The sequence below is a fragment of the Adiantum capillus-veneris genome, chromosome 14 (genome assembly GCF_014529385.1).
Source record: "Adiantum capillus-veneris isolate H3 chromosome 14, ASM1452938v2, whole genome shotgun sequence".
Lineage (NCBI taxonomy): Eukaryota > Viridiplantae > Streptophyta > Polypodiopsida > Polypodiales > Pteridaceae > Adiantum > Adiantum capillus-veneris.
In genome coordinates this window covers 26,749,328-26,893,506 of record NC_140944.1, presented here as the reverse complement: position 1 = coordinate 26,893,506, position 144,179 = coordinate 26,749,328, and the positions used below count along the sequence as shown (strand labels likewise).

Sequence of the window (144,179 nt, the reverse complement as noted above, 5' to 3'; positions counted from 1 at the left end):
TACATGTTCACTTAGTTTCCAGGTTGCGGATTAATCTTTTGATTTTTGCCAAAGTCGAATATGAAAATCTCAATTGCTGACTAAATTAGCTCGATTTGAAGTGATACACATAGACCAAACACAAAACTAGCAAAAACTATACCGTCTTTGTGAAAGAATAGCTGGCTTTATCAAAATTGATACAGGATTTAGGTTGCAGACAAGGAATCGACAGTTTGATTGAAGTTGTAATCAAGTCAAGTGGAAATTGACAACAAGTCAATCCAAAGGTAAGTACTCTATCCAGAGCTTCACAAGTCTATATGAACCTTAGATCTGGTCATGTACTAGGAAACCAAGGCATATTTGGAGAAACCTTCAATAGAGTATCCACCGAAGAAAGCGTGAATCAAGGCAATCCCTTGCACACTATCCTTGAAGAAGTCTCAGACACTTTCTCAGATTCAATATTTGAAATGTCTTCCTATTCGACTCACTCAAAAACCGGAACGACAATGTGTTATAAGCATATACTCTCATTTTATAAGACTAATTGCCATGGAGCTCAGGCTTACCTTGATCCTAACGACCAGTATGCTAGATTGGTATAATTCACATCCACCACCAATGGAAGAACCTGTGACGTATGCTCCACCAGATCTTGCACCAATGTACTATGTGGCTAATCAAGGTGTTAGACCTCCTATGGTAAGACCCATGATTAAACCAAGAACGGGAAACTCGTGGTGCAAATGATTGTTGGAAAAATGAATGCCCAGAGGCTGACAAGAACCTCAAGCCAGTTGAAGCTTATTGCATACAATGTTGCAAAAAGGGAGGACACTTCCCAGAAGATTGTCCTAAAAATCCTTTAAACAAGGGTAAAACAGTAGTAAACGCAGTCCATGTGATACCTAGTACCTCATCAGAGAGTGAACCGATTGTTCCAATCAAGGTAATCACAAGAGCCCAGGCTAAGAAAAAGAAACATAACTCCTCTGATGAATCGGAGAATACAAAATTATAGGCTTAAAAAGTATCATTTGCCACTAACCTAGGACATGCTTCAAAAAATCCATGAGGAGAAGAAAAGAACTCAAGAAAAACATTGAATAATCAAAATGTGCCGATGTTGCACTCACAGGAGACTGCCTATAGTTCTACTATGGAGGAAGGTGGGGATGACGTCAAGTCCGCATGGCAAGAAGCTCAAGCGAAAGCAAAGGAACAAATGGAAAAGAGAAAAATTCTACGACAATGAGAACTACATGGACCACCACTACGGATCAATGCAATCAAAGTAATAGAATTTAATGACGAAGCCACGGTGGATCCAACAATCAAAATCAAGGTTGGAAGTAATCAAGTGGAAGAAAGTGTGTTTCTTGATTCATGAGCTCAAGGAAATCTTATTTCCTACAGCTTCTACAAGCATATTTCACTTGAGGACAAGCTTCAACCCACACAAAAGGACATTCAAAGGTATTCATAGCATTTAATCAAGGCAATGGGATGGACAATGATACTTGTGTAGATCAACCGATATGTATATCCGCATATGTTTTATGTGGTAAAAGATAAGCCAGCATAGCATTTGTTATTTCTCGATCAGCCATGGCAGATAAAATACAATGTACAGATTGATTAAAGCTATGATAAAGTCAACATTCAACATTCTAAGGAAAGCCAAGTAGTTCCATTTACTACACAAAAAGCTGACAAACCATCAGTAGTGGAGTCAAGCGATAAGGGCAAACAACCCTTCATTACAACAGTTTGGCGGATACCAAAGAGCAATTCAAAAGAGAACACTTCTGCATATATTCTACAGATTCAACATAATTTCTTGCAAGCATGTGAGCGAATGGATTTCTTTTCACCTCTGCTGCGTTTGTTTATGTCATCCAGGGTGCTCGGAGGAGCAGCACATTTCTCGTCCCCAGGTTCTTCCAGAATCTGTTCCAGGCCACCTTTTCTCTTTAATTTCACTTTGTTTACAAAATACTGTAGGGGGCAGTCATCACCGGTGTCTTGCGCAGTCAGCCCACTGTCAGTCTTGAAACCTTCCTCTTGAGCACTCCTACCTTCCTCTTGCACACTCCTAACTGTTTCCTCTGAGACACTTGTTTGATCATTTGTAGGGGGCTTGGGTTTGGGATAAGTAATCATGATAAAATCTTCATCATCATCATCTGTTCCTTTACCATCTGCAGCAGCCTCGTGCGATGTCGCATGCTGCGGCATTACATCTGCCCTTTCATGCTGTCTTGTTAGAAATCTATTGAGCCTACTAAATGTGGTGATGCATATGTTGCTTGCTCACAGAAGCAGCAAGGTTGCACTTACAATCCTACCAAGTCTAGGCATTGCAAGAATTCCCACAACAAATCTCGTGGTTCCATGCGCAATGTAGAATGTTATTATTAGCATGAGAAAGGGCATGTGAAGAAGGATTGTAGTGGCAGAGAAACAAGAATAAGTCTTGAAATGAAAAGAAGTCTCACAATGACACAAAGGGAAAAGCGAGGCTTGAGGAGATCATTGTGGTAGAGTCTCCTAAGACCAATGTTTTTTATATTTTTATATTCCCAATAGATCTTAGCTTGGATGCTCTTGTTGCATAGGATGGCACATTTGCACAAAATTGGATCATTGATTCTAGTGCAGGCTTCCACATTACACCACATAGAGATTGGTTATCTACTTATGCAAATACTCAAGGCATAATGAATCTTGGTGACTCTTATGTGCTTGATATAGTTTGTGTTGGAGGAATCAAGTTGGTGAGGAATAATGGAACAAAGTTTATTCTACGCAATGCCAAGACATGTACTCAAGCTCGCAAAGAGCTTGATATCCGCTAGATAGCTAGATGATTTGGGGTACACTATAGTATGATTTTATCTCTATAATCAAGTTGTCATCTATTGAGTTGTCACATAGTCAGCTAAACCATATGAGCCAAAAGGGAATGAATATTGTAGCACTTTTTGGTTACTAACCTGTTTTGATTTTCACTATTTTTTCTATATGTGAGCATCAGATTTATGGCAAACAAACTAGATTTGTACACTTGCCATTGGGTAGAAAGCATCTTGAGCCACTAGAACTTGTACATAGAAATGTATGCAGTCCTATGATGACCAAGTATTTAGAGGAGGCTATGTTGTGATATTCAAATGGATGAGGTGGTAAAAAATAGTATGGAATTCAATAGATGATTTTCAAACGTCTTTATCTAGCATACTTGGCACCAAAGGAAGCAAAACGTGCCTACCACTACCACCATAGCCATATTCTTTTAAGGCATAAAGTGATTTTTCAAAGGACTAAATGGCGGAGTCATATACCCAGGGAGGCTATGAAGGCTATGGTTTGTAAGCATGAACAAAACGGAATAGAAACCACAAAGGTGGTGGATAAGGACTTTTAAGGAGATCCCAAAAATCCATCATTAATCTTGCATGTTCCCAAACCACCTCAGGTTGGATATAGCCTTCACCTTGTAGTGAGTAAAGAACCTAGGAAATCTTCTTTGATAGGATGCAACCAAGGCATCTTAGTTGATTCAATCATACATATTTACGATGCCAAGTAGCAAACTAGTGATACCTTTTGAGATCTAAAAAGAAATGATTGAAGGGACTATGAATAGAAATGTAGTTTGCAATGGATAGTAGATTGGGATGAAATCCTCATTCCTCCAAAGTGCATTGCACCATGATTGTGTCAAAAATCATACACCCAAAAAGGAAGCGGCCATTACAAGGTTTGAAAAAGCTATCAAAATCTCAAGGTTCTTTGGAATCGCACTCTGACTATCGTAATGTAGCAGTGGAGTCTGGTGTATACCAAGGTCTCCCACTAGACGCGATAACCACATAGCTTCCTTACTTGGAAGTGGAAACTATAACATACTCTGTCTCAGTGGTGGAAGACGAAGTGCAATCTTGGAGACATGATCTCCAAGAGATTGCCGCTCCAGCGAACAAGTAAACATAGCCAGATGTGGATCATCGAGTGTCCACACAACCCACATAATCCAAATCAGTGTATCCAACTATAGATGCATCACTGTTCCTAAAGCATAAGCACTTGCTGGTTGAGCCCTTGATGTATCTCAAGATGTGCTTCACTGCTTCCCGATGCTTTCTGTCTGGAATTTTTTAATACCTGATGACCACTCCCACTGCATATGCAATGTCTGGTCATGTGCTAACCATAGTGAACATGAGACTACCGACTGCCGAAGAAAATGGCACCTTTGCCATCTTTGCCTTTTCATCATCCAATTTGGGACAATCATGCTTGCTAAGTTTTTTGTATGCATCCATTGGGGTACTCAATGCTTTCCCCCCTTGCATATTAAAATGTTGCAAGAACTTGTGAATATACTCTTCCTATGAGAGTTCAAGTATACCACGTTTGCGATCTCTCTTGATACGCATAGCAAGAAAGTGATGTGCATCGCCTAAATATTTCTAGCAAACTGCTTGCTTAAGGCATCCTTGAGAAGTGCAATCTCATCTTTTGACCTCCCAGTGATAAGCATGTCATCCACGTACAAGATTAGAATGATGAGGGAACCATTGTTCAACCTCCTTGTGTACAAGCAGTGATCCTCTTAGCTCCATATAACCTTGGGACTGAACGTACTTATTGAACTTGATGTGCCATTGCCATGAGCCTTGCTTTAATCCATACAAAGCCTTCTTGAGTCTACACACCAGTTTTGCATGTGTTGGCTTCTCATGCATTATCGCAAAACCTTATGGTTGTTTCATGTAGACATCCTCTTCAAGATCCCCGTGAAGAAAAGCTGTCTACACATCCATTTGGACCAATTTCAAATCCTCGATGGCTACTAGACTGTTAACCCTCACGGCTCACGGACACCCCATCACCTACGACAGACGTGTATTATGTATTTGGTAGAGTCAGGTACCGGGCTTGTCAAACCAATAGGAAAAGGGTAAGAGTGATCGCCGATGAGAGGCGCACTCTAACTGGGACATTCAAGGGATTAGTTGGCTAAGCATGGGCGCCCAAGTGTGAATGGGGGGAGCTCATATAAAAGCCAACTAAACCTAAAATTCACTCATTCTCTCATTTGTGCAATAGAAGAGTGCTCTTGCTCCATCTCCATCTCCATCTTCTTCTTCTTCACCTCCTCGTGTGTGTGTGTGTATGTGAGAGAGAGAGAGAGAGAGGGAGAGTGTGTGTGCGATCGAGCATTACGAAGGCACGACGACGGCGAAGCGGTTGAGCACGGCACGACTGCAGCTTCTTCTTCATCGCGGCGAGGAATCCACCACGAAGGAGAGCGTAGAGTGGTGAGTGACACACCCTTTGCTCTCTTGAGCTTGCTAGATTAGTCTTGTTGTGTGCTTGGAGCCATTTGTGGCTCGCACACGGTGTATCGGCAAGTCCTTTGCTTCGACAGTGCGGCAAGGAGCACACATTTTTGGCGCCGTTGCCGGGGAATCGCCCTGCACTAAGCCCAAGAGGCACTTTGTGCTTCTCCCATGAGTTGTTTGTAGTAGGAAAGAAGAGGAAGAGAAATGAGTTGTTTTTCTGTAAGTTGTTAATTTCTGTGTTGTCTGCAAGTTCTGTGATTTCTGCATAATGTTGTGTTTTCTGTTTGCACACAGTCTTTGCACAACTAGTAGTCGTTAGCTTGTTTGCAGTGAATGAATAAGTAGGAAGGCAGTTAGCAATTTCTATTGCACACAGTCTGTACACAGTTTTTTGTCAAGGTTTGCCTGCATACAGTCTTTGCATAGTAAGGTAGTGAGAGAGGAAGTAGGTGGACAGTTAGCTCACTGTCAGTAAGCAGTTAACAGATTAGTTAGTAGATTAGTTAGTGGTTAGCAAGACTGTTAGTAAGTAGATAAGGTAGTGAGCTGTTGACTGGGAGGTTAGGTAGGTGACAGTGTGTGTGGCCAAGAAAGGGTCACCAAAACCGCGCGGGGTCGTCGCCCAAAAAAAAAAAAATCGGGAAATATTTAAGCGTGAGTGACTGGGGGGCTACACTAAAATTTTGATCGGGATCGGGATCATTTCCCCAAGCCCAAGCCCAAGCCCAAGCCCCAGTCCTCAATCTTATGATATATACTAGACTCACTCTTATATATATACCCTACCCCCTCAAGAGGGAATGAGAGCATGTGGGGCAAGTCCTCCACTCTCCTCCCTTCTCTTCCCACTTGCACCCTTAGACTTTCTAATTTGGGCCTAGTTCCCTACTAGAAATTGACGGTTTTAGGGATTCCGAGGGCATAAAATGACCAAACGGAGGGCTGTAAAGCATGGCATGTCCCTCTGACCGAGACGCTCGTTTTGAGCTATCATACGTTCTATTCTATAGCTGGGTCAGAAAAAAAGGACCAAAAAATCAATAAATAAATAAATAAGAAAAGACTTGGGTTGCAAAACACCCAAAATTACTAGGTGAGCAGCCTTCATGAGCCCTCACTGACACTTCTAGGGGATCCAAGTCATATGAACCTACGCTCTGGACGAGTGTTAGAGCACGAGCATATTGGTAGTGCCTCCATTTACGCGGGCACCCATTATTCCTCCACCCTAGGTTCTGGACCTTCGGCCGGGACTCAAGGTAGCGCGACCCAAGATCCTCATATCGCGTCTAGTGATTCTTCCTCTGACTACGAAGTCATGGAGGGGTATCCTACACCAAACCCTGATAGTTCAAGTCAAGACATGCATGCCATGGGCCCACGGCCCGGGTCCAGCGTGTTTAGCCGCTTAAAAGAGACCCTTAGTAGAGCTACTCGCTCCGAACATGCGGTTAATGAAATAAATGAAGGGTGGGGAAGTAAATTCGTCATTCATGCCTAAAATGGACCCTATGCTTCTTGAGAGTGTGCATGTGAATGTTCCATCCACTGCACCTCCTGATCCTTTAGGACTATCTCCCTCTGAGGTTTTACTACCCGATGGTAGGAGTCTTGCCGAAGTGCAAGAGATCGAACGCTATATGCAAGCAACAAGGGAGAGGGAAATTGAGAACCTACGAGGGCTAGAACAAAGTCGAGCCCTGAAAGCAAAGGCTCCTATGACAACAATCATGCCAGCCGAGCAATCGAGTGCTCCCAAGGTAGCAGTCATGGAGGGGCAAGCGATGGGAGCAATAATGCTTCCACCTCAAGGGAAACCTCCAGCACGCCAGGCCTAGATGGGATATTCCTAAACAAAAATTGGGAGTATGACCTACAAGCAGAAACTTTAACTGATCGGTACACAGGACACACCTATCATGTGGGTTGGTTAGATGTTCTACAATCCACATCGGGTGCTACTAGCATAGATGAGCAACAACAGAAAGTCTGTGATGTCCTCCATAGGATTGTCGAGTTAGAAAGACAGAACATAGGGATCAACATGCCTTCAACAGGCCTAATGAGATTCTTGGATACGGGAAAGGCCAACCCACCAACCCTATCACAAATGGAGACTCCCTTAGTGAGCCCCATTGATCCTCCATATGTTGTTTCGCCAGGAGCCTCAGTACAATCTGAGCCCACAAGTGGCAGCTTTACCTTCCCAGATCTAGCTCATCTTTCTCTTAATGACACTACGGCTACCATGCATATCCCAATGGTGAGCATGACAAGAAGTACACCATGGAGTTCATTTGTTAACATTGCGCCGATGCCTAGTAGCACAGTGCCCCCAACTATACCTACATGTATGTATCAATCATGTGCACCTGTCGTACCTCAGCCTCATGTAGCTCCTACACCTCCGATTATTCCAAGAGCTTACAATCCACAATGGAATTATACAAGCTCTTATACAAGTGGAGCCATACCATTTAATAATAACATGCCATATCAGGCACCCCCTATGCCTAGGGCCATGCCTGTAAACTTTGGACCACCGTCTGGTACACCACCATACGAAATTTGGGACCCAAGAGCCGCGCGTATGCCAAGGCCAAGGCCAACTCCCATCTCACATGTGGTTCCAGGAGCACATACACCCATTATACCTGCTCAAATAGGAGATTTGGCAGCATTTGCTCAAACTATCGGTCGCTCTATTGCGGAAAACATGCGTAGTGCACCTGATAGAGAGCCTAGGAGCAAGGCAGTTCAAGTAGCTAAGCTCACACAGAAATTCAGTGGAGACGGAGATGCTAGAAAGCATATGGAAGTCTTTGAACATGTGTGTGATTCCTTGGAAGAGCACAATGAGCTACATAAGTGTAAGGCTTTGAGTTTGACCCTAAGCGGAAAGGCTGGAGATTGGTATAGAACCTTAAGAGTAGAAGAGAAAACGATCTACTCTACTCTTAGGAGACTGTTCTTAAAAGAATACATACGAGAGGGAGTACTTTGGGGTGTAGCCTCTCAGCTCCAGAAAGCCCAACGAGAAGAAGGTGAATCCGTGAGAGACTTCATTAGTCGCCTAAAGAATTTGAATTCTCGATGCAATCCAAACGAGCGATTCAACAACAACCAATTGCTCGATAGATTCATTAGGGGACTACGACATGAAAGTATTTATAATGGCCTAGTCATTAGAGGTATCACTACTTGGGAAGCAGTCACCATGAATGCAATCCAATTGGAGGATAATTTAATGATTGCAGGAGAAAGAGTGTCTGCCGAGCCGAAGTCTAGTAGCTCGTAAGCATCAGGGCATGAGCCAATGAAGATAAAGCCAATCGTGAAAGAGCAAACGATATCTGAGATGACTTTGGCAGATCTCACAAAGGCCCTCCAAGAAAGCCTTAGGGGTAATCGTGCTCCACAAAACACTCATATGTATCCAAGAAGGGAGCAACAATGGTGCTCAATTTGCTTGGGCCCGCATACTACGAGTGAATGCCCTACTTTCAGAGTAAAGTTTAACGGGACTTGTAACACGTGTGGTAGGTATGGCCATCAAGCAAAGGATTGCCTAATGCTTAAACGCATCATGGAAAATAGACCGCCTATAACTTGGGCAGACTCACCTCGAGTTCCTGCATTGATGCCTACCCCACCCATGGAGCAACAGTTGTCATTATAGCACATGGTCCCTAGAACCCAAAATGTGGTCCAAACCACACCGTTGCCACCTCCAGTGCTAGGACCGCAACCCCCTCATCCAAGAGTTACGCCTATGAACCAAATAGGTTGCGAGTCATCTAGTACTTATGTAGATTGCGAAGAGGACATAGACTCTAGTATCACCTATGGAGTCGACATGCTTGAGGAGTGTCCCATGTACTATATGGAAGACCATTGGGGACAAATCAAACCGGTATATCAAGCTACTGCGCTAGCAGCAAGAGGCCAAAACATTAATAGTTTTGCCAGGAGACCACCTCTTCAGTGCTACGAATGTGGTGGACCACATCGAGTAGCTGAGTGCCCCATTAGAATACAAAAGAATGCCGCACTAATGCAAACAAGTCAAGGGAGTGCATTGGCAATGCCAATACTCATTTGTAATCGTTGTGGCATAGATCATTTGATCGCACAGTGTCCTAACAATCCAAACACACCGAAAATCACACCATTGAACATACTAGAGATCGTTGATGGGACACCACCAACTATAAACATAGCATCAGTGAATGCACTCACACGGTCGATGCTCCATTAGAAAAATTACATCCTCAAAGAGAGAGATGCTGCATCCATTGGCCGAGCGAGAAAGAAGAAAACACGAAGAAAGAAATCCCTTAATGCTTCTAGCTCAAAACCTAGTTCAAAGACTAACATAGGGACAGGAGAGGATCCCGTGTATATGAATGACCCTGAGGATGACTCAGATTCGATAGAGACCACGGAGACCAAGACTATTACTACAAAGGAAAAAGCCAGCGAGGAGGATCACGAGAGGGAATTACGACGAACACCAAAAGAGTATTCAAAGTTAAACCACCCAGTTGCGAACCCCCAAAATAAGCCACGAGAGACGAAAAATGAGGATTGCAAGAGAAAGATTGGAACCTATCCAAACCCAACAGTGGAAATTGAACGAGTCCAACAACTGAGGGGTTTGGTGGAAGAAACTCAACGAACATTAGAACCTGAACCCAAACACATCCAGATGTCGGACACAGTGTTTCCCACACAAGTTCAACCTCACAAGAACTACAGGCCGTTAGCTATACCCAGTATCATTCGGGAAGAGAGTGAGGGTAGGACATCTGAAAGTGGACACACACCTTTCCTACTAGAGAGAATGTCTAGTGAGGGAATACCCGACCCCCTAGAGGAAGTGGAGATTCCATCTTCACCATTCTCTTGTCAAGGTCCTACGTCCCACAAGATACCATTAAATGTTGCCAAATTGATGGATTTCATGTCTTCAGAAGTTAGAACCACCATCATGTCCAAACTATATAAAGACCCCGAGCTAGTCTCAGCTCTTCGAGCCTTCCTCAATGGAGAATTACAGGCCGGATTACCACAGTTTTCACATATGAACAAACCTGACTCGATAATGAATGATGAGGAACATTTAGCACCACCATCTGACCTAGCGGGACATGAATCTGTAATTGAAGTACCCGTTAACAAGTTGGGGCAATACTTTGAAGGTGATGAATCTAATGCTACTCTACCAATCACTACTAAAGGATTAACTGTAAAGGGAGTCCTTGACGGTGGTGCGGGAGTCAGCATGGTGACAAAGAGTTGTTAGGAGTCTATGGGGCGACCTCACCTTGAAGCCACAAGCGTAGTGGTAAAAATGGCTAATGGATCTATTGTTACGCCTATTGGAATGCTTGAGGATCTCAGGATCAAGGTCTTGGGACACAAGGTAAGGCAGACTTTCATTGTTATGGAATTTTCCAAGCATCCTATGTCATTTGAGATGATCTTAGGGCGTCCATTCATGAGGGAAGCAAAAATGGTGCATGACTGGTCCAAATACCACGTCTACTTACAGTTCCAAGACTCTGTCATTCGAGTTGATCTTTTAAGTGGTCGAACGCATCCTCTAGGAAATAAATTCATCATGGATAATCGATCAGACACAACAATTCACTCAGCTCCATTACAGTATTGTTACACGTGTAACGAAGACACGGATATTGGGGAGAACTCTCCTTATATGGATATCCTACCCAGAATGGCTGAGTCAGACAATGTCGATTGGGTACACCTAGCAGCAACTATAGATACATGGGGAGCTAGAGGAACAACCTGGGTAACACCAGATGGGGAAGAGATACCACACATTGCACCAGTAAACATGTTAGGTGTAGCACATGTAACATCCGATGATAAGAAAGAGGCACACCTACCTGAGAGTGAAACTGATGATTCCTCAAAGGCTTCAGGCCAATACACATCGGAAACGGAATCTCAGGAAGAAATGGATTCAGAACCTGAGGAAACATCGAGTGAGCCAAGTATAGAAACTGAACACTCAAGGTCTAGTACGATCATCTATGGTAATTTATATGAGAGTGAAGAAGATACAAGCGAAGACCTATCAGGCGAGTCGAGTTCAAACATTTACCAAAATCAAAACCTTAACAAGAAACAAAGGTCATATAAGAGACGATGATATCAAGCAAATGTGAGAGCTAGGATAAACAAGGAAAGATCTACTGCAGAATGGCTTAGCTATCTAGGGGCATGTGATGCTCATCGAAAGCTAGTAGACAATTGGGGTGAACATCTCCAGAGTGTCATGTGGTGCAGCCCGCAACCCATTGATCTCGCTCAATTGGAGGTTACAGAGCCGAAATTGAGTCGAACTATAAGAAGACGTCAAAACCGAGAGTTAGCACAACAACAAAAGGAGGCAGAACTAAAAGAAAGGTCTCCGTCAGGACAAGAGCCTGTTGACTTACATACGGCTCCTGAACATTTTAAATCTTATACCACGGGGGAGCGAAAGGTTGTGTATGCCAAAGCCCAACGAATACCTACCAGTGGAAGCAGTGGAGTCTATGATGGTCCAGCGATAGTTAAAGAGATAGAATTAGAAGAACCAGGTGAGGAGTCTAAACCAGTCTTTATTGCTCAAGACCTTACCGAAACTGAAGAGGCTGTACTTAAGGAGCTCCTCAAGGAATACAAGGATATCTTTGCTTGGACATATCATGACATGAAGGGCGTTCCACCTTCTGTGGTGCAACATACAATTCCTATGATCAACACTGCTAAACCCGTCCAGCAACGACCCTATCCAATGAATCCTAAGTATGCCAAAATTGTACAAGAGGAGATTGAAAAACTTATCCAATGTGGATTCATATACCCTATTGAGCACTCATACTGGGTTTCTCCAATAGTCATTGTGCCAAAAAAGAATGGGAAACTAAGAGTGTGCGTGGACCTCAAGAAAGTTAATGCAGCCATTAGGAGAGATCATTATCCCTTGCCATATTCAGAACATGTGCTTGAAAGAGTTGCGGGCAAGGAAGCTTATAGCTTTTTAGATGGGTACTCTGGTTACAATCAAATCACAATTGCATTAGAGGACCAAGCTAAAACTGCTTTTATCACAGAGTTTGGAGTGTTTGCATTTCGTGTTATGGCTTTTGGCTTAACGAATGCCCCTGCTACATTCCAACGATTAATAAACACTGCGTTTAAAGAATTTCTAAGGGAGTTTTGTGAAGATTTCCTAGACGACCTTTGTGTTTATTCTTCTTGGGAGAAGCATTTGTTATATCTACGAAAAATATTTGAAAGGTGCAGATTTTATCGCATCTCATTGAACCCTTTCAAATGCCAATTTTGGGTTAAGCATGGAGTCATTCTAGGGCATATAGTGTCCAAGAACGGGATATCCACAGATGAGAGTAAGATTAAAGCCATTGCTGATTTGCCACCACCTACTAACTATAAAGGAGTTCAAAGATTTATGGACCATGTTGGTTATTATCGAAGATTTATTTTAAACTTTGCAGAGATAGTGCGTCCATTGTACAAGCTTCTTATCGAGTTTCACTGGACTGAAGAATGTCATCAATCTTATGAGTTATTAAAGAAGGCCCTAACAAGTGCTCCAATCTTGCGAACACCTGATTGGAATGTACCTTTTCATGTGCATATTGATGCATCAAATTTTGTTATTGGGTGTGTTCTAACTCAACCAGGAGAACATAAATTGGACTACCCTATTAGCTTTGCAAGTCGCCAATTAAATGATGCCGAGATGAACTACACTACTACAGAGCGCGAAGGTCTAGCTATGATTTACGCAGTAAAGAAATTTCGCTATTACCTTCTTGCTACCAAGTTTGTGTTTTATGTTGATCATCAAGCACTGCTATATTTGGTAAACAAGGCGTGTTCCACAGGTCGAATTACACGATGGTTGTTAATTCTTCTTGAGTTTGACTTCACCGTTGTTGTGAGGCCTGGGAGGAAACATGTCATGGCGGATCATTTATCTCATATCCCTAATGGCGAAGCTCCTACTGGGGTTGATGATGAATTGCCTGATACTCCTTTGTTCATTGTTGAGACAATGCCTGAATGGAGTGAAAAGATTGTTAACTTCTTAGTTAATGGTTTTCCACCCAAAGAACTGCGAAAAGATATAGCTCGAAAATTAATCAAGGAATGCGAACCCTATTGCTTACTGGCTGGAACTCTCTATAAGAGAGGAAAAGATGATGTTCTTAGACGCTGTGTCCGCGAGGATGAGTATTTATATATTCTACAAGAGGCACACATGGGCGTAGCTGGTGTTCACTTTTCAGGAAAGTTGACTGCCCGAAAGATCTTACAGTCAGGCTATTGGTGGCCCACTCTGTTTAAGGATGCATCACTTTTTGCAAAGGGATTTGATGAATGCCAACGCTTCAACAAGCCACAAAGAAGGGATAGGATGCCTCTACATCCCATCAAGGTAACCCAACCATTTGAAAAGTGGGGCTTAGACTTTGTAGGACCGATTAGTCCGGCTGCACGTAACACACAATCACGATATATCATTGTCGCTACCGACTATGTAACCAAATGGGCTGAAGCAAAAGCAACGCGGAATGCGGATGCAAAAACAACAACTAAGTTCCTCTTTGAGAACATTATCACACGTTTTGGATGCCCCTTTGAACTTATGAGTGACAATGGAACTCATTTTATAAATGAAGTAATAAAAGAACTCACATCAAACTTCATGATATCTCACCACAAGTCTACACCCTATTATCCCCAAGAAAATGGCCAAGCTGAGAGTACCAACAAAACTCTCATCTCCATTTTGACAAAGACAGTCGAGTCTCATCGCACTGATTGGGACCTAAAGCTTACATCAGCTTTATGGGCTTATCGTACTGCATATAAAGTTGCTATTAATTGCACACCGTTTAAGATGGTGTATGGCCAAGAAGCAGTTATGCCATGGGAGTTTGTCATTCCTAGTCTTCGAGTAGCTTCTCAAGAAGGTTGGGATGGTAACCCCTTAGTGGAGCAATTATAAATCCTGGAAAGGCTAGATGAAGAAAGGCAATTAGCTGTGTGAAATGCTCTAGTGGAGAAGGATAGGAGAAAGAAGTGGTTTGATAGCCATTTAAAGGATAAAGACATCAAGGTTGGTGATAAAGTTCTTATGTACGGGGTACGTAATGAAAAGAAGAAATTGAAATACGCTGGTAAGGGACCATATCGAGTGTGTGAAATTACCCTGCAAGGTACCATTCGTGTGGAGACTCTAGATGGAGTTGAAACCATTGGATTCCTTAATGGGAGTAAATTCAAAAGATATTATGATCCTCTAAGCCAGGAAGAGTTGCAAGCCATCCATCAAAAGAAGGCTGCCAAGGAACAAGCAGAGCTTAAAAAAATCCAAGCAAGAGTTAAGGCTCGAGAACGACAACAACGTCTTAGACGCCAACGAGAGGCTAATCTAGGAATCACGCAAGCATTTTTCGAGGACACAGATGACGACTCATTAGAATCTGAGCCACCCCTACGATACCCAATTGAGCTAAATAGCCCCTATGGGAAAGTACTATACAATGCCTTATTAGATACGGGAGCTAAACACAATTTGTTATCCTATGGAGTTTGGTGTCAATTAGGGAAACCGACCCTATCCCCGAGTACGATGCAAGTCAAGGGCATTAATAAAAAGAAAACTGCTATTCTTGGAGACCTCCAGACCCCTATTGTCTATGACAATGGAATCATAGTGCAGAGGTTTCTAGTCATGCCCGCAGGAGCTATGGAAGGCAACGTAAACCTGGGACGCACGTGGATGTTGGCAACCAAATGCACTATTGATTGGGATACTAGTAGTGTCACGACGCGACCACCGACTCTTACCCCTATCATTCAAGCAAAGTCACCTACGTTGCAAACTCTAGCAAAGTTGAAGGATAGCCAACATTCACAAGCCAAGGTGGTTAACTCGTCTTTGCCGGCTACCCATGAATCTAGCACTTCAACACTTGTAGTTGCAGCAAGCAGTAATATTGCAAGTACTCAACTTGCACGACCTAAGAGTACATATCAATGGGTCCCCAAGGCCTTACTTCCAACTACCTCAACCCTCCCATCCATTCCAAGAAAAAATTTCTCGGGAAAACCAAGAGCGCGCCCTAGGAGAGTCAAGACCAAATCACGATGGATTCCAAAACAACTATTAGAAGCCCAAGGCTACTATGATGGAAATGAGCAAATTTGGGTACCTAAACGTAAAATGTGTCCTTCCCTATCGACAACAAACCCATATGAGTCAAACAGTGTAACGCTAAAGCCAATGGCAGACCGTGGGAAGGGAAAGATCACAGAATGCTACACACCTAGTCCAGAGCTAGTTTGGGATCCAAGGCAAAACCAATTTAGTCCACCTAGCTCAGGAAGGGGGGAGTTCCATGAAGCTTCTAGCTCCTCATGTAATACATCCATAGAGGTAAAAGCTTCTACACAGCCTCCATCTATAGTAGTGGACCTCCATGAAGCTACAAAAGAATCCACACCTCCCAGTGTTCAAGAATCACCTGATGAACCACTTCAAGTTCGATCCTGGGAGAGTACCTTACCACCCTTGCAACTTGACGAGGCACCTAGGGTAATAGAAAACTACTGGCAAAAATCCTCACCTATTACCAACTGGAACAATTGGTTTCAAAGGGTGACGACATCATTTCAAACGGTATGATCTACCCAAGGAAGGGGGGAGTGTTTGTGGACATCCATCATTCACTTGCTTCCCTCTCAACCTTTCTCCCTGACCTCTTAATCTCCGATCTTAGGGAATGTATATATAAAGCCTTATACTCACAAAAACAAGATAAAAAAGTAAAAGAGCAAGAGCCATAACACAAATCATAAAAACAAATTATGCACAAGAAGACGACCCTTGTAATATTTGCACTCTAACCATCATCTATTTGCGTGTACAGATATGGCTAGTGCGCTAGAGTCATCCACTCCTGCCTTGGGTGAGAGGTACCCTCATTACTTTTCACAAATATTTCACATGGTCTTTCCAGTGCTTGCATGTGAATGGGATTTGATAGGTATGCTAGCATGTGAGAGGAATTTTGAGGAGTTAGAATGGCTGATACGTCTCTTGACCACGTCTGATCCATACTTAGTAGAGAGCGTTTCTCCCATTGCACAAGCCTACCCTTTTGACCAAGATGACTATAGGTGTCTAGTGACCTTCTTAGTAAACATGGGCACCTATGATGAAGAAGAAAATTTACACGACTACACGGATGGCACATATGGTCTCATGGATGATGACTTTGTTTATCTTGACGACGAGGATAGGGGTTTAGCCTTAGGGTTTCCCCCCAACCTCTACAATATCCTATTCCCTTGACTCTCTAGGGGGAGTGCAAATAATTAGGTTAGGATTCCTTATGTTTTTTTTTGTGTTCAATAAGTTTTGGTACCTTTTTCCACTAATGTGCCTCCTGGAGGTATTCCTTTTGTTTCCTAGTGTGTACAGGAGCGTGTTGCTATTGGTAGGATTTGGACCTTCATGGAATCTTTATCTCAACTCACTCTTCAAATCAAGCGCGACCATCGACACAAACAGGTGTTTCTTGTCCATTAGCATTGCCCCTTATCTTTTTTGCATCTATGATTGTCAGCTTTAATTGTGATTGGTAGCCTAATATTCACCGCATTTGCTTAGTATCAAACATTTAATTCAATGTAATTTTTTGTCATAATCACTTGTCTAGGTTTAAAAATCAAGCAGTCCGACAAAGTAGTTTGACCAAGTTAGGTGTTAGAAATCTTCTCTTAATACCATGGGGAATGCCTTCCTAATAATTAATGGTTACTTAGGTTCTTAATCTGATTTAGGCAGCATTGTGTGAAATGTACTAGGGCTTTCTAGTGGGCTTGACCCTATTGACCTTTAGCTTAAGTATTATAAAGGGAGTTTACTAGTGTGATGAGCCTGGGGAGGTGTATCAGTGTTATATGACCCCCCAAAGTTACAAAATTAAAATGTTGAAGATGAACAAACAAAAAATCAAAGTGCCACACTGTAAAATCTTAAGCTGGAAGAGAAATCTCAGCTTGATTTGGTACTTCACTCACATGTATTGCCTATGGTACTAGAGCCCTAGAGGTTCCCAGTATGGGCGCTTTTACTTGAAAAGCAAAAAACCCAAGGCATACAAAATAAGCACACACATCAAAATTGAATCACTGTGAAAAGACTTTGGGGGGTCAAAGAAAAAGTAATCAGTCAGGCGATGATTTCATGAGAAATTCCTTTCATGGTAGCTTAACTACAAGGTCTTCTAGATATAGCCTCTAGTCAGCCCTCGAACATGAATACTTGACTCTCGCGATTAAACAACTTAATTGACCACAGAAAATTAAGAAGCTTACCCATGGTATTAATATTCGATCTCTAGTGCCTTTCGATCGTCAAATTAGCGACCCCAGACTTGTTTAATTTTTTACCTTTACATCTGTTTATGCATTTGATTACATTGCAATTTAATGTTCATTGCTGACAAATTGTTTGAAATTCTTTTACCAATCAATTTGTCTACCTAAAACTGCATATGCTTTTTAATCACTTATGAGAATGCAATTACTGTGCCAATGTTGTTTGATTTTGCAGTGACTGAAGAAGGCTAAGGACATTCATCTCAAATGCTCTTCCACCTCGACGAACGAGCTTCAACTCAATAGCTTCCGAGGACGGAATCTACATCAGGAAGGGGGGCATGTTAACCCTCACGGCTCACGGACACCCCATCACCTACGACGGACGTGTATTATGTATTTGGTAGAGTTAGGTACCGGGCTTGTCAGACCAATAGGAAAAGGGTAAGAGTGATCGCCGATGAGAGGCGCACTCTAACTGGGACATTCAAGGGATTAGTTGGCTAAGCATGGGCGCCCAAGTGTGAATGGGATGAGCTCATATAAAAGCCAACTAAACCTAAAATTCACTCATTCTCTCATTTGTGCAATAGAAGAGTGCTCTTGCTCCATCTCCATCTCCATCTTCTTCTTCTTCACCTCCTCGTGTGTGTGTGTGTATGTGTGTGTGAGAGAGAGAGGGAGAGTGTGTGTGCGATCGAGCATTACGAAGGCACGACGACGGCGAAGCGGTTGAGCGCGGCACGACTGCAGCTTCTTCTTCATCGCGGCGAGGAATCCACCACGAAGGAGAGCGTAGAGCGGTGAGTGACACACCCTTTGCTCTCTTGAGCTTGCTAGATTAGTCTTGTTGTGTGCTTGGGGCCATTTGTGCCTCGCACACGGTGTATCTGCAAGTCCCTTGCTTCGACAGTGCGGCAAGGAGCGCACATAGACCAAGCACGAGACGCAGTGTAATCATCTTGACCACGGGAGAAAAGATTTCATCAAAATCTACGCCTTTTGTTCGCTTGAACCCTTTAGCAACCAATCTATCCTTATACTCAGGCTCGGGATCACCTGTGGTATACTTCTTCTTGCACACCCGTTTGCATGGCAATGCCTGCTTACCCATAGGTAACTCTTTCAATTCCCAAGTTTCATTGCTAAGATTGAGTTATCGCCCACACCATATCCAATGAAAATGTACTTGTGTGATTTGGGGTCCAACTTTTGTCTAAGCTCTTTTGGCACATGTGAGAATGCCTCACACCCAAATACATGTAATCTGTCATAATTGGGTTGTTTGCCCGTCCACATCTCCTATGGAACCTTGTACTTCAATGGTGTACTAGGTGATCGATTGATCAAATAAGCATCTGTCATAATAGCTTTGTCCCAAAACTCTTGAGGTAAGTGGGTCGTAGACAACATAGAAGTGACCCGTTCCTAAATGGTACTATTCATCCTCTCAGCCACACCATTCTAGGTGGGTGTGTGAGGCGTGGTAAACTGCCTTCTAATACCTTGTTTACTGCAAAAGTCCTTGAACTCGGAGGAGATGTACTCGCTTCCGTTGTCACTTTGCAAAGATTTAATCTTTCTATACGATTGATTTTCTACCAAGGCTAAGATCTTGTGAAAGATACTAAAGACATCGATCTTTTGCTTCAAGAGATAAACCCACACCTTTCTAGTAGATTCATCTATGAATGTCAAGAAGGATAATTCTTCCCCTAGAGACTTGACTGGCATAGGTCCACACAATTCGCTATGAGCAAGATTTAGAGGACTTCCTAACTCTTTATCTAAAGGCATCAATGTCAACCTAGTTTGTTTGCCATAGATGCAATGCTCACATGAAGAGAAGTTAGAGTAATCTAGCACGGGGATATAACCAGAACATTGCAAGACTTTCATTCCCTTCTGACTTATATGACCTAGCCGGCTGTGCCACAACTCTGTAGACGGCAGCTCAGCTACACAAACAGAATTCTCTTTCACGGAAGAGACATAAAGTGAGTACAATGAGCCAGACTTCTGGCCTTTAAGCATGACAAGATTCCCCTTCTTGATAATCCAAGAACCATGAGCAAATATGGTAGTGCAACCCAAATAACACATTTTTCCAACATACTCTTTGTCAATTTGGGTACATGTCTAGAATTGTGCATCATAAACTCAGTGCCATTACGCATAGAAAACTTGATGCTCTCTACACCACATATATCAAGCTCATAAGAGTTGCCTAGCTTCATTGTGCCATGCGTGGTAGTGTATGTAGAAAACCACTCCTTGTGATGAGTCGCATGAAAGCTAACAGATGAGATCCAATTCTGCATAACACTCATCAAGAGCTAACAATGCATCACGACTCAAATCCAATGTGAAAGTCAACACATCATTTGGCACGTCAAAAATTGTCCCAATGGCTCGAGACTCAACCACACAATCTCTTCAATTTTCACGTTGCTTTTAGGTTTATCAAACTTTGCTTTCTCCTTGCCCTCGTCACGCTCCAATGTGTGACAATCTTTCTTCAAGTGTCCCTTTTTATGCAGTAATAACACTCAAAATTTATCATGCCTTTGCCACGACTCTTGCTATTACCTTTTCTGCTATCTTGAGAACGACCATGGCTACGACCACATTGCCTTTGCTTCTCCCAATTGCCACTAGCCATATATGCATCACCATGCCCACTTGCATCAAGAGATTGACGTTGAATCTCCTCACTAAGCAACACACTAGCATTGTTACCATATACATGTGGTAGTGATGTGTGTGAACACACTAGAACCGCTGGGGCATTTTTGTTGGAATTAGGGTTGCAGAGAAACACACACAACTTGGAGAAGACGAAGGAAGGTCAAGGCACACAATAGAGAGTGTATTACTTAGTGTGCAATGGAAAGATAGATAGCCCTAGAGTGATGGGCGTATATACAATGCACGAGGGAAAAAACCTCCTAAAGAGGGAAAAAATGCCCCGGCGGTCCTAGTGTGTTCACACACACAGCTTGGAGAAGACGAAGGAAGCTCAAGGCACACAATAGAGAGTGTATTACTTAGTGTGCAATGGAAAGATGGATAGCCCTAGAGTGATGGGCGTATATACAATGCTCGGGGGAAAAACCTCCTAAAGAGAGAAAAAATGCCCCTGCAATCCTAGTGTGTTCACACACATCACTACCACATGTATATGGTAACAAATCCCCCCTGGAGTGATGCGGTGAACGAGAGCTGGCACATGAGTAAAGGGAAGTGCCATGCCCTGAGGACAGGATCAGTCCACAAAGGGGAGTAACCCCAAAGCTTTGCGGAAAGCTTCAAGCTTCTCACGAGACAATGCCTTTGTGAAAAGATCTGCAAAGTTGTCCTGTGTTGGCACATGAGCCAAGCTGATCTCTCCTGTTGAGAGCCTCTCCCTGACATAGTGGTAATGCACCTCAATGTGCTTTGTGCGAGCATGAAAAAGGTTCCTCACAACTGCCAATGCGCTTTGACTGTCAATGTAGATAGTGTTGGCAGTGTCCTGTCCAACACCCAAATTAGCCATAAGGCGTCTGAGCCATACACACTCAACCGTAGCTGTGAAGATTGCCCTGTACTCAGACTCACAACTCGAAGTGGACACGGTAGGTTGCTTCTTGTTCAAACATGATATACATGAACTGCCAAGCATGAAACAAAAACCACTTGTGGACACTCGCATGTCAAAACAACCAGCCCAATCTGAGTCCGAAAAAGCATGTAAGTCTGGCAGCAATGATCTGCCCTTGGGATAAAACAAGCCAAGATGTAAAGTGCCACTAAGGTAGCGGAAAATCCTCTTGACAGCCTGCCAATTCTTAGACCCTAGGCTATGCATAAATCTGCTGACCTGTGAGACTGCAAACTGAATATCTAGCCTCGTGTTGCATACATAAATGAGGCGGCCAATAGCAATTTGGTAAAGAGTGACATCAGCAGGATCGCCAGCATCATGTAGACTCAACTTCAAACCCGTTTCCATGTGAGTGGCAATAGGTTTGCAATCCTCAAGTCCAAACTTACATAGCAATGTCTCTATGTAACTTTTTTGACACAAGGCAGTACCACCGTCACACTGCTTAAATTGTATACCCAAGTAATGATGCAACAACCCCAAATCTTTCATCTTGAAAGTAGCATTCAAATCAGCCTTAAATTCAGCAATATGTCTCTCATTTGGTTCAGTGATCAGCAAATCATCAACATAAAGAACCATCCGGCTTGCGTTTCAACTTGTAAACCCACTTCGTACCAATGGCCTTTTTGCTAGGAGGCAAATCACATAAAGTCCATGTGTCATTTTCTATAAGTGCATCATATTCTGATTGCATGGCAGCCATCCAATTTTCTGAATTTTGTGCTTCATCAAAAGTCAGAGGCTCCTCAACATCATGTAAGCTAGACATAGCCAAAGCATAACAATCTGATGCATAAGATGCATGGCGAGAGCCTGAACGAGTACGACTAGACAAAGGTGCATCCAATTTACTGTCACGCAAAGTGTGCACCAGCCGTTTTGGCATACCTCTAGCCTGCTCATTTTCAGCCCTTTCCTCATCAAGTACATCATGTACATCTGCATCAGTAATAGGCTGATCTACGACATTTTCAGAAACCCCCATAGGCTGTACATTTGCCTCATTGGAACTTACATTCGTATTTCCACCACTGAAAAGAGGCAACAAAGTGTCATAAATGTCCTGTGAGCTTACATTACTGTCTCTAGTACATGACAGCAAGGGCTGAACAGAATCTTCCACAAACACTACATCCCGTGAAACCAGAATACGTTTTGTTTGCGGATGATACAACCTGTAACCTTCGCTTTCAACACTATAACCAAAAAAAAAACATTTGTTAGCCTTATCATCCAATTTTTTGCGTTGTGTTTGTGGCATCGAAGCATATGCCAAACAGCCAAAAACACGCATGTGCTCAATAGAAGGCTTTCTACCATGCCATGCTTCATATGGAGTAATAGACTGCAAAGCTTTCGTAGGACACCTGTTAAGTACATAAGTGGTACACATGATGGCCTCAAGCCAAAAAGAATGCGGTAAAGCTTGACTTTTGACCATACATCGTGCCATTTCCGTCAGTGACCTGTTTTTCCTCTTAGCAACACCATTTTGCTGAGGCGTATAAGGCACTGTACATTGGTGTTTTATCCCACGACTAGCCGAAATGCATTAAATTGATGAGACATATACTCCCCCCCTCGATCGGAACGGAGGGTGCCCATAGTACATTTCGAGACATTTTCAGCCATAGCCAAAAATTGTTTGAAGCACATAAAAACTTCAAACTTCGCTTTAAGTGGAAATACCCATGCATGCCTGGAGTAATCATCAATGAAAGTCACGAAGTACAGGTAATTGCCCAAGGACGGAGTTTGCATGGGCCCACAAACATCACTATGCACAAGCTGCAACCTGCATGTGGCCCGAACTGAACCATCCTTTGGAAACTTAGAACGCTGCATCATACCCAAAATACAGCCTTCATAAACATGTTTGACAAGTGCTTCAAGAGGCGGCAAAGAAGCAACCATATCAGATTTCTGCAAACGCAACAAATTGGCAAAATTCAGATGACCAAAACGTGCATGCCAAAGTTTTGCATCTGAAATAGCCCTCGAATCTGCAACAGCATTTGCAAAATGTTGTCCACACTTGTCATACAAAGTAAGCATATAGAGCCCACGGCACAAAAGGCCAGATGCAACAATTTCATCACCAAAACTGAGATCATGAACTGTATCATCCACAAATTTGACTACAAGTCCAAGTCTAGCAAGTGCGGATAGAGAAAAGAGATTCTTCTTGATCCCAGGTACATAAAGTGCATCAACAAGTGTGAAAGAGCTGCCATTAGAAGTAGTAAGCACAATCTTTCCAAGTCCCTGAACTGGATAAGAGGCATTGTTGGCACAAGTGACTGAATTCCCATGAGGGACAGACTCGAGAGAGGTAAACAATTCACGATGTGAGGTAATGTGCTTTGTAGCACCACTGTCGAAATACCACACATGTGAATCTGCAGCAACTGACAAGCATGCATCATGGACAGCAGGATTGTAAGTGCACTCTGCGCTAAAAGCCCATTCTGCATCAACATCAGCAACACAGTCTCCTTTCACAAAAGACTCAACAATGGCTGCATTTGTAGTGGAACCAGCATTTGCAGTGGAACCACCCTCTTTCTTCTTAGCCTCTTTGGCCTTCAACTTAGGACACGACTTGATCAAGTGATCATTGGCTTTACAATAATGGCAACGCATCTTCTTTTTGCCCTTATCACCAGAATTTCCAGACGAATTGCTTCCAGCAGAAGCATTAGGAACATAATTTTTGCCACTCGCGGCAAAACTATAAGAAGTGGCTGCATTACTATTACCACCCTTTCTTTGAGAAGCAATAAAGGCCTGTTCAACTGCACGCTGCCTAGTCCTATTTTTTCTAGAAAGTGACTCTTGCAACAGCGATGTGCATAATGCATCAAACTTGACAACTTCAGGATTTCCTTGGGTCATCAGTCTCCAAGTACTAGTAAATGTCTGGTAGGAATCTCGTAAGGCATCAAGAACCCTCTGCACAAGGGAACTGTCTGAAATGACTTCACCTGCAGAAATAAGCTGCTCATTGATATCCTTGACACTAGCAAGGAAAGTGTCCATATCATCTTCCTCATGCATAATCTTCGACTCCAGCTCTTTACGCAGCAAAGCAATTTTAGCCTCATTGCGGCTTGCATAAAGACCTGCTAAAATATCCCAAGCCTGTTTTGCAGATTTTGCTGAACGGATGTGAGGAACAATGGTGCGCTTCACAGACAACGCAATCAATGCATGAGCCTGCGCATCCTTAACATCCCAACGAGCTTGTTCTGCCGTAGGCAAAACAACTCTAATAGCTGCAATCCTTGCAGCAAGACCTGCAACATCCTCAACATCGCCTACATCCTCAGAACCAGGACGTACATCAATGCCCTGCACAATGTTCCAGACACCCTTTGACACAAGAACATGTTGCATCATATAAGCCCACATAGGGTAGTTATCCCCATCCAACATGTCCTCAGCAGCAAACATCTTGAACACATATGTGTTGTTGTTGTCAGCCATGGTAAATGCTGCACCTGATGTGAAAACTGCCCGAAAATAGGAGAAACGGAGCGGGAACAACCTATGCTATATAGCACAAACCATAGAAGACTGTAAGGCACCTGTTATGCAAAAAACGGCACTGACAGAAATTCTGCACAAAATGACGAAATAGCATGTGCAGTAGCCTGTAGTGGAAACGGATGCCGAAATGAGCCCAAATCAAAATTTTGAGTAGACCAAGCTCTACGAGTAATCCCAAAATATTTGTCGACCTGCGAACGCTCGCCAAAGCTCACTGAAATCGGAGAAAGTGAGCAGGCGTGTATTGGAGCAGCTGGCGACTAAGCCCAGGAGGACGCAACCTGCTATGATACCAATTGTTGGAATTAGGGTTGCAGAGAAACGCACACAACTTGGAGAAGACGAAGGAAGCTCAAGGCACACAATAGAGAGTGTATTACTTAGTGTGCAATGGAAAGATAGATAGCCCTAGAGTGATGGGTGTATATACAATGCACGGGGGAAAAAACCTCCTAAAGAGGGAAAAAATGCCCCGGCGGTCCTAGTGTGTTCACACACATCACTACCACATGTATATGGTAACAATTTTTTCCCTCTTTAGGAGGTTTTTCCCCCCGATCATTGTATATACGCCCATCACTCTAGGGCTATCCATCTTTCCATTGCACACTAAGTAATACACTCTCTATTGTGTGCCTTGAGCTTCCTTCGTCTTCTCCAAGTTGTGTGCGTTTCTCTGCAACCCTAATTCCAACAATTGGTATCAGAGCAGGTTGCGTCCTCCTGGGCTTAGTCGCCAGCTGCTCCAATACACGCCTGCTCACTTTCTCTGATTTCAGTGAGCTTTGGCGAGCGTTCGCAGGTCGACAAATATTTCAGGATTACTCGTAGAGCTTGGTCTGCTCAGATTTTTGATTTGGGCTCATTTCGGCCTCCGTTTCCACTACAGGCAATACTGCACATGCTATTTTGTCATTTTGTGCAGAGTTTCTGTCAGTGCCGTTTTCTGCATAACAGGTGCCTTATAGTCTTCTACAATTTGTGCTATATAGCACGTGTTGTTCCCGCTCCGTTTCTCCTATTTTCGGGCAATTTTCACATCAGGTGCAACATTTACCATGGTTGACAACAACACAGATGTGTTCAAGATGTTTGCTGCTGAGGACACATTGGATGGGGACAACTACCCTATGTGGGCTTATATGATGCAACATGTTCTTGTGTCAAAGGGCGTCTGGAACATTGTGTAGGGCATTGATGTACGTCCTGGTTCTGAGGATGTAGACGATGTTGAGGATGTTGAAGGTCTTGCTGCAAGGTTTGCTTCTGTTACAGTTGTTTTGCCTACGACAGAACAAGCTCGTTGGGATGTTAAGGATGTGCAGGCTCATGCATTGATTGCGTTGTCTGTGAAGCGCACCATTGTTCCTCACATCCATTCAGCAAAATCTACAAAACAGGCTAGCTGGTCTTTATGCAAGTCGCAATGAGGCTAAAATTGCTTTGCTACGTAAAGAGATGGAGTCGAAGATTATGCACGAGGAAGATGATATGGACACTTTCCTTGCTAGTGTCAAGGATATCAATGAGCAACTTATTTCTGCAGGTGGTCATTTCAAACAGTTCCCTTGTGCAAACTGTTCTTGATGCCTTACCAGATTCCTACCAGACTTTTGCTAGTACTTGGAGACTGATGACCCAAGGAAATCCTGAAGTTGTCAAGTTTGATGCATTATGCACATCGCTGTTGCAAGAGTCACTTTCTAGAAAAAATAGGACTAGGCAGCGTGCAGTTGAACAGGCCTTTATTGCTTCTCAAAGAAAGGGTGGTAATAGTAATGCAGCCACTTCTTATAGTTTTGCTGCAAGTGGCAAAAATTATGTTCCTAATGCTTCTGCTGGAAGCAATTCGTCTGGAAATTCTGGTGATAAGGGCAAAAAGAAGATGCGTTGCCATTATTGTAAAGCCAATGATCACTTGATCAAGTCGTGTCCTAAGTTGAAGGCCAAAGAGGCTAAGAAGAAAGAGGGTGGTTCCACTGCAAATGCTGGTTCCACTACAAATGCAGCCATTGTTGAGTCTTTTGTAAAAGGAGACTGTGTTGCTGATGTTGATGCAGAATGGGCTTTTAGCGCAGAGTGCACTTACAATCCTGCTGTCCATGATGCATGCTTGTCAGTTGCTGCAGATTCACATGTGTGGTATTTCGACAGTGGTGCTACAAAGCACATTACCTCACATCGTGAATTGTTTACCTCTCTCGAGTCTGTCCCTCATGGGAATTCAGTCACTTGTGCCAACAATGCCTCTTATCCAGTTCAGGGACTTGGAAAGATTGTGCTTACTACTTCTAATGGCAGCTCTTTCACACTTGTTGATGCACTTTATGTACCTGGGATCAAGAAGAATCTCTTTTCTCTATCCGCACTTGCTAGACTTGGACTTGTAGTCAAATTTGTGGATGATACAGTTCATGATCTCAGTTTTGGTGATGAAATTGTTGCATCTGGCCTTTTGTGCCGTGGGCTCTATATGCTTACTTTGTATGACAAGTGTGGACAACATTTTGCAAATGCTGTTGCAGATTCGAGGGCTATTTCAGATGCAAAACTTTGGCATGCACGTTTTGGTCATCTGAATTTTGCCAATTTGTTGCGTTTGCAGAAATCTGATATGGTTGCTTCTTTGCCGCCTCTTGAAGCACTTGTCAAACATGTTTATGAAGGCTGTATTTTGGGTATGATGCAGCGTTCTAAGTTTCCAAAGGATGGTTCAGTTCGGGCCACATGCAGGTTGCAGCTTGTGCATAGTGATGTTTGTGGGCCCATGCAAACTCCGTCCTTGGGCAATTACCTTTACTTCGTGACTTTCATTGATGATTACTTTAGGCATGCATGGGTATTTCCGCTTAAAGCGAAGTTTGAAGTTTTTATGTGCTTCAAACAATTTCTGGCTATGGCTGAAAATTTCTCGAAATGTACTATGGGCACCCTTCGTTCCAATCGAAGGGGGAGTATATGTCTCATGAATTTAATGCATTTCTGGCTAGTCGTGGGATAAAACACCAATGTACAGTGCCTTATACACCTGAGCAAAATGGTGTTGCTGAGAGGAAAAACAGGTCACTTATGGAAATGGCACGATGTATGGTCAAAAGTCAAGCTTCGTCGCATTCTTTTTGGCCTGAGGCCATCATGTGTGCCACTTATGCACTTAATAGGTGTCCTACGAAATCTTTGCAGTGTATTACTCCATATGAAGCATGGCATGATAGAAAGCCTTCTATTGAGCACATGTGTGTTTTTGGCTGTTTGGCATATGCTTCGATGCCACAAACACAACGCAAAAAATTGGATGATAAGGCTAACAAATGTTTTTTTTTTGGTTATAGTGTTGAAAGCGAAGGTTACAAGTTGTATCATCCGCAAACAAAACGTATTCTGGTTTCATGGGATGTAGTGTTTGTGGAAGATTCTGTTCAGCCCTTGCAGTCATGTACTAGAGACAATAATGTAAGCTCACAGGACATTTATGACACTTTGTTGCCTCTTTTCAGTGGTGGAAATACGAATGTAATTTCCAATGAGGCAAATGCACAGCCTATGGGGGTTTCTGAAAATGTTACAGATCATCCTATTACTGATGCAGATGTACATGATGTACTTGATGAGGAAAGGGCTGAAAATGAGCAGGCTAGAGGTATGCCAAAATGGCTGGTGCACACTTTGCATGACAGTAAATTGGATGCACCTTTGTCTAGTCGTACTCGTTCAGGCTCTCGGCATGCATCTTATGCATCAGATTGTTATGCTTTGGCTGTGTCTAGTTTACATGATATCGAGGAGCCTCTATCTTTTGATGAAGCACAGAATTCAGAAAATTGGATGGCTGCCATGAAATCAGAATATGATGCACTTATAGAAAATGACACATGGACTTTATGTGATTTGCCTCCTAGCAACAAGGCCATTGGTACGAAGTGGGTTTACAAGTTGAAACGCAAACCGGATGGTGAGATTGATCGCCATAAGGCTCGACTTGTTGCAAAGGGTTATGCACAGCAAAAAGGCATAGATTATGAAGAGACTTTTTCTCCCACTTGTCGTATGACTACTGTGTGTTTTCTATGTGCATTGGCAGCTCATTTTGGTTGGGATGTACATCAATCAAACATTGTTACTGCTTTCTTGAATGGTGACATATTTGAGGAAGTTTATGTAATGCAGCCTCGCGGTTTTGTCATAAAAGGACAAGAGGACAAAGTGTGCAGATGTAAGAAGGCTTTGTATGGGTTGAAGCAATCTCCTCGTGCTTAGTATGAGAAAGCTGACACTCATTTGGTTACACGAGGCTTTTGTAACATTCCAACAGAAAGCACATTGTATGTAAAGCGTGAGGATGATGTACTTCTCATTATGGTTCTTTATGTTGATGATTTGCTGATCACTGAACCAAATGAGAGACATATTGCTGAATTTAAGGCTGATTTGAATGCTACTTTCAAGATGAAAGATTTGGGGTTGTTGCATCATTACTTGGGTATACAATTTAAGCAGTGTGACGGTGGTACTGCCTTGTGTCAAAAAAGTTACATAGAGACATTGCTATGTAAGTTTGGACTTGAGGATTGCAAACCTATTGCCACTCACATGGAAACGGGTTTGAAGTTGAGTCTACATGATGCTGGCGATCCTGCTGATGTCACTCTTTACCAAATTGCTATTGGCCGCCTCATTTATGTATGCAACACGAGGCTAGATATTCAGTTTGCAGTCTCACAGGTCAGCAGATTTATGCATAGCCTAGGGTCTAAGAATTGGCAGGCTGTCAAGAGGATTTTCCGCTACCTTAGTGGCACTTTACATCTTGGCTTGTTTTATCCCAAGGGCAGATCATTGCTGCCAGACTTACATGCTTTTTCGGACTCAGATTGGGCTGGTTGTTTTGACATGCGAGTGTCCACAAGTGGTTTTTGTTTCATGCTTGGCAGTTCATGTATATCATGTTTGAACAAGAAGCAACCTACCGTGTCCACTTCGAGTTGTGAGTCTGAGTACAGGGCAATCTTCACAGCTACGGTTGAGTGTGTATGGCTCAGACGCCTTATGGCTAATTTGGGTGTTGGACAGGACACTGCCAACACTATCTACATTGACAGTCAAAGCGCATTGGCAGTTGTGAGGAACCTTTTTCGTGCTCGCACAAAGCACATTGAGGTGCATTACCACTATGTCAGGGAGAGGCTCTCAACAGGAGAGATCAGCTTGGCTCATGTGCCAACACAGGACAACTTTGCAGATCTTTTCACAAAGGCATTGTCTCGTGAGAAGCTTGAAGCTTTCCGCAAAGCTTTGGGGTTACTCCCCTTTGTGGACTGATCCTGTCCTCAGGGCATGGCACTTCCCTTTACTCATGTGCCAGCTCTCGTTCACCGCATCACTCCAGGGGGGATTTGTTACCATATACATGTGGTAGTGATGTGTGTGAACACACTAGGATTGCAGGGGCATTTTTTCTCTCTTTAGGAGGTTTTTCCCCCGAGCATTGTATATACGCCCATCACTCTAGGGCTATCCATCTTTCCATTGCACACTAAGTAATACACTCTCTATTGTGTGCCTTGAGCTTCCTTCATCTTCTCCAAGCTGTGTGCATTTCTCTGCAACCCTAATTCCAACAAGCATCATCGTTGAAAACTAGCTTGCCATTAGGTGCCGAATTGAAGGAGTACGAGCGGAAGTGCGACGCGAGAGAGAGTGCGAGAAGAAGAGCACGACGATATGGTGAACTTTCTCTATTGTAATGTGTAGAGCATAGTGAGTTCTTATTAGGTTTTAACAAAAGAATATGTGTACATACCTGGCGGCCCGCCCACTTACCTGGGCGACCACATTGGGCTTTATACCCCAACAACCTCCCACTTAAAGTCTAATGTGGTACTTTAAGTGTGAGAGAAGCTACTATACAAGCTAATATACAAGAGATGTAGAGAAGTGATGTACTACCCTACACCTAACTGCTTGCGAAAATGCGCAAAGCTCTCTGAGGGAAGTCCTTTTGTAAGTAGATCAGCAGGATTTTCGGTGGTGTGAACTTTGACAAGCTGAATTTGCTTATCCTCGAGCATTTCCCTGATGAAATGATACTTCACATCCACATGCTTTGTCTTTGAATGATAAACTAGATTGCGAGCCAATTGTATAGCACTCTGACTATCACAATATAACACAGGCATCTCTTCTTTGATTCCCAAATCTGTTACTAGTCGATTAAGCCAAATTGATTCTTTGCATGCCTCTGATGCTGCAACATATTCAGCCTCTGTAGTAGTCTGAGTAACACAATCTTGTAATCTAGAACGCCATGATATTGCTCCACCAGCCAATGTAAAGACATACCCTAACGTAGACCTTCGATTGTCTAAGTCACCTACATAATCTGAGTCTGTAAAACCCTTTACACTTAGCTCCTGACTCCCATAGTATATACGCATACTCTTTGTAGCTTTCAGGTATCTCAATATTCCTTTCACTGCCTCCCAATGTTTCTTGCCTGGGTTTGACATGTATCGACTTACTACTCCCACTGCAAATGCAATGTTTGGGCGAGTAGCAATCATTGTATATATCAAACTACCCACTGCAGACGCATATGGAATCTTATCCATTTCAGCATGTTCTTCCTCAGACACAGGACAATCTTGTTTGCTAAGTTTCACATATGGTGGCAATGGAACACTCAATGCCTTTCCCTTCTCCATATTGAAACGTTGCAAAACCTTGTCAATATACTCTGTTTGAGATAACCAAATCAACTTCTTTGATTTGTCTCTCTCAATGCGCATACCAAGTATATGACTTGCCTCACCCATGTCTTTCATGTCAAACGATTTTGCCATCTTTGACTTCAAAGCTGAAATTTCTTCCAAGTGCTTGCCAACAATCAACATGTCATCCACATACAAAATAAGGATCAGCCAACTACCATCCTTAGCCTTCTTTATATATAGACAGTGATCGAACTCACTATGTTTGTAGCCTTGAGAAAGCATAAACTTGTGGAACTTATGGTACCATGCCCTCAGTGATTGTTTTAAGCCATAAAGACTCTTTAACAACTGGCATACCAAATCTTCCTTGCCTTTCTCAACAAACCCTTCTAGCTGCTGCATGTAAATTTCCACATCTAAATCACCATGCAAGAACGCTGTCTTGACATCCATTTGGTGCAACACCAAATCTAATATGGCAACCAATGCAAGAAAGCATCTCAATGTAGTCATCTTGACCACCGGAGAGAAGACTTCATCAAAGTCAATGCCTTGTTCTTGCTTAAAGCCCTTGGCAACAAGCCTTGCTTTGTACTTTGGTTGACTATCATGAGCGGTGATCTTATACCTGTAAACCCATTTACAAGGTAGAGCCTTTTTGTGTTGTGGTAATTTAACTAGCTTCCATGTCTGTTTTTATGCAGAGCTTTCATCTCTGACTGCATGGCCAATTGCCAATTCCCGGAGTCCTTCATATGCACCGCTTCCTTGTAACACGAAGGCTCATTGCAATTAGTCAACATGACATAGTTCATAGATGGAACAAATCGATCAGGAGGTCGCGGGATACGTCCAGATCTACGCAAAATAGGTGGCTCAGGCTCAGCCACAACCTGTGGTTCCAATCTATCCTGTCCTTGCTCCTCTTGAGCCCTGACATTTTGTCTTGCACGTGTAGGTCCATCTTCTTGGAAGACAACTCTTCTAATCTCCTCAACCCTCTCTGGTTTAGAATGATATTTGGATTCATTAAAGTGAACATCATTGCTGCGGATAACCTTTCTGGATTCGGGATCCCAAAGCCTGTACCCCATCTCACCAGAATTACCATAGCCTAGAAAGATGCACTTTCTACTCTTTAGCTCAAGTTTGTTCCTAAATTCCCTTGGAACGTGAGTATATGCCTCACAGCCAAAGACTCTGAGATGCTTGTATGAGGGCATTTTGCCTGACTATACCATCTCTGGCACTGAATCCTTCTGCAAAACCTTGCTAGGAGATCTATTTATAAGATGAACAGCTGTTGATACGGCTTTAGCCCAAAACCCATTTGGCAGTTGTGCATTAGACAACATACTTCTGACCTTCTCTTGTACGGTCCTATTCATCCTCTCAACAACACCATTTTGAGGAGGATTGTAAGGAGCAGTAAGTTCACGTTTTATACCTTTTGACTCACAAAAGTCCTGAAAGGCCTTTGAAACATACTCTCCACCATTGTCAGTGCGTAAGCATTTAAGCTTCTTACCACTCTGATTCTCCACAAGTGTCACAAACGTTTTGAAAACACTAAACGCTTCATCCTTGTGCTTGAGAAAGTAAACCCATACTTTCCTCGAGTAATCATCTATAAATGTCATAAAGTAAGAAGCTCCCCCTAGAGATAGGTTAGGCATAGGTCCACACAAATCACTATGAACAAGTGCCAGTTGTGTATCTCTTCTACTGCTTCTATGCTTATGTGGTTGCCGTGTTTGCTTACCATACAGACAATGTTCACATAATTCAAAATCATTAAATGAGAAGCCAGGCAAATAACCAGAACGAGACAAGATTTCCATTCCCTGCTTGGACATATGTCCTAACCAGCTATGCCACAAAGAAACGTTCGGCTGCTCGGTTACATTGATTACGTTTTTAGAGACATTTGATACATAAATCGTGTAAAGTCCTCCAGAATTTACTCCATGTGCTACTGTCATAGAACCCTTGGATATCTTCCACATGTTCTGTCCAAAAGTGGTGACGTAGCCAACATCATCAAGTAAACCTGTGCTGATCAAGCTCTTTGTAATTGCGGGAACATGTCTCACATTTTTCAGCGTGAAAGAAGAGCCATTCTGAAACTTCAATTGAACATCTCCAACACCTAAGATCTCACATGTTTGCCCATTGCCTAGCCAAACATGATCTTTAGTGGTCACATAAGAGGTAAACCACTCCGTGTTTGGAGACACATGAAGTGATGCCCCTGAGTCTAGAATCCAGTCACTCAGTGCATTTCCATCAGATGCTGTAAGAAGAGCTGAGTCCATTGTATTCTTCAAGAAGTAGATGTCTCCTGACACTAGATTGTCATTCTCTGCAACAGTTTTTGTCACATTTATTTCTTGAATCTTCACTGAGGACTTGTTCTTCTCACCATGGTCTTCAACTTTCTCTTTGTCTTTTTCTGCTTTCCATTTTCTGCAGTCTCTTTTCATGTGACTCTTCTTGCCACAATGGTAGCATTCTATGTCACTCTTGCCTTTAGCACTGCGGGACTTGCTACGAGACTGATTCCTCTTTCCACCTTTGTACTTTTCTTTGGTCCTTCCCCTGACACCTAAGGCCGTTCCTTTGCCTTTGTCCATTGTCTTTCTGTTGGTTTCTTCAGTAAGCAGACTGCCTTCTACACCTGCTATGGTCAAACCATCTGGAGGTGCATAATTACTCAAAGCTGTGCGAAAAGTGTCCCAACTTTCCGGCAATGTGATCAATAGGAACATAGCTCTAACAGGTTCATCAAAATTGACACCTTGAGCTGACAACTGACTGTAGATGGTGTTGAATTCATTAAGATGATTGGACATCGGGTGGGGGGTTGGGGGGGGGGGTTTTCGCACAAGCTTTGGCAATGGTTTCCAAATGGTGCAAATAATTGCATCCAATGGTCCATATCACCTTTCTTGGTGGCCATCCATCCTTATTTTAATGGTTTATAGGACCTCCTCCTTTGCCACTTTGGTCCTCCTATCGTTAGTCAGATGGAGAAACTTACTGATGCATAGGAGAAAGATCTTTTACATAGTGGAGCATCACCGTAGCGGGAGCATTAAGAAAACATATTTGAAACTTTTCGACTTTGGAGGGGAGGATCATGCCACGACTCACAAGAGGAGAGGCCATGCTTTTATAATTAGCTTCCGCAACGCGCAGGTCACATACTAGTTTCTCTATACGATCATACAATAGTTTCTACAAATTGCATTAACACTCTGGATAGTGCTTGCTTAGGGAAGGGCTAATAAGTTCTGTGCTAAGGATCGAAACCGCTAGCCTAGCACCAAATGATATTTTCTAGGCCTCCCTTGCAATTGCTAACTTCGAAGATCCATCACCCAAATTTAACGGCAGCGTAAGCACCAACACTGAAAATCCATGAACTAGTTTAAAGTTTCGGCTGTATCGCAGCCACATTTTTGGGGGTAGCAGCGATGGTGCTCTTGCTGCGCGCTTCGACCTGTACTCTCATTGCAAGGCACGTCCCTCTCCTCTCCTCGGCTCGCCTCCAGCATAGGCGTTCCCTCTTCTTCGCTGCTAAAACTTTCTCTCGGTCCGCTTCGTCTGCTGCAAGCAAAAGAGCTCGCTCCCATGTCCATGCTTCTATTGTTCAAGCAGGTGGAATCACCATTTCAAGGGAAGGCAAGTCTTGATTTTCTGGTAGCTTTCTTTGGTAAGATGAGACTAGATTATGCACGGCATATTGACTCACTCATGCCGCAAGTCTATGCGTGCATGTATGCATGTGGTACTTGTTGTTTGGGGTCATTCGCCTGCCTGAGTTTGGGGCCTTCTAAAGTATTATGAATCTAAAATGGGTAACTTTTTGCTTTCAACAGACGTAGTGAAGGAAGATGACCCTACAAACAATGTGCCCGACTCTGTTTTTTGGAAGCTAGGACTTCAACTGCATAGGCGCGATGACCATCCTCTTGGAATTTTGAAAAATGAGATTTACAAGTTTTTTGAAGATAAGTTTCCTGGAAAGTATCAAAAGTTTGACGACCTCAGTCCAATCGTCTCAGTGACATCCGTGAGTATTTATTTTCTTGTATAGCAGAATATTAGGAAAGCCTTTGTTTGGCGAGGAAATGTTGTATCGTAAAGGAAGCAAGCTTTTCTTATCTGGAGTTTCAAAGTACTAAAAGTGCTCCTTTATTGAAGTATGTGCTAAAGTGTAGTGTCGTGGAAGTCCTTGCGTGATTTTGATGCTAGGTTGTTTGTCATTTATCTTTAAGCTTAAGGATACGGCTACTTGTTGAAAAATCCTTGAAGTCTTGCAAGATTATGACAATTGCACTGGCATTGATGTCATTAATATGTTCTCTCTGATGAAGGCAGAATTTTGATGACGTCTTGGTACCACCGGACCATGTTAGCCGTCGCTATAATGATACCTACTACATTAATTCAGATACTGTTTTGAGAACCCATACGAGTGCCCATCAGGCTCAAAAACTTCGGGAAGGTTGCACACATTTTTTAGTAACAGGCGATGTATATCGCAGGGACTCCATAGATGCAACCCACTATCCTGTTTTTCACCAGGTTGATTTTCAAAGCTTTGAAGAAGGCCAGTATTCATGAGTAGGCAGTTTTAAACACATATTTTTAATGTCTGGATTGTGGTGGTTTATCAGATGGAGGGATTCCGTGTATTTTCTCCTGCAGAGTGGGATGCATCTGGTATGGATGGAACATCTTTTGCCTTACAGGATTTGAAAGAGACTCTTGAAGGACTAGCTAAGAGACTCTTCGGTGAGACTGTTGTTGTTAATGGAGAATTCAGAGATGTGCATTTTCTCTCCTTGGTGACCTCATTTGCTGGATTATGTGTTTGTTGCTTAAATTGAATGAGCTTCCTCTGAATCAGGTGATGTGGAGACTCGGTGGGTTGACACTTACTTTCCCTTCACCAACCCATCAATAGAGCTTGAGATCTTTTTCCAGGTACTTTATATGACTGCCAAGATTTGGTTCTTTAGGTACATGTCTAGAGCAGTTACTTTATTGATATATTCATCTTTAAATGCTTTACTTGTCTAGAAGAGATTTGGTTCTTTAGTTACATTTCTGGGTTTTATTATCATAATCATCTATAAATTGTATCTTAAAAAGTGCTGTATAGACTTACAGCTAATTTAGCATCACTCAATCAAAAACTGGCTGTAATATTTTATGTATTGTAGTTTTATTTATACTTAACCTCGCGGATGAGGTGATGGCTATACTTCTGTTTACTAACAAGACACGTAGGATTTACTGCAGCTATCCAACTTACTGAAATCAGTTATTAGAGAGGTGGCCATACAAAAATATTTGTAATTGCTGAAATTACTTATTTGAAAGGCTTGGTACGGGTCTTATCTACGGATCAGCCATCGGGTTTTATACTTCGTGTAGATGATTGCTTGTCTTGGGCTACTGGTAAGGACATGGGTTGGTAGTGCTGGTCAGTAATTGATGTGCATCAGATGTACTTTGCATGTGGATGAGAGTATCTGCCGCTGTCTTTGGATCTGCCCTCATAATCATATAGTTTGGCATGGTGTTTGCACTTTGCTATGCCGAGTGGGATTTCATATAGGCTTTGTGTCCTTTGTTGGTTGCTATAGTTCTCAGGCTCTCACCTTCTTATGAGGATCTTGTTTTCATGTTGATAGACCTTGGTTCCGCCTTGGACATGTTGTTGGGGACACTATTCATGATTTCTAGATGCATCCTTGAGAGATTGCTTTCTCTATTGTGGCTGCTATACCTTTATGGATGATATGGAAGGCTAGATGCATGCATGTTCTCACTGGTCACCCTTTCACTTCAATGTATACGCAATGGGTGGTTTACTTCGGTTTGCTCCTAAAGGGTAGCAAAGGAGTGTCTGATTTTTTTTTTGAGGTGGTGGGATACTTAAGTGGCTCTTCTTTTCTTTACGCAGCGAGTAAGATAGTTCAGTTGGCTCCGCTAGGGCAGTGAAGGAGCGCCATTGATATTTTTAGAGGTGGTAGTCTTGCACTTCTTCACTCTTTATAGTGGCACAAGGTGTCAGATGCAACGGCATTGAGAGATTAGGTACAATCAAGTGCTCACACTATCAAATCCTTTGTTGTTAACCTTGTGTTATGAATGTAACTTTGCGTTATTGATTTTTCCTTTTATAGTCAATAGAGAGACCTATGGAGGTGGAAGAAGAGAAAACAAGAGTAGAAAGAGGAGATGAAGAACCAGTCGTTTTTCCCTTAAAATGCTCTAAAAACATGCTCTTTGGTGCTTTTCTATGTTTCCGAGACCTCTAGGAATCTCTTCAACGAATTAGATTTTTGGATACATGGCAGAAGTCCAAGTTAATCCCTTGACGAACCCTACACTTTGATGTGAATGGATCTTTATTCCGGAAATTAGGGTTTTCAACATCAAATTAGGGTTTGTGTAGAAATTTCAGCGCATGTCAAAATTACGATTTGGATGCTCTTGTTATTTGTTTGCAGACAATAGGTAGTAGCATGTAGAGAGATAGTTCACAAAGTATTTGGGAGCATAGGGGATAAAGACTAATCGGACGGAAACACAGAGACAACTGCAATCTACACACTTGGCGACACTTTAGCACTTCACTTCAAAACACTTGAATAACTGTGAAAGAAAGAGAGAGTAGACAACACGACTCAGCGGAGTTTCGAGCCAAGACACATTGGCCCCAAAGAATGGTGCTCCTTTTGGTATTTCTTTATGATTATAGTTCTCAAAATCAACTCCCAAGGGTTTGACTCTCTCCGAAACTCTGCATCCAGATGCTCTCCGAGGAGTGGCCCTCTAGGCACTTATGAAGGTACAAGGGATGCCCAAATGCAGAGCCCGAAAAGCATCAAATCAAAAGCACTTGATCCTAAAAGCAGCTACTCCAAAAAGTGGCGTTGAAAAGCTGTCCAAATCAGTCAGCGAAAAACGCGGAATTTTGTACAACAGTGCCACATCATTAGTACAACATGCGAAAAATGCGTAAATTTTGTACAACATGCCACGTGGTGTTCTTATAGGTGCCACATCATCAGTCTTTTACGCAATTTGGTGATTGTGTGTGTGTAAATATTTGCTTGAGGTTTTGAGGCCCCTCGTCGATTCCTGTAAGTTGTTGGGAGTTGGGAGTTTTAATCCTAATCCATTTAATAATTGGGCCACCCGACATGACTGTTAAGTTGGGAGTCCTTAAGTTTCTTTTTCGTTTCTCTAGGTTTTAGGCTCCCTCGGCTGGTTCTTACAAAACTTACTCAAGTTAGTCGAGGACTCGAAGGTCACATAGATGTTCTAGCATTGTGCAGATGGCTTCATATAAAATACCATATAGAGAGCATTGATCATGGCACTGGGGATTCTGACTTTGGTCAAGAGATTGGCATGGACCACCTGCCTAGGGGAATAGAGTCTAAGGCAGGCCAAACGAACGCATTGATCCGATGCATTTATGATCTCGACGCAAAAACCTTGACCCTAAAACCCCTAACATACGGCCTTCTAAAATCAAAGCAATCGTCCTCAATTTTTGCAGGGTACAAGAAAATGTCGTTCTAGCATTCATGCAACTTAAATGCTTACATTTGATCATTCAATCATGCATTCTTGTGTCATGATGGCCGTCCGGCGTGCACACATAGAAGCTAGCTGCAGACACTTGGGGTGCGTTTGAAAATCGATCTTATGGCCAGCTTCTTAGGCAATATCTATAAGAGGGTCATTGGAGCTTGCTTGTGGTGTCGATCATGCACCCAAGATCATGGTCTTAGCCAATGCCTATGAAAGGTAATTGGATCTTTCTTGTGGTGTCATGACACACCCAAGATCATAGTCTTAATCACAATCATAATCTTTATTCATCATATATTTGTACAGAATTTTTAAGTTCATATTTCTTTCCTTCACTTCGTGATTCTTTTTTTGTCGTCTCTTCTTGAGTTGTGGAATATTGAAGTCCAACATCAACTCTTTGTTCTTGTGCTTTAATTGGATTTTTCATTCTCTTGCGTCAAATCAGGCATGCCCAATAGAACATCACATCCTCCCAAATCCATAATGTAGAAGTCATTTGGATCTGGAAATGTCTGAACTTGAAGTTGAAATCCAATCAATGGTGTCGATGACTTGTAAGTTCCATTATCCATGTGTGCTTCAATTTGTGTCCCCTTAGCGTATTCCTCAGTACCTAATCTTGCAGCTAATCTTGGGGAAATAAAATTTTGCATGGAGCGTGAATTAAAGAGGATAAGGGCATCTTGATCTTTAATTTTTCCCATAGCTTTGCATGGCTCATTAGATGAGTCAATGGTTGGAACACCTATCAAATAGGAATTAATCCAATTGAGGATTGGGGTTTCTTGTTTCTGTGTTTTCATGAGGGAGATCTTTTGTTATTTGTTTTTTTTGGACAGTCCCAAGCAACATGGTTGTGAGGGCCACATTCGTAACTCCTTCTGTCATGAGATTGTGACAACCACTATATAGATTTGCTAGTTTCTTTGATTTTTATTTAATTTTTGGGACCCTCTGTGTTACAATCACAAATGTTTGGACGTTGCATGGCCAGTGTGAAAGGGCCGTTGGCCGAGAGTTTCACCCGTAGTCCGGAAGGGCAAGTCGCCACAAGATGGTCGGGCCAGTTGGCACTAAATTTGGAGAAGTAAAAGGTTGGTTAGGCTCAATTAAAGTCATTTAGGCCCTCAACATGATTTTATAAGTTGGTGGATACTAGGAATTAAACCAAAGGGAGTCAAGTGGACACATGGCAGTAGGGGAGCAACATGCAATCTAGCACACACCTTCCAGAAGCCTCATCCAAGAGGAGGCGTCCAAAGTGAGGCAAAAGGCTGATTTTTAGAAATAAGGGTGCTACATAGTGTGTGAGTAGTGGGTGCAAGTGATCACAACTTTAATGGAAAGCTTGCGTTCTCCCTTGCTCTATGTAGTGCGATGATTTGCTCTCGTGCATCTCTCTCCCACAATTTTGGGGGTTTTATGTGCGTTTGCCAAGGCAAGAGCCGTTTGTATAGGAACCGGATTAGCTAATTGCTAATCCCCTTCAGGTATGCACAGTTCCATCGCAAAGGAGTGCGAAAATAGAGAGTTTTGTGCGTGAAAACTTGTCCGATTTACAGGGGAACTGTCCCATTATGTGCGGGAGCTTTTGAGACACGCGTAGACGTGTTTGCTCCGCTCAAAATGATGCGAAACAGAAAATTACAGCCTGCTGTGTTTTTCTGCAGGTTTAGGGTTTCGCACCTAAGCTGCAAGATAATGCCAGGGGAGCCTCGGGAAAGCCTCGGGTGCTTGTACAAGACAATTTAGAGAGATTTCTTGCAAAGAATCTCATCTAATTCAAGGGGCAAGTGACCCTACAGGTGCGAGAGCTCGAGGGCTACCCATAGGAGTGATCGGCTCACGAATCGGGGCGCAAAGCAGAGAATAACAGCTTGCTGTAATTTTTTGCAGGTTTAAAGTTTTGGCCAGTATTGATGCCTACAGGTCTTAGGGGCTTCGGGGAAGCTAGGGAATCACCGAACAGGTGTTTTGGTGCATTTTGGAGGCCAAAAACAGAGAATTCAATGTGCTGTAATTTCTCACCAGGTTTTGTAAAGTGCTCTAAAGTGCGTGGAAAGTCACTGATTACTTGGAATTTTGTCCGTGGAGACTTCTACTGTGGTTATGTTGCCGAAATCGGGTTATAGTAGGGAAATTTCAGCCCGATAAAAGTGGGACAGCTTGTAGAAGTTTACAGGTTTTCCTCAAGCGCAATAAGTTTAAAGAAATACCAAAAGGGGCACGAGTCTTTGGCCAGTCTTTGGGGCCAATTGGGTGTCGTTGTCTGCTTGGAAGTGCTCTAGTTGCCACGCCGCGTTTTGTTTTGAAGTGTTGAGTTCCAATCACAGGCTTGTACATGAAGTTCCTTTGTGTCGTAAAGTTTGAAAGAGTAAAGAATCGGGTGAAAGCTTAAGTCTACCGCCCTACGGGTTGGTTTCATTGTTCCGTCGCCAGGATAGAATCACTTTTTCCTCAAGAAGTGAGCCTTGGTTGGTTTTCTGCGAAGACACAAAGCACAAGAACTTGGAATTACACTATGACTGACATGACAAACGACGCCAGGGAAGAGGGTTCCTCTTTGCGATACAGGCAGGTTGTATCTTCAGTGTTCGAGGTTGGCTAGAGTTCACAGCCACCACTGTCTGTGCCTTTTGTTGATGTGAATGCTCCACAAGTTCAAGGGTTTATGATTGGGCAATTAAATGAGGATGTGTTCAGGACATTGGTTGCTGTGGTGAATGTGTTTTCTTGGTTGATGCAGAATCCTAGGTTTATGGAATTTCCGCAAGCATCATCAATGTTGCAGCAGACAAGGTAACTTTCTCATGCAGGAGAGCCCGTTGAGGTTCAAGCCCAGGTCCCTTTTGCGTCTTAGCAAGGCATGGAGCACTCACATGTTGTGGAGTCAGCTAGGGCTCCAAGGAAAATTCCCTTTGTCCACGAACAGGTGGTTAGGACGCCAATTCCACAGGCTTTACCAGTTCAGCCAACCATCTTTCGGAGTCCAAATGTTGGTTTAAATGGACAGGGAACTAAATTCCAGGCTATGCGCCAGGTTTTTCCACCACCCACGGTACATCTTGGGTAAGTTAGAGGTGGATTAGTGTTTCAGAGCATGGCTGGTTATGCGCCCGGAAACCAGCAGTACATGCCAAGAACAATCTTTGGGGGTATGCAGGGCATGGTGCCAAACCCCATGTATGGTAACATTGGCATCCAACAAGGGTTTCAATACAGTAGAAGTGTACATCGCTTGACAAAAGTATGAAGGTCTCATTAAGTCATTTGTACACATGTTTGATAGTCTTTCTTGCGGATACTTGCGATGATAAAAGGGTGTTTATCACACTAAATCATCTATGGCATGTACAGTCACCAAATGTATTGCAGTGTTACCTTGAAGCTTTTGGTTTGCAACCCACGTATTCCCCAAGTCAAGTCACTTTAGTAGAGCAAAGGTCAAAGGGCTTGGCACGTGCTCAAAAGACGGGTGATGATAGAGCTAGCACTTCACATGTACGTAAGGCTTCAGTGCAATAGAAGTGTACATTGTTTGACAGAAGTATGAAGGTCTCATTAAGTCATTTGTACACATGTTTGACAGTCTTTTTTGCCGTTACATGCGATGATAAAAGGGTGCTTACCACACTAAATTATCTATGGCATGTATATATATGGCATGCAATCGAGGAGGTTTGCGATTTTAAGACGGGGATATGTCACGAGATTGTGACAACCACTATATATATTTGCTGGTTTCTTTTCCTTGATTTTTGTTTAATTTTGGGACCCTCTTGTTAAAATCACAAATGCTCGGACATTGCATAGCCAGTGTGAAACGGCCGTTGGCCGAGAGTTTTACCCACAGTCGAGAAGGGCAGGTCGCCACGAGATGATCGGGCTAGTTGGCACTGAATTTGGAACCGTAAAAGGTTGGATAGGCTCAATCAAAGAGTGGTCGGCACGCGTATTGGAGCACAAAACAAAGAATTACAGCTTGTTGTAATTTTTTGCAGGTTTAGGGTTTTGGCTAGTATTGATGCCTACAAGTCCCAGAGTTGGGAAGCTAGGGAATCACCGAACAGGTCTTCTGGTGCATTTTGGAGGCCAAAAGCAGAGAATTCAGCGTGCTGTAATTTCTCGCCAGGTTTTGTAAAGTGATCTAAAGTGCGTGGAAATTCACTGATTACTTGGGATTTTGTCTATGAAGACTTCTATTGTGGTCATGCTGCCGAAATCGGGTTAGAGTAGGGGAATTTCAACCTGATAAAAGTGGGACAGCTTGTAGAAGTTTATAGGGTTTTCTCAAGTGCAATAAGAATAAAGAAATACCGAAAGGGGCGCCAATCTTTGGGGTCAACATGGTGTCGTTGCTTGCTTGGAAGCGCTCTAGCTGCTCGTGAAGTTCCTTTGTGTCGTTGTAAGGTGCAACGGAAGTGAAGGTTGAACTTTGCTTAAGACGAGTGCTCCGAACTGTGCTCAAGGGTTCCTTTTACTTATGGAAGGGAGAGCCTTCCGTTCCTTTAGTGAGAGAGTGCAATGGACACAAACAAAGTAAACACTGTGAATGAAGGTGCTGAAACTGAGAGATAGAGAGAGAAGAATACGACTCTAGGACGTTGTCAAATCCTCCTCCGAAGGCCCCACTCTCTATGGCGAGAACAGTCTATTATTGATTGCACAAATCTCTACAATGCTTTGGACTCGCCGACGATGAGGACGACGATGAGACGGGCTGAAATCTGAAAACGCGAATGGCTGAATTCTGCAAATCTTTATCTGCTGAATTCTGACTCTATGTCGGTGACGATGTCGATGATGACGATATGACGACGACGCGCTGAAAACACAGATGCTGAAATCTGCGTTATCCGGGCTGAAACTGTAAACTTCGCGGAACCTGATCGTGCGGCGAGGATCTGTTGCGGGAAGGTGAGATCTGCGAGGTTTGGGACTTCTTCTCGTGTGTCTAAATGCTGAAAACTGAAAACGCTGAGGCTAGGGCTGATTCCGTCACGAAGATCTGCAAAAACACTGAGGTGTTAGGCTGATGCAAAAACGCTAGGGCTGAGTTTTGGTCTTTTGCAAAAACGCTAGTGGTTCTGTGGTCCTATTGTCGCCTGTTGTCCTACAAATGTAAAACGCTAGGCTGATTTGTTGTTCCGCTGTCGCCGGGAATGTGCAAGTGCAAAAATGCTGGTCGATCTCGTTGATGGCTGAAAAACACTGAGTCTTCCTTCCTGTGGAGAGTCTTGGTGAGAAGGTGCCTGTTGAACCCTTCTTTCCTATTGCCTCTTCTGCTAGAAAGTGCTAGTGCTAGGTTCTTATATACTAAACTTGCTAATTTGCCCTACCTAGTTTCCAACAAAAGTCACGTAAAAACAATAAGTGAAAAATGTCAAAAATAGGGAAAATAGGTCTAATGCACTGGAAAATTTCCTTGATGGATTCTGATGGGAATGCTGATGATCATGCTATGTGCAACGGGAGGATATGCATCTAATCTAAGTGTCTGGACATGCCCGGTTTGCGAACAGACTCACAAAAGTGCCAAATCACTTCCTATTCTAGACTGACTTGACTGAATTGAACCCTGGTCATGCTGTAGCTTGTCCACGGACAGGGTTGGATGTGTTACGTGACATCCCCTCTTTTTCAAAGTGAGGTATTGGTACCGAACTGTATGGCCTCGAGGGAAATCGCCAACAACATACGGAATCCTAGAAAGGACTCTTCGCCGGCCCACTGTGATGTGTGGGTTGTGCGATACTTGAACTTCATAAAGGTCTGCAATGCTTGCTTCTTTGGGCCGTGCCGAAAGCGACACAAAGTCATTTGTGGCTCCTTTAATGCTTCAACTTCGTCCAGAGTCATGCGTCTACCTTCTTCAAGAATCTATGAGGATGAAAATTCCTGATACCACTTCCAACACAGAAACATGAACATACCCATTCCATGTAAAGTGACTGGAAAAATACTATTCTTCTTCAAAGACTGTGCATACAATGTAGATGAACTTACAGACGGAGTGCCAAACCGTTCATCAAACACACGCAAACAATGGGGTCGAATCTTGACTTTCCGATCTAAATCAATCAACTGTGGCAAAACACAATGGAAATGCCTATGCTTGATGCTCAATCTTTCTTGGACCTAGGCTCGAGAGCCAAGGTTGGTTCTTCCTGAGGGGATTCGTTGGTCCTAGGCTCGAGAGCCAAGATCGGTTCTTCCTGAGGGGGTTCTTTGGACCTCAACTCAAGAGCCAAAATCGGTTCGTCGTGACTGATCGAATCTGCAATGAGGTTAGCTTCACTAGAAAAAGTATCAGCCAAACCATCATCCTTGTGAACAATCATATCTTCTTTCTGCAAATCATCATGCTTGTGAAAAATCACATCTTGATCATGCAAATCATAATGCTTATCATTATCATGCAATTCATCATGCTTGTCATTATCATTCAATTTATCATGCTTATCATTGTCATGCAATTCATCATGCTTGTCATTATCATTCAATTTATCATGCTTATCATTGTCATGCAATTCATCATGCTTATCATCATCATGCAATTCATCATGCTTATCATTATGCAGATCCTGTGTGTCATGCTTTGGAGAAGAAGAGACTAAGAGAGTCTCCTTTTCCTGAATCTCTTGCATCTGTGCCTGAACTTGAGAAAAGAGTCGCAACATTTCTTGCATTCTTGCTTTGTTCTCACGATCAAATTTTGCTTCTCTTTCTTCGCGTTCACGCGCTATGGTTGCCATTCTGTCTTCGTATTTACGCTCTGTGGCTGCCATTATTTCGTCGCTTTCTAACTTCCTGTCCATCATCATCTTGTCGAAAGCCTCCATAGGAGTCGGTGCAATCCTTTGCGTAGATGGGGAAGGGGGAGGGTCGGAAAAACCACCTGGTGGGGAAAACTCTTCACCACCACCCTCATGCTCATCACCTCCAAGCGAAGTATCCATTCCGCTTCGAGTGATGACCATCCACTGAAGTCTTGGGTTCTTGTGGATGCTTGTCGTCTTGGGTTCTTAAGTTCACGAAGAACTTGGGGTTCTTGGTTGTCTTTGTTCTTGGGGTTCTTGAGGGTCTTGAGGTTCTTGCAGTTCTTGAGGTTCTTGAGGTTCTTGTGGTTCTTCTTTCACTTGCAATATGTGTTAGAGAAGGATCTTCTCTTCACCCAAGTTCTGCTCTTTTCCGCGGGTGCACCCCTTGGCGGCCTTGCACTCACACCAAGGTTGCTTTTTCCCACCTCACGTCGATTGGCCAGCTGCCAAGTGCACGGTCCTCTCTCAATGAGTGAAAAGAGGCGCAAGGGGAGGCTGGACAAGCCCTTCTTTCTTGGGTGTCCTGTCACTCTTCAAAAACACGATTAGGAATCGACACGCCCAAGAGAACTTAGGTTACGTGCGACCGCAACAAGCAAAAAAGATTCTGTGGTTCTTGTGGTTCTTTCCTTGAGTGATACAGAACACTGTCAAAGCTCTGATACCAATGTAAGGTGAAGCGGAAGTGAATGTTGAACTTTGCTCAAGATGAGTGCTCAGAACTGTGCTCAAGGGTTCCTTTTACTTACGGAAGGGAGAGCCTTCCGTTCCTTTAGTGAGAGAGCGCAATGGACACAAACAAAGTGGTGAACACTGTGAATGAAGGTGTTGAGACTGAGAGATAGAGAGAGAAGAATACGACACCAGAACGCTGTCAAACCCTCCTCCTAAGGCCCCACTCTCTATGGCGAGAGCAGTCTACTATTGATTGCACAAATCTCCACAATGCTTTGGACTTGCCGACAATGTCGACGACGATGAGGACGATGACGACGAGACTGGCTGAAATTTGAAAACGCTAATGGCTGAAATTTGCAAATCTTTATCTGCTGAATTCTGACTCTATGTCGGTGACGACGTCGATGACGACGATACGACGACGATGTGCTGAAAACGCAGATGCTGAAATCTGCGTTTTCCGAGCTGAAACTGTAAACTTCGTGGAACTTGACCGTGCGGTGAGGATCTACTGCGGGAAGGTGAGATCTGCAAGGTTTGGGACTTCTTCTAGTGTGTCTAAATGCTGAAAACTGAAAACGCTGAGTCTAGGGCTGATTCCGTCGCGAAGATCTGCAAAAACACTGAGGTGTTAGGCTGATGCAAAAACGCTAGGGCTGATTTCTGGTCTTCTACAAAAACTCTAGTGGTTCTGTGGTCCTACTGTCGCCGGTTGTCCTGCAAATGCAAAATGCTAGGCTGATCTGTTGTTCTGCTGTCGTCGGGAATCTGCAAGTGCAAAAACGTTGGCTGAAAAACGCTGAGTCTTCTTGCCTGTGGGGAGTCTTGCTGAGAAGGTGCCTGTTGAACCCTTGATTCCTGGTGCCTCTTTTGCTAGAAAGTGCTAGCGCTAGGTTTTCTTATATACTAGACTTGCTAATTTGCCCTACCCAGTTTCCAACAAAAGTCACTTAAAAATAATTATTGAAAAATGTTAAAAATAGGGAAAATAGGTCTAATGCACTGGAAAATTCCCTTGATGGATTTTGATGGGAATGCTGATGATCATGCTGTGTGCAACCGGAGGATATGCATCTAATCTAAGTGTCTGGACATGCACGGTCTGCGAACAGACTCACAAAGGTGCCATATCACTTCCTAAACTGGACTGAACTGAACCTTGGTCATGCTGTAGCTTGTCCACAGACAAATAGGGTTGGATGTGTCATGTGACGGTCGTAAAATTTGAAAGAGTAAAGAATCGGGTGAAAGCTAAAGTCTACCGCCTATCGGGCCGGTTTCAACTTCCCTATGATGAATAATGTGCCATCTTTTCAGGAGTTAGCCGTCGAGTAGAAATGTTGGCAAGTGTACTAGTTCGCAGTCGTGGGGTATCTTGGGCGGAGGATCTTAATACTTGATTGTGGGTCCACCGTCCTTAAAATCCTTTGGTTGAGGAAGAGTAGGCACCTGTGGTGGTGGATAATACGGGTAAACATAAGGACTCCAACTGAGGAGGCGGTGGTGGTGGAAGAGGTTCGGCAATGGAAAACACCACTAAGTGGATTAGAATTGTCTCGTGATTGACTGTTTGAGGCTCTCAAACTGTTCGGTGGCGGAGGAGGTATTAGCTGGGGCATATTTGGAGGCATCATGAAATTCAAGAATTGGTGTGAATGTTAAAATTGACAAACTATACCGAGGATGCCTCAAAAGCAAATATTGCAATTCGTTGACGCGAAACTGTAAATACTCTTCAAAATCCATGACCTCCGGTTGTAATTGATGTAGGACTGGTTTGCAAATTGATGATGCTCTAATACTTTCCATTGTAACCACAAGGGCACGATGTGCCAATGGAAATTAATAACTAGAAACAACTCAAGCTCTTTAAACACTGGACTGGAAAAGAGCTTTTACACTTCAGACGAGACATGGAGTGGTAGAGTTTCCTCCCAGATGGACTGGCCCGGAGCAAGGCGTGCCTCGCGGTATTTCTTCATATAAAAGGTCTTCGAGATATTTGAGGAAAGTCATTTGTCCAACACTTTGCAATTGCACACGCTAATGACTCTCCCTAGCCTCATATTCGAAGGCCCTTGGCTTGTGCTTTTAACAAAAGGCTAAAAACCCAAAACTTGAAAGTCAACTGCTCTCATGTGTGTACTCCCATGTCAGTTCCCTCCTCCCTCTTGCAGTGCGATTTCAGCTGTGAATTGCGGTGGATTTTTTCGGGTTGCTTTTGTTGGTTTTGGTGCCGGTTTGGGTGGACTCTATCCCCTCTTTAGGTCCGATCCATGGTCATGCCACATCATCGAGTTGTGACACCTCCCTTGCACTCCTATATCACCACGCTTCCCGCTGCAATTTGACATAAAGTGCAAGGTTGCTGGCTAAATCAAGCCATATTTGTTCAAATAGCTTCATTGCCGTTGGATCCTTGGCAAGTCTATTATGAAGGAGATTGCAATACTTTTCAATGGCTATGGATAGGTGAAGGCTGAAGTAACTAGGTGTCTTTTGGATGTCTTGATTAAATGCGAATCCAAAGTATTCAAAGTGAGCTTAGTGTGCCCAGTGATGAGAAGCTTCGACACTTGGCATATGTTTCCTATTTACATAGATGTTATGCTTGACTCTGGCAGGTTGTTTCTTTGTTTGTGGATGTCTTTATTGAGATTCATTATTTGTCTATCTTTGTGGTGTAAGAAGTGCCTTGACAAACTAAGTGGAGAGAGTGTGTGTGTGTGTGTGTGTGTGTGTGTGATAAAAGGGGTAGGAACATTTCAGTAACAAGAAGGAACACAGAGAATCCTGATTTGTGTTATAATCGCTCTTGGTCACATTCATTATCCACCATGTATGAAGTTCATCGTGGGAGGGAAAAAAATTGAGAAGTTTGATGGATAGAGAAACAACCTGATGTACAAAATTTTTAGTTGCAATTGTTGCTTTTTATCAGAAACTTTACCTTGTGTTATCCATCCCTTTTGAAAGGCTCATAGTTATTATAAACAACGATATCAGGGTGACCTATTAGCTTGAGAAGAAGTGGTCCATGTTCATTTTTAATTGATTTTTAAGAACCTGGTGATGGATTGCGTGCCTTACATTGCAAAAAATTTAGGAAGTTTGATTGATAAAGAGACTAGCTTATGTACAAAGCAATTTTTTTATCAGCGGCTTTATGTGGTGTATCTGTCCCTTTTGAAAGGCTCATAGTTATTATAAACAACGATAATGTGGTGACAAAGTATTTTGAGAGGAAGTGGTGAAGGATTGCGTGTCCTTACCTCATTTTGAAAAAAAGTGTTAAGGAGCTTTTTCTCAGCTAATTTACCAATTTTTGGTTAGAAAGAAGCTTAAATCCCTTCTTTTAGATTGTTCAATCAGGGTAATTGGCTGGAGGTTTTAGGTTGTGGTGTTACTGAGCCAGCGATTTTGGAAAACAATGGAAGGGCTGGAACGGTAGCATGGGCTTTTGGCCTAGGACTTGAGCGACTTGCCATGGTTTTATTTGACATTCCAGATATCCGATTATTTTGGTCTAGTGATCTTCGGTTCACCTCTCAGGTAGTGCTTTGTATGGTTAGTTTGGGTTATTAACACATGAGTATATCTTGTGCTGATTTTGGTAAGAGTACACCAGTTCAAAGCAGGGCAGCTCGGGATCAAGTTCAAGCCCTTTTCTAAGGTAGAGTTTTCTATTCAAGTATTTTCTACTGCTAGCATGGGTTGTGGATGTTGTTGGAGTTAGAGATACCAATTTTGTTTTGTGTCTGCAGTTTCCTCCTTGCTATAAGGATATAAGCTTTTGGATCAGCGATTCTTTTACAGAAAATAACCTTTGTGAAGTTGTTCGAGGTATTGCTGGAGATCTAGCTGAGGAGGTAACTTCAGAAGCCACTGACTGCTTATTGCTACGTTTTCATGGTTTGCAGGCATTCCAGATTTCTTTTTTCATTTTAGGGAGTTCAATTGAGTTCGGCAGAGTGTGAAGCCTTGCGGAAACTTTACTATGTTTTTGTGCCGTGTTTTAGTAGCTTGGTTGTTCAGACTGACTGCACACTTATAGGCTTACTTGGACACATAGGATGCTATGATTTTATGGTGGGGGATACCTAATTTTTTGTTCCAGATATAGATGCCCATCCTTCTAGAGCATTGCATTTGTTTACCCTGTGTTTGAGAACGAGTTCTTGCGTCTTCTGGACAACTTTTTTCAAGCAAATTCTGAGTTGACTTAGTGACTCTGAAGCATTAGTATTCAGATCTTAGCATGATTGCATGAGGGAGGGGATGAGGTGTGTCTACATGGGAGCACATATTGATACCTAGTTCTATGCCCCGCCCCCCCCCCTTTCCTTTTTTTTTTCAATCCCCGCTCACCCGTGACCCTTCCCTTTTTCTGCTCTTCATGGTTGATTATTAGGTCAGCCATAGCGTGTTAAAGAAAAAGGCCACATCGCGTGCCCTGATGGCTTTATGACCATGATACTTATGTCAAACAGAGGCCTTCTCTCTGCTTCCTCTGTGGTGATAAGACGAGTTGGTTGAGATGTACGAAAACACCTTTCATTGTATTCCGAACCTAGTTGTCAGTAAAGATGAACTTTAATAACCACCGAACACAAAAGCATTTCATGTTGTCCAGCCATGCCAAGGATCCGATACCCACAAGATTTTAAAAGAATACCAGGGTCCATAATGTGACGAGTGTTCAGCACTGGGAGTCATTGCCTCCGTTAAAAGTTATAAAAAAACTCAAATATGGCGAGCCACCAGACAATAAAGGAATGCAATGGCTATGAGATTCCATAATTACTCGATTAGTGCAGATGAAGCACCATTCATGAGAGATTTGATTTTAGGAAGTGTTGCAGCTGGAGTAAGCCACCCCCATGGCATGCCATATGAAAATTCAGAGGGGTTGTGAAAGGGCGATAGAAGGTTGGACAGAGGGTAGAGGCCAGGAACCACTTTGTTCTTCTCACTATTGTATTGCTTTAAACAAAGACAATCAGAGTTGATCCTGATGCCAGGCAACTTTTTACACAGCATTTGTGCACTAGCTGTGGCAGTGATGCGAGATTCTCTTGAGACTTGAGTCAAACGGTCAAGCCTGTTGCCCAACGGCTATTTTTTCCTCGGTATTTGTGCCCATGCAAATCATCGCATAGGGAATGGTGCACGCCTATGTAAAGGGTAAGGCACCTCCAAATCCATTTTTTGACTGCCAGAGCTTCCTACCGTTTTTCACCGTCTTCCCGTTCACCCATTTTGCCTACCCATTCACCCGTTTCGACCGGAATTTCTTGAGGGTGGTGTGCCTATAGTGTCTTCTCTAATCCCCTCTAATTTGTTTTGGAACCTATGCCAAATCGTCTCAACTTCCATGGGTAGGAAAATGTTATTTTCTTTGAATTTTGTGGCAACATTTTACACGGCATTTGTGCACTAGTTGTGGTACTGGTGTTAGATGTCTTGATCAGCAATGAGTGGTCGTTCTTGCATGCAGGTAAAGCTGATTGACAGTTTCACCAACAAAAAGGGAATGACCAGTAATTGTTTCCGAATTGCGTATCGATCTATGGAGCGCTCCTTGACTGACGATGAAATCAATAATTTGCAGGTTTGTCTTTTTATCAACTAAATCATAAGCAAGCATCTGGCATGTGAATTCAATGTAGATGATGGGAATGTTTGAATGTTGAAAACCTTTGGCTTATTGAGGTGAATGATGTCGTTGCCTGCAGGCTCGAGTGAGGGAAGAAGTGCCGGGAAAGCTACAAGTGACTTTACGCTGAACTTCGTTGAGAAACTCTAATTCCATTGGGGCAAGCCTACAAGTTAAAAAGCATCGCAAGGTTCTTTTGCGTTGTGAAGGCATGCACCACACAAGTCTGCATTGTATTTTGGCAGGTGTGAAGAGAAGTAGGTCTAAGGAATATCTTGAAGCAGGCTATCTCTTCAAGAGAGACGCCAGGGTCCTACCCTCTTGTATTGAGTTTGTAGCGTGTTTATGGGTTTCGTTTTGCCATTGACATAAAGCTAGCAAGGGATAACTTAGTTTACACAAGCATAATTCATATTAGATCATGAAACAGTACATTTTAGTTAAATTAATGGTTCAAGTCAAGGTGCTTTAGTAACGACTCTGTGATCAGCTAAGTTTCTGTTTAACTGTACACAATTAAGGGGTATTTTTTGTAAAGATTGTGTTTAGCTTTCCATGGCCTCATTCGAGGGAGGAAGAATAAACTTCTTAGCTAGCTAGCTGCAGGAGAGGCTCTCGATGACTTGTAAAGCAACATGAATGTGCATGCTTAAAGTTTAGAATATGGTCCAAACATTGGATTTTCGGAAAAATAATATATGGGAACTTGTGGCCCATGACCTTAGCTGCCATGAGGTGCTTATGAAGCTGGTATCAAATGTAGCCTTGGACAAATCACTGTTCAATTTGGCATGTCATGCAGCACCAGATTTAGGTAGATCAATCTTTTTTGAAACCATGGTTCTCTAATAAGCTTCTACATTGTCTAACTGTTTCGCACAGGCATGCATCTCTCTCATGTCAATCTTGAACCTTTTTTTTTGTTTGGGTGAAGCTTCAAGCCTCAAAGAATTTGCTAGTTTAAATTAAGGGAAAATTACCCCTCTAATTTGTGAAAATTCCCAAAATGCCCCTCAAATTTCAAAAATTATCAAAATACTATTGTTATCTATTTTGGTTGGATTGTTCCAAGATTTTTTAATCTTTACTCCTTTTTGACAATTGAGATCGGCTTTGTGCGCTAAGCATGTAATTTGTGACCATGTTAATTTGTCACAAATTACCTCGGCAATGATAGTCTAGAGATAATGAAGCAATTCATCTCCAAAGCCTATATAATCAACTCAAATTTTGGATTTAGCATCTTATATTGATAAGCAATGAGTCTTCTTATGAAAAGCTACAAATTCCTAAATCTTTGGAGAAATTTAATTTCACAATCGGGTATTTTGGGAATTTTGGAAATTTTAAAGGGCATTTAAAGAATTTTTGGGGGTATTTTGGGAATTTTTGTAATTTTAGGAGGTTTTTAGGAATTTCCTCAAATTAGAGTGGTATTTATGTAATTTTCCCTTGAATTAACTTAGTAACTTTTCACTTGTCGTCCAAATCGGGCATAATACTTTGGTAATGCCTAAGTTGAGTTCCCATGTGAAACCACTTCAGCAGCAAAGCATAGGTATGCAGATCAAACGCCACTCCTATATTATCCTTTAATTGTTGGATCAATTCTTGAACCACTGTGGGTATGATTAATGAAGTTTTATTGAAAAGCATTGTTTGGATTTCACAACCATGGTTGTTTTCAAAGTTTGGTCCAGAAAACATAATTGCATCCTAGAAGCTCGGATTGTGCTTGCAACTCTGGTCGTGTCAACTAGTAAACCTATTGCTCGAGGTAAACTTGCAAGGAGAATATTAGTCTGAAATCTTGTTGCATCTAGTTGTTATCATTAAGGGGAAAAAAAAAACACAGCTCCAATCATGCAGAAAGTGTCGATAAACAATGGAGTACATGCATCTGTTTTTTGAGCATCTTTCCTCCATTGAAATTCTTTGGTCTACACCGTGTTAAGATGTTCCATGTGCTTTGTGCTAAAAGTTTTTCTAGTGCCCTCCTGAAAAGGACAGCCTGCTAGCAAATGTAGATAACTTGGTTTCAGAGAAATCTAGGAACAATGATTGTTTAATCATTGCTATGAATTCTGATGATAGTATTGATGCAGCATATCGGTATGAAACTGCTGGGAATTATGGCATCTTAGACATTTAAGACCATGTTGATTACTCTTGGTACTTGCACAAAGGCTTTTGGTCTCGTGGACCTCGTAGGACAGTCCATTCTTGTGAACTTTCTTCTATGACAAATAAACCCCAAATTCACCTTCAAAGCAAAGCACAAGGTATAGACTCATTGTACACCCATAACACAATATAACTATCAGCTCCATGCACATAGTATTGAATAAATACTACAACATCCCCACTTCCCAGCCTCTCGAACAAATCTCTTTTTCACAAAATCGGAGCACATGTGCATACATGAACGGAAGAGCATCCCTCGAAAGATGTGTTTACTTTCATAACTTGAGAGATGCAAGGCAAACAGAGCCACAATGAAGCATTTTACAATTTACAAGGATTGTAGTTTGCAACTAGAAAATGTAAACAGAAAACTTAATACCCATGTTCAAAACTTGTGTTATGTTGTAGCCTTGAAAAATGCATTTGTACTTGAATTTATGGAAACTAGCATCATCAGCACGATGTTTTTAAAACACATGATATTTGCAAATAAAAGCACACATTTACCTCATAGCTTGAGCGTTTTGTTTTCAAGACAGCCAATGAAAAATCCACATTCCTTAGTAGTTTAGGAGAATATAAAATGTTCATGTCCCTGTTGATCAAATATGTAAACAATAAATGTTGTATTCAAATTTTGGTGGTGCAACGACCCCTGGTCCTTGGAGAAAATAAACGGAGTAAAGATTATACTTCGCGGCAAAATCCTCTCTATCATGAACATTTTTATAAAAGTACACTCATCAGTCTGCTAAAAATATCCTATAAATGAATTTCTACTTGACTGTTAAGCATCCGCGGCTGAGAGAAAGCTGTCCTTCCAGGCAAGTATATATCCTTGTTGAAAAATGTGATTGTTCAATCCAACCATATGCAGATCTGAGCAAATCTTCCTCATTTGCACGTCTTTAGCTCCACCAAGAAACAAGTCCTAAGCCATCTGCATTGATGAGAGCCTGAAAAGACCAGTCACAAAGAACAACTAAGCAGTCTGAAAAGTATGGTGCAATAGGGCGACAATAAATTGAAAGATTTCTGTAGTTCTGGGCGACTCTGCTTTATAGAAGGAAACAAAGTAATGCCGGAAAGGTACAGACATTAAGAATGGAACACAAACAAGAGACATGCACATTCTTGAAAAAGAAACAAGATTTGAAACTGAATCCAGACTCCAGTATTTCTTTTTTTCAGACAAAAAATCCTTCTATTAGTTGAAATCTGTCAACCCTTACCATTGGAATCTATACAAAGGGAGGGAGACTCTCCCAAGATGGAAACAGACAATTAAATGACCACATCACAAAATGGGAGGGGGGAGCCAAATAGGTGGCCTGTACTGCCAAAAAAGCACATGCTCCACCATAAGGACTGGTCTTGGACGCCATAGGCTAAGAAAGACCTCCGCTGTAAGCAGAGCAAGACCTCTATCAAATTCTCATAAAATAAATCATTGAAATGATTTATTAATGAGTTTGACTAGGGTGAAGTTTCTGGGTGAAGCTATCGCACATTTGCCCACCCAAATCCGAACGACGTGGGGAATGGCTCGTTGGATTCCTCTAACCTAAAACTATATGCATGTCATGCCAAATGCCCACCGTAGTGTAATAACATCTGTCAAAATGCGTGTACAAACCATTTATGCAAGACGGTTCCAAAACCAGAAATCTAATGGACTCATCCAGACATGCAGGTCTTGCGAATAGACCCACAAAATTGTCGGTACTAATCTTCCTAGGATTCTAGACACCCCTATCTAGGGACAGGTGGAAAACTGGCTCTAGAAGTTGATGAAGCATGTCCATGTGGCACACAGAGCCATGTGCATGTGACATCTCCTCCTCCTTAAGGTCAGGTACAAGTACCAAGAGGCTAGCAAATTTGGATAGTCTGTCACAAAATGATGATGTGGCAGTACTGCCTGCGACAGAGGAAAGCTAACGCAGCAACAGGCTGTACGGACAGGCCCAGGATTTGCATTGACAGGCTGACGTGGCAAATAGTACGGATTTCCGTGTTATGAGTTGACAACTGTTGACGTGGCAAGCTGTACGGAATTACGTAATTTGCGTTGGTTGCTTTTTATGGCAAATTTTGGGACCAGATACTTTTGGGACAATTTGCTTTTGAGTTTATTGCTTTTGGGGCATCCTTGGTAAGTCTATAAGAGCCCCTAGGCCTCACTTTGCAGGGCATCTGGCCACAGAGTCTAAGAGCAGAGGTCCCCTCGCGAGTTGTACTTTGCAATGATTAATGATAAAGAAATACCGAAAGAGGCGCCAGATTTGTGGGCCAATACCTCTAGGTAGGCACGGAACTCCACGGGGACATGTCGACTCTCTCTCTCTCGCTAATGAAGTTTAATGATTTTGAAGTTTTTGTTCGTGTGTTGCTATTGATTTTACGCTTGGAGTGCCCAAGCCTGTAAGACTTCAATAATGGTGGTCTCCTCTGTTGTTTGGCAGAGAAGCACCTGCGATGTGGTTAAAATTCAAGACAATTTTCACGTCAACTTGGATATCATATGAATATAGAGATGTCATCACAGCTTGGAATCTCTTGAGAATGACTAAGAAAGATACATTGGATGGCTACTGCCAGAGGTTTTGGGATACTTCTTTACTAGAGAAACCAAATTGAGCGGTTTTGTGATGATTTGCCAAAAGAGATTTCAGACTATTGTCTGAACCAAAAGTCTGACTCTACTCAGAGACTTACGGGACAGGTAAAGCAACGAATTGGAACGCATGAACGCTCATTGACTTACCCTACGGACAGAATAGTATCCACCTCAACAAGGCATGAGGCTGCCAGTGAAAACAATGAATCAGGGGAACCGGATCATAGCTCATCGCAGGATTCTGGAAAATCTGATGGTAGCACATCCGAACGTTCCGACAAACTAAGGGCTACAGATGTAAGTTCAAACTTCATCACATGATTCCGAAAGAAGGGGATCAGATGATAATGTATCTCAGGGTTTCAATGATTGAGACTGACGGTACAGTCACCCTCCTTGAATGAGACATCCTGTTGAAGCTTATTAGCATGCCTAGAATAGGACTCTTGAGCCTTGCTAAGTCGAAGCTTAACACTCTCGAGTCCTCCGTATAGGTCTGACTAACATAATTAGCATCATTAATGTAGTCAACAAAAATTGAAAAGGTCAGCCAAACGTTGCCTCATATAGACAAAATGTAGTTTTCGAAACATCACACGTGTATCTATCACCAGCGTGTGACTACTATCTATCCTTTTTGTTGATTTCTTTCTTATTATTTATTTACTTTCACTTTTTGGAAACACCCCTCGGGAAATCTAACTGCCCTGCATTGCATAGCTAGTGTGGAACTGTCCAGAGGGAGTCCAAGCCTGAGGGCAAGAGAGCACTAAGGTTGGACAAAGACTATGGTTAGCCAAAGTGGGATCATTGACTAGCCAAAGTGGAATCCTTTGCTATAGAGGCTACATTTCAGTTCTGGGTGTGGCTGCAGTGTACAAAGGGGGTCAGATGACCTAGAAAGATACAATGGCAGCATCTCCTAAAATTTAGGGAACTGCTATTTTGGGACCTGAAAATGTCTTCGCGTTATTACGTGCAGTTTGACATGGGGATCATTTTGTTACTCTGTGGCAAAGTCAACAGAGGCTACAGGTGAGATATTTTTAGACCCGAGGGTCTAAAGCAGGAAAATGCACAAATGAGTGACACTTGGCACTCTGAGGCCAGTTTACTACTTATAGAGAAGGCAAAAACGTGATTTCAGCTCGGAGCTCATTTTCAAGTTCCTGTCACAGGTTAAGAGCTATGGAGTGCTTGCTTTCCCTCCTATGTACAGTGCGGTGCCAGGACTGATGCCTTGCACGCTACGCACTGCCCTCTCTCTCCTCTATGGCAGTATGTTATGCCCCTCTAGTGGGCTTTTCAATTGACCAATGTACAATTGTGTGGGTTCATGCGCGATTGCCGAGGCAAGAGCCTCTTGCACAGGTACTGGATTAGCTAGCGGCTAATCCCCCGCAGATACAGGTGAATTCGAAGAGGTTTCACGCCAGAAATCTCGTCCGATTCAAAGGGCAAGTAGCCCTACAGGTGCGGGAGCTCGAGGACTTGGTACGGATGTGACCGGCACGCGAAACGGAGCCCGAAACAGTAAATTACAGCCTGCTGTGTATTTTTGCAGGTTTAGGGTTTTGGCCCTAAACGGTCCCTAATACCCCCAGAAGATTCGGGGACGCGAGGGGACCGCTGTACAGGTGATCTGGCCCATTTTCGGAGCTGAAAACAGAGAATTCAGTGTGCTGCAGATTCTCGCCAGGTTTTGCAAAGTGCCCGTAGGCATCGGGAAAGTCATTCAATGCGTGGGAATACTGACTGTGAAGGGTCCTAGTACAGTTATGCTGCCGAAATCGGGCCGGAACAGTTGAAATTCAGCCAAGCTTGTGCGGGGCAGCTTGTAGGGAACCACAACGTTTATTCCCTCTTTTTTTTAACAATAAAGAAATACCGAAAGGGGCGCCTAAGTTAGGGGCCTATTTGGTGTCGGTCTACTCATACAGGTGCAATCTAGCAGCCTGTATCCCTCTCCCCTTTGTTGTGTCTTGAAAGTACAGGTAGAATAGACGACTAATAATGGGTGAAAGCTAAATCAAGGTTTGAAGTAAAGTCTACCGCCTCTTTTTGGATTGAACATGCCGGTTTCATGGTTCCATCGACGGGATTAAATCACTTTTTCCCATAGAAGTGAGCCTTGGTCAGTTTGGGCTTGAAGACACAGGGGATCATAGACCAAACACAGGGAATTGCAATTATGGTTGACATACCGGATGATGTGACTGAAGAGGTTTCCTCTTCACAGGGTCAAGAGACACATGAAGTGGGTGAGTCTTCAAGACCACCACAGAGGGATGATGATATATTCAGGACCCAGTTGGCTACTGCCGTGGCTATGTTCACACAAGTAATGCAGAACCCGAGGTTTTTAGCCTTTCTGCAACCTCCTCTTCCGTCTCAGCAAGTTGGGTCACTTGATCATATTCAAAAGCCTGTTAAGACTCGAGCACAGGTGATTCATACTCCACAGTCAATGGAAACACCTATACACTTGACGGAGAACATGCAGTCTCCACAACCTATGCCTAAGGTGCAAGAACAGGTGGCTGAGATGCAAGTCTTTCAAGCTGTACCAGTTCAGCCCGCCACCTTTCAACAGCCTATAGCTGCTTCTAATGGGCAGGGAAGCAATCTACACGCTATGCAATAGGTCTTCCCACCACCTTAATTACACCCTGGCTATTTTGGAGGTGGATCGGTATTCCAGAGCATGGCTGGTCATGTACTTGGAAATCAGTTTTACACGCCAGGAACAGTGTTCGGGGGTGCTCAAACGATGATGCCTAACCCCATGTACGGTGTCACGGGCATGCTACCAGGGTTTCAAAGCACTCAGGGCCAATTTGGGATGCCACAGGCAAATTTTGGTATGGCTGGAATTACAAATCAACAGCCAAATATGGCATTCCCAGGTAAACTTAATTGCGGTCAGGGAAGCAAATAAGCCTCCATACAGGGTTAGTGTGGCTCAGCAAAAAGAGATAATGGGCCAAGTACAGGAGTTGTTAGAAAAGGGGCTGATTCAGCCTAGTTCATCTCCATTCTGTTCTCCAGTGTTGTTGGTGCAGAAAAAGGATTGCTCATGGCGTATGTGCATCGACTACCGTGCACTGAACAAGAATACCATCAAGAATAGGTTCCCTATACCTAGAATTGATGATATTCTGGACAAATTAGAAGCAGCAGCTATGTTTAGCAGGATAGATCTAAAGAGTGGGTACCATCAGATCCGCATTAGATCAGAGGATGTGCACAAGACTGCTTTTAGAACAACGTTTGGCCTTTACGAATTTCTAGTGATGCCCTTTGGTCTCAGAAATGCTCCTGTTACGTTCAATAGGATGATGGACAGAATTTTCCGTCCACACCAGCAGTTTGTTGGTACATTCTTTGATGACATGATAGTGTACTCAAAGAATGAAGAGGAGCATAGGCATCACTTGGCCATTGTGTTCCAAGAGTTACGCAGTCATAGGTTGCTCATCAATGCAAAGAAAAGTGAATTTTTTCTGGAAGAGATTCATTTTCTCGGACACATTGTCTCAAAGGATGGTGTCAGAATGGATCCTGCAAAAGTTGAAGCGATCAAGTCATGGCCAAATTTGAAGACGGTGCACGATCTCCGAAGTTTCTTGGGACTATGCTCCTATTACAGAAGGTTTATCCGAAATTTCGTTGAGATTGCTTCACCTTTACATGCTCTTCATAAGAAGGCAGTCACCTTTAGATGGACACAGAAAGAGATTTCAGCTTTTAAACTCTTAAAGGAAAAGATGACTTCAGATCCAGCCATTGTGTTGCCAGATCTTAGGAAGTCATTTGTGGTCCAGTGTGACGCCTGCGGTAGTAGCATTGGTGCAGTGCTAATGCAAGATGGCGGGGTAGTAGCCTATGAGAGCAAAATTTTGCAAGGGCCAGAGATGACCATGCAGGTCTATGAGAAAGAGTTACTGGCTGTGATTCATGCGCTCTTAAGTTGGAAACACTACCTGCTGGTGCAGATTTCGTTGTCCAAACGGACCATCAGACCTTGCGATACTTCTTGACACAGACAAAGTTATCTGAGAAGCATATGCGATGGGCAAATATCTTGTCCATGTTCCATTTTTAGATTGTGCATGTGGAAGGCAAGAAGAACGTTGTGGCTGATGCCTTGTCAAGGGAGCCACAAATTTCAGCTGTGTCAATTCCTTATCATCATGAACTTGATGATATGAGAGAACAGTATGCAAATGATGAAGATTTTGCAAGGGTCTTCGAGCAGCTAATGGATGGACAACGTCATGAACACTATCTTCTCAAAGATGGGTTCATGATGATGCATGGCAGATTGTGTGTCACAAAGCCATTGCGACGCAAAGGTATGGAAGAGAGTCATGTCCCACCGTATGCAGGGCATCGTGGTATCGATGCTACAGTTAAAGCGGTTGAGACATTCTTCTACTGGTCTACATTGAGAAGAGATGTGGATGCCTTTGTGCGAGAATGCCTAATTTGCCAGAAGGTCAAGTTTGACAGGCAAAAGGCACCAGGGTTATTGCAACCACTACCTATTCCAGATAAACCATGGGAAAGTATTGCTATGGATTTTATCTTTCATCTTCCGAGAATGCAGACAGGAAACGATGGTATTTGGACCATCATTTGCAGATTCAGCAAACAGGCCCATTTTATTCCTATTAGGAAGAAGATAAAGCCAGATCGGATGGCACGCTTGTTTATGAGCAATATTTTCAAGTATCATGGCATGCCACAGTCGATTGTTAGCGACCGTGATCCACGCATGACAAGTTTGTTCTGGAGAGGCTTGTTTGAGAATATGGGCACCACGCTCAAATTCTCTTCGTCATTTCATCCTCAAACAGATGGGCAGTCAGAAGAGGCCAATTCTACTGTCCTAGATCTACTGAAGTGTTATGTGTCAGAGCATAAAGGAAAGTGGGAGCAGTATTTGCCATTGGTGGAGTATGCATACAATAATACAGTGCATTCATCAACTGGCAAGGCACCTTTTGAGATAGTTGAAGGTGGCAAGAAAGTTCCTCCCATACTGCATACAAAGGACAAGATATTTGAAGCAAATAAGTATGTTCAAGACATGGATGAAATGTATAAGAAGGTCAAAGTGGCCTTAGAAAAGACTCACGCAAAGCAAAAGAAAGCAGCCGATCGTCACCGTCGTGAAGTGGTATTTTCACTTGGTGATTGGGTGCTTTTACGCTTTGAAAAGGCAAGGTTAAAGAAGACGAAGGGCAAGGAAAGACTGTTTCCAAAGCTCAGCATGCGTTACTATGGGCCTTTTCAAGTATGCGACATAATCAGTGATGTTGCATATAGGCTGAAATTGCCTGATAGTTGGAAGATTCACAATGCGTTTCATGTGAGTCTTCTCAGACCCTATGTGGGTGATGTGCGAGAAGATATGCCAGCTGAAGATCAGCCACAAGTCGAGGAACTTGACGAGATCTTGGTTCCCGAACAGATTTTGACACATAAGGAAAGAAAAGTGAAAGGCAAGGTTGCTAGGCGTTACTTGGTAAAGTTCAGAAACTATCCACCAATGGATGCTAAGTGGATGGAAGAAGGTGAACTTGCAGAGTCACCAACGGTGTTATCACTTTACCTTGAAGCCTTCGATCTGCAACCTACCTTGACCCCTTGAGTTTCAAAGCTACATGGATTGTCAGTGTGACAATGGCTTTTGAAACAAATGATGTACATGGTATTGAAAGTGAGCTCAAATGAAATACCTGTTACATGAATGTTAGAGCTGTACAGATTGTCAGTTTGGCAATTGTTCTTATGGAATGTCCAAAAGTGTGCTTAGTGCTATAGAAGTGAGTTTTTCTTGTCAGTTTGTCAAGGATACAATAATTGCTTCTATTAAAGGGTACATGTGTAACTGCATTCTTAAACTGTCGGTTTGTGTATGCTCGAAAGTGTTACTGGGCCCAACGTGTACTATAAGACAATGGCAAAATGTATGGTTACCATTTTGTCATTGGAAAGTTAGTGACTCAAAGCAATGGTAGAGTGTGAAGCTACCACTATGTCATTGGGACAGGGTTCACACGCAGGCAATACATGTGTCGACGAGGTGTTGAATACACCAGGGTTGACAATGAGCATCTATGTGTCGTACATGTGTCGACAAGTGTTGAATACATCAGTGTTGATTGTGAGCATGTACGACATAGATGCAAACGAGGACGTTTGAGATTTCAAGAGGGGGGTATGTCACCAGCGTGTGACTGTTATCTATCCTTTTTGTTGATTTCTTTCTTATTATTTATTTACTTTCACTTTTTGGAAACACCCCTCGGGAAATCTAACTGCCCTGCATTGCATAGCTAGTGTGGAACTGTCCAGAGGGAGTCCAGGCCTGAGGGCAAGAGAGCACTAAGGTTAGACAAAGACTATGGTTAGCCAAAGTGGGGTCATTATTCAAACTCCTTAAAGGGCCCCTTTGTGAGTCCGAATTTTGCCTAATGTAACATACTAACACAAAACAACCACTGACCTAACCATAAAAGACACCTCATCTCAAGACATGTGCATAGTAACTCTCTCTCTCTCTCTCTCTCTCTCTCTCTCTCTCTCTCTCTCTCTTCCTTAAAACTCTACTTTCACCTTATCTACCATCAATAATGCTCTCTTTTGAGCCCACATCCATGACTCAAGTAGACAAAGAAGGCCCGCAATGTTGTGATATTCAGAAAAAATCATAATTTTTAATTTGTTAGATTGTAAAAAGTGGAATCCTTTGCTACAGAGGCTACATTTCAGTTCTGGGTGTGGCTGCAGTGTACAAAGGGGGTCAGATGACCTAGAAAGATACAATGGCAACATCTCCTAAAATTTAGGAAACTGCTATTTTGGGACCTGAAAATGTCTTCGCGTCATTACATGCAGTTTGACATGGGGATCATTTTGTTACTCTGTGGCCAAGTCAACAGAGGCTGCAGGTGAGATATTTTTAGACCCGAGGGTCTAAAGCGAGAAAATGCACAAATGAGTGACACTTCGCACTCTGAGGCCAGTTTACTACTTATAGAGAAGGCAAATCGTGATTTTCAGCTCGGAGCTCATTTTCAAGTTCCTGTCACAGGTTAAGAGCTATGGAGTGCTTGCTTTCCCTCCTATGTACAGTGCGGTGCCAGGAGTGATGCCCTGCATGCTACGCACTGCCCTCTCTCTCCTCTATGGCAGTATGTTATGCCCCTCTAGTGGGCTTTTGAATTGACCAATGTACAGTTGTGTGGGTTCATGCACGATTGCCGAGGCAAGAGCCTCTTGCACAAGTACTGGATTAGCTAGCGGCTAATCCCCCGCAGGTATAGGTGAATTCGGAGAGGTTTCACACCAGAAATCTCGTCCAATTCAAAAGGGCAAGTAGCCCTACACGTGCGGGAGCTCGAGAACTTGGTACGGATGTGATCGGCACGCGAAACGGAGCCCGAAACAGTAAATTACAGCCTGCTGTGTATTTTTGCAGGTTTAGGGTTTTGGCCCTAAACGGTCCCTAATACCCCCAAAAGGTTCGGGGACGCGAGGGGACCGCTGTACAGGTGATCTGGCCCATTTTCGGGGCTGAAAACAGAGAATTCACCGTGCTGCAGATTCTCGCCAGGTTTTGCAAAGTGCCCGTAGGCATCGGGAAAGTCATTCAATGCGTGGGAATACTCACTATGAAGGGTCCTAGTACAGTTATGTTGCCGAAATCGGGCCGGAAAAGTTGAAATTCAGCCAAGCTCGTGCGGGGCAGCTTGTAGGGAACCACAACGTTTATTCCCTCTTTTTTTTAACAATAAAGAAATACCGAAAGGGGCGCCTAAGTTAGGGGCCAATCTTGTGTCGGTCTACTCATACAGGTGCAATCTAGCAGCTTGTATCCCTCTCCCCTTTGTTGTGTCTTGAAAGTACAGGTAGAATAGACGACTAATAATGGGTGAAAGCTAAATCAAGGTTTGAAGTAAAGTCTACTGCATTGAACAGGCCGGTTTCAGTATCCATATCTGCTCATAACTAGACCTAAGATTGATCTTGGTAAAATAGCATGCACCCGAGAGTCAATCCATGATATCATCCATCCTAGGTAACGGATACTTATTCTTGATGGTGACTTTATTAAGCTCCTTGTAATCAATGTAGAAATGCATTTCGCCGTCCACTTTTTAGCTAAAAGAATAGGAGCGCCTCATGGGGATATACTAGGCTCAATAAAACTTTTCACAAGATAGGCTTGTAGCTCTCAAGCGATCTCATCTTCCTCTTTCAAGATGAACCTATAAGGTTGCCAAGAGACAAGATGGCTACATGATAGCTCTATCTTGTGATTGAGATTGGGCCCACGAGTCGATGGAAGCCTTTCGGATAAATCTCATGGAAACACGTCAGCAAACTCTTTAAACACAAAATCTAAATATCCTTTGACAATAGCATCATGATTAGACACAAGAATATCATGCTCACACAAAAGTACATCAACGTTTGAACTTATTGATTAAAAATAAAAAGAAAAATCAACATTAGAATCCTTGACAAAACAGACTGAGACTTTGACATTAGGATCATAACACCACGTATCAAACTCTTTCGATGTAAGGCTTACATCAGAATCGGTAGACCTAGAGGATGGACCCTCGACCACATGATACAAGCTCAAAGATATAGTAGAGATGCATATTCTACTAACAAAGAAGTTACAAAACCATGGCTTGCCTAGAATGATGTTTACATGCTATAAACTCATAATACGGAAGTCCAAGTCTTCATGATATTGTTATATGAGAAGGTCAATTTGTGGCACGACCTAGTTCATTGATCCAAAACTCGACTTTTCACATATCGGACCGAGTAGGGTTGGTCTGTGGAAATGGTCTTGAGCTTCGCTTGTGTAGAACACCGCCACAAGAGAGGCATAAGAAGTGGGAGATCGAGAAGGAGAGCTTGCACGATGATGCCCGTGTGTATGTGTGGATTTGGGAGGATGCATGATAGTGACGCCAATCTCGTGCGAAGATGCATTGTGTGGTTTAGGTATAGTCGATAAGACAGTAGGTTACTTGGGAAAAACGCCAAGTGGCTTAATTAAATAAGCAAAGAGTAGAGCCGATGGGGAGAGAGAGAGAGAGAGAGAGAGAGAGAGAGAGAGAGAGAGAGAGAGAGAGAGAGAGAGAGATTGCTGACGTGTCAAAGCCTAAAGAATGGAGCCAACTTACAGATGCCGGCCGAGGGGCCTAAAGTTTAAACCGTAAGAAGAGCAAGTAACAGAAGAAGTCCTACCAACTTATGGGGACCTCGACCGATGGGGCCCCAAGTGACATAAAGATTAAATTAAAGCAAGACCCGCAACTGATGACGTGGCAGGCTGTACGGATTTCCGCGTTTTGCACTGTCTGATGACGTGGCAGCTGTATGGATTTCCGTAAATTACGCAGCAGCTTTTGGCATTGCTTTTTGGACCAGAAGCTTTTGAGTTTGAAGGCTTTTCATGTAAACTGCTTTTCAGACCAAGGGCCTTGAAATATAAGGTTAGGGCTCATTCTCCATCATGCTTCCTGGAGAAGGTGCAGAGTCTGGAGTATCGACTTGTACTGTGTTGATGCAATATAAAGAAATACCGGAAGGGGCGCCAAGGTTGGGGGCCAATACTCTCTGGGGTGGAATTCTGCCACTCCGTGTCGCATGTCGTCTCTCTCTCTCTCTCTCTCAGTTTAGTTGTTATTGAAGTGCTAAAAGTCTGTTCAATCTGTTCTTTTCTATTGGCACGTGGTGCCCGTCTTGTGTGTGTGTGTGTGTGAGAGAGAGAGAGAGAGAGAGAGAGAGAGAGAGAGAGAGAGAGAGAGAGAGAGAGAGAGAGAGAGAGAGAGAGAGAGAAGAAGAAGAGAGTTTTAACGTCATAGGAAACTATCCCTTGAGACCTTAAAGATCTAGCCGACAAGGAGTTGAACTCAAGACCGGTTATTTAAGAGAGAAATGAAAGAGAGAGAGAGAGAGAGAGAGAGAGAGAGATGAAATGTTACATTAAACGTCTTCAAAAGGCCAAAATGACCTATGAGACTAAACCGATACAATCCTTGTGGATCTAATCCAATGTCTAAGAACAAAATAGAATGAAGTAAAGTGAAAGCCTAAACTAAAAGACTAAAATCATCAGATTGAAATCATCCTCATCATCATCCATGCCTGAGGATGCCCGGCATCGCGCGTTGTTCGAGAAAATATTGCATCGGTCACTGACAAGCGTCGGCAATGTCCACCTCTGTAAGTAGTCGTACTGGGCGTCTCCCATGTCATGGTCGCCCTAATAGACGTTGGCATCCAGCTCTCCCGAGCTCAGTGGCTCTATCCACTAATATAGCTTTGCTAGAAGTGGGCTCTGAAGTCTGCTGTGAAGCATGCTCATCTGGCTGCTGAGTCCCTATTCTATGGAAATCAGTGATCTCCCTCTAACACGTCTCCCATTGCTTGGTATCCTCAAGAGACTCCCTGTGTCTGCGCAGCTCTAGCAAAGACAACCCGAGGCATCTTTGATCCTGATATCTCATGACTCTAGCCAACGGTCCAAAGCTCTCTCTGAATAGACAATAAAATTGCCCTCGTATCTCATAGTATACCGGACAATGACAAATGTGATGTAACTCTGTCTTTGCCTCTATATGACACAATTGGCATATCCTGGCTTCTATTGGTACTCTCCTAAATCTCCCAGTCTCAATCTCTAGCTGATGCGATAATGTACGCATTTGACCAATAGCACATCGTATCCCATAGGATAAATGAGTGACCATATAGGCCGGTTTGATCACATATCCATCCTCTATTAGTTGGAGGAGATGCTCTCTATAGAGAGCCATCTGCGGGCCCAATTCTTGTGCCGGTTGTATTCATGTGCTCTTGGTATCTACCCGAACCAAATCCTGATGTATGATTCTGGTGGTCTCTGTCCGTGTGAGAGATAGGGAGGTGCATCCAAGGAGTACTGGAACGGTGGCAGTCTATCCATGCTGAAGCCATGTGACTGAAACCATGATGTCATCTACCCATACCAGTACGTTGTGCCCCCCTGTAGCGCTAGCTGTCAGGATGACTCAAGGGCTAACCGAGCATATCTGTCTCTAGGGAGGTCCCATAAATTATGCATGAAGGAAACTGATTTAGTAAGGGCCTCAACTACGAGAGGGGGGGCAGCTAGCTCAGCTCGAATAATCTCATGTGGCACTGAGGCTTTGGCCCGAATCATCCGAGAGATCATAGAGACTAGAGGCCTCTCCATACATCTCCAACCGTCAGTGCTACCAGACCTGCCTTGGTGGTCCACTGAGGGCCCCCATATTTGAACCCCATAGAGCATAGCTGAAGCCACTAGAGTGTCAAAAAGCCACAGCTTTGTTCGAGGTTCCTGAAACTGAACCTGCAAGCACATCTTCTCTAGTCCTTTGAAGGCTGCATAAGCTCTCGTCAATCTAGTCTCTGTTGCTCTCCTCAATGAAAACGCCAATCCACTGAAGACTACCCCAAGATAGGTGTAAGCATCTGCATAATCCACCGTCTCTTGGCCATATGTAAAAGTGGGTGCTGACCTCCTGACCCACTGTGGTGTGGTGTTAAACATCATAACCTTGGTTTTCCTCAGGTTAACAAACAATCCACCATCATGGGCAAATGTGGACAAAGCATCTAAATGAGGCTACATCCCCTCCAAGGAGTCGAAAAATCAACACAATATCATTAGCATATAACAATAGTGGGATCCATGTCCCTGCCAACTATGCTCCTCTAGTAAGCAACCTCATCCACATACATGCCAAATAGTGTAGGAGATAGCGGGCAACCTTGTTTCACCCCAATAGTGGAGTGAACCAAATCAGAAATCCCCTCGAGTGCGTACATGCCCCACTACTGACTTGTATAGAGCCATGATACCCCATATCAACTCTTTGGGTGCCTCCATCTCCTGCAGTCTGCACATCAATCTAGCTCTGGGCACTGTATCGAAGGAATTGCGGAAGTCCACAAAGCAACAATAGAGCCGTCTCCCACGTGATCCCCCCTCCTCAATAATGGTTATGAGTTTCAGAATATGATCAAGAGTAGAGAAACGTTTCTTGAAACCCGCCTGTCGTGAAACCCGTACACCCTCTCTCTCTGCCCATCTACTCGACTGCTGCTCAAGGATGGATGAGTACAACCGTGCCAATGTGTGTCCAATCATGATAGTGCGATATTTCCTAGGCTCCATAGGGTCCCTGGACTTAAAGATAGGTACGATCGTGGACAAACTCCAAGTATCACATAGGCTCTCACATATGGCACAATTGAACATCAGCTAGAAGTTCTGCAAGCAAATCTCTAGCATGTATAAAATGCTTTGCTACCATGCCATCGTGATCAATGGCTTTCTTTACTATCTCGGCGGTAAAGAAAGCACGTGTGTGGGCATGGCTCTGGCGGGTCTGGAAGAGGTGGCTGCCTCGAGACTGTGTAGAGAGAGAGTGCATACTAACCCCATAGCTTCGTAGAAGTAGTGACCGGTGGGGGGGAGTGCTCATGGAAGAGTCGCCATGCCTCGCTTGAATCCTGGCTCAAAAACATATGATATAAATCCTCCTCTAGTCGAGCTAGAAACGCCCTCTTCTTCCTCGACGCTAGAAATCTCTGGAGGCAGAGAGAGAGAGAGAGAGAGAGAGAGAGAGAGAGAGAGAGAGAGAGAGAGAGAGAGAGAGAGAGAGAGAGAGAGAGAGAGAGAGAGCTTTGCGCATGAGAAGGCTTCCGGTGACTGAAGGAGAAATGTCCGTAACAAACTTGGGCACACCAAGTCTACATTCTGTCGCGACACGCGAGAGATTTACTTAACACTTCACAATTTAATTGAGTCGACACAACCCGGCGTAGTTCCGTGCCAACAGAGATTGGCCCCAAAGACTGGCACCCCTTTCGGTATTTCTTTTTGTATTAATCTTTGAGCAAAGTACAACTCCTGCGGGTCCTCAGCTCTCAAACTCTGCGTCCAGATGCTCTCAGAAGTGAGGCCCTTGGGCTTCTTTTATACTTACAGAGGGATGCCAAAAGCAAAGCCCCAAAAGCTTAAACTCAAAAGCAATTAGCTTAAAGCTGCCAGGAAAAAGCATTAGCGCAAAAAGCAAAAATCCGTACAGCTGTCAACACGTTTTATGGGATTGTCTGTACGGTCTGCCACGTCAGCATGTCAACACAAAATCCAGGGGTTCCGTACTGCTGCCATTCCATCCTGTCTGTATGGTGCCACGTAAGCACTCGGACTTTCGACCACGTCGACAATTTGTGACATACCCCCCTCTTGAAAGAATTGTAATCGCCCTTGATTACGCCTGCAAAATAGACAGAGGCCAGAATCCAGTTGAGCAGACACTGACTCTTAAGTATTGACGCACTAGACACGACACATCTAGCACTTGTACAAAGACGACATTCACATGATATCACATGACAAATCAATCACAGAAAACTTCATTCCAAATCTCACACCATGATTGCTAGCATCGTATTTAGTAATCGCATCTAGATCCATCCCGAACCTCATTGATTTTGGATTAACTAATCCTTATTGCGATCATGTCTATAGAGATTTTTTAAACCGAAATGCTGCAGTCATTTCTTCTTTTAGATCTTGGACTCAAACAAGTCACATGAGAGAGTACAAATCATTCATGTTTAATTTCGAAAATTTCATTTCATAAAGTCATACGATAGAAAACTGTCAGCATAGCAATATCCCTGAAATCCAAAGGAAAATCAATGACTCTATTCCATCCAGGCAATCTCTGACAAAGGAGCAGAGTAACTCCCCTCTTGTGCACTCTCGTCTGCAACAGATTCAACTCTGCTGATCACAGGATCTTTCGAAGTAAACGCAGCTAAACCAAAAGCCTCAAGGTAAAGTTTCAAAATTTGAGGAGTATTTGCTAGGTCTTCCTCCTCCATCCACTTCACATCCAATGTCGGATAGTTCTTAAATTTCACTAAGAACCGCCGAATCACTTTACCTTTCACTTTTCTTTCGTTGTGTACCAAAAACTGTTCTGGAATGAGTATTTCCTTGCTTTCTTCCATTTCGGGTTGCTCATCAGGCTCCCCATCAATTGGCACCTCACCCTTAAACGGTTTCAAAAGACTCACGTGAAATGCATTGCAAATCTTCCAAGTATCTGGCAACTTAAGTCTGAAGGATACTTCTGTCACAACCTAGTGACGTGGCGTGCCCAATACACATACACACACACACACCCTCTCGGGCAAGGACAGGGGGCTGCCCCGTACATACACCCTTTTTGTGGCATGGACAGCCCTGGCATGAGAAAATTTGGCTGCAGCTTCATATTGCGCAAAATGATGACGTGGCATGTTGTACGGCGCTCTCCCTGATTTACGCTGGCTGAGCGTACGGAAAGCAAGGCTTTTGCGTGGGCAGTTTTTGGCAACGTGGGATTTTCCTACACAAGGATTTAGAGAAAAAGAGAGAGCTTTTTTTAAAAGCTTTGTTTTATTTGCCAATGCTTGAGAGAGAAAAGATTGAACTGCTTTATTTTCCAGCTTTTGGGGCTCTGCTTTTGGCATCCCTTATACTCTTTAAATTCGTGGGAGGGCCTCATAACTCAGAGCATCTAGACACAGAGTCTGAGTGTGAGTGTCTGCCTGCACTCTTGTACTTTGATCACAGATTGATACAAAAAGAAATACCAAAAGGGGCGCTAGTCTTTGGGGCCACCGGGCGAATCAATTGTGAACTGCAAACTGTTTTGAAGTGGTATTTGTGCTGTTGCGGTAGATTCTTGACTTGGAGTGTCCAAGTCTGATACAGTGGTATCAGAGCACGGCCGATTTCTCTTCTACGGGAAATCGATCCCTAATTTTTTTTTCCCGCGGCACCTATGGCTTCAGGCAAAGATCAGTTGACTCCCTCGGCATCCAGGGATGCGAGAAGGGATCACAACGAAGATTCAGGCAAGGAGTACGGCCTACCTCGGCGATGCAACAAAGATGATGCTCAATTTTGCGAAGGACCCAAAATTTGCGAAATATATGAGCGAGACTTCTTTCGAGGAGGTGCACACGTAGTGGCAGAAGACCACAAAACCACCCCGAAAACCCGCTCTCAAGAAACCTCCTACTCCCAAGAGGTATACAGAGAAAGAATTAGAAGAGGTGGTTGATGCACGAATTGCTCAACTTTTTGACGCGCAAAACAAAGCTAAAAAGCACGACAAAAAGCAGAAGAAAGGCACTGACTTCCCGGGTTATTTGGGTCGTCAGTCTACTTTTGAAAAGGCAAGAAAGCAGAAGAAACGTGTTCGATTTGAAGGAGTACCCAGTTCTTTTTCTTCTTCTGACAGTTCTTCTAGCTCATCTGACTTGAATGAAGAGACAAAAAAGGCAAAAAGTGAAGTAAAAAGCAACGCTTCGGAAAGGGTAAGAAAAAGGCAAAGAAGTCTAAATCTCGCCTCGTGGTTGACAGTTCTACACAAGACTCGTCTAGTTCGGACTCGGATGACAACAACTTTTATGCAAAGAAGAAGAATTTTTACAAAGCCAACTAGTATGACTTTCTGGAAGACAAAAAGTCCGAGAGTTTAAGGAAGGTGGACAGTCAATTAAATTTGACACGTTTTCTGGTTATAGAGATGCTTGGAGGCTTTGTCTTTTGTACAGTAGTTTGACATCGCTTTCGCGGGAGGGCGTTACTTCGAGCACTCTAAGATTCGGAGAGCTGCCTCTTATTTTAAGGGGAATGCTCGAACTTGGTGGTCCACGCTTCTATTAAACAAGACTGCGCCAGTTAAATGGCTGAAATTCAAGAGGCTTTTTATTTCTTCTTGGCTGACTCGAGAGTATGAACGTGACATACGAACTGCTTGGAACCATCTTCGGATGACCAAGAAAGATACAGTGGATGCTTATTGCGAGAGATTCTGAGCTCTTTTCTACCCGCCTCTTCATTTAAGAAGATCTCGTTCAAGGATCAGATTGAGCGGTTTACCTTGGGTCTTCCTACAGAGATCCGAGATCACTACTTGGAACAAAAGTCAGCTTCCATTCAGGAGTTGATGAGTCGTGCGAAACGGGGTTTTTCCATTCACTCTAGCAGTTTGACCTACCCCACTGATGAGATCATGACACAAAGAGCCGAATAGACTTCGACAAATGAAAGTAGAAAGAGGAAGAGCAACCCAGAAAAGAAAGATGCACAACCCAAGCTTACTCCTCGAGAGAGAGCTTGCTTCATCAAGGAGGGGAAGTGCTTTGGATGCGAGGAAATTGGACATATCTCCGCGAAGTGCCCTAAAAGGCACAGAAAGAACAAAACGACAAGGACGACGAAAGGCCTGAGAGTTCAAGAGTAGCCGAGGAACGTGGAAGAAAAGGCAAGATGAAAACATGACTCGTTCCAGATTGGGTATCGATCCCGGCACGTTGGACGAGAATACAGAACTTTGCCGAGCTTGGGGCAAAGTAAAAGACCAAGAAGCCCTGATCTTCTTTGATGGAGGAGCCAAGGCCAACTTCATTTCACCGGAATTGGCGGCACGGCTCGAGATCACTCCCGATCGAATGGGACCACTTGCGGAGGCAGTTCTAGCGGCACCCGGCAAGGATGTAGCCATTACACCTGTCATTGGCAAACTTCGGTTGCATTGTTAGGGGTATTTGGGGCATGAGGACTTTTACATAATGCCTTTGGAAGGTTGTGATGTTCTCTTGGGAATCCCCTGCTACCACAAGAACAACGCCGTGGTCGACTATCGAGCGAGGAAAGCAACATTGACCACAGAGAAGGGCATAACCATTGTACTTGATATTAAACTTAAGGGCGAGTCTGTCCCTATTGTATCGGCTTTGGCCATCTCAAAGTTAATGAAATCCAGTCTGTTTGTTTACTCGATCTTTATGAAAGAGTTGAGTGATGAGGATAGGACAAATATGTCTGAGCTTGATAAAGAATGCCAAGATTTTCTCCACTCTCATGCTGATTGCTTCTCAGAGGGCCTGCTTGGCGAGTTACCACCCGCTCGTCCTGAAAATCATACCATTGATCTGAAACCTGGAAGCACGCCACTGAACCGGAGTGTTGTTGGTTTTGAAGAAAGACGGATCTTGGAGAATGTGCATCAATTATAGAGCTCTCAACAAAATCACCATCAAGAACAGATTTCCGATTCCTAGGATCGATGATATACTCGACAGATTATAGGGATCCTCGTGTTTTAGCAAAGAAGCAGAATTCGAATCGCGCCAGGAGCTACAAGACAGCCTTTCGGATGACTCTTGGGTTATTCGAGTTTTTGGTGATGCCGTTTGGCTTAACCAATGCTCCGTACAAAGAAGGTGGCAAAGGTGTGACATTCACGACCTTTACAGGGTTGATGACAGGAAGAAGGCTCTCTCATTCCTCCAGCAGTTTGACAAGGCCTATGCAGGGGGAAACTTTACAGAGGCTTCCAAGGTCCGCAAGGCAGCCACTTTCTTGACAGGGAATGCGGGACAATGGTGGACAACTTTATTGCTTCAAGGGCAAGCTCCGTCCACATGGATTTATTTCAAGCAGATTTTTGCAGCAGCATGGTTATCTGATGATTTCAAAGCAGATGTCATGACAGAATGGCACCAGCCTAATGCTGCTACTTGCAAGAATCTGGATGATTACAATCGGAAGTTTTGGAAAGCTCTACTTCCAGTAACTTCCTACAGGTTTGTGCCATTGACAGAACAGATTGAAAAATATTGTTGTGGCCTGCCCAAAGGATTGAGAAAGAACTGTACGAAGACAAAAGTCACTACTTTGACGCAACTCATCGAGGTAGCAAACACTGGCAATGGTTTGCTCAAGGGAGAAGATTGTGAATTCAATACTAGCGTCAAGGAAGGATCAGCCAAGAAAAATTCAGCGAAGAAGTATGTTCCCAAGGAGGTTCCTACAGTGACTCAGGAACTAGCCAGCGCAGGGAAAGGCAAAGCTTCGGCTGAATCAAAAAAGGGACCAGCGAAGAAATGGAAAAGACGTTTTCCTCGCAAGTCTGAAGAGCAAAAGAAGGTCCTGAGGACAAAGAACAAATGCTTTATTTGTGAGCAGCCTGGCCACATTGCTTACAATTGTCCTACAAAGAAAAGGCCAGCTGATTCTGATGACAAGGAAGACAAGAAAGGAAAGAAGCCCATGGCTGGTCTAGTGCCAGATATGGTGGGCGACAAGCCAAATTCAGATGCAAGTGAGCTTTGCAGAGCATGGGGGAAGGTCAGGGATCAAACAGTATATATATACCTTCATAAGTTCAGAATAGTCTGAACTCACGAATTATAAGAGGGAATAAAGCACTCATAAAACTATAAAAGCAAGGGACACACGAAAAGAAAAGAAAAACAAAAACAAACAAACAAACTAACTAAATCACTTTGATTGCTTCGAAACAAAACTAGATAAAACAAAACATTATTAACTTAAAAATGTTTTCAAAAAAGGTATGTGTAAAATAAGTTGACGCAACTTACTTGGCTTAAAACAAGTACTCAACTTTAAGCAAAAAAAAAAAAAAAAAAAAAAGGATAAGACATCTTAAAAACTTAATCCTAGAAATCAAACTTCACACAACAACCTATAACGAAACACATTCTTAAGTCCTCAGGTAAGCTAAATATGAAATTGAAAAATGAATACTACTACAAACCTACGAAGAGCAAAGAACCAAACTTGACAATATGTGATCTCAACTTCACTGCTTGTCCAAACAGGAAGAATAAGATTGTCACCTTTATCATGCATAGCTTGGACAACAGCTATGACATCCCTACTCACGTCGTCAGTGCCCAAGAGTAGGTGCAGGTTTACATAGAGGTCATTCATGCTTTGAACGTACTCTACAAAACCAACGAGCTGAGTTTCTATCACCCTCCGGAGGTGATGGGCATACTCAGCCATGATAAAGGCTAGCCATTGTCAAGCTATAGTGAAAATACTAGAAACGCTAAAGATCAAAACAACAACATAAGGTGTTATTAAGTCAAACAATAAGTCGGCTTTTTAGCTCCCCACTTCTATTGAATTTACTACTGATTATCTTGAACATTCCAAAGGAAGAAACACTAAAAATAAACTTACTACGATGCAAAAATGAACGAACTTTTTTCATGATTCTTTTGAATGAGTATCCTTTTTCAACTATCAAAGAAATAAGATGGCAAGATTGAACAACAAAAGTAGATTTACTAGAACAAAGACGAGAAAATCTGAATAGTTGAGAGCAAATGACACCGTACTTAGCTAAAAGAGAAATGTTCGAAGAAATGTGAGGCATGCGGATGATTTTTAGATTGGCATATTCTGGTTCAAGGCGCTTATCATAGATATCTACTTCTAATCCCAAGGGAGTCTGAAAAATCTTAAGGTCTAAAAAGGCACAACAATCACTATTTGTGGTACAGTTAAGTTCACAAAACTCCTTGGGATAAATCCCTCCGCCTACAGAACTCGAATTCAAGTACATAAAATCTTGAAAAGAAGGAACGTCAGGGACAAAAAGATCATCTACAAAGCGTCTTACATTGCATAACTTGTGCAAAAATATTGGGCAAGTGTTATCAAGGACAAGACGCTCCATAAAATCAAACTCACAAGTAAAAAGATAGAAATTAGCAAGAAAAACAGCACAATTGGTACCCATAGGGATACCAATTGTTTGCTTGAAAAGAGAGTCGCCGATGGTTATATATAAATTGTCCAAAAGAAAATCTAACCAAGATATGATGTCAATGTCATCTACAATCCTGGTGAATCTCTTTCTTCCTTTGTCTACATCTACATTCTTATTTTTCAGCCATAAGAAGTCAAAGTTCAAGGCTGACTTTTCTACTAGCAATGCCTTGTACCTATCCTTCTCAAGCTCGTACGCAAAAACTTTTGAAATAAGAGACTTGACTCTAAATTTAAGGTCCTCCAAATTTAGCTTCGTGTATAGCGTTGTAAAGTCAAAAGTTTGGAGACATAAAGGAGAAGATTTCCCCTTAAGGCTTCTTGAAGAGTTCAAAAACTTTAAAACAGGAATCACACCTACTGAATCATTTAAAATCCAACTTGAATCGGTGGGTACGTCTGCTTCCTTTAGCATATTATTCCACAATTCAATTACGCTAGGTAAAATGGCTTTGAAACAATAACTGAGCCATTTGGAAACCTCGGTCAAAGAGGTGTTACAAGAAGCAGCTATAAATCTAGGCTTTATAGGGTTCTTGTGGAACTTCCAAACGGTATATAAAAAAGGTAATTTAGGCTGGCACTTAAAACCAAAAGACTTACAAAAGTCTTCATGTTTCAAGATAACCTCTTGCATTGAAAGATCACAATCACTGTAAGTCTGAGAATTTACTTCACCTAACAAGCATTCTAAATAGAACTTTTTGCACGTAACAACAAAGTTATTAGAGCACTTATCTACATAAGAGATTACAAAATCACGATGAAATTTCCTAAGAGCATCACGATCAGAAGAAGATAAGCTATTCCTTTCTGAAGAAACGTTCCGAGAGCAAGATGCTAATTTCAAAGAAGCTTTCTTGAGGATTACAGACTTCCAATGGGTAAAAATACCTTGAACTCCTAAAGACTCCTCAAACTTTACTACGAAACTAGAAATTCCTTTTTCTATGGCTTTGAGAAGGCAAGAGTCGTTTGAGGAAGGGAGCCTATATTTAGTACCTCTTGAGAAAAGGTCTTTCAAAGAATCCGAAGGAAGGATAGAACAATAGGTAGTAACTACATGACCCAAAGCTCCATTTACGTAAGAAGAAAAGGCAGTTTTACTACAAGGACAATCAATACTTGAGATTGCAAGCCTCTCTTGCTTTTTAAGATTACGTCCTATGTCACTATAGTTGAAAGCTTTTTGTCCTAAAGTTTTCACATATTTGAAAGCTACGACAGGATGGTTCCATACCTTTCTCACACAAGGAGGGAGAGCATCCAAAGCTTCTTGAGATCTCAAAATAGAGCTTAATCCAATCTTGTCTAAGTCAGGGGAGGTAAAGATAGTTATCAACAAATCTTTCTTTCCAACCAAGGGATTTTTCAGACTAAGACATTTGGACTTCAGAAATTTGCCTAACAGTACTCGAAGTTGAGTACTATGAGACTCTCTTAGCTCCAAATCTTCATAAGAGTAGTTCTCAAGGGTATACAAGAGCTTAAATAGGATCCTTACATTATACCTTTCAAATATTTTATAAGAAAAAGAACCCAATTCCATGGCGCTAGATAAGTAAATCAATCTCCGTTTGAAATCTCTATAAGCAAAAATTCTATGGTTAGAAGGGTCATCACTCTCAATTCTAGAGATTGAAGCCCTAGGGAGACCTTGTACTAAACAGTGCTTATCTTCTTTGATCCAGGTGCCAAAGCCAACTTCATTTCCCCAGAATTGGCTTCAAAGTTAGGAATCAGGCCTGCAGAGATGGGGTATACAGCAGAGGCAAGTTTGGCATGTCCTGGCCACTCAGAGGCTGTGACACCCATCATCGGAAAGTTGCGCCTACATATCCAGTCCTATGTAGATGCTGAAGAATTTTACATCATGCCACTGGACGGATGTGATGTGTTGTTAGGAATTCCTTGGTTGTTTCGTGTACAGGGAATCATGGATGCCTACAACAAAAAGATCACTGTACAGAGCAGGGGAAAGACTCACATTCTGGATGTAAAGCTTAAAGGGGAGTCTATTCCCACTGTATCAGCTTCTGCTATTACTTCTGTAATGAAAAAGCATCTTTCTGCGTACTTGGTTTTTGCACGTGAAGTGTCAGATTGTGATGAATCAAATTTATCTCTGCTAGATAAAGAAAGGTCAATGTTTTTACAACAGTATAGTGACTGTTTTTCCGATTCATTACCGTCTCAATTACCGCCAGAGAGACCCGAGAACCATGCGATAGATTTGGTGCCAGGCAATAGCCCACCAAATAAGCCTCCGTACCGGGTTAGTGCGGCTCAGCAGAAAGAGATAATGGGCCAAGTACAGGAGCTGTTAGAAAAGGGGCTGATTCAACCCAGTTCATCTCCATTCTGTTCTCCAAAGTTGTTGGTGCAGAAAAAGGATGGCTCATGGCGTATGTGCATCGACTACCGTGCATTGAACAAGAATACCATTTAGAATAGGTTCCCAATACCTAGAATTGATGATATTATGGACAAATTAGAAGCAGCAGCTATGTTTAGCAGAATAGATCTAAAGAGTGGGTACCATCAGATCCGCATTAGATCAGAGGATGTGCACAAGACTGCTTTTAGAACAACGTTTGGCCTTTACGAATTTCTAGTGATGCCCTTTGGTCTCACAAATGCTCCTGCTACGTTCAATAGGATGATCGACAGAATTTTTCGTCCACACCAGCAGTTTGTTAGTGAATTCTTTGATGACATGATAGTCTACTCAAAGAATGAAGAGGAGCATAGGCATCACTTGGCCATCGTGTTCCAAGAGTTACGCAGTCATAGGTTGCTCATCAATGCAAAGAAAAGTGAATTTTTTCTGGAAGAGATTCATTTTCTTGGACACATTGTCTCAAAGGATGGTGTCAAAATGGATCCTGCAAAAGTTGAAGCGATCAAGTCATGGCCAAATTTGAAGACGGTGCATGATGTCCGAAGCTTTTTGGGACTATGCTCCTATTACAGAAGGTTTATCCGAAATTTCGTTGAGATTGCTTCACCTTTACATGCTCTTCATAAGAAGGCAGTCACCTTTAGATGGACACAGAAAGAGATTTCAGCTTTTAATCTCTTAAAGGAAAAGATGACTTCAGATCCAACCATTGTGTTGCCAGATCTTAGGAAGTCATTTGTGGTCCAGTGTGACGCCTGCGGTAGTAGCATTGGTGCAGTGCTAATGCAAGATGGCGGGGTAGTAGCCTATGAGAGCAGAATTTTGCAAGGGCCAGAGATGACCATGCAGGTCTATGAGAAAGAGTTACTGGCTGTGATTCATGCGCTCTTAAGTTGGAAACACTACCTGCTGGTGCAGATTTCGTTGTCCAAACGGACCATCAGACCTTGCGATACTTCTTGACACAGACAAAGTTATCTGAGAAGCATATGCGATGGGCAAATATCTTGTCCATGTTCCATTTTTAGATTGTGCATGTGGAAGGCAAGAAGAACGTTGTGGCTGATGCCTTGTCAAGGGAGCCACAAATTTCAGCTGTGTCAATTCCTTATCATCATGAACTTGATGATATGAGAGAACAGTATGCAAATGATGAAGATTTTGCAAGGGTCTTCGAGCAGCTAATGGATGGACAACGTCATGAACACTATCTTCTCAAAGATGGGTTCATGATGATGCATGGCAGATTGTGTGTCACAAAGCCATTGCGACGCAAAGTTATGGAAGAGAGTCATGTCCCACCGTATGCAGGGCATCGTGGTATCGATGCTACAGTTAAAGCGGTTGAGACATTCTTCTACTGGTCTACATTGAGAAGAGATGTGGATGCCTTTGTGCGAGAATGCCTAATTTGCTAGAAGGTCAAGTTTGACAGGCAAAAGGCACCAGGGTTATTGCAACCACTACCTATTCCAGATAAACCATGGGAAAGTATTGCTATGGATTTTATCTTTCATCTTCCGAGAACGCGGACAGGAAACGAAGACAGGAAACGATGGTATTTGGACCATCATTTGCAGATTCAGCAAACAGGCCCATTTTATTCCTATTAGGAAGAAGATAAAGCCAGATCAGATGGCACGCTTGTTTATGAGCAATATTTTCAAGTATCATGGCATGCCACAGTCGATTGTTAGCGACCGTGATCCACGCATGACAAGTTTGTTCTGGAGAGGCTTGTTTGAGAATATGGGCACCACGCTCAAATTCTCTTCGTCATTTCATCCTCAAACAGATGGGCAGTCAGAAGAGGCCAATTCTACTGTCCTAGATCTGCTGAAGTGTTATGTGTCAGAGCATAAAGGAAAGTGGGAGCAGTATTTGCCATTGGTGGAGTATGCATACAATAATACAGTGCATTCATCAACTGGCAAGGCACCTTTTGAGATAGTTGAAGGTGGCAAGAAAGTTCCTCCCCATACAAAGGACAAGATATTTGAAGCAGATAAGTATGTTCAGGACATGGATGAAATGTACAAGAAGGTCAAAGTGGCCTTAGAAAAGACTCAGGCAAAGCAAAAGAAAGCAGCTGATCGTCACCGTCGTGAAGTGGTATATTCACTTGGTGATTGGGTGCTTTTACGCTTTGAAAAGGCAAGGTTAAAGAAGATGAAGGGCAAGGAAAGATTGTTTCCAAAGCTCAGCATGCGTTACTATGGGCCTTTTCAAGTGTGCGACATAATCAGTGATGTTGCATATAGGCTGAAATTGCCTGACAGTTGGAAGATTCACAATGTGTTTCATGTGAGTCTTCTCAGACCCTATGTGGGTGATGTGCCAGAAGATATGCCAGCTGAAGATCAGCCGGAAGTCGAGGAACTTGACCAGATCTTGGTCCCTGAACAGATTTTGGCACACAAAGAAAGGAAAGTGAAAGGCAAGGTTGCTAGGCATTACTTGGTAAAGTTCAGAAACTATCCACCCATGGATGCTAAGTGGATGGAAGAAGGTGAACTTGCAGAGTCACCAACTGTGTTATCACTAAGCCTTCGATTTGCAACCTACCTTGACCCCTTGAGTTTCAAAGCTACATGGATTGTCAGTGTGACATGTTACATGAATGTTAGAGCTGTACAGATTGTCAAATTGGCAATTGCTCTTATGGAATGTCCAAAAGTTTGGTTAGTGCTATAGAAGTGAGTATTTCTTGTCAGTTTGTCAAGGATACAGTAATTGCTTCTATTAAAGAGTACATGTGTAACTGCATTCTTAAACTGTTGGTTTGGGTATGCTCGAAAGTGTTACGGGATCCAACGTGTACTATAAGACAGTGGCAAAATGTGCAGCTACCATTTTGTCATTGGAAAGTTAGTGACTCAAAGCAATGGCACAGTGCGCAGCTACCACTATGTCATTGGGACAGGGTTCACACGCAGGCAATACATAAGTCGACAAGGTGTTGAATACATCAGGGTTGACAATGAGCATGTATGTGTCGTATATGTGTCGACAGGTGTTGAATACATCAGTGTTGACTGTGAGCATGTACGACATAGATGCAAACGAGGACGTTTGAGATTTCAAGAGGGGGGTATGTCACCAGCGTGTGACTGTTATCTATCCTTTTTGTTGATTTCTTTCTTATTATCTATTTACTTTTACTTTTTGGAAACACCCCTCGGGAAATCTAACTGCCCTGCATTGCATAGCTAGTGTGGAACTGTCCACAGGGAGTCCAGGCCTGAGGACAAGAGAGCACTAAGGTTGGACAAAGACTATGGTTAGCCAAAGTGGGGTCATTGACTAGCCAAAGTGGAATCCTTTGCTACAGAGGCTACATTTCAGTTCTGGATGTGGCCGCAGTGTACAAAGAGGGTCGGATGACCTAGAAAGATACAATGGCAGCATCTCCTAAAATTTAGGGAATTGTTATTTTGGGACCTGAAAATGTGTTGGCGTCATTACCTCCGGAATGACAAGGGGAACATTTTCTTGCTCTACTGCAAAGTCAACTGATGCACCAGTTGAGGTATTTTTAGCCGGGAATGCCCAAAGTCGGAAAATGTGCCATGTGGCACTCTGTGAGCATTCTGCTACTCCTGGCCAGAGAGGGGGCGCCTAAAATGAGAGAGGAGGCTGATTTTCAGATTTTGTCACAGGTTAAGAGCTATGGAGTGCTTGCTTTCCCTCCTATGTACAGTGCGGTGCCAGGAGTGATGCCTTGCACGCTACGCACTGCCCTCTCTCTCCCCTATGGCAGTATGTTATGCCCCTCTAGTGGGCTCTTCATTTGACCAATGTACAGTTGTGTGGGTTCATGCGCGATTACCGAGGCAAGAGCCTCTTGCACAGGTACTGGATTAGCTAGCGGCTAATCCCCCCGCAGGTACAGGTGAATTCGGAGAGGTTTCACACCCGAAATCTCATCCGATTCAAAGGGCAAGTAGCCCTACAGGTGCGGGAGCTCGAGGACTTGCTACGGATGCGACCGGCACACGAAACGGAGCCCGAAACAGTAAATTACAGCCTGCTGTGTATTTTTGCAGGTTTAGGGTTTTGGCCCTAAACGGACCCTAATACCCCCAGGAGGTTCGGGGACGCAAGGGGACCGCTGTACAAGGAATCTGGCGCATTTTCGGGGTTTTTAAGGAGGTTCGGGGACGCAAGGGGACCGCTGTACAAGGAATCTGGCGCATTTTCGGGGCTAAAAACAGAGAATTCAGCGTGCTGCAGATTCTCGCCAGGTTTTGCAAAGTGCCCGTAGGCGTCGGGAAAGGCAGTCAATGCGTGGGAATACTGACTGTGAAGGGTCCTAGTACAGTTATGCTGCCGAAATCGGGCCGGAACAGTTGAAATTCAGCCAAGTGTGTGCGGGGCAGCTTGTAGGGATCCACAGCGTTTATTCCCTCTGTTGAACAATAAAGAAATACCGAAAGGGGCGCCTAAGTTAGGGGCCTATCTGGTGTCAGTCTACTCATACAGGTGCAATCTAGCAGCCTGTATCCCTCTCCCCTTTGTTGTGTCTTGAAAGTACAGGTAAAGTGGACGACAAATTAAATGGGTGAAAGCTAAATCAAGGTTTAAAGTAAAGTCTACCGCCCTTTTTGGATTGAACAGGCCGGTTTCAACCGCGGCATTGCTACCACCATGAAAGGGGTAGAGAGATACTTCTTTTGGTAGAGACTCAAGAAGGATGTGGACGAGTTTGTGCGTAGTTGCTTGGCATGCCAGAAGGTCAAGTTTGACAAACATAAAGCACAGGGATTGTTACAGCCTTTGCCCATACCCACCCGTCCCTAGGAAAGTATTGCAATGGATTTCATTTTTGATCTCCCGAGCACATAGAGTGGTCACGATGGTATCTGGACTGTTATTGACAGATTTAGCAAGCAGGCTCATTTCATTCCAGTGAAGAAAACAGTCAAGCTGGATCACTTAGCGAGACTGTTTGTGGCCTAGATTTTCAGATTACACGGCATGCTCGAGACAATTGTCTCCGATAGGGACCCCAGATTTGCAAGTTTGTTTTGGAAGGCAATTTGGGAGAACATTGGCACGCGGTTGCAGCTATCGTCATCTTTCCACCCGCAGACTGACGAGCAATCTGAGATTGCCAATTCGTTTTAGATTTATTGAAGTCTTATATCTCGGATCAGAAGACTCAATGGGAAAAGTATCTACCTTTGGTGGAATTTGCCTACAACAACACGATACACTCTTCGACGGGGAAGGTGCCATTTGAGATTATTGAAGGTGCTGCAAAGGTTCCACCCTTCCTAAGCACGAAAGATAAGATTTTTGAAGCTGATGAGTACACGCGCGACTTGGACACGGCTTTTGCCAAGGTTTGCGAGGCTTTGCAGAAATCTCAGGAAAGAAAGAAAAAGGTCGCCATCGTCGCGATTTGAAATTGAAGAAGGATGATTGGGTGCTCTTACGTTTTAAGCAAGCACACCCAAGAAAGAAAAAGGGAAAGGAGAGGCTTTTTCCAAAGCTTAGTATGCGATACTACGGACCTTTCCAGATCTCTAAAAAGATAAATGATGTCTCCTTCCGACTGAAACTGCCTGACACTTGAGGATTCACAATGCATTTCATGTGAGTCTCTTGAAACCTTTTAAAGGTGATGTGCCTATAGATGGGGAGCCTGATGAGCAACCCGAAGTGGAAGAAAACGAGGAGATCCTTGTTCCTGAATAGATTTTAGCACATAAGGACACAAAGAATAAGGGTAAAGTAAGAAGGCGGTTCTTGGTTAAATTCAAGAACTATCCTGAATTGGATGCGAAGTGGATGGAGGAGGAGGACCTAGCAGATACTCCTCACATTGTGAAACTTTACCTTGAAGCTTTTGGTTTAGCATAGTCTATTCCAAATGGAACCCAGAATTTAGCTTGGTCGCAGATCTGGTGCAGTGGGATGCACAAGAGGGGAGTTAAGTCACTAATGTCTCTTTGAGCTTCAGGAATACTAAGAGCCGACAGTATTCTGCTATATGACTTTATGAAATGGAATTCCTGAATATGTAACTGATTTGTTCTTGACTTGTTTTTAAGTGCAGGAACTGATAGACGAAATAATTGCAGCATTTTGGTTTGAATGATCCCGAATAGACGAATAGACATGGTTGCAATAGGGGTTAGTCAATCGGGCATCTATGAGGTTCTGAGTGGATCTAGATGCGATTGCTAACTGCATTGCCGATAAAATCATGGTCTAAGACCCGAATGAATGTTGAATGTGATTTGTCATATGATGTCCTGTGATGTCGTGTGATGTGACTGTCGATTGGTACATGTGCTAGATGTGTGTTCCAAGTGCGTAGGTACTAACAATTAGTGTCTGCTAAGGCAGTTTATGGCTTCTGTCTGTTTTGCAGGCGTAATCGAGGGCGATTACAATGCTTTCAAGAGGGGGGTATGTCACAACCCGGTGACGTGGCGTGCCCAGTACACATACACACACACCCTCTCAGGCAAGGACAGGAAGCTGCCCCGTACATACACCCTTTTTGTGGCATGGACAGCTCTAGCGTGAGAAAATTTGGTCGCAGCTTCATCTTGCGCAAAATGATGACGTGGCATGCTATACGACACTCTCCACGATTCACGCTGGCTAAGCGTACGGAAAGCAAGGCTTTTGCGTTTGCGTGGGCAGTTTTTGGCAGCGTGGGATTTTCCTACGCAAGGATTTAGAGAGAGAGCTTTTTTTAAAAGCTTTGTTTTATTTGCCAAGGCTTGAGAGAGAAAAGATTGAACTCCTTTATTTTCCAAAGCTTTTAATTTTTCAACTTTTGATTCCAGCTTTTGGGGCTCTGCTTTTGGCATCCCTTGTACTCTTTAGATTCGTGGGCAAGGCCTCGTAACTCAGAGCATCTGGACGCAGAGTAATACAAAAAGAAATACCGAAAGGGGCGCCAATCTTTGGGGCCAATATCTCTAGGCACGGAACTCCGCCGGGCCATTGTTGAATCAATTGTGAACTGTGAACTGTTTTGAAGTGGTTAATTGTGTTGTCACGGTAGATTCTCGACTTGGAGTGTCCAAGTCTGTTACAACTTCATGTATCTTTTCTTTAATCTGGAAAGGGCCAGAATATCTCATGCTAAGCTTTGGAAAAAGCCGCTCCTTTCCCTTTCGTTTTCTTAGGCGTGCCTTCTCAACACGTAAAAGCACCCAATCATCTTCCTTCAACTTCAAGTTGCGTCGATGTCGATTTGTTGCTGCCGTGCTTGAGACTTCTGGAGAGCCTATTGAATCTTGGCAAACGCAGTGTCTAGATCTCTATATATTGATTGGCTTCGAAAATCTTGTCTTTAGTGCTTAGAAAGGGAGGGACCTTCTTAGCACCTTCGAATACCTCAAATGGTGCCTTCCCCGTCGAAGAGTGAACCGTGTTATTGTAGGCAAATTCCACGAAGGGCAAATATTTTTCCCATTGAGTCTTTTAAATAGCCTTCCAAAATAAACTCGTGAATCGGGGGTCTCTGTCGGAGACTATGGTCTCAAGCATGCCATGTAACCGAAATATCTGAGCAAGGAACAATCTCGCTAAATGGTCCGACTTGATTGGAATGAAGTGAGCTTGCTTGCTAAATGTGTCAATGACGGCCCAAATGCTATTGTGCCCACTTTGTGTCTTCGGGAGATGAAAGATGAAATCCATTGCAATACTTTCCCAAGGGCGCGTGGGAATGGTGTCACAAGACGAGCATCACGTGCCAACAGAAAAGAACACATTGAACAGATTTTTAGCACTTCAATAACAACTGAACTGAAAAAGAGGAAGCACACGTAACACGGAGTGGCGGAATTCCACCCCAAAGAGTATTGGCCCCAAACCTTAGCGCCTCTTTCGGAATTTTTTTATAATACTTGAACTCAGTACAATGCCGATACTCCAATCCCTGCACCTTCTCACCGAAGCGTGCCAAAGAATGAGCCCTCTACACATATTTAAAGGCCCTTGGCCTTGAAAAGCAATCAAACTCAAAAGCAACTGGTCCCAATAGCACTAGCACCAAAAGCTGCCAATGCGTTTTGTGGAAATCCATAGCTCTGCCACGTCAGCAGTCAACGTAAAATGCGGAAATCTGTACACATCTACCACGTCATCAGTTGCTACGCTAATAGAGTGTGAGTGTGTGTGTGGTCTTGCTTTATTTAATCCCTTTAGGTCACTTGGGCCCCGTCGGACGGGGTCCCATAAGTTGGTGGGAACTCCTCTTTAAAAATAGGCTACTCGACAAGACTTTGCAAGTTGGTAAAACTTCTTTTGCTTCTTCACTTGGGGTCTAGATGTCACAAGACGGGCACCACGTGCCAATAGAAAAGAGCAGACTGAACAGACTTTTAGCACTTCAAATAACAATTGAAAGAAAGAGAGACAACACGTGACACGGAGTGGCAGAATTCCACCCCAAAGAGTATTGGCCCCAAACCTTGGCGCCCCTTTCGGTATTTCTTTATATTGCATCAACACACTACAAGCCGGTACTCCAAACTCTGCACCTTCTCCAGGAAGCATGCCAGAGAATGAGCCCTAGCCTCATATTTAAAGGCCCTTGGCCTAAAAAGCAATTACAGTGAAAAGCCTTCAAACTTAAAAGCATCTGGTCCAAAAGCAAAGCCAAAAAGCTGCCAGCGTAAATCATGGAAATTTGTACAGTTGCCATGTCATTAGCCAACGCAAAACGCGGAAATCCGTACAGCCTGCCATGTCATCATGCCAGTGCAATTTTTGAAAATCTGCCACGTCATCAGTTTTTGCGTGTGTGTGGGTCCTGCCTTATTTTAATCCTTTCGTCACTTGGGCCCCATCGGACGGGGTCCCCATAAGTTGGTAGGACTTCTTCTTCTATTACTTGTTCTTCTTAGGGTTTAGGCTCCTCGGCTGGCATCTGTAAGTTGGCTCCATTCTTTAGGCTTTGACACGTCAGCAGTTTGTTAAATCTCCCCTTCTTGAAAGAGAGTAATCGTCCGCGATTACAGCATATCTGCAAAACAACTCAAGTTAACTCAACAAATTTCCGAGGGACATTCCGAGGGACAATCAGTTTGCTCTTTTTATTAAAGAGTTAGCTTCTCCTTTCTGCTCTTTTGATCAAGGAGTTAGCTTCTCCTTTCGGCTGTTTTGATCAAAGAGTTAGCTTCTCCTTTCTCCAAATCGGAACTCTTGATATCCCGGCGTAGTAAAATTAGCCATCACACCCAAACCGTACTGATCTTCCACGGGTGTCTTGATGCACTAAAATTACATACCCAGGCAATCTCATCCAATTAGGAATATTCAGTGGTTGGCACATCACAATGCAACACAAATGCTCACATATGCATGTTACAAGACATAGAAACATAAAGCCGCCAATGAACACTCCTCCCGCATAACCTAACAAGGTCCGGGCCGGAAGATATTCAACGACTCCCTCATCACTCCTCCCGCATAACCTAAAAAGGTCCGGGCCGGGAGATATAGAGGCCTTTTACAACCAAACGCCCCCCAGACCGCAACCTGCGTCGTTTGGAGGTGCTGAGAGTAGCCACTGCTCAGACTTCTTAATACTCCTCCTGCATAACCATCCAGGTTCGGGCCAGGAGTCAAAACAACAATTATTTTACAAGCATGCAACCAAACGCTCCCCAAGCATCGTCCTACGTCGTTCGGAGGTTTTCAAACATACAACGAAACGCTCCCCAGGCATCGGCCTGCGTCGTTCCTAGGTTCAAACAATATCAAAACAGTATTTCTCACTTCTCTACCCGGGAGTAAAATCACCAATGATTGAAACCAATCGGCACCAAGGCAGGTTCAAAACAGATACCATCCATTTCAAACAAATTCCAAACAAGATCACCAAACAAGTTCTCAAATAGATTTCAAACTTAAAAAGCGATCTTGACATCAGTCGGGCTCGAAAAGTCGACCGACTGTCCATCTTGAAACCTACACCAAAAATTAGGGTTAGGTTCTTTCCATGAGGTCGTAGCCAAGCACAACATGGTGCATCAGCTCTTGGACAGAAAGTGTTTCTTTGGCGGCGATGGTAGTCCCAAGAGATAGCAATCACACCGAACCTCCAAGGTTAGATGCTCGTGAAGAGACATCTACTGAGAGATGTCGAGAAATTTCAAGTTATAATCTACGAGGGTTTCCATGGCAAGCATTTCACGATACCCCACTCTGCCAGAAGTTGCACTCCGAATGAAGATGTCAGAAACCATATAACTTCGGACAAAATTTGTCTTGAAAGCTTGCAAAGTACTTGGAGTGTGCGGCTTGGTAGCTATAGACATCAACAATTGCATGGCACTGCTTCTGAGAAAAACAGGGACTTGAAACAAATCTGGATTCTTCTCTTGCAAGTGATCTTTATGGCTTATACCCTGTAAGACATGAGCGGTAAAGACGGGAGCGCGCTCAATGCGCGATGAAGTAAGGGTCGGAATTGCTAATCAGTCCGGGTTGGAGGGCGAAGATACCTCCAATAGCTATGTCTGCTCTTTTGTAGGACCGGTATGCTTTCAAAAAAGCACACGCCTGATGCTCTGATACCATTGTCACAAGACGGGCACCACGTGCCAATAGAAAAGAGCAGATTGAACAGACTTTTAGCACTTCAAATAACAACTGAAAGAGAGAGAGACAACACGTGACACGGAGTGGCAGAATTCCACCCCAGAGAGTATTGGCCCCAAACATTGGCGCCCCTTTCAGTATTTCTTTATATTGCATCAACACACTACAAGCCGGTACTCCAGACTCTGCACCTTCTCCAGGAAGCATGCCAGAGAATGAGCCGTAGCCTCATATTTAAAAGCCCTTGGCCTAAAAAGCAATTACAGTGAAAAGCCTTCAAACTCAAAAGCATCTGGGGTCCAAAAGCAAAGCCAAAAACTGCCAACGTAAATCACGGAAATCCGTACAATTGCCATGTCATCAGCCAACGCAAAACGCGGAAATCCATACAGCCTGCCACGTCATCATGCCAACGCAATTTTCGAAAATCTGACACGTCGTCAATTTTTACGTGTGTGCGGATCATGCTTTATTTTAATCCTTTTGTCACTTGGGCCCCATCAGACGGGGTCCCTATAAGTTGGTAGGACTTCTTCTTCTGTTACTTGTTCTTCTTAGGGTTTAGGCCCCTCGGCCGGCATCTGTAAGTTGGCTCCATTCTTTAGGCTTCGACACGTCAGCAGCTTGTTACATTAGGCCCCTCGGCCGGGATACGCAGGTTGGCTCCATTCTGTAGTGGCTTGACACATCAATAGCTTGTGACATCAATGCAACACAAATGCTCACATATGCATGTTACAAGACACAACGAACTCCCCGAGATAGACGATCTGCGGTATGAAGCTACTCGTCACTCCCCCACAAATAACCTAAAAAGGTTCGGGCCATGAGTTCAGAGGACTCAAACAACGAAACGCTCCCCAGACTGCAACCTACGTCGCTTGGAGGTTCAAGCGTACAACCAAACGCTTCCCAGACATCCTGTTTGCGTCGTTCCGAGGTTCAAAAAATACCAAAACAGCATTTCTCACTACTACTCCCGAGAGTAAATCACCAATCAACGAAACGAGTATTAAAACCAGAGTCAAACAATTCAAATCGGCACTGAGACGGATTTAAAACAGATAGCATCCATTTCAAACAATACTTTCTCAAACAGTGTTCAAAAGTATCTATCTAACTAAAAAACAGCTAGAGAGTTCATTCAAGGTTTTGTTCGGATTGCCGAACTTTGAGGACAACTGGCTTTTGCATCACGCTGATGGTTCGGTTCCGAACCTGGAGAGTCGCATCATTCTTGTCGTGCTAAGGCATGCCCAAGAGAACGTCGCAATTGCCCAACTTCATAATGTGAAATCGGCTTTTCCATGATAGTCACTGGACGAGCACCAATGAGCGGTACCGCTTTCTGAGTTTGCCCCGTAGCTAGCTCAACTTCAATTTCTCCACCCTCGGCATTATAATCAAAGTGCATCTGCTTCAAGAATTCTGGATGGATGAAGTTCTCTGTAGCTCCGGGGTCAAAGAAAATAAGGGCTTTCAAGCCGTTGACTTTACCATATGCTCGGCACAATTCGTTTGTACTTTAAGGGCGTATGCCATAGATATCGCATTGGCCTTCTTATAAAAGGGTTTCTCGTTGACGCTATGTCAGACGAGGCCTTTGAGGTTGAGTGTCACGAGACTCCCGAGAATTTGTTTGTTGTTGTCGAGAGTCGTGGTTAGTGCCCGAAGGTTCTTTTGTGGTAAACTCAAGCTTTCCCTTCATCAGTTTGTAGCCAACCGCGGCATGGTCCATAAGCTCTTGCATGGTGGAGACTTGCTTGGAGGGACAATATTTCTGCAATGGTGATGGTAGTCCAATGGTGTATCGCTCGCATTGGGCCTCCAAGGGAACGAATCTAAAGAAGGATACCGGAAGGTATACGTCGAGAAACCTTTGGTTATAGTCGTCCATGGTCTCTGTGGCAAGCATTTTGAAATTGCCCCATTTTACCAAGATCCGAACTTCAAACATAGAAGTCATATAGCTGCATGCAAATACTGTCTTGAAAGCTTGCTAGGTCCTTGGAGCATGCAGTTGTGTCGCGATTTAACTCCACCACTGCATAGCATTATCTTTAAGAGATCCTACTGCTCCAGAAATCTTGGATTCTTCTACATAGTTTTCCAAAGCATAGATATTGTCGAATTGATGTAGGAACTGCAATGCTTTCTTCCGATCTTTCACCCCGGAAAAAGTGAAAATTTTGATAGTCATGCCACCATCCTTGAAATCTTTGGGTTGGTTAGGCGCGTATCTCGGGTATGGATAATAAGGGTATCCATATGGGCTCCAACCATTGTAGCCTGGTGGTGGTGGTGGTCGGGGATGTGGATAATAAGGGTATCCATATGGGCTCCATCCATTGTAGCCTAGTGGCGGTGGTGGCGGTGGCAAAGGCGGTTGCACTAGATCAGGGTCAAATGGCTGCACCATATTCCTGAAGACTCCCCCGATCGGAACAGACGGTTGGGAAGGTTGCCGTTTGGAAGCTCTCGTACTTTTTGGTGCCGGAGGAGGAGGTACCACCAGAGGGGGTAACATGTAATTCAAAATTGTTGAAAACTTTGCAGCATCAGAAGATTTTTGTTGAGGATGCCGCGAAAGACAGTCGCAAAGCTCGTCGAAAAGAAACTACAAATATTTTGTTGAATCCATGAACGCCAATGCCATGTCTTGGGTTCTTTATGGCTTATGCCTTGTAAGACAAAGCAATGAAGACGGGAGCGCGTCCGATGTGCGATGAAGTAAGGATGGGAGTGGCTAATAAGTCTAGGATCGAAGCACGAAGATTCTTTAAATAAAATTCCAGTAGCCTTTGGAAGCGTCGGTTTGCTCTGTCTGCTCTTTTGTAGGACCAGTATGCTTTCAAAAAAGCACATGTCTGATGCTCTGATACCACGGTCACAAGATGGGCACCACGTGTTTGTCACCACGTGCCAATAGAAAAGAACAGATTCAATTGACTTTTAGCACTTCAATAACGACTGAACTAAAAACAGAGAGCACAAGTGACACGGGGTGGCGGAATTCCACCCCAGAGAGTATTGGCCCCAAATCTTGGCGCACTTCTTTATATTACTTGAACTCGGTACAATATCGATACTCCAATCCCTGCACCTTCTCACCGAAGCGTGCCAGAGAATGAGCCCTTTGCACATATTTAAAGGCCCTTGGCCTTGAAAAGCAGTCAAAAAAACTCAAAAGCAATTGGTACCAAAAGCACTAGCGCCAAAAGCTGCAAGCGCGTTTTGTGGAAATCCGTACAGCTCTCCCACGTCAACAGTCAATGTAAAACACGGAAATCAGTTTAGGATGCCACATCATCAACACAAAATCCAAAAATCCGTACAAGTCTGCCACGTCATCAATTGACACGCAAATAGAGTGTGAAAGTGTGTGTGGTCTTGCTTTATTTAATCCCTTTAGGTCATTTGCGCCCCATCGAACATGGGTCCCATAAGTTGGCAGGAACTTCTCTTTAAAAATAGGCTACTCAACAAGACTTTGCAAGTCGGTAAAACTTTTTTTGCTGCTTCTGCTTCTTCACTTAGGGTTTAGACCCCTCGATCGGAATCCGCAAGTTGGCTCCGTTCTTTGTTGGCTTGACACGTCATTAGTTTGTGCCAAATGGGTAAAGGATGTAGAAATCCCTGTGCCTCACGCTTGTCAAACTTGACCTTTGGCATACTAAACAACTACGAACAAAGTCGTCCACACCTTCAATGTGGTATCGATGCCGCGGTGACCCGTAAATGGTGAATAGTGGCACTTTGTCAAGACCATTTCTCTCAAAGGCTGTGTGACACACAACATCATTTTCTTCATCAAGTAGCCATCCCGTATGGACTGTCTCCCCATTCCGTATCCAAGTAAAAACATCGGTAAAGTCAAGATCTGTGGCTATTGGTCAACCATATCCTTGAAGCTTCTGTGATGAATCGCGGCAAATGCCAAGACTAGGGGCTTCTAAGACAATGCATCTGCCACTAAATTTTTGTGTCCCTGAACATTGACAATCTCAAAGTAAAACTGTGACAAGATGTTAGCCCACCGTATTTGCTTTTCTGAAAGTTGCTTCTGAGACAAGAAGTAGCGTAGACTCTGATGATCTGTAAAAATTGTGAAATCGGCTCCGATCTGTTGAGGATGCCGCGAAAGAATGTTGCAAAGCTCGTTGAGGAGAAATTGCAAGTATTCTGCCAAATCCATGAGCGCCATGTCTTGGGTTCCTAATGGCTTATGCCCTGTAAGACAGAGCGATGAAGACGGGAGCGCGCCTGTTGCGCGATAAAGTAAGGGTGGGAGTGGCTAATAAGTCCGCAGTCGGGACACGAAGATTCTTTTAATAAAATTTTGTGTACACTTGGGAAGCGCCAACTTGTTGTGTCTGCTCTTTGGTGGGACCAGTATGCTTTCAGAAAAGCACACGCCTGAAGCTCTGATAGCATAGTCACGGGAACCGGCACCACGTGCCAACGGAAAAGAATAGACTCAACAACTTTAAGCACTTCAAATAACAACTGAGTTGAAAGAGATAGAGAGTGAACGACACAAGAGACGGGGTGTGGCAGTTCCACCCTAAGAGAGCACTGGCCCCAAACCTTGGCGCTCGTTTCACTATTTCTTTATATTGCTTGAACTCAATACATTGCGAGTACTCCATGCTCTCCACCTTCACCCAGAAACGTGCCAGAGACTGAGCCCTCTGTACATGTTTAAAGACCCTTGACCTATGAAAAGTAGCTACATGAAAAGCTTCAAACTCAAAAGCATCTAGTCCAAAAGCATCTTGCCCAAAAGCTGCCAGCGCAAAATAAGGAATTTTGTACACTGCCACATCAGCACTTGTCAGCACAAAATTCGAAAATTTGTACAAGTGTCACATCCGCACAGCCAGTGAAAAATGTGGGATTCCGTACAACTCTGCCATGTCATAAGTCTTACGCAAGAGACCGTGTGTCACAAACTGGTGATGTGGCTGCCCAGTAAACACACACTTTGGCAATGAACTCCCTCGAAACGACCCGCTGAAATGCTGACGTGGCATGGCTGTACGACAACCCCCGAAAACGCGGAATTCCAGCCAGCTATACAGACGCCCGCTTTTTTCGACGGATTTTACGGCAGCTACGTTGGCAGATTTTTGGGATTGCTTTTTGTTGCTTTTGCTACGCAATTGGGGAGAGAGAGAGAGAGAGAGAGCTTTTGCTTTATTTGGCAAGGCTTTTGATTTTCACCTTTTGGGGCTTTGCTTTTGGCATCCCTTGTAAATCTTTAAAAGAGTCTTTGGGCTCTCACTTCTCAGAGCATCTCGACGCAGAGTCTGAGAGTGAGTCCTGACTACTCCCATTGTACTTTGAGTTGCAGATTAATACAAAAAGAAATACCGAAAGGGGCGCCAGTCTTTGGGGCCAATATCTCTAGGCATGGAACTCCGCCGGGCCAGTGTCGAATCAATTGTGAATTGTGAACTGTTTGAAGTGGAATCTTGCGGTGTCGCGGTAGCATCTCGACTTGGAGTGTCCATGTAAGGTGCAGCGGAATGAATGTTTGAACTTTGCTCAAGATGAGTGCTCCGAATTGTGCTCAAGGTTCCCTTGTTCTTATGGAAGGGAGAGCCTTCCGTTCTCAATGCAAGAGTGCAATGAACACAAACAAAGTGAATGGACACTGTGCGTGAAAGTGCATGAGACTGAGAGATAGAGAGAGAAGAGAATACGACACCAGAGACGTTGTAAAACCCTCCTCCGAAGGCCCCACTCTCTATGGCGAGAGCGGTCTACTTATGATTGCACAAATCTCTACAGTGCTTGGACTTGCCGACGATGTCGACGACGATGAGGACGACAACAAGACGGGCTGAAAACTGAAATCGCTAAGGGCTGAAATCTGCAAATCTTTATCTGCTGAATTCTAACACTATGTCGGTGACAACGGTACGATGACGATGCGCTGAAAACACAGACGCTGAAATCTGCGTTTTCCGGGCTGAAACTGCAAATGGATCCCACCGTGCGGCGAGGAACTGCTGCGGGAAGGTGAGATCTGCGAGGTTTGGGACTTCTTCTGCGAGTGCTAAAGGCTGAAAACTGAAAACGCTGGTCCTAGGGCTGATTTTGTCGCGAAGATCTGCAAAAACGCTGAGGTTGATCTGCAAACCAAAAACGCTAGGGCTGAAATATGTCCTGCTGTCGCCGGTGGTTCTGCAAATGCAAAACGCTAGGCTGATCTGCTGTGTCATGGGACTGATCTGATGCAAAAACATTAGGTCCTCAGATGGCTGAAAACGCTAGGGCTACTGCTGCAGGTGTTGGTCTTGCTGAGAAGTTGCCTGTTGAGCAAGGTGCTCCTCCTTCCTCTTCTGCCAGAAAGTGCTAGCTCTAGTTTGCTTATATACAAGCTCAGCAAATTGCAGGTGTAGGTCTTGCTGAGAAGTTGCCTGTTGATGTAACAAACCTGGACACTCCAAGTCAAGAATCAACCGCGACAGCACCAAATAACCACTTCAAAACAATTCACAAATCACAATAGATTTGCACTGGCCCGGCGGAGTTCCGTGCCTAGAGATATTGGCCCCAAAGATTGGCGCCCCTTTCGGTATTTCTTTTTATATTAATCAATCATCAAAGTACAAAAGAGCAGTTAGGGTTTCACTCTCAGACTCTGCGTCCAAATGCCCTGAGAAGTGAGGCCCTCACCACTAATTTAAAGGTTACAAGGGATGCCCAAAAGCAGAGCCCCAAAAGCTTTAAAAATCAAAGCATCAGTTCTCTCTCTTAGAGAGAGTCTCTTTTTTTTTTAATTAAAAAAAAGCAAGTTCTCTCTCTTTTATGCAAAAAGCAGCGCCCAAAAGCTGCCAGCGCAAATTGCGGCACAATTTTCGAAAAATCCGTACAACCCTGCCACGTGGCACTGGCGCCAGAAATTAGGGTTTCAGCCAGCAGTTAGGGTTTCCAGAAATTAGGGTTTGCTGCGAATTAGGGGTTTTGGCAGTTTTTAGGGTTTGCAAGAATTTTAGGGTTTCTGGCAGAAATTAGGGTTTCTATTGTCCGCCACGTCATCACTTTGTGACATACCCCCCTCTTGAAAGCATTGTAATCGACCGCGATTACGCCTGCAAAACCGACAAAAGCCATAGACCGTCTTAGCAGACACTGACGGTTAGTACCTACGTACTAGGAACACACATCTAGCACATGTACAAAATCGACAGTCACATCACACGACATCACAGGACATCACCAGACATCACAGGACATCACATGACATTCAACATTCATTCGGATCTTAGACCATGATTTATCGGCAATGTAGCTAGCAATCACATCTAGGTCCAATCGGGACCTCATCGATGTCCGATTGACTAACCCCTATTGCAACCATGTCTATTCGAGATCAATCAGACCAAAATGCTGCAGTCATTTCGGCTATCAGTTCCTGCACTCAAAAGAAGTGAAGAAACAAATCAATATCATTATCAGGAATTCCATTTCATAAAGTCATCCAGCAGAATACTGTCAGCTCTCAGTATCCCTGAAGCTCAAAGAGACATCAGTGACTTTAGTATCAAAATCGAGGCATCTGTTGACAAAGGAGTGGAGTAACTCCCCTCTTGTGCATCCCACTGCACCAGATCTTCGGCCAAGCTGAATTCTGGATTCCATTTGGAGTAGACTATGCTAAACCAAAAGCATCGAGGTAAAGTTTCACAATCCGAGGAGTATCTGCTAGGTCCTCCTCCTCCATCCACTTCGCATCAAATGCAGGAAAGTTCTTGAACTAAACCAAGAACCGCCTTCGGACTTTACCTTTCTTCGTATCGTTATGTGCCAAAATCTATTCAGGAACAAGGATCTTCTCGTTTTCTTCCACTTCGTGTTGCTCATCAGGCTCCCCATCATCAGGCACATCACCCTTAACAGGTTTCAAGAGACTCACATGCAATGCATTGTGAATCCTCCAAGTATCTGGCAGTTTCAATTGGAAGGAGACATCATTTATCTTGTCAGTAATCTGGAAAGGTCCGTAGTATCACATACTAAGCTTTGGAAAAAGCCTCTCCTTTCCCTTTTTCTTTCTTAGGCGTGCCTTCTCAAAGGTAAGAGCACCCAATCATCCTCCTTCAGTTTCCAGTCGCGACGATGGCGATCCGCTGCCTTTTTCTGTCGTTCTTGAGACTCCTGCAAAGTCTCGCGAACCTTGGCAAAAGCCGTATCCAAATCTCGCGAATATTCATCCGCTTCAAATTTCTAATCTTTCGTGCTCAGAAAGGATGGAACCTTCGCAGCAGTTTCAACAATCTCACATGGCGTCTTCCCCGTCGAAGAGTGTATCGTGTTTTTGTAGGCAAATTCCACCAAAGGTAAGTTCTTTTCCCATTGAGTCTTCTGATGCGAGATACAAGACTTCAATAAATCTAAAATCACTGAATTGGCAATCTCAGATTGCCCCGTCAATCTGCAAGTGGAACGATGACGAGAACTGCAACCGCGTGCCAATGTTCTCCCAAATTGCCTTCCAAAACAAACTCATAAATCTGGGGTCTCTGTCGGAGACAATCGTCTCAGGCGTGCCATGTAATCGGAAAATCATCGTGATCATTCTGTATTCTCGGGAGATTAAAAAAAAATGAAATCCATTTCAATATTTTCCCAGGGGCGAGTGGGTATGGGTAAAGGCTGTAACAATCCCTGTGCCTTATGCCTGTCAAACTTGACCTTCTGGCATACCAAGCAACTGCGCACAAACTCTTCCACATCCTTCTTCAGTCTCCGCCAAAAGAAATCTCTCTCTACCCCTTTCATGGTGGTAGCAATGCCGCGGTGACCCGTAAAAGGTGGACAGTGGCAATCAGTCATAACCTTTTCCCTCAACGGCTGTGTAACGCACAACATAGTCTTTTTCATCAAGTAGCCTTCCCGAAGGGAGTATCCAGCTACTGTCTCCCCATCCCGTATCCGTGTGAAAATATCTGCAAAATCTGTATCTGTGGCACACTGATCGACCATATCCTCGAAGCTCCTATGATGTATCGCGGAAATAGACAGAACCAACGGTTTTCGAGACAAAGCATCTGCCACGACATTCTTCTGTCCCTGCACATGGACAATCTGGAAGTGGAACTGTGACAAGATGTTCACCCACCGCATCTGCTTTTCTGAAAGTTGCTTCTGTGACAAGAAGTAGCGCAAACTCTGATGGTCTGTAAAGACAGTAAAATCCGCTCCGAGTAGGTAATGCCGCCACTGAGTAAGAGCGTGGATAACCGCCAAAAGCTCTTTCCATAGATCTGTGTTGTCATCTCCGGCCTAGAGAACAAACGGCTCTCGTAAGCTATGACATGGCCTTCTTGCATCAAGACCGCACCCAGACTACGACCACAAGCATCACAATATACTTCAAATGAATTCTGCAAGTCCGGCAAAGTCAAAATAGGTCCCATAGTCAATTTCTCTTTCAATGTCCGAAAGGCAGTCACCTCTGTGGGTCCCCGCGAAAAAGGTACTCCTTTCTGTGTCAAGGTATGCAAAGGGGAAGCAACCTCTGCAAACTTTCGTATGAACCGCCTGTAGTACGAACACAGTCCCAAGAAGCTTCTAGCTTCATGGACATTCCTCAAATCGGGCCAATCACGGATAGTCTCTATCTTGGCCGGGTCCATTTGCACTCCTGCTACTGACACAATGTGCCCCAAAAAGTGTATCTCTGGTAGGAAAAATTCACTTTTTTTTTTTTTTTTTTTGCATTAATCACTAGCGTGTGATCTCGTAATGCTTGAAAGACTTGAAGCAGATGATCTCTGTATTCTGCCTCATTCTTCGAGAAAACAATGATGTCGTCAAAGAAAGTGCCAACAAATAGCCTATACTCTCGAAAAATCCTATCCATCATCCGGTTAAATGTCGCACGAGCATTGGTTAAGCCAAAAGGCATCACCAAAAACTCAAATAACCCAAAAGTCGTCCGAAAAGCTATCTTGTAGACATCTCCTGGCGCTATCCTGATCTGATGATATCCACTCTTCAAGTCAATCCTGCTAAAGCACGAGGATCCCTGTAACCTGTCGAGTATATCATCGATCCTAGGAATCGGAAATCTGTTCTTGATGGTGATTTCGTTGAGAGTGCTATAATCGATGCACATTCTCCAAGATCAGTCTTTCTTCAAAACCAACAACACTGGAGAGCTATACGGTGAAGTACTAGGCTGGACAAGACCCTTTTCCAAGAGGTCTTTCACTGGGTTCAATATCTTTTCATTCTGTACTCGGCTCACACGATAGGTGGCCGATTCGGTGGCGTGCTTCCAGATATCATATCAATGGTATGATCTTCAGGCCCTCTCAAAAGCAATCGGCATGAGCGGAGAAAAAATCTTGGCGTTCTTTTCTTCAGGTCAAAACATATTCAACCTTTATCCATCGTTCAGTTCTCCCAAAAGAATGAGTAAGAAAACTGAAGTTCATCAAGTACAATCTCTAAGCCCTTCATTTATCAAAGTCGCTTTCTCGGCCCGGTAGTCAACCACGACGTAGTTCTTGTGGTACCAAGGGATCCCGAGTAGAACGTCACTCGCGTGCCCTGAACACCCCTGTCATTGCAAACGAAGTTTGCCAATGCTCGGCGTAATGGCAACATCCCATCCGGGTGCCAGTCGAACTACCTCCGCCTGTGGCGTCATTCTGTCGGGCGTAGTTCCAAATCGAGCCGCCAATTCCAAGTGAAAAGAAGTTGGCCTTGGCTCCTTCAAAAGAGCTTCCTGATCCTTCACTTTGCCCCGAAAGCGGCAAAGTTTGTACTTTCATTCATTAGATTCGGTGCAGGTCCCACGCCATGTGGTACCAGTTCTGCTTTTCTATCTGCCTTTTCTGCCACATTCCTCAGCTGCTCTCGAACTCTCAGACCTGTCGTCGTCTTTATCATTCTGTTCTTTCTGTGCCTTATCAGGGCACTTTGCGGAAATATATCCATGTTCCCCGCATCCAAAGCACTTCCCCTCTCTAATGAAGCGAGCTCTCTTCTCAGGAGTAAGCTTGGGTCGTGCATCTTTTTTCTCTGGGTTGCTCTTTTTCTTTCTACTTCCATTCCCAGAAGTCTGTTCAGCTCGTTGTGTCATGGCCTCATCTGTGGGGTAGGTCAGACTGCCAGAGTGAATGGCAAAGCCCCGCTTCGCATGACTAATCAACTCCTGAACAGAAGCTGACTTCTGTTCCAAGCAGTGATTTCGGATCTCTGTAGGTAGACCCAAGGTAAACCGCTCAATCTGTTCTCTGAACAAGATCTTCTTGAATGAAGAGGCGGGTAGAAAAGAGCTCCAGAATCTTTCACAATAAGAATTCATTGTATCGCTCTTGGTCATCCGGAGATGGTTCCAAGCAGCTTGTATATCTTGCTCAAACTCTTGAGTCAACCAAGAAGAAATAAAAAGCCTCTTGAATTTCAGCCATGTAACTGGCACAGTCTTGCTTAATAGAAGCGTGGACCACCAAGTACGAGCATTCCCCTTAAAGTAAGAGGCAGCTCTCCGAATCTTGGAGTGCTCTGAATAGCGTCCTCCCGCGAAAGCGATGTCAAACTGCTGTATAAAAGACAAAGCCTTCGAAGCATCTGAGTATCCTGAAAAGTATCAAACTTGATCGAGTGGCCACCTTCCTTAAACTCTCGGACTTTCTTGCTTTTATCTTCGAGAAAGTCATACTCGTTAGCTTTGTAAAAAAAAATCTTCTTGTTCGCATAAAACTTTCCGTCATCGGAATCTAAACTGTCTGTAGACGAGTCCTCAGTAGAACTGTCAGTCTCTGGGCGAGATGTAGCCTTCTTTGCCTTTCCGAAGCTTTGTTTCTTGCTTCGCTTTTTTTTTTACCTTTTCTGTCTTCTTCGCTCGAATCTAAAGAGCTAGAAGAACTGTCAGAAGAAGAAGAAGAAGAAGAAGAAGAACTGAGTACTCCTTCAAATCGAACACGCTTCTTCTGTTTCTTTGCCTTGTCAAAAGTCGACTGACGACCCAAATAACCCTGGAAAGTCAGTGCTTTTCTTCTGCTTTTTGCCGTACTTTTTGGCTTTCTTTTGCGCGTCAAAAAGCTGAGCAATCCGTGCATCAACCACGTTCTCCAGTTCCTTCTCCGTATATTTCTTGGAGGCAGAAGGTTTCTTGAGAGCGGGTTTCGGGAGTGGTGTTGTGGTTCTCTGCCACTCCGTCTGTACCTCTTCCAAAGAGGTCTGGTTCATATATTTTGCCATCTTCGGGTCCTTGGCAAAATTGAGCATCATCTTTGTTGCATCGCCGATCAACTGGCGACGCTCTATCTCTCGCCGCTCCGCCTAAGTAGGCCAAGGTGGGCCATACTCTCTGCCTGAATCTTCGTCGTGATCCCAGCCCGCATCTCCATATGCAGAGGGAGTCAACTGATCATTGCCTGAAGCCATAGGTGCCGCGGAAAAAAAATTCGGGGATCGGATTTCCCGTAGAAGAGAAATCGGCCGTGCTCTGATACCACTGTAACAAACTTGGACACTCCAAGTCAAGAATCAACCGCGACAGCACCAAATAACCACTTCAAAACAATTCACAGATCACAATAGATTTGCACTGGCCCGGCGGAGTTCCGTGCCTAGAGATATTGGCCCCAAAGATTGGCGCCCCTTTCGGTATTTCTTTTTATATTAATCAATCATCAAAGTACAAAAGAGCAGTTAGGGTTTCACTCTCAGACTCTGCGTCCAAATGCCCTGAGAAGTGAGGCCCTCACCACTAATTTAAAGGTTACAAGGGATGCCCAAAAGCAGAGCCCCAAAAGCTTTAAAAATCAAAGCATCAGTTCTCTCTCTTAGAGAGAGTCTCTTTTTTTTTTAATTAAAAAAAAGCAAGTTCTCTCTCTTTTATGCAAAAAGCAGCGCCCAAAAGCTGCCAGTGCAAATTGCGGCACAATTTTCGAAAAATCCGTACAACCTTGCCACGTGGCACTGGCGCCAGAAATTAGGGTTTCAGCCAGCAGTTAGGGTTTCCAGAAATTAGGGTTTGCTGCGAATTAGGGTTTTTGGCAGTTTTTAGGGTTTGCAGGAATTTTAGGGTTTCTGGCAGAAATTAGGGTTTCTACTGTCCGCCACGTCATCACTTTGTGACACTTGAGCAAGGTGCTCCTGCTTCCTCTTCTGCCAGAAAGTGCTAGCTCTAGTTTGCTTATATACAAGCTCAGCAAAATTGTCCTACCTACTTTCCAACAAAAGTCACTTAAAAATAATAAGTGAAAAATGTCAAAAATAGGGAAAATAGGCCTATGCACTGTAAAAATGCTCTTGATGGGATCTGACTGGAATCTGATGGTCATGTTGTGTGCAACCAAAGGATATGCATCTAATCTAAGTGTCTGGACATGCACGGTCTGCGAACAGACTCACAAAAGTACCAGATCACTTCCTATTCTAGACTGACTTGACTTAACTGAACCCTGGTCATGTTGTAGCTTGTCCACGGACACATAGGGTTGGATGTGTCACGTGACATCCCCTCCTTTTCAAAGTGAGGTACTAGTACCGAACTGTATGGCGTCGAGGGAGATCGCCAATAGCATCCGGAATCCTGGAAGAGACTCTTCGTCGGCCCACTCTGATGTGTGGGTCGTGCGGTACTTGAACTTCATAAAGATGTGCAACACTTGCTTCTTTGAGCCGCGCCGAAAGAGACACAAAGTCTTTTGTGGCTCCTTCAATGCTTCAACTTCGTCTAGAGTCATGCTTCTTTCTTCTTCAAGAATCTCCATGGCTGAAAATTCCTGAAACCATTTTCAACACAAAACCGTGAACATACCTATTCCATGTAAAGTGACTGGAAAAAATCTTGTCTTCCTAAAAGACTGTGCATGCATGTAAGGTGCAGCGGAATGAATGTTTGAACTTTGCTCAAGATGAGTGCTTCGAACTGTGCTCAAGATTCCTTTTGTTCTTATGGAAGAAAGAGCCTTCCGTTCTTAATGAGAGAGTGCAATGGACACAAACAAAGTGAATGGACACTGTGCGTGAAAATGTATGAGACTGAGAGATAGAGAGAGAAGAGAATACGACACAAGAGACGTTGTAAAACCCTCCTCCGAAGGCCCCACTCTCGTTGGCGAGAGTGGTCTACAATTGATTGCACAAACTGGTACAAATTGAATGCATGTGACTGATGCAAGTCTAGGCTAGACCGATGTCGATGACGGAGATGACGAGACTGATCTAAGGGCTGAAAACTGAAGCAAACTTACTGTTGTCCAAAAACGCTACTAGCTGAAAATCCGTTGATGCTTTATCTGCTGAAAAATGCCATGCAAAGGGGGCGATTTGGGGTTTCTGGAAACGCTAGGGCTGAGAGGGACTTGCTTGGAGGGAAAACACCAAGGGCTGAAATCGCCAAGGGTTGGTCTTGTTGAGAAGTATCTCCAGAGGGGCTGTTGCACGTGAATGCTTTGATGCTCTCCTTCTCTTCTGCCAATTAGTGCTAGCCTTGGTTTGCTTGTATACAAACTTACTCAATTTGCCCTACCTACTTTCCTACCCCTGAAGAATTCTGATGGATTCTGATGGGAATGCTTATGATCATGCTGTGTGTAACCAAAGGATATACTAAGTGCCTGGGCATGAGCGGTCTGTGAATAGACTCACAAAAGTGCCAGAACACTTGCTAATCTAGACCGAGTGGACTGACGGAACCCTTGTCGTGTTGTAGCTTGTCCACGGACACATAGGGTTGGATGTGTCACGTGACATCCCCTCCTTTTCAAAGTGAGGTATTGGTACCGAACTGTATGGCATCGAGGGAGATCGCCTATACCGTCCAGAATCCTGGAAGGGACTCTTCGCTGGCCCACTCTAATGTATGGATCATGCGGTACTTGAACTTCATAAAGGTCTACAACGCTTGCTTCTCTGGGTTGCGCCGAAAGCGACACAAAGTCTTCCTGTGGCTCCTCCTATGCTTCCACTTCATCGAGAGTCGCGCTTCTTCCTCCTTCAAAAATCTCCATGGCTGAAAATTCCTGAAACCATTTCCAACACAAAACCATGAGAATACCTATTCCATGTAAAGTGAGTGGAAAAAATCTTGTCGTCCTAATAAACTGTGCATGCAATGTAGATGAACAAAGAGACGGAGTGCCAAACCGTTCACCACACACACGCAAACAATGAGATCGAATCTCTCTCTTCTGATCTAAAGCAATCAACTGTGGCAATTCAAAACGGAAATGCCCATGCTTCGTGCTATACTTTCATGTGCTCTTTCTACAAATGTGTCATGCCAAGGAAGAGACATAGAATGTGACGTCCTTGAATGCATACTTGTCAGCGTTTCATGAACAATCCGCATACATTCGTGCTCATTCATGAGTGAAACGTGCTCAACGTACAATATGTCGTGCCTAGGAAAAGGGATCACATAAAGACGTTGACTAAAATACAGGAAACGATCACGAATAAAACACTTGCACAATGCATGCGTATGAATCATGAGAACACATAATACTTCCTATGAGGGTTCTTTGGACCGACGCTCGAGAGCCAAGATCGGTTCTTCCTAAAGGGGTGTTTTGGACCTAGGCTCGAGAGCCAAGATCGATCCTTCACGATTGATCGAATCTACAACGAGGTTAGCTTCGCTAGAAAAAGCATCAACTAACACATCATCCTTGTGAACAATCACATCATCTTCATGCAAATCATCATGCTTGTGAGAAATCACATCTTAATCATGCAAATCATCATGCTCATCAATATCATTCAAATCATCATGCTTATCATTGTCATTCAAATCATCATGCAAATCTTGTGTGTCATGCTTTGGAGAAAAAGAGACTGAGAGAATCTCCTTCTCCTGAATCCGTTTAATCTTCGCCTGCACATTTGCAATGAGAGAGGAAGAATGAACAACTTCCTCTCCACGAATGACAATGGGAGAGTCACTTTTGGCATTGAAAGTGAACGTATTTTCCGGCCAATCAATGAGAGGGTTATGCTCACAAAACCATCGAATGCCCAAAATCATATCACATCCTGAGAGAGGAGAGACAAAAAAAATTCTACGGAAAGCAGCTTGTTGAACTGTAAACAACACATCAAGGCACTCTTTCGTGATGAGAGAGTCCATACCAGGAGCAAAGCCAGAGACCTCGAGAGGAGATTTCTGACTAACCTCTAGGCGGGCTCTCTCAACAAGAGAGGGACTGATCACATCATGCATACTGCCCGGGTCAAACAATATGACAAAACGCTGCCCAATCATATGACCATAACATTTAATAAGAGACTCATCAATGGGAGGGGCTGGAGAAACTTGGGGCACACTCGTGTTGTCATTGATTGCATTGACAAAGGAAGTGGGTTCTGTGGATTCTTTAGATTCATTAGAGTCAAGCTTAGGACATGTTCTTTTTATGTGACCCTTAATGTGACAATGAAAACAACGACCTTCCTTAGAATAAGTGCTTTGCTCTTCCGACATGATGTATCCTCCTAAAATTCCTTGTGCTACCTTTTCATATGGAGTCAGCTTAGGTTTAGCAATTGTGTTAGCCTTACCCTTAGGTTCACTTTGAGAGTTCTTTTCTGAGAGACTTTTGGAAGATTGGTTAGAAGAATTACCGTTCTTACCATTCTTACCGTTCTTACCATTCTGAAGGTTCTCCGAAGTCTGAGAGGTACTTATGGATGTCTTGTTTTCCTTAGGCTTTCCCTTGTTGTGCTTCATCTCCTGTGCGAGAGCAATCGCTACCGCCTTGTTGAGGTCAATTGGATCGAAGACTTCTACATCAAACTTGATATATTCGTCTAACCCAAAAAGGAAAGCCTCTTTACGCTCATCATCCGATTTGCGTAATTGAGTGCCGAGCTGCAAAACACGGTTAGAAAAAGACATGACTGGCATACCGTGTTGCTTGAGATTGCGCCAATCTTCTTTCAATCGTGCTAGGTACTGAGGAGGCATAAACCGCGCCTTGAGCGAAGCCAAAGATCTCGAGAGGAGATTTCTGACTAAACTCTAGGCGGGCTCTCTCAACAAGAGAGGGTCTTATCACATCATGCATACTACCTGGGTCAAACAATATGACAAAACGCTGCCCCGTCATATGACCATAACATTTAATGAGAGACGCATCAATGGGAGGGTCTGGAGAAACTTGGAGCACACTCGTGTTGTCATTGATTGCATTGACAGAGGAAGTGGGTTATGTGGATTCTTTAGATTCATTAGAGTCAAGCTTAGAACATGTTCTTTTTATGTGACCCTTAATGTGACAATGAAAACAACGACCTTCCTTAGAATAAGTGCTTTGCTCTTCCGACATGATGTATTCCTTGTGCTACCTTTTCATCTGGAGTAAGCTTAAGTTTAGCAATTGTGTTAGCCTTTCCCTTAGGTTCATTTTGAGAGTTCTTTTCTGAGAGACTGTTGGAAAATTGGTTAGAAGAGTTACCGTTCTTACCGTTCTGAGGATTCTGAGAAGTCTGAGAGATACTTGTGGAAGTCTTGTTCTCCTTAGGCTTTCCCTTGTTGTGCTTCATCTCCTGTGCGAGAGCAATCGCTACCGCCTTGTTGAGATTGATTGGATCGAGCACCTCGACATCGTACTCGATATACTCGTCCAATCCGTAAAGGAATGCCCCTTTGCGCTCATCATCCGACTTGCGTAATTGGGTACCTAGCTGCAAAACACGATTAGAGAAAGACATAACCGGCATACCATTTTGCTTGAGAGCGCGCCAATCGTCCTTCAATCGTGCGAGATACTGAGGTAGCACACACCGCGCCTTGAGCTTGTCTTGGAAATCAGCCCAATTGAAGGAAAGGGGCGTGAATTCGTAGGCTTCCTCTAGGTGCGCGGCTAACTGTGCCTCCTGCCATGCGTGGTACCAATTGATGGCATCACCGGCAAGGTACATAGCTGCTGTCAAAACCTTGCTATTTCCTGTCTTCTTAGTTGTCGCAAAATAAGCATTAAATTGATGCAACCAAGAATGAATAACCGTAGCATTCATCTTACCATCATACTTACTGAAAGTCAACTTCTCTGTGACTAGGTTGTTGGATTCCGCATCCCGGCTTGTGCCACTTGAGGAACTACCAACATCTTTGGCTGGTTTAGACTTTGAGGCAAGAACTTGTCGAACCAATTCTTAAGTGCGAAGGCCACTCGTCTGGCTTCGGCTTCCTCCTTTCTTTGTGCTTTTCTTTCTTTTCGTTCATCGCGCTCACGTTTCAAGGTAATGCGAGTCGCTTCTTGTTGTATTGCTTTTCTTTCTTTTCGTTCATCGTGCTCGCGTTCCGTGTCCATGCAAGTCGCTTCTTGTCGTGCCATCATGTCCAACATCGACTTGACCATCGCCTCCATAGGATTTGGTACAACTCGTGGCGTAGATGGAGAAGGGGGAGGGTCGGAAAAACCTCCTGGTGGGAAAAATTCTTCATCGCCTCTCTCATGCTCATCATCTGTATGCGAAGTATCCATTCCGCTTCAGGTAATGACCATGCACTATGATCTTTGGTACTTAAGTTTACGAGGAACTTGGGTTCTTGCGGGTCTTGGGTTCTTGAGGGGCTTGAGGTCTTGAGGTTCTTCTTTTGCTTGCAATCTGTGGTTGAGAAGGATCTTCTCTTCACCCGAGTTCTACTCTTTTCCGCGGGCGCACCCCTTGGCGGCCTTGCACTCACACCAAGGTTGCTTTTTTCCGCCTCACGTCGATTGGCCGGCCGCTAAGTGCACGGTCCGCTCTCAATGAGTGAAAAGAGGCACAAGGGGAGGCTGGACAAGCTCTTCTTTCCTGGGATTCCTATCACTCTTCAAAAACACGATTAGGGGTTGGTCTTGCTCAGAAGTATCTCCAGAGGGGCTGTTGCACGTGAATGCCCGATGCTCTCTTCTTCTTCTGCCAATTAGTGCTAGCCTTGGTTTGCTTATATACAAACTTACTCAATTTGCCCTACCTACTTTCCAACATAAGTCACTTAAATTAATAAGTGAAAAATGTCAAAAATAGGGAAAATAGGTTAAATGCACTGGAAAATTCCCCTGAAGGATTTTAATGGATTCTGATGGGAATGCTTATGATCATGCTGTGTACAACCAGAGGATATGCATCTACACTAAGTGCCTGGGCATGCACGGTCTGCGAACAGACTCACAAAAGTGCCAGAACACTTGCTAATCCAAACTGACTGGACTGACGGAACCCTTGTCGTGCTGTAGCTTGTCCACGGACACTTAGGGTTGGATGTGTCACGTGACAATGCAATGTAGATGAACAAAGAGACGGAGTGCCCAACCGTTCACCACACACACGCAAACAATGAGATCGAATCTTTCTCTTCTTATCTAAAGCAATCAACTGTGGCAATTCACAACGGAAATGCCCTAGGCACGGAACTCCGTCGGGCCAGTGTCGAATCAATTGTGAACTGTGAACTGTTTAAAGTGTAATCTTGTGGTGTCGCGGTAGAATCTCGACTTGGGGTGTCCAAGTCTGTTACACCGTGTGCTGGTCCTGCTTTATTTAATCTCTCTAGGTCACTTGGGCCCCATCAGACGGGGTCCCAGAAGTTGGTGGGAACTCTTCTTTAAAAATAGGCCACTCGGCAAGACTTTGTAAGTTGGTAAAACTTCTTCTACTGCTTCTGCTTAGGGTTTAGGCCCCTCGGCCAAAATTGCAAGGTGGCTTTGTTCTTCAGTGGCTTGACACGTCAGCAATTTGTGACAAATGTATCAAACATCCTTGTCTTTTGGACATTTCCACATCACCCCACGAAGCCCTCAAAAATAGCCGTGGAGAACATCATCTAGAAGGCCATACATGGAGTTCGGTACCAAGAATGTCACGTGCACGTGGTGTCACGAATTGCTAACGTGTCAAGCCATTGAAGAACAACGCCAACTTGCAAATTCCAACCAAGGAGCCTAAACCGTAAGAAGCAGCAGTAGAAGAAGAAGTCTTACCAACTTATGGGATCCCGTCCGATGGGGGCCCAAATGACCTAAATAAAGTGGGACACACTTTCTTGTGTAAAAGCTGAAGACGTGGCACTATACAAATTTCCGCAATTGTGTTGACACTTGCTGACGTGGCACTGTACGGAATGACTAGAATTTCACGATGGTTGCTTTTGGAACCAGATGCTTTTAGAACTTGAAGCTTTTCATGTAACTGCTTTTGAGAGGCCAAGGGCCTTTATATATGAGCCATGGGCTCAGCCTCTGGCACGTCTCCACGTGGGAATGCATAGGGCAAAGTACCGGCTTGTACTAAGAAATACCGAAAGGGATGCCAAGGTTTGGGACCACTGCTCTCTTGGGGTGGAACTCCGCCACTCCTTGACTTATGTGTCATGTGGATCTCTTTCAATTCATTTGTTAATTGAAGTGCTTAAAATTGTTCAACCTGTTCTTTTCCGTTGGCACGTGGTGTCCGTCCTCGCTACAATGGTATCAGAGCTTCAGGCATGTGCTTTTCTACAAGCACACCGGTCCTACCAAAGAACATACAGAGCAAGTTGACACTTCCAAAGTTTACATGAAATTTTATTAAAGAATCTTCGTGTCTCGGGCCTGGAATTATTAGCCACCCTTACTCCATCGCGTATCAAGCGCGCTTCCGTCTTCATCGTGCATCGGGCGCGCTCCCGTCTTCATCGCTCTATCTTGCGAGGCATAAGCCATAAAGAACCCAAGACCAAATGGTGTTCATGGATTTGGCAGAGTACCTACAGTTTCTCCTCGGTGAGCTTCCAACCGGCAACCTTCCCAACCGTCTATTCCAATCAGGGGAGTCTTCAGGAATATGGTACAGCCATCTGACCCTGATCCAGTGCAACCGCCTTTGCCACTGCCGTTGCCCCCACCACCACCGCCACCAAGCTATAATGGTTGGAGCCCATATGGATACCCTTATTATCCGTACCCGGGATACGCGCCTAACCAGCCCAAAGATTTCAAGGATGGCAGCCCAACAATCAAATTTTTCACTTTTTCCGGGGTGAAAGATCGGAAGAAAGCATTGCAGTTCCTACAGCAATTCAACAATATCTATGCTTTGGGGAACTATACAAAAGAATCCAAGATTTCTCGAGCAACAGGATTCCTTAAAGATAGTGCTATGCAATGGTGGAGTTCAATCACGACACAACTGCATGCTCCAAGGACTTGACAAGCTTTTAAGACAATATTTGCACGCAATTATATGACTTCTCTCTTTGAAGTCCAGATCTTGTCAGAATGCGGCAACTTGAAAATGCTTGCCACAGAGACCAGGGACAACTATAACCAAAGGTTCCTCGACATCTACCTCTCGGTGTCCTTTAGGTTCATTCACTTGGAGGACCACTACGAGCGATACACCATTGGACTACCATCACCATTGCAGGAATATTGTATGTCCAAGCAAGTCTCAACCATGCAAGAGCTTATAAACCATGCCGCGGTCGGCTACAAACTGATGAAAGGGAAAGCTGGAGTTTACCACAGAAGCATATCCGGCCACTAACCAGAACTCTCGACAACAACGAACAAATTCTCGAGTCTCGTGAAACCCAACCTCAAAGGCCTCATCTGACACAGCATCAACGAGAAATGCTTTTACAAAAAGGCCGATGCTTCGAATGTTTTCAAACAGGGCATACGTTCACTACATGTCCTCAGCGAGCCTCGACATCTATAGAGCAGCTTTTCTGCTCCCAAGAAAGAAAGATCTCGAGGACCATCGAGGGCTAAGAGAGCTAGACCAGCTATTGGACACTGATATCTAGGGCATACGCCTTGAAAGTACAAATGAATTGTGTCGAGCATATGGCAAAGTCAATGGCTTCAAAGCCCTAATTTTCTTGGACCCACGAGCTACCAAAAACTTTATTCGTCCAAAATTCCTAGAGAAGATGGACTTTAATTATGATCCACATGGTGGCCAAATTGAAGCTGAGTTAGCCACCGATCAGACCCACAAAGTGGTACCTCTCAATGGTGCTCTTCCAGTGACCATCCAAAAATACCACAGAAAAGCCGATTTCCACATCATGAAGTTGGTCAATTGTGACGTTCTCTTGGTCATGCCTTGGCATGACAAGAATGATGCAACTCCAAAACCGGAACCGAACCATTACCGTGATGCAGAAGGACAAGCCAATCGTCCTCAAAGTTTGGTTGTCCGAATTAAAACCTAAATGAATTATCAAGTTGTTTTGAATACTTTTGAACTATGTTTGAGGAAGTACTGTTTGAAATTGTCACGTGCACATCTAACCTTATGTGCATGTGGACAAGCTGTAACTCTTATTTCTAGGGTTTAGGTCAGGCTAGGAAGTGTTTTGGCACCTTTGTGAGCATGTATGCAAGACGTGCATGTCCAGGCACTCAAGTCTTAGAGTAGCTGCATACCCTCTGATTGCACAACCTATTAGCATTAGCATAAGTAGCATAAGCATTTTCAACGCATGGAACCTTTTTCCTAGACTACACGTGAACCACCTCTTAAAGTGCATTTTATTAATAAGTGACTTTTTATTTACCTAGATCATGGGATTTTTTGGATGGCTTGCCGACCCACGCATTGGTACCTATAAAAGAAGCCCTTGGGTCACCAGAGACTCAACATCGTCATCGTCGACATCATCATCGTCGTCGTCGTCAAGCATCTCAGCATTTAGAACCATTGTACCAGACTTTGTGCAATCTAAAGCTTATACCTCTCTAGCAATAGAGAGGGGGGCCCTTGGAGGGGGTTCCATCTGCTCTCTCTCTCTCTCTCTCTCTCTCTCTCTCTCTCTCTCTCTCAGCACTTTCTCTCACAGATTCCACTCTCTTTGTTTTGGTCATTGCATAATCTCTCATTAAGTCTAGGAAGGCTCTCCCTTCCCGTTTATAAAAGGAACCTTGAGCACTCACTGATCATTGGGGCCCCATTGGATAGGACCTCATAAGTTGGTACAACTTATAAACTTGGGTCTCCTTTCATTTTTGGCCTCTCAGCTTGGTTCTGCAAGTTGTCACAACTTCTTCTGCATCTTCAGTGGGGCTTTGACCTCTTTCTATCGGAAATCTGTCCTTTAGGTCATGCCACGTCATCACTTTGTGACATGAGTCCAAGTGTGATGATCACATAAGATGGCTTCCAAGGTCCTATTTATAGGATTCTTTAACCATCCTAGCCATAGGACCATGTTCACACTTGGCCGGACATAGCTGAAGCGCCCATCCTGATGTCTAGGGACGTAACAATATGCTTGTGGCATCGCAAGTGTTCTCGCGTGTTTAAACAATAAAAGATGAGCCAAATTAGAGTCCAAGGGTCCACCATATCAGAGACTAGTCCATGTCTGATCTTTCACCCTACCTCACGTCCCAAATATCACACAGGTATCTAGAAAGGATGAAACCGGCCCATGGGGTGGTAGGCTTTCACCCGAAATTCTTTACTTTAGACACACACACACAGAGAACGTGCAAAGGAAACCTGCAACAGGAATTAACACTTAAGCACACACACGGCTCGAAAGCTAGAATGCTCTAAGCATACGCCGACAACCTGTAGGCCCCAAAATTGGCGCCCCTTTCGGTATTTCTTTATACTTTCAGAGGGTAAATTACAAAGTAGAGTCCTGGGAATCCTTTACCTATATCCCGCTAGATACCACCTGTTTTGGCCAAATTTCGACAACATAACAGCCCCAAAACTTGCGCAGAACCAATTCCCATGCTAGAACTCACTTCCACTGGCATAAACCCTCTGAATCCTGCCCAAAAACAGTAAATTCAGCACGCTGTATTTACTGGTTTTTCATCTGTTTTCAGCCCTAAACAGCCCCCGAACTGTCGTCTAATAGTGGAGCATGGTTCCCAACGATTCTGGCTTCATTGCAGCTGCAAAACAGTCCAAAACAGCATGTACACAGCGCTGAAAACGCACCTGTTTGGTGAGGTTATGACCCTCACCGGTGCCTGCTTTGGAGTAGCAATTAGCTACTCATGTTCCTGCTCAAGGAGGCTCTTGCCTCAGCACAAAAGCATGAAACCACACAGCTGTACATCAGTCAAATGAAGAGCCCTTTTGTGAGGCATCACATAACTACACGTAGGGGAGAGAGAGAGCAGTGTGTAGTGTGCAGGTCATCACTCCTAGCACCACATTGTACATAGAGAGGAAATCATGCACTCCATAGCTCTTAACCTGTGACCGGTTCTCAATGAAGCATCCCCCCAACATAAATCGAGCGCCCCCTCTTCTGCGCTTGACTTGTAATGCATCTGTGAACAAATAAATTCAAAAGGGAAAGATTTTCTTTGGCTGCCAAAACCTGCGTATCGTTGAAAACGCAGCAAAACAGCCCTATAAACACACATCTAATGCCTTCCAATGCTGAAAATGAGCTCCTTGGTCCTAGGTAAAGTCATGGGAAGCTCAAAAATGGAGAGAATGGCTGAAAATCAGAGTTATCAGCCTCCAAACCTGCTCCAAAAAGTCAGTTACGAGTTCTGTTCTCCTAGATTTGGTAAATTGGCCAAAAAGTGCCACTTGACACTCTTACATGCAATTTCCCCGCATTGGGCTTCTCGCTTAAAAATCTCTTAACTGGTGCATCAGTTGACTTTGCAGCAAAGTAATAAAATGTTCCGCTTGTCATTCTGAAGCTAAGGACGCGAATAGATTTCATGGCCCAAAATAGCAGTTACCTAAATTTTAGGGGACTCCCATTGGTCATCTGACCATCAATGCCCACTAGGACCGCATCCAAAAATGCAATGTAGCCGAGCTGTCGGATACTTTCCTTTGGTGACCCCACCTTGACATTGTACCTTTATTGAGTTTACTTCCTAGTATCCACCAACTTGCTAAGTGCGATGGGGGGACCTACATGATCTTGAATTGAGCCTAGACATCCTTTTACTTCACAAGTTCCAGGCCGACCAACTTCCTGTCTACGGGTGAAACTACCATTCACATTGGCCATACAATGTCCGACCATTTGCAACTTCAAAAAGAGGGTCTCAAAAATTAAACAAAAATCATTGGAAAGAAACCAACAACTAAGGTTAGCAGTTGCCACGCCCTCGTGACAAAGGATCTGTCACAAGGACCACTTGAGGGTGGGTAAGCTACCAACCAAAAAACAACTATCTTGTGCTAGTTAATCAACACACTTGAAGCTACAAATAAGTCATTAGAGCTTGTTGGCCCTACTAAACATGGTCTCATGACTTGTAAATACAACTCTGAATCATCTACAAACTCGACATTCAAGAGCTCCTTGACTCCAATAGGCATATGCAATCCTCTCTGCCCCATCTCTTGTGCCGTAAGATCGCTACTCAGTGCCTGCGAGGAAAAAGTAAGAAGAGTAAAGGTGGAAGGAGATGACCTTGTCTAATGATCTTGGCAATGCAAACCTGGTCCCCGCCCATATGCCCAAAGCAAGTCCAAGCTATCAACCGTTCTATATAATCTTGCAACATCTTCGATCTAGATCTTTGAAGAACCCACCTTTGGCATAGGACTAGTCTCTTTAAGAACACTCCAATCCACACGATCGTAAACTTTCTTGAAATCAATAATTGACACCGCCAAGTCCTCATCACGCATATGAGCTAGAGCAGTGGTCTCCCAAAAAGTGGAGATATTATCAAGGATACACCGCTTCTTGACCAACAGAGTCTATGTAGCATGTATCAAAACCCCAAGGAGTTCCTCGACCTCAAACTCAAGGTCTTCACAAGAATCTTGTAGGCTAAATTGAGAATCATGATAAGTCATCTAGTACCTCACCTTCCTCACGGACAAGATATGTCAGACCCTCTGAGGCATCACCCCGGATCCATCACATGTAAAAAACGGTGCCAACAGCTAGGGCCAAGAAGTTCCCAACAACACACAAGTAAGGTTGGAGTGAGCCCATCCTACCCCGGATAGCTGCAACCAAAGAGTGGCCGCATAGCATCATACGACTCAACCTCTTAAAAGGTCTCTCAAAGCTAGCCCTCATGCTATCTCTAACACTCTATTCGAGTCTAGCAAGAGCACAATGAAATGGGGGGCATAACGTTCATTGGTGAACATTGAAAAGCATCAAAACCAATGAAAATTTAGAATGGATGGTGATTCATTGCTAGTGAAACGGTATGTATTTCACTTGATCAATCAAGATGCTTCATTATTTATAATGCTTCACCCCTCAAAACTTTCCGCAATGCAATTCATGGTGACCATGCTGGCTTGTAAAGCCACCTCAGTGGTATCACCATGCTAGAGAGCATTGGTAGAAGATTCACCTTTCATATCACCTTCTGTCATACTAACCGAAAGAGTATGGTCGTGTAAAAAACATAAACTTGGACACTTGGAAGAAACTGCTCCAAAATAACCAATATAAATCCCAATCGGTGCCAAAACCAGGCAGCCAAACAAAAACTTCCACTCCAGACCACCTAAAACTGCTCCAGATCCTGTCTACGCATGATCAAGCTGATTGCTCCAAATCTGAAACTTTCTGCAGCCGTTATGCCTTCTCTCACATTGGATCCTCGAGAATTTGCAATCAATGTAGCAAGAAGATCTTATGTAAAATCAGAGATGAACCTCCTCTCTGTAGATGCTACAGGCACTTGATCTTGCTGATGTAGAAAGGAGACGGTGCACCATGAATTGCCTAGAGTTTCTAAATTCCACTTTGGATTATATATATCATGTTTGGCACTCATTGACACCTTCACGTGGAGTGCTGGATTGAGTTTAAAACCCCTACAACGTTCAGTGAATTGACTATTCTCGACAAAAAATAGAGGCACAATCCCTTTTCCTACAATAGAAGTCACACCCTTAAAAACGGGTTCTTCACAGCCAAAGCAAAGTTGAAGAGCGCAAAATCATACACTTATCTCCATAGGGGCGAATGGTTTGGCATTACTTTCTTGCTCAATGGGTATTGGCGGGTATTTGACGTGCTCGACCCGAAATCGCACCTGCAATGAAACAGACATCAGAAAAACAATTTTTCCACTACTAGAATAAGTGACTGATGGTCAAACCTCCTCCTCCAGATCCATGAACATATCTGTCTCGTTATAGCTCCATACCCATAGCTTTTCCTCTTCGTCACTGCAGCCGAGCACATGAGCTTCCAAATGCTGTTCATCTATGCAGGCATCAAGAACAATCAACAAAGCCCTACCCTAGAATCCTGCTCAACTATAATTTTACCCCTGTTATGCCTTTCATGAAGCATAGAAAACACATCTCTTACAACTTTGATGGCTGTTGAAGAAGGTGTTCAGGGACATGAATATCATCAAAAAAACCTAAAGATACTGCCAAAAGCACAAAAACATCAAGTCAATGGTGCACACCATGAGAACAAACTCAGGAAAAAAGTAGAATTCTTCATGTGTCCACATTCATGATTAACAAAAGTCGTAGAAAGTTTAAAAGGTTCCACGGCATTTCTTTCAAGAATCTTGTTTTGGCACAACTTTGAGTGAAATGTGGCATCAAAACTTTAAATTAAACTATAGCGTTTCACAATAATGGAGACTTCCAACTTGTGGACCCAGAACATGTTTGTGCTTGAAGAGAAACTCAATGCTTTCAATTAAACATAGACCTTATCTGCACAATGTTGGGGGAAATGTTGAAGTATACAAGATAATTCAGTTTCAGAAACTTGAACCTTTTGTTGCCTCAATTGTTGCATTCGAGGTTGTAGAAACTCATGCAAGTAAAACCCGGTATGCAGGTGTTCAAAGTCTCAAATATATCCACTTTTTACAGTCTTGAGCATGATAGTGTGGATTTTTTTATTACGAAAATTCTTTTGGTGGGGACCTTACAGTACAGCCCAGATTTGTCGCACTTCTTCAGTTTCCCAACCAGAACTTCTCCGACGAAAGGTTTGAACATGACCAGCCGAAACTCCACCTGACACATAATTTTTCATTGCTTAAGAAACGGCGTTGAAAAGGCCAGTGATACAATATACAAGTTTGAAACTCGCATTAATTATTAAAATTTTGAACAAGAATCCCTTTTGCTTACAAAATTTGGTACTTATAAAAACAAAGTCAATGAGCATAGAACCTTGTAAGTGGGAGCTCCATCTCCTGGAAAAACAAAGCCACCCTCTACTGATTTTATGTCGTAGAGGGAAATGACAAGGCCTAGGTCTTTGATGACCTGCAAAATGACCTTCTCTTAGTCCAGTTTAAGAAAAAACTTGTACAGATTAAGCCACTTGATACTTAATTTAATGCTTTCAAAACAGAGGTTGAACGATTAGGCACAACGTTTTGATTCTAATTACCGTTTGCTCACTAAACCAGGATTAGGCACATAATTTTACTGCTAACTACCCACTAATCCTGTCAAAGAGTGGTTTTTAAGTTCAAACGCTTGTCACCTTGTCAAAAAAGAGGTTCTTAATCTGCGCTTTAATGGCGTCCAGCAGAGGCAGACTGAGGTCGTGAGGAGGAACGCGAATGGTGTCTTCTATGGTGGACAAATTAAACATCTTCTTGCAAGATCATGGCAAGGACCGGCAGGGTTTAAGGCTTGGTGCTCAAGGCTAGTAAACTTTTGAGAAAAGTAGCCTATGTAGAAATCCCCAAATACGCTTTTCCAATTTTGGACGAGTTGCTCCAAATTTTTATATTGTTTGTAATGCCCAGGCTTTTTGAGCTTGTGTAAAACGAGTTTTCTATTTTTATGTCTACCATGTGGTAACACATATCAAGATTCTTTCTATTATACGAATGCTCGCACAAAAACATTGCAACATGATATTCAATAGTTTGATATGCCATACATTTCAAGGGTTTAATGGATGAGAAAGAGTCGGATCACTATGGAAAGTTATTTTTACACATGTGCAATAACATGGGTAGACTCATTGCCAATGGTATATCTTTGTGGAGTGGAACCAATGGATTTACATGTAGAAAACATAATGGGGATAGTGTGATTGATTATATGCTACTAAAGCCATTATGTATTGCATAAAGAGTTTTGCGCTTGGTCAATGGACCCCGGAATCATACTATCGGACTTTATCTATTGAACTTGCATGTGGAGAAGTAACTAAGTATGATAATCTAGCCAAAGGGAAAAGAAATTATCAGTATGTATGGATTTCAAACGGGTTCCAATGTACATTGCAATGGTTGAGCAAAAGTTATGGATGATAAAGCTTCAACATGATGCACCATTGGAAACTACAAGGGAAGCTTTCAAGAAAGTTATTTGTTCTTGTACCGAGAATGCTTTGCCATAAAGTATATCCATGGTATCATCAACAAAGATAAATCGCATAAAAGCTAGTTTGATAAAGAATGTCAAGATGCTCAAAAGTCCTTGATAAAGCTTGATGCAACTATGGACAAAGACAGCTATCAAAGTCATTTGCATACATACAAGGCATTGATTCAAAAGAAGCGAAGAATAGCATCATTTTTTTCAAGTCCAAGAAAAGGCGCGTACATGTGGAAGATTTTGGAGAAACTTAAGGGGCAAGTGGCTTGAGAGTTTTGGTAACTTGAGTCTTGTGGATATATGCACACATTGTAGGCAACTATATGAGCAACCAAATGCTGAAAATATGTCATTTTATGGTTCACTCCCATGTATGCCCTTTTTCTTTACTATTGAGGATGTGTGTGGTGGGCTTGAAAAGTTGGCCACTCACAAAGCAGGAGATCTTCAAGGTATCAAGCCGAAAATGATTAAATGGATGGGAGATTTTACACATGAGTGGATGTGTGATATGTTCAACCTTGCACTTCAACATGGTATGCCTTGTGATTGGAATACTAATTGGGTTAAGCCTTTGCATAAAAGAGGGGATGTAAAGAATGTAAATAAATACCGAACTATAATGATTGGGTCATTTATGTCGACACCATAGCACCATTGATCATCTTGTTACTCTTCGTGTTCTCATGAAGGAAAGTCGGTTGAAAGGCAAGCGATTATATTGTTGCTTTGTGGACTTTAAGAAAGCCTTTAATAAGATTCCACATAACAATGTGTGGAGAAGTATGGAAGAACTCCAAGTGCCAAGTGAGTTTATGCTTGTGATTTCTCAAATCTATGAGAAGGTGATGTATCAATTGCGCATGGGAATAGGAATTTTTTTTTAAAAAAATGCAAACTATTGGGATTAAACGAGGATGTCCGCTATCACGAACTCTCTTTGATCTATGCATCGATCGATTGGAACAAATGGTACTTGACTTTATGGAAGAGGAAGGCATTGAAGAAGTCATTGTTTGCAATGCGGCAATCATGCTTTTGTTGTATGAGGATGATGTAGTGCTTCTAGCACACACTTTAGAGGATGCACAAAAGCTTATGGTTGTCCTTGAGAACTTTTTCTTGCATAATGGGCTGATTGTGAATGAATCCAAAACAAAGGTTATGCTTGTGAAAACCAACCATAAGGAGAAGCCAATGAGACACTTGAAGTTGTTGAGATCTTTAAGTACCTTGGCCTTCAGGTTTTGGCCAATCACAAGTGGCATGAATGTGCTATGCATCATTTGGAAGCCGAAAAGAGAGTATATTATGCATTTGAGAGCATGTGTAATGCGGAAAACATCAAGTGTTGGGTTCTTAAGAAGTACCTTTTTGACTCATTAGTGACACCGGTTCTTCTTTATGAACTTGAAGTGTGGAACAGGAGCATCTCAAAGTCTACTTGGAAAGAGTTTGAGAATGTCCAAAGCGTTTTCTTACAAACTTTCTCCAAGTTAAGATATAAACACCATATATGCTCCTACTTCTTGAGTCGGGATCTCTTCCAATTGAGGTTATGGACATGGAAAGCGTTGTGGAGTACATGATAAAGATGCGTCAAAACCCCTCACATCAACTTCCTACAATTGCATGGGAAGCAAACAAAAAAGTTCAAAAGACGCATAAAAGCAAGATCTTGAGCACAAGGATGGATGCAAGATATAAAAAAGTGGTTTGGAAAATGGGATGCATTACACTTGCTACATGATGCCTCAATAGACTCCCAAGTGAATGAAGCTTTTCTACAATGCCAATGTATTACGGCTTGGGAGAAATCCAATGGGTCACGCTTCATACATTACACCACCCATATTTCCCCCAACTAGAAAACCATGTTCTTTGCTGAAAGAGGAAATCGTACTCACCCTTACATGCTTGAGCCTATCCCCTTCTCAACGATATGCACTATCGCAGCCATTCGGCTTAGCTCCCACTCCCTTTGATGCAAGGCAAGGCGTCGGGGCACTGGGAAGAGTCAAATTGAGTGTGCACATTATGCTCACTGCAAGTTCGACAGTCTCAGTAGCACACACTACTAGAATGCTCAGCTTTTGGTCACATTCGGACTTGCTTCCCTCACATTTTCCATCATGACTTAGACCTACATACTTTTCTCTCTCATCCACAGTGTGGACTCTTCATTACAACTCTCATCACCACAATTTTGGAGCATCAAGAATCACTCATCAACCACACACATACTACATCACATGTAACTTTGGTCCCATAGGTCAGATTTGACCTCCAAGGATAATAATAAACTCTCTCCTTCTCTCTCTCTCTCTCTCTCTCTCTCTCTCTCTCTCTCTCTCTCTCTCTCTCTCTCTCTCTCTCTCTCTCTGGCAATGCCATTGTGTGCTGAATAGTGCATACATATTTTTTAACATTGTTGGAGGCATATGCTAATGCAACAATTTTGGACTTGGAGGACACGCGGGTCCAAATTGCACTAAAATGTTTGGCTATTGCTTTTTCACAGATTGCACATCTATGGCAATGCCTTCATCCTCTGACATTTTTTTCTTTCACAAAATTTTATAACTCAAACTGTTTTTTATACCAATGGGCATATAGATAGTGAGATTTGTAATGCGTCGTTTCACTTCATATCTTATTATCTCATGAGGGGGGAGAACCAATCTTCCCTTGACAAACTGCAAAGTATAATGTCTTGAAAAAGTTTGGGGGATTGATAAAGGATATTCGAGGAAACTTGAAAATATTTGTTAGCATTTTGGAAATTTTAGGAGAAAGTTATCAAATACTAGGGGTATTTTAGGAAATATGAGGTTTATTTCCGTTATTGCACAAAATTTTGGAATTAATCTTGAAATTTTAACAATCTAGTTAGCATGTGGTTGTGTTTTTAAGTAAAATATGGCTTTATATATAATCATGTAATATTTCTTTTCATATCTTGAATTGTTAAACAAATGTTTATGTGACAAAGAGTGATCGAAAACTTTGAATTCACACACGTCTATTGCACACCCAACTATTTTGTACCTAGTCACCAAATTTAGTATGCTATATACACAATCTGCTAATTTTTTCTTTCCTGAGAAATAGATCCTTTTATTAGTAACTGAAACTGCCCCTAGGGCTACAACCACCTCTTCAAGAGAGGGCTACAACAACAATGGTGGGGAGAATCTCCCAATGAAAAAACCAGCATATGTACGATGGGGCTAAATCAAGAAATGGGGGGAGGGAAAAGACACACAGGTGGTCGATAGTGCCATCGGAGTACACCCTGGACCATGGTGTAGAAAGGCCCAAGACGCCAGAGTCAAAGGAAAGCTTCTTTACACTACCGCATGCGATCGGAGCTGCCATGTAGTCTCTCGAGTTGTCCTCTGAGAATGTGGATCAGCGCTAGCCAAAAATCGCGAACAGTCTCTACTGGTGGCACAAGGCGAGCCTCAAAGATGCGGAAGCAACGGGCCCGCCAGATGAACTAGAGTGTCAGGCCACTGATGAGCTCCCAACACTCCTCTCTCTCATTGCACCACTCCTATGGAGTAAGCTCGTGTTGGTGAAAGATAGCTCAAACTGAAGTGCTGGGCCCGTGAGGGTGGACCAAGCTGCTGCTCCCCAAGTGTACTGTCGACCCGTGGAGAGAGCAGGCATCAGCCGAAGAACTCGAAGCCACACCAGCTGTGCCGAAGGACAGTCCCAAAGACAATGACGTTGACTTTCCACAAGATGGTCACAAGCTGCACATGCGACCGAGAGACCACTATACACTAGCCAACTCCCAACTGCTGTAGCTCTGTGTGCGACCAGCCACTGAAACAAGGTGACTCGCCTCGGCTGTCTGGAGTCCCACAACCTCTCCCAGAAGGCTACCAAGAACTCAGCTAAGAGACCCTCCTCCTGCCAATGAGGTGCTGCTAGCAGGGCGGGCCTCTCTGTGCTACTAGTATATGATGTCCCAATCAAACAGTGTACTGAAAGAACGGGACACCTGGGTGGTCCGTAGAAGAGAAAGGGCCTCTCCAGAGCCACTCACCAGGATCCCACTATACTCGTGCCAGTGGACAACACTCCCAAGCCCACGACCTCCAGTGTCCAATCTCAAGACCTGCTGGGTCAGGATCGATGACACAAGTCCTCCCACAGATGCCTACTACTCGGATCCTTTGAAAACAACACTCTGCCACCTGCGAGGCCTCTACTACAACTCACTGTAAGCGTCCCCCACCCTGAAGCTCGAAGAAAAGGGATGGAACAGTCTCTGAGCAGGCCTTGACTGAGATGAGAACCTCTATTCATGTGAAGGCTCCCATCCATCCGGGTGCTACTGGCTCGAGAGGCGTGAGCTACTCAGTTGGAACTGCCTCTGAGATGTCCTGGCACATGCTCTGCACCCCTCTCATGTCCTGTAGATAGCTGGAAACCCTGCACCTACTCTGACAAGCCTGAGAACTCTACCCAGTCACCTAATGGACCCACTGCCATGGGACCCCAGGAAACATGAGGCCGACTACCAACCAAGTAGCCTCTCTGAGTGCTAACCATGGGGTTCCAGACAAGGGGCTATCGTAGGCGCTCCTCCGTGCAAGTAGGTTGTCTCTGCTCCAGGCCTCGCCACAAGAGCTCCCAAGATCGAAGCAAACTCACAGCGAAGCGGTCCTCCAGTCTCCTGCTCAAACCAACTCTGCAAATCTCTGTGAAGATCCATCTGGTCGAAGGTCGCCAGGGGCCTCCAGCCTGAGGCACCCTAGCACGAAGCCCCTGTAGCAAGAACTCCTTCTAGGGCTTCTCACCTGGAAGAAGTCCTCTGACTATGAACTTCCCAAGAAGGGCTCTGCTCTGCCGTGCTGGGTCAATGATCCCATTCCCTCCCTGTGAACAAGGAAGAGTGATGACTCGGGCTATCTGAGTATCACGTCCTGACCAAAGGAAGTTCCTGATCAGCCTCTCTACCTGGCTGATACAAGAACTCGAGAAGATCCAGCAAGAAGTGATGTACCACATAGTCGCCAACAACACCTGGTTGGCCACTACTACTCTGCTAGCCAAAGAAAGTCGTGTTGAGATCCTATGTAACAACTTCCTCCTGATAGATAGGAGGAGGGGATCAATCTGCTGCTCAGGAGACAAGTCCAAACCAACCTGACAGCCCAAGTACCGAACTGCAGTCCCTGGGGGAATCCACCTAAAATCCTCTCCCAGCATCCAATCGGGCATAGGAGCACTACCAACCGAGAAAGCCACTATCTTTCTCCAGTTGATCAGTGCGCCCGATGCACAACAGAAGGTCTCTAGAGCATGCTCACACCTGTGAAGGTTGGCATTTAAGTACAAGGTTGAGTCGTCGGCAAACTCAGCGTCCAGTAGCTCATCATCTCCCCGAATAGGGAGTGCTAAGCCCCGTAGACCAACCTGCTGCGACACCAAAAACTTGCTCATCGCCTCCGCATAGAACAGAAAGAGGAAAGGGGCAAGAGGACAGCCCTGTCTGACCAAACGTGTGAGCATGAAGCGATCACCTCTACCTCCTGCCAAAAGTACCTGACTGTCAGCCTGTCTGTACAAAGCTGACACCCCTCTGATCCAAGCATCTGAGAAGCCAATCCTGCGTAGAGTGCCCTCTGAAAAGTCCCAATCAACTCTATCGTATGCCTTCTCAAAATCGAGAAGAAGAATCACTAGGTCCTCACCACAGAGCCGCGCTAGGGCAAAAGCCTCCCAAAAAGTAAAGATGTTGTCAAGGATAATGCGTTCCTTGACAAAACCTGTCTGAGTCCCATGTATAAGGCTCTCTAGAAGTGGCCGAATCCTCAAACTCGGAGCCTTGGCAAGAATTTTGTAGGCTGAGTTGAGGATGGTGATGGGGTGCCACTGTCGTATCTCATCCAAGGAGCCACCCTCCTTGGGAATGAGGTAGATCAAGCCCTCACTCATGCTGTCAGGCATCACTCCTGTGTGCAAAATGTACTGAAAATCATACAGAGATCTGGGCCAAGCAGGTCCCAGTACTCCAAGAAAAAATTGGGAGTCAACCCATCCTCACCTGGATAGCTACCACAGGGGAGGGCCACAAGAGCCGTGTGCAGCTCCTCAAGCTGAAGTGGCAGCTCAAGCCTCTGACGCATCTCCTCAGTCACAAGACAAGGCATCTGTGCCCAAACCTGCTCCCTGCATGCATCCTGACACTCTGGCTGAGGCTCTACAGACAGTAACTCACTGTAAAAGTCAGTAGCAACTGCACGCATATCCTCGGGCTCAGAAGCAACTGACCCGTCAGGCCTCCGCAATTGACTGACCTTGGCATGCGAATGCCGAGGTCCCACTGCCTCAAAGAAAGCACCAGTCACTCTGTTGTCCACCTGTGTCCACTGAGATGCCTGTCGATGGAAAGCAAACTCATGTCGCCTCTCCTCCGACAAGCTTATGGCGGGCTTGCTGTAGCTACTCCTTCAAACAGGGACTGTCTGGATGCTGCTCCTACATCCTCTGTAAAGAAGCAATGCTCGGTCTGAGACGCTACTCCTCCTCTCTTGCTGCAGCCCGATGAGACAAAGACTCCTGGAGAAAGAAACGGCTAATCTGAGCTAATCCTGCCTGTCCAAGCTCTCTGTCCAGAGAGCCTCTACTCGCTCTCTAAGTGCAAACTCTAGCAAGACCCTCTCTAGGATGCGAAGCATCGTGCTCCCTCTCCTCTGCCTGTTTGCCACTGTGAGGATCACTGGTGCATGGTCCGAGAAAGAAGTCCCTGCCAGAATGCCAACTGTCCCTCCCAAGTCACTAAAATGGTCACTAGTTTAGAAGCGATCTATCCGCGATAGATTCACTCCTCCCACTCTGCAGTCCGAACGAGAGAAGGCAAGGCTGTCTGGGGGCCTCACAAAACAAGAGTGCTGCGAAACAAGCCCCTGAAGTTGCCCCTGATTTTTTGCCGTGAAAATTTTGGTTTCCGGCAAGTGATTTTCCTTCACGCACGATGGCTTCTCCTCATAATGGGGGCCTTACAAATGTGCGTTTTTACCACATAAAATTACAAGGGGTAAATTAGGCTCCATACTTAACAGTGTGTATAGCTCAGATGCCTTATGGATGATTGGGTGTTGGACAAGACACTACCAACACTATTAACACTAACAATCAGAGTGCATTGGCAGTTGCAAGGAACCCAATTTTCCATGCTCGCACAACGCACATTGAGGTGCATTATCACTATGTCAGGGAGAGGCTCTCAACAAGAGAGATCAGCTTGGCTAATGTGCCAACACAGGACAACCTTGCAGATCTTTTCACAAAGGCATTGTCTCGTGAGAAGTTTGAAGCTTTTCGCAAATCTTTGGGCTTAATCCCCTTTGTGGACTGATCATGTCCTCATGGCATGGCACTTTCCTTTACTCTATGCGCCAACTCTTGTTCACCACATCACTCCAGGGGGGATTTGTTACCATATACATGTGGTAATGATGTGTGTGAACACACTTAGGACCGCCGGGTCATTTTTTTTCCTTACTAAGAGGTTTTTTCCTCCGTGCATTGTATATACGCCCATCACTCTAGGGCTAACTTATCTTTCCATTGCACACTAAGTAATACACGCTTTATTGTGTGCCTTGATCTTCCTTCAACTTCTCCAAGTTGTGTGTTTTCTTGCAACCCTAATTCCAACATACATGTGCATCTTCTTGATGTCCATAGGCTCCACGTGGTTTACATCTTCCTTGATGTGAAATTTTTCCCCTCCTTGGTCATCAACTTCAGGAAGCCCACAAGGCAACCCTAGACCTGCATAGTAATCCATTGAGCCCTGCCTGGCACAATAATCCCTCTGCCCATAATGGCCTGCTGCAAAGAGTCCGCAATAGTCATACATACCCCACCATGGATGCCTCTAGGTCCAAAAGAAGCCGACCAAAAAGTATCATATCGTCCACGCAAGAGTTGACCACAATGTCTAATGCGACTCTCACACAGATGGTGCTCCTGAAGCATAAGGAGATCAATCTCTCCTCCCACAAGGTAGCACTGAATCTCCTGACGTAGTCGGCCTCGCTGACGCTGAAATTGGGGCCCACCAAGTCCCTGCACGTTCCATGAGACGATCCTCATGGGGAGCGAGAAAGAACAGATGTTGCCGTAGCAGCTAAACGGGCTATCTTCGAGGTTGGGCAGTGCCAAATGGCAATGAAACTTTTCACTTTCAAGAATACATTAACCCCCTTGCCCCTCCAAACTTTTGTTGTAATTAAAATTGAAATCCTTGGTCGTGTGTCGCACCATGCGTTGTAGATGGTGTTTGGAGGGCTATGGAAAAATATGGATACGATGTAGCAGGAGACTGCTTAGATGGTGTTAGATCGCAACAAAACCTTTTAGATGTGAGAAATGCACTAAAACCCTTGTCCCTTAAAACTTTCATTACAACCAAAGTTTGACTCCTCAGTCTCGTCCACCATAGACCTCGATTGGGGGTCTATCGCAAAAATATGGCTATGGTGTAGCACAAGACCATTGAGATAGTTTCAGATGATAACAAAACTTTGTAGAGGTGGGGAATGTTCGCCCCACCTCTCTGTAAAGTTTCATTTCCCTCGCATACACCAAAAAACCTTCTTATCACATTGAAGGTTAGTCCCCTGGTCCATAACATATTTAGTATCTCTCAAGCACTCACTGTCACATAGCAGATGATATCGATGGAGAAAATGCGTCATACAAGAACATGCACCATCATCGTCTCCCTTCCCATGGCCCAATTCATAGAAGCTAGATGCAAGGGCTAAAACGAGGCAATAACATGTAGGTAGGCACACACAAAGAGCACGAGGAAAGAGAAGACACGTAGATTAGGTGGGGGTGGTACTCACACACACTAAAGTACTAGTGTGTGAGCATAGATATTCATATGGATAAAAGAATGATTGTACATATGGGTGGCTGAACACAGTGGCCTTTAACCCAACAATCTCCCACTTGAAGATAGTGTGCCTCAAAAGCGGCTAAAGTACAACAAATTCAAGCCATACCCATGCGATCTTCAACCGTTGTGAGGCTGAGGACTTGAGTATGTTAGCAAGGTTATCGTAAGTATGTACCTTGATAGCCTAAATGCACTTGTCTAGAACCTCTCTAATGAGTGATACCTCATAATGTGCTTTGAATTTGCATGGAAGACAAGATTCAGAGCCAATGATATTTCACTCCAGCTATCACAATGTAATATAGGAGAATTTGCAACCATATCAAGATCTCTCACTAATCATGAGAGCCATAAGGCTTCTTTGGTGGCCTTTGTGACAACCATATACTCCCCTTAAGTAGTTCCCAAAGCACCGCATGGTTGTAAATGTGATGAGTAAGAAACCAATCCAGCTGGAGTTAAGCCTACAACAAACTTCCTTGTGCTGCATAGTCTAAATCAACATATCTCTACATAAACATATCTTGCTCACCAAAGCATAAGGACAACTCTGAATTCCCCCTCAAGTATTCGAGAATACCTCCTCTCACTGCATCTCAATGACACTTGCCTGGATTAGACACGTACTTGCTAACCACACCATGTGCATGGGTAATGTCTTGACATATGGCCACCATGGAATATAGCAAAGAGCCAATAGCTAAAGCATAAGGAATCTGAGACATCTCTATAGTCTTTGCATATATCCGAGGGCAGTCATCATGACTAAGTTTCACATATGTACGCAATGGGGTACTAACGGGCTTCCTCCTTGCATATTGAAATGCTTAGGAACTTTGTCAATGTACTCTTTTTGGCTCAAAAAGAGTAGGCTACAAGAACGATAACGAATGATCCACATACCCAAGGTATGACAAGAATCCCCAAGGTCCTTGATGGCCAAGGTCTCATGTAGCCTATGTTTCAAGGCATCCACATCCACAATTGAGTTCCCTACAATCACCATGTTATCCTCATACAAAATCAAAACAATAAGACTTCCATCTTCAACACTACGAGTGTAGAGGCATGGGTCCTCATGAATACGTGTGTAGCCCTTTGACTCCATGTATTTGGAAAATCTATGATACCATTCACGATTGCTTGCTTCAAGCCATAAAGGGTCTAACACCATATAAGTGAATTTGGGAATAATTCAATTTCCTCTTTCAAAATGAGATTAAGATTGACTACATGGCCAAATCTTAGCCAAATTTTTGAGAGCATGAGTTGAAAGATCTTTTCAAGTACTACCTTGTGAAAGGATTTGGCCTTAAAAAAAAGATTGAGATTTGTCCATATGGCCAAATCTTGAATACGCTAATGAATCCCAAATTGGTTGTAAAGTCTCAAACTCTCTAATATGTATGGTATTGTCTCATGAAGTTTATATGCCAAGTCTACTCTATTAGGAGCCACAACCCAATTAGTTGCTCCATCTTCAAATCCTTGTGCAAGTCTTCGTGTAGAAAGCTGTCTTTACATCCAATTATTCTTACTCCATATCTTGTGTACCCACCAAAGCAAGCATTGTGTGAAGGGTAGTCATCTTCAACACCAAGGAGAAGATCTCATCAAAATCAATGCCTTTTTGCTGCTTAAATCCCTTTGTAATAAGTCTCACCTAATACTTAGGCTTACCATCAACTGGAGACAACTTGACATGTTAAACCCAGTTGCAATGTAGTGCCTTCTTACACTTACACAAAGGAGTAAGCTCCCAAGTACTATTTTGAATCAATGAATCCATTTCTCATTGCATAGCCTGATCCCATTTGAGCTTTTCAACACTAGATATGGCCTCATCATAACATGGTGGCTCTTTGCAATCAATGAGCATGACATAATCCATAGAAGGCACATAGCAGTATAGTGGCCTAGCATGCTACTATGAACGTCTCAAAGCATGTGAAGAAAGTACATTAATTGTTCTACATCTACACGATTTCCCAAAAAGGGTTGATCTCTCACCTGGGGTACAATGGGCTGCAGAGGAGCAACAATATGACCCTCATATTGATGCCCCTTCTCCTGAAAAATCAACGACGAACCTCAACTATTCATAGTGGTGCTCTATATATAGAGTCCTCCGATTAAACACACCCTCATGGTTGCACACAATCTTTTTATTTATTGCATCCCGTAATCTGTAACCCATCTCATTTAAGCTAAAATATCCCTAGAAGATACATTTCTTGCTTTTTGGATCCAATTTATTGCACTTTTCCTTTGGCACACGTGCCTATGCTTCACAACCAAACACATGAAGATGACCATAAAGTGGTGGAGAATTTGTCCATACCTCTTTGAGCACTAGAAATCCCAAAGGAGCATTAGATGCATGATTGATCAAATGCAAAGTAGTCATAATTGCTTTGGCCCAAAAACCATTTGACAATCCAACCATAATAAGCATACTACACATCTTTTCCTATATGGACCTATTCATGTGCTTTGCAACACCATTTGAGGAGGCATATAGGGAGCTATAAGCTCATGCCATATACCCTTCTCAACACAAAATGCGATGAAAGCATGATATATATACTCTCCCCCATTATCTGTACGTAAGCACTCCAACTTACAACTTGTTTGTGTCTCAACAAGAGCTACCCATTGTTAGAAAACATCAAGCATCCTAACCTTTGTTCGAATGGGATATGCCCATACCTTCCTATATATGTACTTGTATCTACAGTTGAAGCTAGAGAGAAACAATTTATGTGTGTATATTGGATGCAGACACAAACACTATACTAAGACTAAAAGTGGCCCAAAAACTCCAATGAAGTAACGATGCCACATCTCATATATATGCTACAATAGAGCCTGCAAATGAGAACAATATATGTGCAACCAAAGGTTATCTTCTAATGTGATGCTCAAATGGAGATTCCAAGGGCAAAAAGAAATTTTGAAGGGGATAAAACCACAAGACACTTGTTGGCAAATGCCCTTGGAATGGCAAGTGTGATGTAATAACAATCAAGACTAAAATCAGCCCTAAAAGTGCACGTGCTATCAGAGTGCGTGGTTCTCTAGAGATGATCGAGTGGGCCCAAGCCTTTGGCTACAAGAGATGCAAGAGAGGAGAAGAAATAGAAAGAAAATAGTAACAAATGCCCGATTGAACATTAAATATATAAAATTTGAAATAAGTTGAACAAAATAGAGTCAAACTATGCTAAACAATCACCAAGAAGTAAACAAAACCTTGGGTAAATGTATCCACATGAGACCTGACACAAATACAAAGTGAATAAATGTTCTGTGGCTTTGAATCCATCATAAACATGGTCCCTTCTTGACGTATACCCAAGTCTTCATGGCAGCATAAACTCGATCCCCTTAATGATCATAGATTGGCATTTCCTTCAAGCATCGGCATCCAATCACATGCACTCAAGCTTGTGTGGTTGCGTTGCAAATATCTTAACATGGACAGCAAGGCTTTCTTGGAGTGGGTTCTGCTATGGAGTCTTTTATCTTTATCATTCCCAGACATCTGCTTTACCGCATACTCGTGGGAGCAAGGAGTCTGTGTAAGCTTCAATTTCTTGACTAGCTTATAGTTTAGGAAGTTATGAGTTGCACCATCATCCACTAAAATATGAACATTGTTCTTTAATAGTGCCATACATGCGAATCAACTCATGGGGGCCGAAGGTGGACTGCTGAAGCAGGCACACAACACTTGTGCTTTTCTCCATATGAAGAACCTCTACAACACAATATTTAGGAGATGAATCTAATGTGAGTCGTTGTAACATGTGCATGGCCTTTTCTTTGCCTTGCAAAAGAGGACAACTTTCTTGTTATGTTGGTTCGAAAGACATCTAAAACACAAATTGTGTTTCTTTGCACGCTCAAAATCAACAGTGTTGAGTGCTTAGGCTCCTTAGCCTCTTGTGGGTGTGGAGAGGGAGATTGTCTCTTATTCCTCTTGGAACGTGTGGGAGATCTACCTTGCCATTGGCCACATTGCTCTTAGCAAAATTATTCTTAGAGTAGGAAACATTTCCCTTCCTCTTTTGGTCATCATCATATCTTTGGACATGACCGATGGCTTCTTACAAAGTTTTTGGATGTTGGGTCTTGACGTGAAGACGATAGTCTTTGTCAAGACCCCTATTAAAACCCCGTATCTTTTGGAATTCATCTAGACCTTCTAGTTTTAATATGATTTCCCAATACTTTGAAAGGTACTGTGTGAGAGAGAGGCCAAACATGCGGCATACATCCATGCTAACCAATTCTTATCTTCTTCATTGGAGTCCAAAAACTCTTTGGAGAAAGAAACTTGAAACACAACCCAAAACGGAGGACGAGCATCTATTGGAAATGTCATCCACCACTTATAGGCCTTGTCTTTAAGAGATAGATTTATTTCCACGATCGTCTTTATATCCGGGGTGTGCCTCAACCTATGAATATCACTCCATTTGTGTAAGAACGTATTGACCGCATCCTTATTGCGATTAAGCTCTTCCCTGTGAAACTCAGGAACGGTGATATTCTTAAGCAATCATTGGTACTTTTTGCATCTTTTGAAGCACTTGTCTCTTGGACTCCTTCAGTTGTGCGAGCTTGGTTTCCTTGAATCATGCCACTTGTGGCTCCTTGAGCCGTCTGTGAATCCATAAATTTCACAAGTAGCTCAGTAAGATTTGTAACATTTGCATTGACTGCAGAGAGGTTGCGTTCAAGTACGCTTTGGCAATTTTCCAAAGTCTTGAAAGCAGCCATATCTACAAGGCCATGATCTCCTAGATCGCCATCGTCATGCATATTAGTGTCGGCAGCACCCGTGGTGCCCTAATTTTTATGTATGTGCTCAAAATCAAAAGTGTGCGTAGGTGGGTTATTGTCATTGGCCATGGTAAACACATACTAGAGAAAAAAAATGTACATTGTAAAGCTTGAAGTCTTTGTGTTTTTTATGCTCAACGATTTGTGTTGCATGCAAACCTTGTCTTGCGAAAATTGTAGTGCTTCACGGCTCGTTCGTTGTAATAATACCTTTATGAAGGCTTTTCTTCACGTGTGAAGCTTCCTCCTTGAAGAAAAAAGAATGAAAACTTGCCTTCCTCCACGAAGTGAAAAAGAAGGGTGAAACTACTTCATTGAAGTTTGAAGCTTTCCTTTTCCTTTTAGCTTTCTTTTCAACACAAGTATGCTATCATTCCTTGTTATACACAACAAGGCTCAATAGCTTGGATGGTAGAGTGTTGACCTCTAATCCCCATGGGGTGGGTTCAACCCTCCTTCATGCAAGGGTTTAGAGGACCTTCTTGCGCGCGATGCCAACGGCACCGCTGGAGCCTTGGTGCCATAGAGATGCAGCCTTGGTGCCATAGAGTTGCTGTTCGAGTTTGTCTTGGTTGTGCGCTGCGGGCGGCAAAGATGGATGTCAGCTGATTGTCTCCTCATGTTGCACACATAATTTTGTGCTTGTCTTCTTTTTTGCTGCGCTGTGGGGGCGCTCATCGTGGGGAAGGAGACGCGTGTCACATGCACATGCAACCCGCTTTTTCCCTTTCCCAAGAATAGCTCGGATACTAGTGAAAGGGTGGTGGTAATACGTGTGCCAGTCTCCACCCAACCGTGCTATCTTATAGCCTCCCCTAGCGTACACATTGTCCGGCCATGCCAGTGGCCTTGTCCGTAGGACCCATGTCCTTAGAATAACCTTCTTTGATTCTGGGTACTATGATATTGAGGCGGTCCGGGGAGGGCAACAAGAGAGGCGACTCTAAACACCTCCCAAGGCTCCCGTGCTGCTCAATTGGGGCTGGGGCAACCACCAGCAAGGAACAACAACAAACCCACAGCCAAACAAGTAAAGGGACACCACCTAGTTATGGTATGCGAACTAAGATGCAAGAGAGATTTTGTCACACCCAAGAAGATGCGCCACAAAACACACACAAGAAATCTCACACCAAGACACACACCAAATGGAGCAAAGAGCTAGAGCCTTGCGTAATACCTTGTTTGTGACTTGCAAACGGAGATGGTTCGTTATGATGCTATCGTAGAGCTTGTACAAGACTTACTTATGCTTAGTAAATGCTAAACATTGCTAACACACACACACACACTGTCTTAGGGTGTGGGAGACCTCTCACCATAATACCCTCTTACAATGGATACAAAATTGGCAATGAAAACACACTAACGCACTTTCTCAAACAAGATTTAATGATAGAAATTTAAAATACACAAGTCACCTTAAATTCACCAGACAGTATTGCACAAGTGAAAGGATGAAGATTTGGACGTCGGATGCACCAAACCTCAATTTATTGATGATGCAGGAACATATACAATAGTGGTTTTGAGATTTTGAACTCATGCTCTCTTACTTGCAAGGTGAAGCTTGAAAGCTTTTCTCACGCCAAAAGTGAAGCTCACAAAGTGGTTGCTACGCCTAAGTCTCTCCTTACGCATAAAGTGTTGGGGTGTTATGTGAGATATTGGGTATGATTTACAAGAAGAAGAGGGGTCTATTTATAGGTTGGAGACCTCTCATTAAGATTATTAGAAATCCTAATTTACAGCTAATAAATCAGGATTATGATTTTTTTGAATATCAAAACATTGCGGGCCTTCTTTGTCTGCTTGAGTGATGGATGTGGGCTCAAAAGAGAGCATTATTGATGGTAGATAAGGTAAAAGTAGAGTTTTAAAGAAGGAGAGAGAGAGAGAGAGAGAGAGAGAGAGAGAGAGAGAGAGAGAGAGAGAGTTACTATGCATATGTAGGCTTGAGGTGAGGTGTCTTTTATGGTTAGGTCAATGGTTATTTTGTGTTGGTATGTTACTGGTTAGTGTTAGTAGTTTGTAGTTTGTAGTTTGTAGGATGGGGTAAAATTACATGGAATATGCACTTAAGGTGCATTATATGATTTATACAATGATAAAAAGTAAGAGAAGGATTAAAATATACACAATTTGATGGAAATCATAAGATGGAAAAGGAATTTTCCACCTATCTCCTCCAGCAAATGAGCTATTGTAGAACTCTGTCGATGTAGTTTTTGTGACTATGGAAAAGTTGAATCTTTCATGATCAAACTCCTGCTTTTGTAGAGCTTGAGCTTGGTTATTTTCTTATTTTTTCTCTTTTTGTGAAAGGATGAAGAGGTTATGGTAATATGAGTTTGATTCTAGAGAGAGAAATTGAGCTGTATGTGTGTAGAGATGCTAATTTTGAGCTATAGAGTAAGGGAGAGATGGGAATGGTGAAGAAGATGAAAGAAGCCCGGGATGGTCACTTTTTAGAATGTGTATACTATCACGTGAGTTAACCGGAGAGGATTATTAAAAGATCAAAATGTATCAAAATGTATACATACAGAGGGGGGTGGGGGTTTTTTAAATAGGTGCGTAGTGTAAATATAGTATGTATATTGAGGTATTATTAATAACCTCTTGAACGCACGTGATATAGGAAGCTTTTGTTAAGTGACCGCCCCGGGGAAAGAAGCCATGAAAGTTGTAGGTTTGAGTGAGGGATTGAGAGGCATGAGTGTGTGTGTGTGTGTGTGTGTGTGTGTAGAAGTGTGGAAAGAGGTGAGAGAAGACTATGGGCTACTTGTGAGAAAAGTGGACAGACTGGGGTCCAAAAAAAAAATCCTATCTCACCGGTGGTAGCTCCAAAAATTATAAATTTTATTGAGATAATTATTCAGCTCTTGGTACACATTTTGTCTTTTAACCACCACTTCAAATTTGGAGTGGAGATGGATATAAAAAATCCCACCAAAATGCCTATTTTCTTTGCAAAAAAGTCCGCAGTGGCCCCGCTTTTGTTAAATTTGCATATGGCTCCAAAGGTGAGCCCCTCCTTGCATGAGAGCATGACCTAATAGATTCTTAGGGGTTTGAAAATATGTATGGTTGTGGATTATGCATAAATATAATATATGGATATGATGGAAGAATACAAGCTAGTATATATAAAAAAATTATGGAATCTAGAATAGTGTGAGTATTATATATAAAAAGTAAATATATGAAAATATAGAGAATCAAATGAGGAGGGCCCTCATTTGTTTTTAGTGATGTATATTTATTTACAAGAGGTAAGAAATAATACATGTAGGAAATAGGAATTTAGTGAAATTCAATGACTGATGTTTTTTTTTTGAGGTTTTTCCTTGGAGTGGTTTCACCCCAAAAATAAGAGAAGCTTGCATGAAAATATTTCTATATGAAATAAAGAATATGCAAAATGGTAAGAATTTTTTTGATAATGGTGAGTCAATGTACATATCATACATAGGCAAATAACACACACCTAAGTAAAAATATTAAAACAAATACCAAAATAATTATAATAAAAAATTCCTATATGTAGGCCCTATATACGATGAATTATTTACACACAAATAGGTCATAATAAATTTTTATTTTTGTTTTTATTTAATTTTTTGGCTCAACTAGCCCATTACTAGCTAGCTAAGGGTTTTATGGAGATATGGAGAAAGTCCCCTAACTCACACACGCCTATGTACAGTGAAAGGGTGAGGATAACCACAATGTTTGAGTGATTTTGATAGGGTGAGGTAACTCACTATGGAAAATTTGAATAACCAAAAAACGGCTATCATTAGCCCTCCCCCAAGATGATGGTATATTCATGAACCATCGTAAAGCATCTTTTCCAAAGAGAGTGCTTCTGAGTCCTCTATGATATCTAGTCCCTTGACAGTATTTTCATTGTGTGGCTTCTTATCACATCATGCTTCATGCAACAAAACTTACATGAGATAGTCGCTCTTTGACATTTCTTTGGTAGATCCTTTGGTAGAAGGCGACTCAAATAGGGCTTCAGACGATACCCGTTGACCTTCCTGGAGTGCTCTTTACCATTCAAGTCCATAAGCTGATAGTAACTAGAATTGAAAGCCTTCTTGACTATGTATAGCCCATGCCATCTAGTTTCAAACTTGGCATCAAAACGATTATCAAGTCAATTGTCATACCTTAGCACAAGATCTCCTTCCTTGATGCCTTTGTCCTTCAGTTTCTTGTCGAGTTTTTCTTTTGCTTGTATAGATTTCCTCTTGTTGCACTCGTAAATTGCTTCTCTTTTCCACTCAAGCTCCACTAATGTAAGAAGTCAATCCATCCATACCTCTTGATCATCTTGTGAACCTCTGCCATGAAGTCGTATCGTTGGGATGTTGAGCTAGATAGGCTGTAAAGCCTCTTGACCATACACCAAGTGAAATGGCGTGAACTCTGTGGCTTCCCTATATATGGTTCGATACGCCCACAAGGCACCATCCAAGAAGTCATCCCACAACTTTGTCTTGTTTTGCACCATCTTTCTAATGATGCCTGTAATGACACCATTAGCCTTCTCCACCAAACCATTTGATAGTGGGTAGTAGGGTCTGCTATGACGATGTAGAATGAGAAGCTCTTCACAAAATTCCGTGAGTAAACCCTTCCTGAATCCTGGACCATTATCCGAAACAATCTGCATAGGTGTGACAAATCTACAACAAATATTACTATAGACAAATCTACTCACTGTTTTCCCATTTACCCTTGCCACACTTTGAGCCTCTACCCACCTAGTCATGTAATCTACAACCACTAGAATGTAGAGTTTACCATTTTTTGTTCTAGGAAGAGGACCCATAGCATCAATTCCCCATTTTTCAAAGGGTCCATTTGCAAGCACTATTTTCCTTGGACCATGCACCAACCTTCTATTTCCATTTACTTGACAGGTTGTGACAACTTTTATACCAATGTTATACATCCACATGTAGACTTGGCCAAACATACCCCGCAAGCAAAATATTCTTCACAGTTAAGTCTTGGGCAAAATGACTACCGCATGCCTCTTCATGCAACCTTTTAGAATGGTTGGAATTTCCTCAATAGTTAGTATTCTTCTACACACTTGATCCTTCCTTCTTTGATAGAGGGAGCCTTCTAGGAAGAGATAGAAACTTGTCTTCTTCATGAGTCTCCTCTTCTGAGCTTTTATGAAGTCTTGTGAAAACTCGCCCTTCAAAATGTAGCCAATAATGGGAGCCAATGACTCCAATCCGTGGTATCTTGGTTCCTTGACAACTGCTGCCACTATGATGACCTGCATTTCTTTCAACACATGTAACTGCTTGTTGTGCAAGTAAATCAGCAGCCTCATTTTGTTTTCTAGGAATATGATATAGTTGCACTTCTTCAAATTGATTGAACAACCTACGACTGGTATGAACTTTTGTCCTTAGGCTTTTATTCTTGCATGCCCAAATTCCTAAGATTTGCTTCACGATGAGAAGTGCATCCCCCTTTACCATGAGACCTTGTATACCTTGACTAATGCACATCTTCAAACCATGAAGTAGTGTGTCGTATTCTGCTTCATTGTTGCTAGTTGAACATGGTAAATTGACCTTCTCTTTCATGACCACCTCTCCACTTGGGTTGAGCAACACTAGCCCTCCCCCTGCTTTTCTTGTGACTCGTCATAAAACTCCATCAAAGAACAAGGTAAAAGAATTAGGAATACTTTTTGGTGGTGGCATTGGTAGGGTCTTTACTTCAGGCACCTTAATCTCCTTCTCATGTACCCTATAAGTGAGAATACCTGCCAACTATGCACGCGCACTATCTTCTACCTTGAACTCTTGCAACTCCATAATCCACTTAGAGATCCTAGTAATAAGATTCATTTGAGATGATACCCAAGGGAACAAATTTTTTGCAGTGAAAATTACAAAAGGTTTTGGTAGCAAGTAGGATCTAACCTTTCTCACCGCAAACATGAGAGAAAGCATCATGAGGTCTACCTCCATGTAGCCTCTCTCCAAAGCTTTCATGACCCTACTAGCAAAGTAGATGGGTTGCATCCTAGTACTGTGGGGATCTTGTTGTAGCAAAACAACACCAATTGTTTCTTTCCCAACACTAGAGCTAACAAAGAATGTGTACTCCCAACAAGGAGGCATGAGTGTTGGTAGTTCTGATATAATGACTTTAATGTTACAAAAGTATTCTTCAATCTCATCATATCAAACAAACTCAACTTGTTGTGTTAATTTTTGCAAGGGGTGAAGTAACTCTGAGGCTAAGTGAATGAAGCGTGACATATACTTCACCTTTTGAATGAATGAGATGACCTCTTTAAAACTCTTGGGTGATGGTAACTCAATAAGATCCTTTGCCTTTGAAGGATCCACCTTGATGCCTTTGTAAGAAACTTTGTGACCAAACAAGATCACTTCATCCTCACCTATGTGGCATTTGTCAGGGTTGAGTTGACCTTCCATGTCGTAGAGCTTCTTTGAACCTTCTTCTACCCTTTGTAGATGTAATGATTTTGAGCTATAAATGCAAAAATCATCAATAAAAACCCCAATGGACTTTCCAAAGAATGCTTGAAACACCATGTTCATGAAGCGTTGGAAAGTTGCAAGAGCATTTGTCAGGCCAAATGGCACGACTCTGAAAGCATAACAACCCTAAGGGGTGATGAGGTTGTTTTCAACTGATCCTTCAATGCAATACCTATTTGAAAGCAACCTGAGTAGCCATCGCACACAATGTACTTCTTGTGACTAGATACCTCATTTAGTATCTCATCCTAAAATGGGAGGGAAAAGCGTTCTCTTTTTGTTGCCTCATTTAGTGGACGATAATCCACACACACCCTCCACTTGCGGTTCTTCTTGGGGGTGACAACAACGGGAGAGACCCACTCTGAATTCTCCACTGGACAAATGAAACCCGTTGCTAGAAGCTTTCTTACCTTACCTCCTTGAGTAAAGGCTGCTCCTTGATGACTCCTAGCCTTTGTAGCTTTTGAGCCTTAGGTGTGGCCTCTGGATTTAGCTTGATCTTTGTTGAACATCATCTACTCCATGCACGTCGGAGTAGTCTTTAGCAAAAATCCTAGGAAATTTCCTTAACACACCTTTGAACTCCTCTCTTTCGTCCTTTGTAAGTGTTGTTGACAACATACCTTCTAACATTCCTTTGTCTTGCACATTTTGGTTCTGTTGAGGACCTACCTCTTCCAAGCCTTGACAAGAGGTTTCTTGGTTTCTTGGCTTAAACCTTACCCCCATGACTTTGATGGAAGACTGCTCCTCAGTAATGCTGCCACTAATTTCTTCTTCTGAAGTGCTATCGGTCCAGTCTTCTTCTGTCCCACTTTGAGATGATTCTTCATGGAGCTCCTCTTGGCATTGCTCCTTCATGTCAAAGACAACCTTCTTATGATTGTCATTCCTGAAAATTGATTTTCCACTCTCCCAATCTTGCAAAGCTCGCATTTTCATTAGCCATGGTCTTCCTAGGATAGATGGGTAACCATTTCCTGTGGTAGACATGACATAGAAATCCACTGCCTTCTTAATGCCAAAGGCCTCCACAAAAACATTTCTTTAAATGCCTATGCACCTAGTGTTAAGTAAAGGCGGTGTGCCTCACTGTGCTTTGCCCGTGTCCGTCGGTCAATGTCTGGCCGTGCACATTCATCTCCTTATTCTTTATGCATACAAAGAATAAGGAGCTCTCACTCACATTCTCACATAGTGCTCACACAGTGAGATTTGGGAGCTCCACCCACATCCTGTGTCGTGCTCTCTTTCTCCCTCTCTCCCCTTCATACTCTCCGCATGCGCACTGCATTTGCGCTCACAACTGGTATCAGAGCTCAGAGCGGTTTCATTCCCATAATTGTTTCCATGCTCGTGTGCACTTTCAAGAGTGCAAACAGGGTTTCAACTTTGACATCGCTAAATTCATCCTTTTGAGAGAATTTCCAACAAGCGTCCTACAATTTTACCCCCCTTTCAAAGCCATTTGAGCCATCAAAAACCTCATTCGAGCTACGGTTCAGGAGCTGAGTTTTTGAGCCCTCCTTTGGCAGTTTATGCTACGTTTTTGGGCCAAAAACAAAGCTTTTGGCATATCTCTTACACACGGACTTGGATACATGTGATCCAAGAGTCTACCTGGGGGTTTGGCCACGTTCCGGATGTGCTGATCATATCAAAATTTTGAAATTCTAAGCACCGAATTTTTTGCAGCAGTAGTTTTTTATTGTGTGTCGAGGATTCCACACATGGTTTGCTCTTGGAGGTGAGAGTGGTATTTTCTACAAGTTTCCTCACAGGTGGGAGGATATGATGTATGCCTCATGTGGTTTGATGCTCAGGGAGACTCATGTGATTGCACTTTGAGCTCAACAATGTATGCCTCGAGCATGTTTTTTTGCACTCAGAGGTAGAGCAGGCACTTGTGTACTAGATTTGTAGGTGTTTGCAATGATGTATGCAAAGTGTGGAGATTGGTGCATGCATTTGGAGTGCGGTTTGATGCACTTGGTTGCTCATGTTTTTGAGCGTGCAGTCACTTTGGTTACTGGTTTTGTATCCGTTTTGCTGACAAAACTCTGGCAAATTTTCCCACCAGTTTTATGCGCATCATTGGTGCGATCGAGATTGTGATTTCTTGTAGCACTCAGGATTTGCTTGCAGTGTTTTTTCTTTTGGGTGGTGCATCATGAGCATGTTTTGCTTTGCATTTTTGGTCTTGAGCTGGAGTGCTCGGCTATTTGGAGCTTTTAGTTTTGACTCCCAGCTCTACAGGTTGAGTCTAATACTCCCACACGTGTTGCCATTTGCAGTTGAGGACATCTTTAGTAGTGTTTTGGCTTGCATACCAGTTTCGACACGGCAGGTGTCTTGAGCTTTTACTTTGTGTATGCTTTTGTGGGATAGTGGCTGGCATTCACTAGCCATAGTTTGTGATTGAGCTTAGCTCTCACAATGATAGGTTTTGTCAGTTTGGACACGGTTTGGTGTTCTTGTATCCACTTTTGCAGGAGTGAGGAGCTGTGTATGTTATGGTTTTTTTGGCACATTGTTCATTCATTGACACATTTTGACAACAGTTTTTCACTCACATATGTATGTCATTTGTGGCGCCGTTGAGTGATACTCCGGCTAGAGTGGTTTGGCTCTATGTACAACCTTGTGAGGTGATTACGGATGGGTACATTCCTGGATTGGCCATTTGGGCATTTGTTGTTGTCTCCATTGCAATTTATTGCTGAGTTTTTGCTCTAAGTACAAGGGAGACTCTGCCAAAATTTTGCCAGATATGTATGCCTACTGTAGAGGCTAGTGCGCTTAACCTTTTGGTCACCTTCTTTGCTTGCGACAATGGTTTGCACTCGGGTGGGAGAATCTTGTGATCTCGAGTATTGTTTGCCATAGTTTTGGCATGCATATGGAGACACTTCAGGTTAGAGGCGATTCTCATTCACGATCGCGATTGACATGTTGGCACTACGGCCACAATGGGCATATTAGGCGCCGTTGCTTCAGGCATATGAGACAGTGGAAGAGGTAGATGCATGGTGCTACTATGAGGACAAATGCTAGAGAGTATGCATGTGACGGACATGTCACCTTTGAGTCTAGCTTGCCTTCATACTACTTTGTGTCTTGGGATAGCACATTGGCTACGCGTTTTCTACTAGATGAGCATGCAAATTTTCATGTGATTCCACGTCGTGATTTGTTTTGCTCTTTCTCTAGTCGGAGACTTGGTTGTGTGCAGTTTGCTGATGGTTCAGCATATGACATAGAAGGTGCTAGAGATGTATGCATGTCTTTACCTAGTGGTGCATTTCTTACTCTACAAGATGTACGTTATAGGACTCAGCCAGAGTCTCGTTTCAGTGCATCAGTTGCAGAGTAGTGGATATTGTGTACTGCTTGGAGAGCAGTCATTTCAGATGCATAGGGTCACTGGTGATAGCCAGAGGTGCTAGGAGTGGTCTCGTATACCCTTTGCATATTTTTGACACGAGACGGTGTAGTGTCTGTGTATTTGTAGCCATGTTTGGAGCGAGAGACAAGGTGTAACTCTTTTGCAAATGTGCTGCATGGAGAGGAGGTTGTGCATATGTCTTGTGGTGACGTTCACGTAGACAATGGTATCTCTGGGGGATGCACAGCTTGGTCAATCATCAGTTGAGATGACATCAGCTGAGCAAGAGAACGATGCACTATTCTAGGATGTGTCTGATACGTTTGAGGGCAACAATGTCCTTCAGACAATTGTGTGTGATTGCAGTGGTGCTGATTCTTTGTTTTGTAGTCATTCTCAGCAGATATGCCTTTTCCAGACGATGCTGACATGGTGATGCATAGTTAGGTGGTTCCTGATGAGGATGCATAGTCAGGTGGTTCTTGATGAGGATGCATATGGAACTGAGGTTGCTGACAGGATAGGTTGGCACACATGGTGCATGTTTCGTCGGCTTTCGGGTCTCTCATATCTGACCTTTTGGTTTTGAGACCTGAAATTGCTTATGCGGTTGGTGCATTTGCAGTGGGAGTTGTCGGTCGTGCGATGATTGACAGTGACATTGTGCATTGTGGAGCCATGCAGGTCGTCAATTGATACCCGCATGAGGAGTGTCATCATGGATCTAGTTCTAGTGGTGTGCATGTTGCATCTACACTAGAGCGTGTTTGGAGTGAGCCAGTGGGCATAGGTTGAGAGCTGTCTTCTCTCACCTCTGTATATACTAGTTGTAGGCTAGTCTTCTCGCCACTTATCGACACACAACCTTTAGTGGGAGAATGTTAGGTAAGGTGGTGTGTCTCACCGTGCTTTTCCCATGTCCGCGTCGACCAATGTCCAGCCACCCACATTCATCTCCTTATTCTTTACACATGCAAAGAATAAGGAGCTCTCACTCAGATTCTCACATGGTGCTCACACAATGAGATTTGGGAGCTCCACCCACATCCTGTGTCGTGCTCTCTTTCTCCCTCTCTCTCCTTTGCACTCTCCGCACACGCATTGCATTCGTGCTGACACCTAGCCTTGCTATTGTTTGCCATGTTCACTTTGATTTCAGGTGTCTCATGGATGTGCATGACTAGACTTTGCACGAGTCCCTCTCTCATGATGCAAATTTGTGCACCCCCATCCACTAGACCTTTCCTAACCAATCTTCCTTTGATGTAACAATCTAGCACAGG

The 144,179-nt window shown here is 43.4% G+C and overlaps 2 protein-coding genes across 4 annotated transcripts; one reads left to right on the top strand and one right to left on the bottom strand.

Annotated features, from left to right (window-relative positions):
* The first annotated feature begins 35,077 nt into the window (after window positions 1-35,077).
* LOC147442127 (phenylalanyl-tRNA synthetase class IIc family protein) lies at window positions 35,078-52,932 on the top strand. The gene is made up of 10 exons (XM_086528417.1): window positions 35,078-35,363; window positions 35,561-35,754; window positions 36,063-36,269; window positions 36,362-36,479; window positions 36,595-36,671; window positions 50,174-50,353; window positions 50,430-50,474; window positions 50,566-50,670; window positions 52,299-52,412; window positions 52,537-52,932. The coding sequence occupies exons 1-10, from the start codon at window positions 35,156-35,158 to the stop codon at window positions 52,585-52,587; spliced, it is 1,299 nt and encodes a 432-aa protein (XP_086384543.1). The 5' UTR covers window positions 35,078-35,155; the 3' UTR covers window positions 52,588-52,932.
* Window positions 52,933-55,184: 2,252 nt separating this feature from the next.
* On the bottom strand, window positions 55,185-118,529 carry LOC147442126 (RNA polymerase Rpb7 N-terminal domain-containing protein). Of its 3 annotated transcripts, XM_086529590.1 has the most exons (7): window positions 118,336-118,524; window positions 118,017-118,112; window positions 117,770-117,857; window positions 117,187-117,250; window positions 116,972-117,041; window positions 116,816-116,905; window positions 55,185-55,597 (listed from the first exon to the last, which is right to left on the bottom strand). In XM_086529590.1, exons 1-7 carry the CDS (start codon window positions 118,444-118,446, stop codon window positions 55,550-55,552), a joined length of 567 nt encoding a protein of 188 aa, XP_086385716.1. In that variant the 5' UTR covers window positions 118,447-118,524; the 3' UTR covers window positions 55,185-55,549. The 3 variants fall into 3 exon arrangements, with proteins under 3 accessions (XP_086385716.1, XP_086385719.1, XP_086385717.1); XM_086529593.1 differs by lacking the exon at window positions 117,187-117,250 and having other exon boundaries at window positions 118,336-118,529; XM_086529591.1 differs by lacking the exon at window positions 55,185-55,597 and having other exon boundaries at window positions 116,810-116,905; window positions 118,336-118,528.
* Between the last annotated feature and the right edge of the window lie 25,650 nt (window positions 118,530-144,179).

Bases quoted from the DNA above. Each gene is read 5' to 3' on its own strand.
- LOC147442126 (XM_086529590.1), bottom strand. From the start codon at position 118,446: ATGTTTAATTTGTCCACCATAGAAGACACCATTCGCGTTCCTCCTCAC. The intron at 117,042-117,186 runs GTAAGAGATGTG...GCTCGGCTGCAG, and splicing joins CTTCAACAGCCATCAAAGTT to TGACGAAGAGGAAAAGCTAT. The intron at 55,598-116,815 runs GTATGATTTTGC...TGGTCTTTTCAG, and splicing joins TCGCCCCTATGGAGATAAGT to GCTCTCATCAATGCAGATGG.
- LOC147442127 (XM_086528417.1), top strand. From the start codon at position 35,156: ATGGTGCTCTTGCTGCGCGCTTCGACCTGTACTCTCATTGCAAGGCAC. The intron at 50,354-50,429 runs GTAGTGCTTTGT...AGAGTACACCAG, and splicing joins ATCTTCGGTTCACCTCTCAG to TTCAAAGCAGGGCAGCTCGG. The intron at 50,671-52,298 runs GTAACTTCAGAA...TCTTGCATGCAG, and splicing joins CTGGAGATCTAGCTGAGGAG to GTAAAGCTGATTGACAGTTT.